This window comes from Castanea sativa, chromosome 4 (genome assembly GCF_040712315.1).
Source record: "Castanea sativa cultivar Marrone di Chiusa Pesio chromosome 4, ASM4071231v1".
NCBI lineage: Eukaryota > Viridiplantae > Streptophyta > Magnoliopsida > Fagales > Fagaceae > Castanea > Castanea sativa.
The window spans coordinates 4,769,640-4,891,405 of NC_134016.1; the positions used below are offsets into that span (position 1 = coordinate 4,769,640).

Here is a 121,766-nt window from a genome sequence, read left to right on the forward strand (position 1 = left end):
AATAACATGGCTATTCATGATTATGGCAAGTGTAATGTGCTCCATACATCATATTCAACATGGATGAATCAATATAGCATGATAGGCTTCACAATTTTTTAACTCTTTTATACATATTAGAAAAAGAGTAAAAAAACCAACCCAAGATGTGTGAGATTTTGAACAATAAATATAAACTTAGAAAAAAAATAAAAGTAAATATACACACAAGAAAATCAATATTACATGGTTGATGGTTCACTCGGATCTAGGGCTACATAGATAAAATTATTGTACTTCTTATTATGACAACTACAAAAAGAGCTAAAGGGGTCTTAGACCATGTTGGTTATAGTCTTATTATGATGTTACTATAGTTATGTATTACACATCCGAGGCTCACAACGCATTCTCAAATAACCAACACATCATGTCAAATTCCACTCATATCTTATATCATTTTACATTCAATGAAATTTGTAAAATCAAGCATTCATTCTTTGCTCATGGGAATTACAAATAGGGGAAAAAAACAGTACTTACAAAATGAAGTGCGGTTTGGCATATAATTTGCTTGATTGGTTTAAGCCAAATCATTAGAAATTGAGGCTAATTTGTACCAAAAAGGGAAAAAAGGTTGTTTGACGGGGCAGTAGCTATTGACAGAGGAAACAAAATGAGAGTTCAGACAAAAATATTCTTAACCAAAGTTCAAGTTGGGTCAAGTCCAAAAATGACACAAGTTGACCCGATCGATCTATTCTGTCTGCAATGACCCAAATATTACAATACCCTACAAAAAGTTTATATCTTTTTATTGTGTTTTCTACCTTCCTTGCAGATGGAGCCAACCAGTTAAACATATATTGTGGCTTATGTTCTAAGAATAAAGTGTCAAAAAGGTTGGTATTTTTCAAAGTATTAAAAAGGAGAATTAAATTTTCAAGTTGGTTTCAATTAGCTCAATTAGTAAAATCTCTAATGGTTGAATAAGAAATTTGAGGTTCAATTTATGGTTACACACCAAAATCAATTGGTATCTTCGTCTGACAATAATGAGCACAATTATCTAAGCACAATTATTAGAAATAAACAATATAGGTTGAAATTCTATAATAAAAATAAATAAATAAAATTCCAACTTGTTTTTCAAACTTTATAATTGACCATGTTTTAGGATTCTCACATACTTGTATTCCTTGGACCATTTCCTCCTTTTTAAAATACTTTTCTTTTATCATCAAGTCTCCTTGTAAATTGTCTGCAATTCAAAATTAATGAAGTCAAGGGTTCAAAAGTTGATGAAAATTGAAGAGAAATTCTTTGACCAAGTAATCTCCTTCTTGGTTTTTGGGATTCAAACATGTGTCAAAGCCAGGCGATATTCTTGGACCAAGTAATAATAGAACTATCGAAGAAGGATCTTGTTTTATATACGCGTAAAAGAATGCAAAACCATTCTTTCTCTTCTTCTTCTTTTTTTATTTTTTTTATTTATATATAATTCTTTTATTCAATCACTTATCACCAAATCTCAAATTCACAGTCCATCAAAAATGTTTTTTGTACGTGGATAAAAATGGTCTTGAATCTTTACACGTTAATTAATGGACTAATTGGCTTACGTTACGGGGCATCTGCATAACATATTAAATGAGTTCTCACTTCTCAATATCATTTTAGGATCTTTGTAAATGTATACTTGAGTTTCCTCTTTACTCATCTCTTTAAAAAAAAATAAAAAGAAAGAGTTTCCTTACTCTCTCTATCACTCATCCAAATCCTCTCAAAAAAGTATTTTAACCCCAAAATTATTTATTATTTGTAATTTTTTTTTCTTTTAATAAAATAAGGGATGAAGATTCGAATCTATATTTATCCTATAAAAGATATCATTTAATTATAAAACTCTTGATTATAAATTCATATTTTTCTCAATCATGTAAAAATTAAATAAATAACATGAGCACATAAAAAAGTATGAGAAAAAATCAATAAATTTTTCCTTTTAACAAAATAAACCTCAACTTTTTATATTTTTTTCATTTTAAACCCCCAAACATTATATGCGTTCATATATGTTAAAAATCACTAATTTTGTGAAGAAATTTTTTATTAGTTGTAATAAGAATAAGTCATTCCATATCTCTCTCTCTCTCTCTCTCTCTCTCTCTCTCTCTCTAAAAAAAAGGGAAATTCATTCAACAAAAAGAAACTTTGTTCAATGGGTAAACATGCACTCTCTTATTGGGGGAATCAGAATTCCAATCTCTCCTCTATCATTGTTGTATTTATTAAATTGTAAAAAGAAAAATGAAATTTCATAATCCATGATAATAATCCCTCAAAACCATATTTATTAAAAACTATTAATGAAATAAGGTATATGGGGAGAAAATTTCTCATTGACACATATAAGAAAAAAATTTCTCTCCAAACTAGTTTCAGAGAGAAATTCTTCAAACTTCTCATATATTTCTTTTTCAAGTATGAATTTTGAAAATCTAACCGTTGAATCTCATGTTTCTTATATTCTTAACATGCATATCAAATTTCATTCAAATCGGATGTTATTTACTATTCAATCAATAAACGTATTTTTTATACACAATTTTAAATCACAAAAACTTGAAAGTTTAATATTTGTTTGATAACATATCAATTAATATTTGAATTTTTCAAAATTTTACAAACATGAAAAATATAAAATGAACATACAATTGAACGATTAAATTTTCAATATACACACTCAATATAAAGATATATGAAAAGTTTAAAGAGTTTTATAGAGAGACTTTGGGGCTGTTTGGTAGTGTAACTAGAACAACAGTTTTTAGTGTTTAAACAACATTATACATATTTCTACACACATTTTCATCCACACATATTTTCAAAAAATATAAATAACATTACTTGAACAATATAACCGAACCCCCTTCGTTCTTTGCAATTGGCCTACAAAGACTAAACAAATTCACCTTTTTCTTCTTTTTTAATCAAGAGAGACAAAACTAGAAAGCATCTTTTGCAAATTGGAGCGTGTAGTTCACTTGCCAAAGATTGAAGTGGGGCTAAAACTCCTAGCTAGTAGTTCTCATATAGGCTTTGATAATATGAAAGAAAATGATAGTGCAGTCGGTGTGGTCCCTACTCCCTAGTACAATATAAGGATGTCGGCCCATGACACTCAAAAGCGATCATGTGATATCAGCCATTGGATCGGAATAGTGTTCTGAAAGGCTGTGGCCCTATGATTGTATTTACAAACTTTGTTGTAAAATAAGAGCGTGCTCTTTGCTGTACCATTATAACACTCCAAGTATCTTTCTTCACACGTGAGGTGTGCATTTTTTGCAAAATAAAAAATATCCCAAGCAAATTGGGTCCGACATATACAAGGCAATGCTTTTGTTTTCTCTGCTTTGCTTTGCCCCAGCTACGTTCTAGAACTCAATTTATCTTAAGAGACAAACTTTGGAATTCAGAAAAAAAAAAAAAAAGAAACAAACATGTCAAAATTAAGCAAATTAATTCACTTGATAAGCTGTTTAAGCAATAATTCTAACAAAATCTCGATAATACACGTGATATTATTTATTATCGTCACATAATGTGGAGACAATGAATCAACCTCATAAATTTCATTTTTTTTTTATTCAACAAAAAAAAAACAACAAATGAATGTAAATTTTCTAATTACTTAAAAAAAAAAAGTCATAGTACGAATATTTGGGCCAAAAGAGAGAGGAATTGGAGACGGTGGGATTCAATTCTTAATTTCCAAAAACATTACAAGAGGTGTTAGAACCATTGAGATATCTCTCAAGCTTTAAATTAAAATTAGATCTTAATAATATCTTATAAACAGGTAACAAACATATTGTAGACACCTCATTTCAATTAATTTATAAATCGGTCAATTTTAACTACTAAATTGGGTGGATGCATATATCTCAGCTTATTATTTTATTTTTATAAAAAAAAATGTCAATACGTCAAACCCAACTGAAAGAGTGAATAAAATGGATGATGAAGTTTAATATTATACAAACACTATTGGTACGAAAATGAAGTTTAATATTATACAAACATTGGTCAAATTAAATCCAACCCCATTACAGAACAAGAACATGATGTATACAAGCGGAAAATTTTTCAACCCTAGTTTTCTTTTAATTATAGTTGAATTAGACAATCTATGTGCCCATGCGTGATTAATTTTCGTTTTATAATGGTTGAATTTCAAAATCTACGTACTCATACGAGTTTAAACTTTAAAATCCATTCCTAATGACTTTTGCTATAAGGATAAGAAGAGCTAAAACGAAAATTAAATTATTAATACAAGACTTCATACTCTTATCAATAATCAAATCGACTTCAATAACATCTGAAGATATAATAGCCAGATGTAAGCTCAATGTTGAAGCTCAACTTTGACAAATTCAAGCCCAAATTTGACCGTTGGTTGCTTTAACTTTACGTTGTAACTTGTACCCTTTTCTTAAATAAATTCAGATGAGATAGATATTAGAAACGCAAGCAAGTACACAAACTTTATAGCCGTTGCAGCCTACAATTGTGGAAGAATAATAGTAAGCATTTTGTTTTTGACTCTTCAACTGAAATTCACCTTTTTTTTTTCTTTTTTTTTTTTTGGGGCGGTTGCTTATTTCAGTATACCTAATATTTAAGGGGAAAAAAATAATTCAGAGAAAAATCTTTTAAACTTTTTTTATATTTTTATTTTTATTTATTGGTCATAAATTTTGGAATCTAATAATTGGATTACATGTTTTTAATTTTTTTTAATGTATATATCAAATTTTGTTCAAATTGAATTTTATTTACTATTTGATTAATAAATTTATTTTGAGCAAATTTTATTAACATACTATGATCTGGGTTAATGTCAACCAGATTCAAGACTTTTCAAAACTAACCAATTTGATCCATAAAACCAACTTAGTCCCTAAACACTGTTAGGCCAATTAGTTTTTTTTTTTTTTTTCTCTACTGTCTTAGAGACTAAGTTGGATTTAAGAACCAAATTAGTCAATTTTGAAAAGTCTTGAACTTGATTAGCATTAGCTCAAATCTCAAATTATGTTAATAGAATTTACCAATTTATTTTTTATATGTAATTTTTTATTACAAAAACTTGAAATTTAAACATGTTATTGATGACATAACTATTAATCTTTGATCTTCTAGAAATTTTGCAAGCTTAGAGGATATAATAAGAACATGCAATCCAACAGTTAAATTTTCAAAATTCACATCAAATAAAAAAATTATAAGAGCAGTTTGAACTTTGATTGATTATTCTAATCTTTATTTAAATTTTGATCACTTGCATATCTCGTATAATGGTTAAAAAATAGAGAAAAATATATTGATCAAAGTTTCTTATACTAATCAAGTTTAGAGTGGCATAATATTTTGTCTTGTAGATATTGTCATGATCATAAACTGTCCCTTTCAGGAAATATAAAATCAAACTCTTGGTGCTTTACATGTTGGTCCACTCATTTATAATAATTTGTTTGTTTTAAGACACATGCCCATCTTAGCAACGGAGCGTTAGGCATAACAAGAAAAAATTGAAACATCAATATAAGGTAAGGTGTACATTTCATCATTATATGATACGGGAATCTCCACTCTATCGATAATGTTATAGTTGATGATGATAGATTCCTATTACTATTACATCATTAGAAAAGTTGTCATTTAAAAGAGTTTGAGTTTTGAAACATAAAGAAAATAAATTAATGAAGATGTTCTCTCAAGGTGACCAAATTGAATTAAGCGGCGTCGAATTACATCATATCAATTCTATAGTTAAAAGTGCATCAAAGTTGAATGTGATATAGTGCTAGATTGCTTTTCTTTTCTTTTTTTTTTTTTTTTTTTTTTAATTGAGTGACTCAATTATCCATCTTAAATTCCTAATTGTGGTCACCAATTTAGAACTTTTTGGTAGGTCAACCAAAAATACTGTTCAATCACACAATAGAAATGGTAATTTTTTAAACATAGCCTAATTGTTGTTAAAGCATGGTGTAAAGGAGACAACATGGGTCACTTGAGATTTGATATGTTTGGTGTACTAGTCTTTCACTTTAAAATATGAAAGAGTTCAGCTACCATACAACCATTTACACTTTTTTGATACATGTAGATGTGGATAGTCAATGTTAAAAGAATGAAAATCAGTGGTTAAATTTTAAATAATGTTACTAGACCCTAGTGGAGTTGAGGTAGGTTTATACTTTATAGCTGAATCCACCTAAGGAAGCATTAGAGACCTAGGTCATCTAATTCCCTAAATCATTGGTTTCTCATAATGTATGAGCTACTAGGTCACGTTCAAATAGAGTGTTCAAGTTTTATAAATTATTAAAAAAAAAAAATTAGAGTATTCATGACTGTCCCTTACCCTTTTATTCTTAGAAGAAAAAAATTGAAAACTACTTGTCCTCTCTTGAAAATTACTAATAGATAACTAGAGATTATAATGAATTATAAACAAGACAATACACCAAAGACCACTTTAATTAGATCATTTTCAAATGTTAGATTGCATTGATCATGGTTTAAAAAAGTGGTCGAAGATATTGTGAAATCAATAAGGATAAAAAGATTTGCCAAGGGTTTTGTAGCATGACTTGTACATTCTTGCATTGTAACTATTGATTTCACAAGTATGACTTTCCAAAGCAAATTTCAGATTGGCAAACCTAATAAGATTTGCGGAATGATTATTTTTCACCAATCAAATTTAAGGTTCAAGATATCTTTTGTATAATCAACATGGGCACCATGGCTTGAAAAAATTTAGTCAAGATGGTTTAACCCTAGAGGCAATTCAATCAAATGACGCATATTGCCAAAAGTAGTATGGCTCTAAATCCTTATGGCATATTTAGTTGAATTTTTCACGTCAAAAGATATGAAAAATTATACAGTATTTTGAAAGTACAATAATATTGTGCTATCTCATTTCACATAATAACGGATCCCCACTAAAAGTATAAAGGAGTGTTGAAGTGATTTGTTCACCATTTTGCCAAATGTATTAGATCTAAATACAACGCAACATGCTTATTATAGACAAAAGTTGTTAACATCCCAGAGGCAGATTTAGCTTATAGTTGCTGCATAGTGAGGACTTGTATCTGTTGCTTCCAAGATTTGAAGCTTCTCATTTGATATTCAAACATGAAAGCAAAAGCGACATATCCGCGATTAAAGTGAGCCTGAAAATGAATTTGAGAGCGAAATTCACAAGTGCTTAGTGAACAAGAATTAAACGTCGTTATCTTGCACTTGCAATAACTTGAAATAATAAGGGAAATTCCATAACATATATATACCCATATATGGATTTTGTTTTCTTTCAATAGTAAAAATGTTGTGAGTATTTTATTATTATAGGTTTGTTTGGTTTGAATGTGCGTCAGACGCGTTTGCATTTCAGCTTTTTTTTTTTTTTTTACTAACTCAGCGCCTCTTGCACTGTTCATGGGACATGAACATCCCATGAACAATGTAAAAAGGCAAGTGAACAGTATTTTCCTTGTGAACAATAATTTGAAAAATATTTTTTTATTATTTTTAATTTTCAACAAAATAAGTGGTATCCAAACGCACACTATGAAGTCCAAAAGGTACCCCAAAAATTTAATAATTTAAAAAATACATCTAAGAAATAAAGCATATATATAACTCTTTTTATTTTTATTTTGAGAGTAAGCAAAGTAAGTATCTACGTGTGAAATGAAATTTCCTAAATGTTCAGCATTAATATAGCTATTTTTTTGGGTAGAAATTAATATAGCTATTTACTAAGTAATACTGATGATTAAAGGAAAATTTTAAAAAAAAAATTAAAAAAAATGAAGCAGATAAAGGGTGGTAGTTGACAAAGCTGTAGAGAAGAAACATTTCTGCTTATGGAGGAGATACATAGTCACGAAACAACCTAACTTGGCAAGTGTGATACAGATTAGATAACCACTATCCTGCTTGTTCTTCAAGTTCTTTATATTTGTTTTGAGTGGCTTATAAGCAAAAATACAAGTAGGTTAGATGGGGGTTGTTAAGCTAAATTCCAAGGTTCTTTAGGACCTAGCTAGTTGAAGGCTCAACAAAAAGTAAAATTGTGTCTCTTAGTCTTTTGCATTGGAATAAGTGTTGCGTAGCTAGGTATATATGGTGAGGTCATTTTGCACTCTACTGCACTTTCTTCTCTTTATTTCTTTATTTACATCCTTTTCTTTTATTCAAATGAAATTTCATCATGCAAAATTTGTTTAAATTCCATTTAATTGTATTCATTTAGTTAACCATTTATAATTAAGTAATTAGCACATGCATTTAGTCTTCTAATTTAAATACATTTTATCTTCTCTTTTTCCTTTAATGAATATCATGCTATAAAGTAATTTACAGAAATCATACATATAAAATCATCCAATAGAGCCAAAAACATTATGGTTTAATGGCATTATCCAGTTCTCCTGTTGAGGAAAACCCAAGTTCAAATTCCTCTCGCCCATTTGCTGTTGGTAAAATTTAAAAAAAAAAAAAAAAATTATCCACTCCAATTAATTCTAGATAAATTTGTTTCACAAGAAATTAGATAGCAAAAAATTGCCCATACAAGGTAAAACCCATTAAGCCAACTGAAAAATGAAGAGGAAATTTTTTCCAAATTGTGCTGTTTGGACACAAGCAAACTATAAACTATTCTCAACTAATTATTATCTTGTTCCTCCTCTGCCATAACCATTCTACTAAGAGGACTAGGCCCAAGCTTCTTCCTTCTCATAATACTCCTCCTCCTTATCACTTCCATTTGATTCCTCCTTCTAATTTGCATCATTGCTTCTTCTTCAACAACAAATCTCCTCATTAAAACATCATCAGTCAACGACTTGCCCCGAAAAACTCTTCTCCCTTCCACACTAAGCCTTGCACTAGGAATTCTCTCTTGTGGTGTGGGAATTAATGGCTTTGATCTTGGGTAACTATTGCTTCTTCTTGGTGGAACATCAGCTCGGAAAACCTCAGTGTAGGAAGAGATTGGTGCACAAAGACAAACTCGAGTAAACGATGTGGCAACCTTCAAAGAGGTACATTTTCTTAGCTTGTTTCTATTGGAATTCCCCGCCGGAATTTCTGTGGAATTGGTAATGGTTTTCCATATTGTAGCATTTGTTGAAGGAACTGCCGTGGACTTGGACATGCTTCTCCATAGAGTGGCCATCCCAATTGCTCTTTGATACCAAGGCTTCCTATTACGTAACAAGTGCATGTCATGCTCATGGATAATTTCTCTATGTCTTATATATGTGATGCAAATATGCAATGGCTTTTCTACATATTATGCACTCTCTATAAACTATATTTGGGAAACATTTTTTTACAACAATAACAAGATCATTCTTTATATTCCATATTATATATGTATAAAGTTATCATACCCAATTGGTAAGTTTGGTTTGGAAGTCCAAACATACGTTTGACAATTTAGCCTAAAGTTCAATATTTCATAATTCATAAACCAAAGGAGTCTCTTCCTTGGCGTTAACAATACTTTGTTCTAATGTCAAATTCTTCAAATGAGAAATTTAGACTCAGCCTGGAGTTTACTTCACGGCCGTGTGGCACCACAGTCGGCTGCCCCAAAACCTTATTATGGTTTCACATTCTGTTCAAATCAAACTCGGATTTTGAATAAGTTTGACCTTGTAAAAGACTGTTGTTTTGAACATTTTCTAACCTTTTTATCGAGGGTAAGTACACTGATTGGTTCTTATTCCAAATCTGAAAATAGTCTATAATTTAAATGGTAATTTAAATTATACCATTCGTCATAAATTTTGTCACAACTTAATGAAATGGCCAATTATGAGTGGTCAACAATTATTCATGTAAGCCAACCTTTTTTTACTTTCATCAATCACAATTGATCATGTTATAAATATAACAAAAGTTGTGATTCTAGACTCTCTAATTTGATATGTACACAAAACAAGAATTAAAATAAGAGAAGATACGGCCCTTGGAAGCAAAAACTAGCAAAAAGATGCCATATGACAAGCAAACAACCTAGAAAACTTTATTGAAATCCAATGTGCGGAAGGTGATGTCTCGCATATATTATTAGATTACTGTGTTTGTCCTACATCTTTTGTCCACACCTTAGAATCCAATTTTAATATTCTGTGTTTTAAAATAAAGTTAGCAGATTTAAACTTACCCTCTTAAGTAAACTCAGAAAATGCAAAAGCAAAATGAGCATTGTCTTTTAAGATAAAGATTGAATAACTTAACAAAGTCGTGCAAATTGTGACCATTGAGTATTGTCTTTATCAAAGTGAACAATATTTTGGGGCACCCCAAATGATATTGTATAAACAAACAAAAAGGAATAAAATAAAATGAATTGTCCAAAATGACTAGAGCTCAACCCCGGTCGGTTTGGTCTAGTTGACAGACAAGCTTAAGGGGTTAGAAAAAAACACAATTTCTTCCTTCCCATGAGCTGAACAAAGACCTTCCATTATCGTGTGAGAACTGAGAAGATTAACATTTGACTACAAAAAATAAGTTACTTATATTTTGAACGTCCTAAAGTTTTTTTTTTTTTTTAATTGGGACTGGGAGTCTAAAAATTGATGATTACTTAAAGGGAACGACGCAATGCAATTATACACTTGTGAGAATGGAGGCACAAAAATGGGCTTTTGACTTTAATAAAGGAAATCTCAGTTCAAGCCCAACAAAACATACAGTTGGACTGGATTTGCCTTTCCCCAGATAATCCTACTCTCGTTTTCTTTTTCTTTTGTGGAAATTTTGTTCGTGGCCCAGTCTTGGACTTCAAACTCTAGTTGCAATTCAAGCCCGACCACTTTATCAGTTGTATTGAGAATGGGCCCGCCTGCCCACTTCCTAAGTTCAGTGATATGCTCAAGAAAAAATTTTCTGTCATAAAAATATCTCTCTCACACTGCATAAATTTTATACATGCGGATTTTACATGTTGTAAAAGATATGTTTAATGTGACAGTTTCTTCTTCGCCCCCAAACAAACCCGTCCCGCTTCTACAAGTTTTCCCATTTTATTTTGCCTATCCTATCCCAATTCCCGAGTGTGTATATATATTCTATTATCACACTAGTCTCTCTCTCTCTCCTAAGTGATGAGACCGCTATCTTCTTCCATTCTCACTCATTTATATTAGATCATCTCATCAAAATATCTTCATTCCAATCTATCCTACTCCTACCCCATTATCATCCCTAAACATGTTAAAGTCAAGTTTAACAAATTGAGTGTAAATCATAAATACCCAATTATTCCAAGAGTTGAAGTGGTTTAAAATTACGCCTATAACTTCCATCCATTTTCCCTTCTAATTTAGGGAGAAAAAAAAAAAAAAAAAAAAAAAACAAGTCCATGACACGATCTCTTGCGCAATATATAGGATGTCATGTAAGCATCACGCTTAGATATTAGTGTTCTACACAGAAGCCCACTTCAAATGTCTCAACTTTCACATATGTTAACATTTTAAATAATATAATGCAACACAAATCAGAGTAGCTTATAATTTATTATTTTAATGTTGCACACATGTACGTAAAAAAATAAAAGCTATATGCATATATGTATAATCACAAGTGAATGCATCATGGAATAAATTTTGCCAAAATTTTCATGCCTAGCATCAAGTCATTGACACGGGGAATCAATTAACTTATTTATTACCCTTTTGGTTTTTTTGGGGTCAGAGAACACGTTTGTACCATAATAGTTTAGCTAAAAGTTGTAAACTTTGACACAATACAGTTCTGAGAAATGTCTCAAGGAATCTCAAATTTGAGAACTTTGTAGCAAAAGCAAATTGTAATGCATAGGAAGAAAGGTAAACATGCAAACAATCTAACCAGAATTGATGATCAAGTAAAGCTTTTGATTGTTATGCTGTGAATATCACATTGAACACACAAGGAAAATATTGGAGAGAGAGTGAGAGAGAAGGCCAAAGACAAAGAGTGTTGTTTTGTTGGCATACCTTGTGTTTGAGTTCTTTGGATCTTGCATGAACCAAGCAAGCTGAAGTATGAGAGTGAGAGTGCTGGAGAAGGAGAGCAAAGAAGTTTCATTTGGGTTGAGAATGAAGAGCCTTTTTCTTCAGTTTGTGACTCTAAGATGGGGTTGGCAATGTGCTTCTTTTCCTTTTCTCCATTCTTTATTCCACCCTTTCTTTTGCTTTGGCAGGCATGATTCTTATTGATCTTCAGAGAGAGAGAGAGAGAGAGAGAGATTGAAATTCCAAAGGCAAAGTAAACTGTGGCTTTTTAATGCAATTACTAAAGTACCCTCATTCACTTTTAAAAGGGAAAATGCCCTTATCAAATTCCTTTCTTTTGCTAGGGGGTGGAAAGTATCAAGACCATTATAAAATAATGTTTAGTTCCTGATCTTTATGATTGTGGGCAAGTGAAATTTGTTAGTGCATTGATTTGTTTAGGACATGCTTGGCCTGCCTTTCTGAGGGAAAAATCATAGACTATCAAAGTAATCTTTTTAGTTAGGTATATAATTTTCCCAACTGTAAGAAATTTTTCTGATACCTATGCATGTTGGAGCTCATGATTCTCTTAGCCTTTTGATCATTAGTATTATATATTCTATTACACAAAATTATGAATGAGATGCACTTGAAAGTTGAAAGGGAGTTTTGCAAAGATAAAAATGTCCTTGCATTCGTTATCTTTCCAAAATTGGAACCAATGAAAAAAATTTAAAAAATGAAAGAAGCAAAAGGACACATACATCATAATCATATACTTGATGATCACGAATAAAAATGAAAAAGTAAAACTGTCCCATATTTAGAGGAGCTCAAGTCTATTCTAGCTTGTGATAAGAGGATGGCTTTAAAGTTTAGACAGCCAAGAAGAAAGTTATAACTAAGAAACCTATAACAACAAATAAAAAGATAGTGTCATACTCTTAGTACTCTAATTTGTGCTCCAACAACTTCAATCTATCATGTGTGTAATTTTTTCCATTTTAAACTATAGTTTACTTTATAAGGGGGAAAAAAGAGAATGTGGTTTAGCATAAAATAGGACACTCAAAGCATAACAAATGATTGTTATTCTAATAGAACATATTTTAGAGAGAATTAATATTGTACTCCAAGTTTTAATATTCAAATACAATTAGAAATTATTGAGGCATAAAATATTAACCATCTGTTTAAGAAATTGTACAACTTTTGAATATAGGAAAAGGAACCCAATATTATAGTCCTCAAAAGAAGAGCAAAAATGAGCCAAGGTGCGGGCATGTATAAGGTCCAGTCTGGTTCTAAATAATTTGCCAATGGATGGCATCATGATTCAGTCTGTGGGTGGTGTTATATCCAGAACCCCAAAAGCTGCTGCAAAGAGAAAAAAAGACATGATGATTGGGGATGTTGGAATAGAGATTGTGCCTTGCACAATTTTTAAATAAAATTTGTTTGTTAATATGACCAAGCAGTCCTTGGCATATTTTTTATGCTATCAAATCGCTTTCAGTCTCAGGAGAAATTGACAGACAGATATAGTCATTGTTAGTGCTTAAGCATAACTAAAAAAGAAAACCTTTGGGACAAAATGTGATCATTTGTTTTAAGTAGATGTGAACATTAAGATGCTGCTGTTAAATATACCAATGACTTAGGAAAAAGAAAAAAAAAAAAGATGTGTCAATCTCAACCATCTTGATTATGAAATTTGTAGTATTCCATTCAAAGTTTCAAACCCCAAATTTTAGTGCTACTTGCTAAGTTCAATATAAGCAATTTTGAGAAGTCCCACTTTGACCCAACTGCATCTAATTCAAATATCTCTCTGCTTCTTCTTCTTCATTTTTTCTTTTTTATGGTAGAAAATCAGAGGGTACAAAAAATCAAAAGCTACAAATTGGGAAGAGTTGAAAATTGAAACCCATTTTTCAAAAGCAAGTTGAAGAAAGAGGAGTGGGTGAAACTCATTAAGTACCTTTAGATAATAAATGACCAACGGCTCATTTTTCACCAATTTAATTAATGAAAAAAAGTAAAAGATTTTAAAATTTTGAATCAATAATAAAGAGCTTTTTTTTTTAACATAAAAAGAGTAAATTTACTCATTAAGTACCTTTAGATAATAAATGACCAACGGCTCATTTTTCACCAATTTAATTAATGAAAAAAAGTAAAATATTTTTAAAATTTGAATCAATAATAAAGAGCTCTCTTTTTTTTACATAAAAAGAGTAAATTTATTATAGGGAAGTAAAATTTGAAAAATGCTTTATTGAGTCAAAGGTCATCTTTTGCTTCATCTTTTGCTTTTTCTACTACATTGTAGACCATGGAAATCATGTTTTCCACTTTTGCATTAGAATTAAGAGCCCCCCTTCAGAGGAGAAAAGGAACACTGACATGTTGGTGACTATTATTAACTTTATAAACTTTCCTGAATTTAATGCCAAGTAAACATGTGTGAATAAGATGTCCCCTCACTCATATTTGGTTCCAATAAGTGATGTCTAGTTCAAATCCCTAGTCAAGATTATAGTCTCCCAATATTTGGTGGAGAAGGTAAGACTAAGCAGTCACCTCGAACAAATTAAATTTGATTATTTTAGACCCCTCCTATGGAGATGTCCTCGTTTTTATCATATGATCTTACTGCTCTCGGATGTAATAGATTATATATTGAAACTGCCTTTATAACTATATAGTTTATTTGCTGCTGGTTAATATAATATTTCCTATTACCAAAAAAATAATAAAAAAGGTAAGACTAGGAGTATAGGACAGCAATATTCAGCAATAAATCAATAAATTTTTGGCTAGCAATTTTAAATAAGATAAAATTACAAAAACAAATTTGGTAAATAAGAGAAAGCCATAACCAAGCTTATAATTAGACTAATTTAGAAGTCTAACAGTCTAAATTTTTTAATTAAAAGAAAATTATGTTATCATTAGACAACTTTAGCTTGTTTTGTGACCAAATTTGTAATATTAGAACTTTTATTCGATAACTGTGTGTTCCAGTTAACTCAATTGATAAAGTCTTTGAATCTTCAATAATAGACCTAGGGTTCTGTGGGGAGTAAAAGGACCCAAGTGAGCATATGGGCCTTTGGGCTGTAGCATGGAGGGCCGACCTGCTCCAGAGTTAAAAATTTGTTAACTCTGCGAATTGGCCCATACGTCGAGGGTCCGAGGATATAGCCGAGGGCGAGCTTCTCCTCGGACCGTTCCAAGAGAACTCGGAGATTCACTACAAAGGTCAAGGCAGAATTCTGGAAAGACTATTGGTTAAAAGGGGGAGGCCCTGAACCTTCTAGATGCACCAGTGTTAAAGAAAATATCAAGAGCAAAGGCTGCCACCTCCGCATTAAAGACTCTGCACCTACCTCCCTGGCCGCATTAATGGGGAAGTGACCCCTGAACAGTAGGGCTGAAACTTCTAGTCACTGTCCAAAAAGTATCAAGGAAGGAAGTATTTAAGGGGGGTGAAGGCCAAAGAGATGGGGGAGGTTGGTAACTAAGAAAGAAATTAAGAATTGTAACCTTTAAAGAAAGAAAGAGAAATAATACAGAAGTAGTCCTCGGCTCACGTCCGAGGAGGTCTATTTGCAATTATCGTGTATTATTTACAAGTGTTTGTAACTTCTAGCCTGTTATCAAGTTCTCAGTACTTCTAACCTAGATTTCAAGCCCACACTCTACAAATTTCATTGTTTAAGGCTCATTGGGCCTGAGCCCGTAATTGTCTTTGGGTCCAGGTGCAATTGTGCACTTACAATTGACGCCGTCTGTGGGAATCTAGTCAAAAAGGAGCTGGGATACAATGGCAGGCCTAGGTTCTCACCATGCAGAATCACAGGGATCACAACCGGAGGATCATTTCGAGCGTCTTGAGCGTCAAAGGGATCGTGAGGGAAGTGTCCATACAGAATACCCCGGGGCTAGCCATACTCGGGGCGGAGGTAGCACCACCCACAGGATGGTGCTAAAGCCATGCAGAAGGAGATTGGTCGTTTGAAAAGAAAGCTGCGCCGCGCCAGATGTAAGCCTTCACCGTCCTCATCTAATCCTTCTTCAGAGGAAGCCTAGGTAGGTAGTTACAGCTCAAGGTCATGCTCACCCCCCAACGCAATGTCCTCTTGTGAGGAGCGCGGGGAGGACGACCGACACCACTACAGACGCAAGAAGCTTCCTTCTAGGGGCTTAGGGGAACGATGCTATGAGCTCCGGCATTGCACCAACTCTCCAAATCTCCATTTTCACGAGGATTGAGAAAGGGAAGCTTCTCGAGATTCACCCTGCCTACCTTCACCATCTACAATGGCCGGATCGATCCTGGAGCACGTGAGTCACTTTAACCAGAGGATGGCGGTGCACTCTCATAACGAGGCTCGATGTGTAAAGTTTTCCTACAGCTTGGGACCGTTGCTATGAGGTGGTTCAACGGCCTTAAATCTAGGTCTATAGGTTCGTTTGGGGAGCTCACTGTTAGCATTCGCTTCGCGGTTCATTACGTGTAGCAGAGTACCTCGGCTATTGGACTCGCTGCTATCCATGACCATGAGGGAGGGGGAGACGTTGAAAGCATATTCCGATTGATATTGGGAGATGTTTAATGAAATAGATGGTGATTTTGATGAGGTGGCGCTCAATACCTTTAAGGTAGGTCTTCCTACCGATCACGACTTGAGAAAGTCTTTGACCAAAAAGCCCATCCGCAGCGTACGTCACCTCATGGATCGTATAGACGATTACAAAAGAGTGGAGGAGGACCAGCAGCAAGGAAAGGGTAAGGAGAAGGTTATCCCACAGGAGAGAAGGGATTTCAGGTCAAACAGATACCACAACAACAAGCCAAGGAGAGATTACATCGGTCAATGGGCCCGGCTCGCAGACTCGAAGCCGTGAATACCGTGTTCGAGAACCAAGACATCGCTTGCTGGAGAAAGTTCGTAAGGAGCCCTTCTTCGCATGGCTGCAGTAAGATGGCAGGAGACCCCGCGAAGAGGAATCGAACCTCTTTTTGTTAGTACCATCGGGATGTGGGCCACACTATCGAGAACTCTGCCGACCCTTTGGAACCACTGGAGCGGTCGCTGAAGGAAAACTAAAGACTTGTGTCAACCCGGGTGGACGGGCGGCAATTTGGCTCAAACAATCGGAGGAACGGTTCATCTCACCATGCGGTAGGAACAATCAATGTTATTTTTGCCGCACTTGGCGGTGACCGGCTCGGTCCCACCGTTGCAGGATGGCAAGGTCACATCCTCGTGCCGAGGAGTCGGCCGCAGCCGAAGAGGTTGAAGCCGAATTTTCCCGTCTTGGGATTTTCCGAGGAGGATAAGGTGGGGACTATCCAACCCCATGACGATGCTCTCCGTAGTTACTCTTAGGATAAGGAATTATGATGTGAGTGAGGGTGATGATAGATCGGCAATGGTGCGTATATCATGTACCCCGATTTATTTAAGGGTTAAGGTTGAAGCCTGGAAGATCTTACTCCTTATGACTCGCCACTTATAAGCTTCGAAGGTGAGCCGTTGTGCCGAAGGGGCGCATCCGTTCGCCCGTTCAATCCGGCTCGAAACGCTGGAGGTGGATTTCATTGTGGTCGACGCCTACTCCCCATGTACATGCCATCCTCGCCGTGCCATGGCCGCACGCTCTAGGGCCGTCTCCTCTACCTTGCATGTTAAGGAAGCAATTCCTCTGGGGAATATGTTAAGGAAATCCCCTACAGCCTAATCGGTGGCCGTGTAATGCATATCTGCCGCAGTGCTTCATCGACGAAGCCAAGTCATCACTTTGCCCATCCAAGAGTCATAGCAATTAACTGGGGCCCGATGCACCTCGGAGCGGTGACAGGAGAAGAGGTTGTTTATGAGGAGTTAGAGAAATGTTTGATAGCAGATGACCCAGAGAGGTTCTTCCAAGTTGGCATACGTTTGCCACACCAGGAGAAGAGGGAGTTGTTGGAATTTCTGAAGGACAATATTGATGTTTTTGCGTGGGACCCTTATGAGGCTCCAGGCGTAGATCCGAGTTTCATTTGTCATCGTTTGAACGTCAACCCTGCTATTGTTTCGAGAAGGCAGCCACCTCGGCGTTCTTCCAAAGAACATTCCGAGGCTGTGAAGGAAGAGGTGCTCAAACTTAAGAGGGCTGGGGCTATTAAAGAAGTTTTCTACCCCGAATGGTTGGCGCATACGGTTGTGGTTAAAAAGAAGAACGGAACGTGGAGAGTATGTGTGGACTTCACAGATTTGAACAAAGCCTGCCCCAAGGATTCGTTCCCAATGCCGCGTATTGATCAACTGGTGGATGCCACTGTCGGACATCCTCGGATGAGTTTTTTGGATGCCTTCCAGGGTTACCATCAGATTCCCTTGGCGTTGGAGGATCAAGAGAAGACTGCTTTCATTACTCTAACGGGGAACTACCACTATAAGGTCATGCCATTTGGGTTGAAAAATGCTAGGGCTACTTATCAAAGAATGATGACCAGGATGTTCGAACAGCAACTAGGGAAGACTATTGAAGTATATGTGGATGATATGGTGGTGAAGAGTAAAACAATACCTTCACACGTGAAAAATCTGGCCGATACCTTCCAGATGCTAAGAAAGTACAAGCTGCGCCTTAACGCCTCAAAGTGCTCTTTTGGCGTGGGGTCTGGAAAGTTCTTGGGATATATGATTACTCATAGAGGCATAGAGGTAAACTCAGCGCAGGTTAAGGCTATTCAGGATTTGCGACCGCCTCGGAACCCAAAAGAAATCCAGAAATTGACTGGGATGATTGCCGCATTGAACAGGTTCATATCTCGGTCAGCTGACCGGTGTCGTCCTTTCTTCCAATTGTTGAACAAGTGGAAAGGGTTTCAATGGACCGAGGATTGCGTGTTAGCTTTCCAATGCCTTAAGCAATATCTTTCTCGGCCACCCATTATGTCTCGCCCGAGGCGGACGAGGTTCGTTTGCTTATCCGGCGCGGGCCGTCCACGCGGTCGGCCCCGGTCCTCATAAGGAATGAGCGGGGTGCAAAGACCGGTCTACTATGTTAGTAAGTCTTTGAATGAGGCCGAGGTGCACTACCTACTCTTGGAGAAAGCACTTCGGCCATAGTTCATGCCACGCGGAAGCTCCCCTCATTATTTCCGGTCCCACACGGTGGTGGTCCTCGACCCAACCGCTCTCGCGCGGTGTTACGCAGTGCCGATTACTCTGGTAGGGTGGCAAAGTGGGGAACCATTCTGGGAGCCTTTGACGTTAAATACAAGCCCCGCACCTCGATGAAGGGCCAGGTCCTCGCTGACTTGGTGGCAGAGTTTACTGAACCATTTCTAGAAGAAACTCTAAAAGAAGCACACATGGATGGAAAATCAGTTGGTGTGATCACAGCCGCAGTGCCTTCGACTTGCAAAATGTATATGGATGGGGCAGCTAATCAGAGAGGGTCTGGTGTCGGACTTGTCCTGATATCCCCTAAGGGAATTATCTTCGAAAAATCTCTAAGGCTGTCATTCTCGGCTACTAATAATGAAGCCAAGTACGAAGCAGTTTTGGTGGGCATGAACATGTTACATAAGATGGGTGGAAAGGAAGTCCATGCGTTCTCGGACTCTCAGTTAGTGGTCGGCCAGGTCACGGGGACCATGGAGGCTAGGGACCCAAAAATGCAGGAATATTTGGCCCAGTCGTCTGCCAAGAAGCCGAATTTGACTCCTTCGTCTTAGCTCACATCTCTAGGAGTGGAAACACCCATGCCGATTCTTTGGCTACGTTAGCAACGTCCTCGGCTCAGGGTTTGCCCAAGATTATCCTTGTGGAGGATTTGCTAGAGCCAACTTTTACCGCTGTCAATGCGGCTCGCATCCATCTAATAAGGCTTGGACCTAGTTGGATGGACCCGGTCGTATCTTTTCTTAAGAACGACATCCTTCCTGAGGATAAGTCTGAAGCAGAAAAGGTGCGTCGAAAGGCCCCACGTTTCTAGTTGTCCAAAGATCAGAAACTGTACAAACGATCCTTCTCGGGACCATACTTGTTGTGTGTACACCCGGAATCAACGGAAACACTTTTGGAAGAATTGCATGAAGGGATTTGTGGAAGCCACACTGGGGGAAGGTCCTTAGCCCATAGAGCCCTAACTCAGGGTTATTGGTGGCCTAATATGTAGAGGGAGGCTCAGGACTATGCCAGAAAGTGTGATCAATGCCAGAGGTTTGCCCCTAATATTCATCAACCTGGAGGGGCTCTAAACCCTCTCTCCAGTCCTTGGCCTTTTGCACAGTGGGGATTGGACATAGTGGGGCCATTTCTGAGGGCTGCAGGAAACAAAAGATGGCTTCTCGTGGGGACAGACTATTTCACTAAATGGGTTAAGGCCGAGCCCTTAGCAAATATCAGAGACGTTGATTCCAAGAAATTTGTCTGGAAAAACATCGTCACTAGATTCGGTATACCACACACCCTTATTTCAAACAATGGCGTTCAATTCGACAACAAGGCTTTTAGGAAATACTGTGGTGACATGGGCATCATAAATAGATATTCCACCCCATCTTATCCTCAGGGAAATGGGCAAGCCGAGGCCGTTAACAAGGTCATAGTTAGTGGGCTCAAGAAAAGGTTGGACGATGCGAAAGGCAGATGGGTATAAGAACTCCCACATGTTCTGTGGACGTATCGGACTATACCGCGCAAGTCCACGGGAGAAACACCATTCTCTATGACTTATGGAGCCGAGACGGTTATACCTTTGGAATCTGGTTTTCCCACCCTGAAGACGAGTTCTTTTAGCCCGAAGAATAATGATGGACTCCTGGAGAAAGGTCTTGATTTACTTGAGGAACGACGCGAGGCAGCTATGGTCCAAATGGCTTATTATCAACAGAAGCTAAAACGGGGATATGATGCCCGCGTGAAGTTAAGGCCACTCGCACCTGGAGATCTTGTATTAAGAAAAGTAGTGGGCACTTCTAAGAACCCAGCTTGGGGTAAGCTAGGACCAAACTGGGAAGGCCCCTATCGTATTGTTTCAGTAGCTGACATAGGGTCATATCGGCTAGCTGACCTAGATGAAAGAATTGTACCTCGCCCATGGAATGTAAATAACCTTAGAAGGTATTATTATTAATAAAATGTTCTTTTGTTAGTTAACATTTCAAAATTATAAATACTTCAGGGGCTTGCAGTTACTATTTCTAAGAGTCAAACAGAAACTTGGTTAAGTGTAGTCATCGGACCACAAACCTTGTGGAAATTAATATCTTATCATTTGTTAAACAGAACCTTAGTTATGCCGGGTCCTCGGACCTCCTACTTTGGGAAAATTAACATTTGAAGTTACTATTTCTAAGAGTCAAACAGAAACTTGGTTAAGTGTAGTCCTCGAACCACAAACCTTGTGAAAATTGATATCTTATCATTTGTTAAACAGAACCTTAGTTATGCCGGGTCCTCGGACCTCCTACTTTGGGAAAATTAACATTTGAAGTTACTATCTGTAAGAGTCAAACAGAAACTTGGTTAAGTGTAGTCCTCGGACCACAAACCTTGTGAAAATTGATATCTTATCATTTGTTAAACAGAACCTTAGTTATGCCGGGTCCTCGGACCTCCTACTTTGAGAAAATTAACATTTGAAGTTACTATTTGTAAGAGTCAAACAGAAACTTGGTTAAGTGTAGTCCTCGGACCACAAACCTTGTGGAAATTGATATCTTATCATTTGTTAAACAGAACCTTAGTTATGCTCGGTCCTCGGACCTCCTACTTTGGGAAAATTAACATTTGAAGTTACTATCTGTAAGAGTCAAACAGAAACTTGGTTAAGTGTAGTCCTCAGACCACAAACCTTGTGAAAATTGATATCTTATCATTTGTTAAACAGAACCTTAGTTATGTCGGGTCCTCGGACCTCCTACTTTGGGAAAATTAACATTTGAAGTTACTATTTGTAAGAGTCAAACAAAAACTTGGTTAAGTGTAGTCCTCGGATCACAAACCTTGTGGAAATTGATATCTTATCATTTGTTAAACAGAAACTTAGTTATGCCGGGTCCTCGGACCTCCTACTTTGGGAAAATTAACATTTGAAGTTACTATTTGTAAGAGTCAAACAGAAACTTGGTTAAGTGTAGTCCTCGGACCACAAACCTTGTGGAAATTGATATCTTATCATTTGTTAAACAGAACCTTAGTTATGCCGGGTCCTCGGACCTCCTACTTTGGGAAAATTAATATTTGAAGTTACTATTTGTAAGAGTCAAACAGATTCTTGGTTAAGTGTAGTCCTCGGACCACAAACCTTGTGGAAATTGATATCTCATTTACTGTTCTTATTCTTATCACATGCTTTGTGGAAATCACTATTTTACTATTCGTTAACTTAGATCTTAAGTTCTATATCATTAAGTGTTAAATAAATTTTTGCAAGGAATAACCCTCGGACTTGATATCCTACTGAGAGTAATACTTCACATTACAAAGGTTCAATCATCATATGGGTCTTTTAACTAAGGCATTGATTAATGACCAAACTAAGTTATACGGCTGTTTTGAAATTATAGTTGTTTGATTGGTGGAGTTAGACTTACTTATTTTATTCTCTCTTTAACTATTTATTAGTGAGAACTTTCATGACAAGCACAAAAAGAATAAAGTAAAACAAATAAAATATGAATGAAAGTTGAATAAAACTGTTCTTCATCAATCATATATAAAAAAAAGGGGAGGAGTACAAAAAGTTCTATCCTAGGCCTTAAGCTTGTGGAGGGGGGTCCTGGAGGGAGCTGCTGCCAGCCTCAGTGCTCTTCAGTTCCAGCTCAAAGGTGGACAAGGCTTGTTTCCCTTTGTCTGTTGAAGGAATGAGGGGCTCCACGTTTTGAATCTGCTCCTTCTCGACACCACCACATTCGTCCTTCTCTTTATGGGAACCTTCAGGTTTTGTAGGATCAGGAACAAATTCTTGCACCACAGGAGGAAGGGCAGGAGAGGCAGCAACAGGAGGGTCTTCAATTTCCTGTATGTCCAGGGAAGCCAAATGTTCTCGGGCTTCCTCAGCTCGGAAGCTTGAGGAACCCCTGCTGCATTCATGGCCTCTCCCCAGACCTGCTGACAGTACTCTCGGCACAAGGCCGCAAAAGCTTCTGTCAGCTGTTCTTGCGTTCTAGTCACCCCCTCCTGGTAACTGGCCTTCTTCGCGGCCTCTAGTGCGTGCTTGTGGGCACGAGCCTCCTCCTTCGCCTGCGTAAGCTCCTTTTCCAAGTCAGAGCGTGCCTGTTGGACTTGGACGAGCTCGTCATCCTTTTGGCGGAGAAGCTTACGTTGCCCCTCCACTTGGGTTTCCATCGTCTTCAAGCTGGCCTTATCACCATCTCTCTCTCTTTTCAAATCGGCCAACTGTGACGTGATCTTCCCATTCTCTGCTAGGGCCTGGCTTAGGGACCTTTCTGCCTCTTGCCTTAGCTCTTGCTCCATCCCAGCGCGCTTCCAAGAATCCTCCACGAACTTCTCGGCCGCGAAAACTTCTTGGATGGACTGCAAACATGTTAGAAGGTTAAAGATGGTAAAGTGGTTAGAATAAATATAAAGTACGAGTGTGAGGTGGAGCTTACCAGAGCTAAACCCCTTTTTAATGAGAGGAACAGCTGAGGCTGACCCATCCTCTCCAAGGTTTCCATGTCCTTGGGCAGCAGAAGAGGACGCTCCAACACCTCGGCCAGATGGTGGGCGTGGCCTTGCTGGACTGCCCTAATGCTGGAGTGGCAGGGAATTGGTGCGCCATCCAGTCTCAAGTCAGGAAACCAGGTAGCCGGTGCTCGACGCACCTCGGCCACGTCTCTGATCTCCCTACTTTCAACTGAGCGGGCGCGCCCTTTGCCCTTGTCCGGCCTTCGCCGCCGGGGCCGGCGTTCCGCCGTTTCGGCTTCTTTGGCTTCTCGCCACCAGCCCCTCGGCATCCACCTTTCTTTTCTTCTTAAGATCGTCGGTGGGAGGTTCGGGGCTCGGCCGGGAAGAGGGGGTGGTGGCAAGGCAGGGAACCGGGGACCCCTCGCTCCCTTTTGGCCACTCGCGCCTCTCGTAGTCAGCGAGGCCCTTAAGCTCGTCCATGTCTTCCTCGATGTAGCCGTCTTCGGACGTGCTATCACTAGGCCCTCGATCCCGCAGGCCTCGGGCCGCTTCTTCTTCCTCGTCGAAAAACAACAAACGGGTTTCCGCGAGGTCGTGAGAGTCCTCGAACCGAAATCGTTCTATCTCCTCGTCCAACGTGTTCGAAGAAGACACTCGCTCCTCCGGGACAACAATTTCCCGAGAGTGCACAACAGGGGACCGCCGCCATATGGGGCCGTGTGTACACATACGGTGTGCAGGCGTCGTGGATGTCGTGGTCGGCCAAAAAGTGTGGCCTGGCTACGTGAATCCTTCTTCGCCTCCGGTCACCCGCAATTATTGCGTTCTCGATCTCCTGGACGTCCAAGGAGATAGGGTTGTACCCTAGAATCAGATGGGCTGCCCTCACTTGTAAATCTTCGCTGACGAATACCTCGGAGCGTAGCACGCGGTTTAAATCTGCAACGTTGTAATGGCTTAAGCGTGGGCGCACGAGTTGCTTTTCTGCAAAGAAAGACATCAAAATAAACAAACATGGTCAGATTCGTATAACAGGCAATAAGTTAAAGTTAGACGCTCAAGTAAATGTAAATGCACATTTCTAGATGTTAAAGGAAGTTAGGGGGTGGGAAGTTAAATCCTAAGGTGTCGCACCTGGATCTCCCCACTCAACTAGGCAGTGGGGGCCGTCATGCCAGTTGCTAGAGACGATGAGGTAGTCATCCTTCATGCCTTTATTGGATTTGGGCAGACAGGAGATTAACCTAACGACACTAGAACGGGATTTGATGTAATAACCTACCTTGGTAAGTTTATGGCACTCGTACATGAAAACAACGTCGTGCCAGGTAAGGTTGAGACCCATTTGCTCATTTAGAGCGTCGATGCTACCTAAAACTCTAAAAACGTTGGGGGCGCATTGATCGGGACACAACCAGTGGTTGCGGAGGTACTCCTTGGTTACAGGTTTCATTGGGAGGGTCATCCCACCCTCTACGAAGGCGACCATTGGGATGATGACCTCTCCGGTTTTCCTAGAGCCGGCCATGGCTTCCGCCGGGCAGTATTTTAAACCTACGTCGCTGGGAATGCGATACTTGGCCCTAAAACCTTCCATCCCAGCGGCGGTATCTACTAGACACTTGAACTTTCCCATCCAAAAGAAACGAAAGACTAAGTTCTAAGAGGGGGAACAATTAGAAGGGGAGCCGAGGACAGGATCCGAGGAGAAAGGGTTAAGGAAAAAGAATGAGAACTTACAAATTTTAAGTTGTGCAAATTTCCACGGATTTCTGTAGACAAAAGGTGATTGCTGATGTTTTGATGGGATTAGCCTCTGAAAAAATAAATGAAGGCGCAAGTTCCCGAAGCGTCACGACGTGCGGGAAGCGGCCTCGAAATTGTATTTGTCCCGCCCAAATTTTCATGGAGTAACAAGGACTGTTGGATGCTCATCTCATCGTTGAACGTGGGGGACAAGGTGTAACTTACGGTAATAAATGTGCGCGTTTTTGAAAATAAAACCGCCAAGTGGCACCCTCTGGAACGCGAAACGGTCTCCACACGTACAGTCATTTACAAAACGTGTGGGGAAAATTCTCGTTGGGTCAAAACCCTATTTTTCTCCTCGGATGCTGAAAAATAGAGTTTTAGTGGGCTATCAGGGGAGTAACAGACCCAAGTGGGCATACGGGCATTGGCCGCAGCATGAAGGGCCGACCTGCTCCAGAGTTAAAAATTTGTTAACTCTGCGAATTGGCCCATACGCCGAGGGTCCGAGAATACAGCCGAGGGCGAGCTTCTCCTTGGACCGTTCCAAGAGAACTCGGAGATTCACTACAAAGGTCAAGGCAGAATTCTGAAAAGATTTTTGGTTAAAAGGGGGAGGCCCTGAACCTTCTAGATACACCAGTGTTAAAGAAAATATCAAGAGCAAAGGCTGCCACCTCCGCATTAAAGACTCTGCACCTACCTCCTTGGCCGCATTAATGAGGAAGTGACCCCTGAACAATAGGGCTAAAACTTCTAGTCACTATCCAAAAAGTATCAGGGAAGGAAGTATTTAAGGGGGGTGAAGGCCAAAGAGATGGGGGAGGTCGGTAACTAAGAAAGAAATTAAGAATTGTAACCTTTAAAGAAAGAAAGAGAAATAATACAGAAGTAGTCCTCGGCTCACGTCCGAGGAGGTCTATTTGCAATTATCTTGTATTATTTACAAGTGTTTATAACTTCTAGCCTGTTATCAAGTTCTCAGTACTTCTAACCTAGATTTCAAGCCCACACTCTACAAATTTCATTGTTTAAGGCTCATTGGGCCTGAGCCCGTAATTGTCTTTGGGTCCAGGTGCAATTGTGCACTTACAGGTTCGATTCTCGCTTATAAAAAAACTAGTTGGTGCCTTAGTCTGATGATAAAGAACTATTATCAGGAGCGGATGCTATAAGTTAAAACTCTTTAAAAAAAACTTTTGTTCGATAGTCTTTGAATGCAATCTAATTTACTAAAAAAAGATAAATATTGAACTCACATGAACAAATTCTTGCAATTTTCTATTCCATCTAAAATCTTTAAGCATGGTAATGTTCATGTCTAAATAAGATCATAATTAGCAACTTTGCTCTTTCTTCTAAACAAACACGCTTAAATATAAACTTTTTTATGAGTTTTAATTAATAATATAAAATCAAGTAAATTCAAATCTCGCTTACACAATAAATAAATCTACTGGTATACGATAAACAAAGAAGAATCATCATAAAAATGCATCATATATATATATATTTTTAAATAGTCCTTTTCTCCTTTAATCATTCTTACCTGTGTATTTTTTAACATATCACGTGCGAGTTAGGAATGTTAGGATGCCAATTCAGTTCCAATGAGTTGCCAACACGTGCAGGTCTGACACACACTTTGCAAAGCACCATGATATGATCTTACCCAAATAAACAGCACTGAGCCAGGCATTATGGAAGAAATCCCACCAATTTTTATCTTTTGACTTTTTTGAGACCATATGATTGAATTTTATGAATCCACTCCAATTGCCAATCCACATGTTTGAAGAAATCTTAAAATAAAAATAAAAAAAAAAGTTTCCTTTTCACCTAGATTTTAATTTCCTTTTCTTGGTTTTCACTTTTCAACCTTATCTTCTTCTTTTTTCTTAATCATTTTTAATGGTATAGATATCTCTCTTAAACATAATAATGAAAATTGGGAATTTAACACATAAAACATAAGCTTTTGGAGATTTGGAATCTTTTTGGTCTTTATTTGGATTTATTGGCAGATTCATTGTGCTTATAATAATGAGGGTAATCCTATAGTTTGTTCTTAAACTCCTAATCCTTAATGAATGCAGCATTTAGTTAAATTTGAGATACAACATGAAGGATTTTTATTTTGGATAATACCCTTTTGTCATAAGGCAGATTTTTTACCCAGATTTTTTTTTCCTTTTCTTTTTCAGCTAGATTTCAACTTCCTTTTCTTGGTTTTCAACCTTATCTTTTTTTTCTTCCGAATCTTTGTAAGGTAAAGATACTTCTCTTAAACATAATAATAATGAAAATTGGGAATTTAACACATAAAACATTAGCTTTTGGGGATTTGGAACCTTTTTGGTCTTTATTCGGATTTATTGGCTGGTTCATTGTACTTATAATAATGAGAATAATCCTACAGTTTTTTTTCTTAAACTCCTAATCCTTAATGAATACAGCATTTAATTAAATTTGTGATGCAGCATGAAGAAACTTTATTCTGGGTAATATCCTTTTGTCACAAGGCATATTTTTTACCTAAATTTTGTGTTATGATATTACAAAGTATGCCCTACTTCTCTCTATAAAAAAAAGGGTATGCCCTACTTAGCCTCAGTCAACAATTCAACACTCACACAAAGGGACCTGCCAACAATTTGTATAAATCAAGTATACATAGCACGTTCAAAACATACACAAAAATTAAATGGAGAATACTCTCAACTTTTATTACTTTATCACAAATACAAAGGGCACTAAGACTTGCTTACACAAAACACTCACTTGGGATATGCCCTATTTAAAACCAATCACCAAGTCTTACAAAACTCACACAAATGCACAAAATACATTGTTTTCCCTCACATTACACTCTATTTTTCCTCTTCCACATATTGTTAACACCCCCAACGATTTATGGAACATGAAGGAAATTATGTTCACAACAAATTATAAGTGATAAATTATTACTGGTTCTAATTTAAATCTACAACTTAAATAACTTCTTTGTGCACCCATAAAAACCAATAACAACCTACCATTTAACATCTAATGTCAATTATCAATAACTATTTTCCTAGACTATCTACACAAATTTGAGAACTGCTTGTAAGACACAATTACCTCTACTATTTTGGGACTTTTTTGTAGGTTTCAGTTAGCTCAATCCCTACCTACACCAAAAACTAATTGGTGTCTTGGTTTGATGACAAAGAACTACCATTAAGAGCGAACTTCATAAGTTAAAACTCTTTAAAAAAAAAAAAACCAAAACAAAACAAAAGGATTTTTCCAACATATAATTGCTTACTAAATGCTCTACCATGATACTACTACCTGCCTAACACGTGCACAGCTTATACACATATTCCAGCCCACCATAGACCATAAAAACACATTTGCCAATCCAAGCACATGCCCAGCAATTCAATCTTGACCCATTACACCCCAAGTGGAGGGCTTAGCCGTGTCAATGGCAACCTTTTCAAATCCGGTTACATAGTCCACAAAGCAACATCACCAACCATATGTGTAGTCCAACCATGATTGGTCAAGCAAGTCATAGCCTAAACTCATTTTTCCCACATGAACCAACCAGCAGGCCCACACTAATGCAACCCAGGTAGGTCCTACCTTAGACACAAGTAGAAGTAGCCACTCACTACTCTTCAACTTTCCCAATTTATTTTATATTGTAAAATTAATAGTAAGTTTAGGTTTTTTTTTTTTTAGTTTTCCTTGAAATTGATGATGCATTGAGCATTGAGAATTGAGAAATTGGGAAAAGAATTGCGTCAGTAGCATCACTCAAGGGAAGATGGCCGAAGTAAAAATAAAGTCATCTGTGTTGGATGAAAAGGGCCTATATTTCTTCAGCATCATGATTTTAATCAATCAACGTTGTACGTAGTTTGGGCCAAAACTAAAGGAACCATTGCAACATGAACTTGATCAACTTGAGTCCATTGTGGTTTTGAGATGAACCCAAGCCAAAAAGCCCACATGGCCCAATTTAATTGGCCCAGAAGTTATTTCTCACATGAAAAGTAAAATTTCTCATATGAATAGTGTGATAAAAATAATAATAGACGTGGCCGACGTACCTTAATTAGTCTGTTGAGAATCTATAACTAATCCCAAAATTTTGAGATAAAACCCGAATATTTGGCAATGCATGGCAGCTGGGTATTTCTGTAATGAAACTAACCCCAACTCTACTAGTCTTTTTGTTGTTAGAGTTTTACATTTGCAAGAGAAGGGTTTTGTCCACTAGAACAATCACTATTACTTGAAATTCAAGAACTGCTTGAATGAATAGGTATAGCTTGGACACCTTGGACATAAAGTTGGGTTGAGAAAATTCTTGACAACAAGCTTGCATAACCTGAGGTACTAATAGTGTAGGCTAAGAACCAGCAGACTTCCAAGTAATTCCAGCAATATTGCTGACTAATTGTCATACAGACAAACAACTTCTTATAACATAAAACTGCTGACATCTTTGTTGGATGAATGAGTTTTTTGGTCTAGTGACCCCCACTTCAAAAAACGAGGTCCAAAACCAATTACACTACCCTGTTAAAATTGGATTCGAATCATACAGAGTTCACAGTGCTACAAGTAGAGTTCGTTAAATCACTTCTTTAATGATTTAATGGTGCAGATTTTCTTTGTCGATTTCATTAACAATCATCTTAATTGTTTTGTTTACAATATTATTTTATTATTTTAAGAATATTATTAATGAAATGCTAACATGGCAGAATCTAATCCATTAAATCATTAAAGAGTGGTTAAAATTTAATGAACTCTACTTGGTAGAGTTCCTAGGAACTCTAGAAGATCTGAATCCGTTAAAATTTGTGTAGTTTTTCTTATTAAAAAAAAAAAAAATTGTGGATTTGTGCTATTACGAGTTTCCAACAAATAAGAGAAACTGTTTCTCAAAAAAAAAAAAAAAAAAAAAAAACCTGACTGTCCAAACCACTGCATGATTCCCTGTCAACTAAAACTGAAGCTATATTCATCTGAAAATTGTTCATACATAATAACACTACATATTTGCTAACCAGCCCCATAATTTGCATCAGGTTATGGAAAATACAGAGATTTTCAGATTATTTTTCACTCACTGGCTATCAGGCTCGCCAGAGGATCTCTTGCTCCAACCAACTGAGCCAGCTTTGCGCTCCCCACGCTTTCTCTTATTCTTAGGAAAATTAACATCTGATGCTAAACAAGTTTTCAGAGTTGATTGCTCCTGAGACCCTACAGATTTTTCTACAGTAAGAGGTTCGGATTTTGGAATTAAAGGGACGATAAGAGGTTCTGATTTTGGAATTAAAGGGACAGTAGGAGGTTCTGATTTTGGAATTAAAGGGAGATTGGTGCTTTCTTGCTCGCCTATCTCTGGCTCCTGTTGCATCTCAGTGGCTTGGTTACCTATCATTTTGAAAGTGTGCCTTTCTGCTTCAGCTGCCTCAGTATGTACCAGAACACTATCTACAATCTGCAGGTATTAAATATCACAATAATAAAGGGATCAATCATTTACCATTAGACAGATGTGACAGCACAAAAGATTTACATATCAAGGGAGTTCATGAACCCATAAGAATCCCATAAAAATAGGCTTCTACAGAGACAAACATTAATAGAATGGTAGAAAAGAATATGTGTGGTGGACCTGACATATCTATTGGGGATCCATAATCAATCCCAAAAATTTGGAACTAGGGGTGTGCAGAAAACCCACCAACCTGCCAAACCCGACCCGACCCAACCCAACCCACCGGGTTGGGTCGGTTTTTAGGGCTTGGTGGGTTGGGTTAGGTTATAATATTTTTTTGTAGCGGGTCGGGTTGGGTTTGGGTCATAAAATTACAAACCCACCAAACCCGACCCGACCTACCCATATTTTAATATATATTTAAAATATATTATATATTTAACAAATATTTTTTTTAAGCTAAAACCAGCTGTAGAGCACTTCATCAATTCCTACAAACATATATAATATAATAACCTATTACTTTCTTTAATATATATTTGAATATATTATATAATTAATAAAAAAAATATGGGTTCAATTTAATAATAATAATAATAAATATAAATAAAAATGTCTAACTCATGGGTTCAACCCGACCTATGTAGGTTGGATTGGGTTGAACATATGTGGTGGGTTGGGTTGGATCGAATTTTTTTTGACCCACCATGGTGGGTTGGGTCAAAAAATTTCCTCAACCCGACCTAACTCGACCCATGCACACCCCTATTTAGGACTAAGGATTCGTTTGGATTGAGGGGGGGGGGGTGGGGAAGAAAGGGGAGTGGAGGAGAGTAGAGTTTGATAAAAATAGGCTAATTTTGAGTCAAATCTACTCTACTCCCCCTCAATCTAAACGGACCATAAGGCTTGACTGTTGTTATTAATGGAGATGTTATTATAGGAAATTATATTTATGGAGATGTTATTCTAACGACCTCATCCTAGGTGATGTGAGAAATGATACAATGGTATACCATTACTTTGTCAAGAATATTGCCCACAAATGTCAGTGGACCATGGTTATCAAAATCTTGATCTGGATCCTATGATCTTACAATTTTACGATCCCACCTGCCTAAAACGATCAAGATCTTTCAAGGATCTTTGCGATCGTTCAGGATCGGTAGGATTATACAATTTTGACAATTCCAAACAATCCTAATTTCTTGTAATCTTCTTTAACTTGACAGAAGACTCAATTGGACCCAAATGAAAAATAACATCCTAATAGACCAAGTTTTGCTATTTCAATATAGAGAAATAGAGTGTTAGTTGGATCCAAATAAACAATAACATCCCAAGATAGTGTCATGTTTTAAGGTTTTTGGTCTTTTTAAATGATACTTACAAATGGATGTAGTGATATATGGTAATTACGTCAAATAGATGCAATTTTTTGGTTTTTTATGAATCAATATATAATTTATGTGATTATTTAACATATTAATATGTATTTTTTGTTTTTTCTCAAATAATGTAAGATCTTACGATTCACGATCCAATCCACGATCCCACCTACCTCCCAAAATCCTACATAGGATCCCGATTTTGACAACCTTGCAATGGACCATTTATAGCAGAATACAGTGCAACATACTTCTTGAGCTGGCGTTTTCCAGGAGCATGACAAAGTGCAGTAGGACCTAAGTACCTAACAGTGTTGTGAAAACCACAATGAAAAAAGAAAACACAAGGATTGGATACACATTCTTGCAAAGGACAATTTGAGGTTTTGATATTTGTCAAAGAAAGTGGAAAAGGTCAGAAGCCAGTTTACAAATTAGATTCGGGAAACAATCACACTCGCGCTCACACAGATACACATGTTAAAAAAGAAAAATCAAAGACGCATGGATGGTAAAAAAGCAAGTGTACAAGAAATGTTCCACCCCTACGTTATTTTGTTCAATTAGAAAGATTTAGAAGCAGAAACTATTTGCCACTTATTAAAAAAAAAAGGCAGAAACTATTTGCCGAAGTTGGAATAATTGTATACTTTGCTGGGAGCTACTGAATTTTTTATTTTTTGATAGGTAGAGATAGTGGGTAAGAGGAATGTGGCTATTGAAAAATATAGAAGCAGCATTATGTAGCGTGCGTTTGGGTTAAGATGAAAAATGAAAATTATTTCACTATTTAGCTTATTTTTAATACTATTTATGGGTCTTACTGCACTTTTTGGCACTATTTATGGATCTCACTGTACTATTCAACTAATTTTTACCTTTATCTACAATACTTTTAGCAATAATTTTTCAGTTTCAGCAAAATAAACGGCATCCAAACACACCCTTAAGTTTAACAAAGCTTTAATTTCAGAATTTAAAAATTAGATAGGGGATCAGTGGAACTTTTATATACTAACATTCAAGCTAAATGAAAAACGAAGGCCTAATGTTATAAAAACATGCAGTTATATTAGTATGATACCATAGAAAGCATCTATCTAAAAAAATTAAAATTAAAAATTAAAAAAACCAAATTATATATATATAATTGTTAAGGGGATGAGACTTACATCTTCACATGAATCTCCAGTCTGTGGCTGATGGAGGGTGACATCAGCAGCAGACAACAGTCCAGCCGTGCTTTCAATTATATCAGGAACATGGATTGCCTCCTTATAACTTGAAATGGCACTTTCAGGCATAACAAGATCTCCATGATCATACTCTGATATATGTTTAGTTGGAGAATATATAGGTCCCACTGATATAGCGTCTCCATTGCCAGCAGAGAATGTAGGACTATGAGCAGAGCTGGTCTGTGCATCACCAGGTGCTAGAAGGCTCAAATTCTCTGAGGAAGAAAACCTAGCAGCATTTTTGGACATGACCACATCAATCTGACTCTTCAGCTTGTGAACCCGAGAGTGCACCAATTCAATTTTCCAAAGGACTTGCTCCAAAAAATTATCACCATCTCTAAACTCAAAAAATGACCAATCATTACTAATGCCAAATTTGTCATTGCAAGGGTCATTTTGGTCTGTGATTACTGCCCCAGATAATAGCAAGCAGCAGCATTCAGAGTTAACATTTGAAGAAAGACATTCATATCAGTAGAATGATCAACATTAACAGAAAAAATTCATATCATTTAGACAGAAATTAAAGGTGAGCATCAGAACATGGAAAAGAGCAACATGCGGTTAGCTGTATTGAAAAAGATTGACAATATTGCACTACCTAAAATTTAGATGGTAAAATTAAACTACTCTATCTCAAAAATTGTAAAGGCACATAGAGTCCATAAAATACCAAAACAGAATAAAAATTCCATAAGATACTTTACTGCCTTCCTTATTATTCAGGTAACATGGCATGCTATACAGCACAAACAAATACACGTGCAGTAAATCTTTTTTTGAAGGATAAAACATGTGCAGAAGCAACTCTAACCTGGATTACCAAAATCGTCAGCCACTGTGCCATCTGGATCAGACTTCTTAAGCTCTGCGATATAACATAACGTCACACATTGACATTTATTTACTTCTTCTTTTTTCTTTTTCTTTTTTTGAGAGAGAGAAGGGGGTGGGTGGGGGGGGGGGGGGGTTGGCAGTGTTGTTGGAGAGCAAAGCACCAAAACCATTATAGTTAAAGAAAAAGCTTGTACCAAGATAAGAGAAAAGATGATGTTTTGACATATATGATGTTAAATCAGTTGTGTCTTCAACTCTCTTTCGTTTCCTCCTCTTTATTGTCTTTTTTTTGAAGCATTGACTAGAAAATGGCAATGACTTTGAACCCAATCCTTCAAAGGTAAACTGATCAAATCCCGGTTGTTTTCTCTGGTCATATGCTGCAAGCTCTCTGGCATATTTTAACGCTTGCAACTCCATCTCCTTGATTCTCAATTCTGTCCATTTGCAACGCCACATCAAAGGGCGTATAAAGTTCCTCCAATGATTTGTCAATTTCTTCTTCCTATAATGGAAGAATTTTCTTGGGTAAGTGAAGCATACAAAGTTGTATTGTATAAACCATCTAAAAGATAATGATGAGCATGTACATAACATAATCGCAGATGCATATAATATATCATCCATTTTAGCGAAACTAAACAATGATTAGATCATAATATTCCATTATTCACATTATTGTAGACCCAAAGACATTAGTATATCCCAAAGATAGCTAGACTCACACTCACTGAAGAACTGGAAGAAATTGGGTAAATACAAGAATCTGTCAGTATTTCTGAGTAACGCCGTATGGCTAGGGAAACGGAATGTAGACCCATGGATTTGGAAATTTTTGGAAATATCTAAGGAACAGCCAACAGTCAAATGTAATCTATGAAGAAAGAATTCCTTAGACTGGCAACATCTATACAGTTAAATATCATTAGTCAAGAATGAGCTCTTTATGACCTACAAAAAGATGCTTGTGTCAACATGATGGAAGGATCGAAATTAGATTTACCATGATAATTAATAACCTGATTTACAGCCCAGCAATAGTACTGTCATCTGATTTCATATAATTGAACACAACATCACTTACTAGATCAATTTATGGTTCCTTTATCATTAAGTTCATTATCCCAAAACTACTTATCAAATAAAAAAAGAGTACATTATACCAAAAATAACTTCTTTTTTTATAAGTAATTATCCCAAAACTAACTTCAGATAAGAGTTCCTATAATTCATTGATTCCATCAATTTCTCAATAGCTAAAGCTTCGCTAAAGAGTATTAAATATTATCAATTCATCAATTTTCAACATAGAACTTTAAAAATGATAAACAATTGTACACCAAACCATATGAATAAGGCTTTTATCTTAGGCTTTTCATTTCAAAATACACAAATAAGCAACATAATAGAATTTAAAATGCCATTGTAGTGTAGTCATACTTCTTCATTCTAGGGTAGAGGTATGGGTTTCAACCTCTGGTAGGTGGGGACTTGTGGGGTTACAGTATACTCCATCTTATCTTTGACCACGAAAGCAATAGGAAGGGGAGGGAGAGAGAGAGAGAGAGATTAAAAGGTAGAATATATGGGATTAAAACAAACCTCAATTGGAGTGTATTACGAAATGTATCAAATGAAGAACCCAAACCGTTGTCCCCAAAGAATTGCGATTCCACTTCTCCTTCACTCAATCCAGAACAATTCTCTATATCAGATGTAGAGTCAGCAAACGAGCTGGAATAATCAGTTGCATCTGGATCCTCACTTTTAGTCCATCCAATGTCACTTTTAATTGTACTTCCAACTATATCAACCTCAAGATCCTCAGGGAACTTTGTAGCCTTACTTTGATTACCCAAAATAGCTTGTGTCCCAATTTTAGTGCCTCCATTCCTGCAAATTAAACCCTTCCCACCTGAGTTTTTAAGGGAATTAATCTTCTCCGCAGCGGGTGCTACTTTTGCTGTTATGTGAGGTTTAATGTCCAGGTCAGTGTCCATGAATAGTTGAACAGGACCCATACCACAATATTTCCAAACTCAGCTCATTTCTTCTGACACTGAAAGAAATTTCCTTTATAGTTAGCATGAACCAAGATGTGACCAGTATTATACTGAGTAAAAGCAATTTCATGAAATTTTAAACCCATCAAACTACTTTTGATGTTGTATCCAGTATCGCTTAAAATGATAAAGCACAGTAAAATACAGCAAAGCACAGTATGAGAATGCAAGATTTTGTTGCTAATTCAGAATCAATAAGAGAAATAATTTTATGCATAATGGAAAATAACAATGGCTTCTCATACCAACAACATACAGGAAATCATGCTATGAAGTACAAATTTTTTATTCCAATTCCAATCTTGGGTTCTACTATATTATCCCAATCATAAAATAACATTAATTTTCTTGTTTCCATTTTTTAATGCACAAGTGATATCAAACTTGCCACCATATATCCAAAAAAAAATAAAAAAAAGATTACATACATAAAACATAACCAATTATTCCCAACTCCACAATTTTTCTTCAAACATACAACATGCATTAACAACCAAGAAAAGAATTCCATGACCAATTAACAATTCTCTATCCACAAACCTCAACAACCATACAAAACACACACACATGTCAAAATACGAAAGATAAAGCCTTTTTCAGGAAGTGGGTAAGCTAACATACAAACAATTAGCAACCACCACAAGCTACACACAGTGACACAGACAATTTCACATACACCAAGCGTCCAAAAAAAAAAAAAAAACCAAAACTTGGAACCAAAAAAAAAAAAAAATGCAGCAAGCTGAACATACTAGATAAGCTACCAATAAGTCAACAAGCATGGCTGCATATGATAGATAGATACATACACGATAGTCATACATGGGTGTTGAATATGAGTGTGTGTCTGCATGTGTTTGTGTTACATATATATAGAGAGAGAGGTACCTGTATAAAGCGTGAAAATGAGGCAAGTGAAGAATAAGAGACTCTCTCTCTCTCTCTCTGTCTGTCTGTGTGTCTCGGCGGCGTTCAAAGAGTGACAAGTTAACGTTATAAACCTAGGTGTAAGATAGTGTCAAATTTAGTACTACTTCTATTTAGTATATGACGAGTGAGCTTCCCGCTTTTGGAGGACACGTGTCTCTTTCCAATTGTTTTCTAACACCTGGGTTCTTTTCATTGGGTCACATTAGTGAATATTCTTAAATTTTATTCTCTTGTTCTTTTTTTCTTCTGCTGTTTTTTTTTCTCCAACATTTTCTTTCAATAATTAAGTTTGTTCACATTAGATGTAGATTAGATCATCCAGTGGCATTTGCGTAAGAGATCAAAATTCTAAAATCACTCACATCAATCATTCTAGATATTTGTAAGTTAGAAAAATTGCTGCAGTGATTGTTTATTAATCGTATATACACACGGTTACTGTAGTTAAATATTTCTTCTTCTTTTTTAATAATTTTTCATTTTTTCTCTTAATTGATAAATAAAATATATTTTACTAGAATGTAGTATAAAATAAATTATCTGATGTGAGGTGTTTTGAAAAATATTTATGTTCCTTTAAAAAAAATGTGTTAAATAGAAAAAGTAAATTCGTATGTTCTAAATTAGACAAATTTTTGCATAAACCAATGTGAATGCTCTTAAAATATGATAAGTCTACAATTTTCCCAATTAACTCCAAAAATACCCACATCAAGCTCATGTAAAACTATGTGTTTCATTTACATGGTTACTATAGCTATGTATCTCATTTTTTAATCATTTTATCATTTCTCTTTCTCTTAATTGATAAATAAATAATATTTTAATAAAATGTAATACAAAATAAATAATCTGATGTGTGGTTTTTTGAAAAAGTGGATGTGTAAAATAGAAAAAAAAAATTCTTATGTTAAAATAGACAAAATTTTTTTGCACAAACTGATGCAAATGCCTGAAATAGCATAAGTCTACAATTTGCCCAACCAACTCCAAAAAATACCCACATCAAGTTCGTGTAAAACTATGCAAAATAAGATTCTAGCTATAATAACCATGAAAATATAAATGATTATTGTTTATATGCAAATATGTTTTTTAATATTTTCTTTACTTGTAGAGAGAGATGATTTGGGAGAGTAATAAAAAATTGATAAATATAATATTGTAATGAAATATAATGTAAAATAGGTAATGTGATATGTGTGTTTTTGAAAAGTGGTTATGTAAAAAAAAAAGTAGGACTTTATGCTAAATAAACAATAATTTTTGCACGATCTAATTCAATGCTTAGAGGGCACAACAAATTTCTCTGCTTTTTCACAATTGTTGAGATGATAGTTTTTTTTTTTTTTAATTTGATAATCGGGGAATGGAGGGATGTTGTTTTTGGAAATGCTAAAAGGTGCCAATTAGTTGAAGTATAAGGTTTTTTCTAACATGGTAGATTATTTTCAGCACTTAGTAATCCTTATGCTATATTATAAAAATTTACCACTTATTATAAGTTATGAAATTCATTGTGTCTAACCAAATTTTATGCGTACAATATTTATTAAATACTATAATTATGCATTTATTACGCTTTAACTAAGTTACATGACTATATCGTATAAGAATAAGTGCCCCCCCTAATATAATTTCAAATAAATAAATGAAAGTTTTGATAACTGAATCTTAATCCAAGTAGTTTTTAAATTTTTTTTTTAATCTTTTGGGAAAGGATTTCACTTAAAGTAACATATGTTAATATTTTTAATGTAGTTATAATAAGTCACGTGGTTTTTTTTTATTAGACAGTCACATGGTGAAAAAAAAAATCATACAACTCGCAATAGTTAAACTAAGCCACATAATGCAAACACAATGTGTGACTTGAATTTTCTTATTAAAAGAAAAAATAATAGTAAATTGATAAAATAATAGAAAACAAATAATGAAACTCCTCTTAAATTTTTATAAACTTTTGGTAGTAGAATTTTGAATCAGAAAAGTGTCACTTTTTAAAACATTGGCAATGAAGTTTAACCTAAAGCAACTATGCTAATTACTTTAATGTATTTATAGTGAACACATGGAATAAAGAAGAAAGGTGAAAAATAAAGAATAAGAAACAAATGAGCGGGTGTCCACTATAACATGTAGGTCACAATTTTTATGAAAATTATATGATATAATATAATTTAGACATGAGTTTAGACTAAAAAAAATTATTACGAATGTGTTTGGTGATAATAATTATGTGACTATTTATTATTTAATTTTATAATTTGATAGTTACAATAAAGAGGAGAAATTTGAATCTTGAATGCTTTCTTTTTTTCTTTTTTTTTTGGTAAACTGAATGCTTTCTTTGAAACATTAGGATATTAGGAGATAAACTACAAGATTTTTGAGGAACTTCTAGTTTCCTACATGAAATTTTGGGCTAAAGTGCTCACATTGGTTCATTTAGAAGTGGGATGGACCATTTTGGAGGTCCAATGCACTTTGATTTGCAGATAGTGCGGTCTAGACGCCCAATCCTTCTATTGGAATAGTTGGACACAAGAGCACATTAAGTTGCAGTAAGTTTATCGGCTTGGAGGAGCCCAATATCATGTAGTAGAAATTCAGTCTCCTGGGCTTTAAGGCGCAATTTTGTGCAATGTCATCTACTATTTCCATTTAGGTTGGGCTCCAATAAGTGTTGCACTTGAATTTAGCTTAAAAAAACAAAATAACCCCGTCCCCCAATACCCCCCCTAAATACAGAAGACGAGAGAAATATTTCTGGCCAGTGCGATGATCATCAAGAAACTTTGTTGCATAGCCTCTAATCGTGCGAGCATGCCTAGTTTGTTTGGAAGTCAGACCTGGGTTTTGCTCCCCTTTATCAGAAACTGTACAGGAAATTTGAGGATTTGGTGGAGGAGGTAATGCATAGGAGTTCTGCTTGTCGGGTTTGCACTTTTCTCCCCCATTACTTGGTGTTTGTGGCAGCGTCGAAACAGGCTCAAAGAGAACCAGCTGACTTGGCAACTTCATTAACTAGGGAAACGAGCAAAGGAGCTAGTCTCGGAGCATCTCGATACGAACAAACAGCCTAACCAGGGTGGAGCCGCCCTGCTGGGGTTTGCTGGTAGATTTATAAGGCTAACTTTGATGCTGCATTTTTTGATGCCTCGGGTTGTGCAGGTATTGGAATGGTGTTTAGAGGTCACACTGGAAATATTATCGCTGCCTTAAGTCAGAAGATTCCTTTGGTTCAGTCTTTGGAGTTGGCAAATGCTTTGGCGGTAGCACGTGCAATGGTGTATGCCAAGGAGTTGAGCTTGTTCAAGGTGGAAATAGAGGGGGGACAATTCACTGGTGATCAAAGCTTTGACTGATTCATGGCGATGTAGTACTTTGTTTGGTCATGTGATTGATGAGAGTCGGAGTTTAGGCACTACTCATCAGTATTGCAAGTTCCAGCATGTTCGGAGGAAAGGAAATAGACTAGCTCATGTCTCAGCTAGAAGAACAGCTTTATCTGCAAACACAGATATATGGATAAAAATAGTGATTTGGATGATGTATTCCAATCGGATTTGGTTCAATAACATTTACTTACCTCTTTTTCAAAAAAAAAAAAAAAAAAAAAAAAAAAAACCTAATAAACAACAACCTTCTTACTTTTTTTTTGCAGCAAATATTCATAGTGGCTCTATGTATAAATGCTGAAATTTAATCACAAGTTGACTCGTGAGCATGTTATGAAATTAGGTGTAAGTTTAAGCGCATTATCATGTGAACTCAAAACAAAAAGTCCCAACTCTTGAGCAATAAGATTTTGTCAAAAAAAAATATATATATCCTCAATAGTAGAACAGGTTTTATTTGCTTAGCTCGTTTCAAATGGTGGAAATTAGAGACAGCATTGAGCGATGAATCACACAATGTCTTCTGCAATGTACAGTGTACACAAGGTATAGGAAAAATGCTAGTGGACTTCTAGAAGTCATCGATTAGCATAGGGTTTATTCAGGGGGGAAAAAAATGTTACCACTTACCAGCTTACATAAAAAGCTTAAGAAAAATGTATATTTGTATTTCTTATGTGCAGGAGATATATAATAAATTTGTAATTTAGCATCTTAGACTTACATGTAAACATTCCAAAATTTATATTCAATTGCCCGAAACTGACCCCAAATAACTATTCAACCCCTTTGTCATTATAGCTTGAATCAACCCCAAAATTTTATTTGGGGAAATTACAATAAACCCACCTGTGGTTTGGTCCGTTTTTACTTTGCCTACCCTTGGTTTGAAAACTTATTTGCCTACCTAAATTTCAATCTATTACCCATTCGCTACCCACTTCACCCTCAGATGTTAGAAAAACACCCTTTATTAAAAATCAGAACAGAATACAGATAAAAAACACGAACCATTGAATCTTTTCCTCATGAGCCCTAGAAACACGAAAAACCCTTGTATTGGGTTGGGGTTTTGGTTTTTTTGATCATGGTGCATAACACTTTCATGTGAGGGTGAGGTTCTGACTTTGGGTTGTCTTGAGGCATTGAATATTCGAAGATAGATCATTACTAGGTATGAAATTATGCTTTATGTGGGTTGGGGTTTCAATTTTTTATGGTAGCTTTGATTCACAAGAAATTTGATTCACATGAAACTGATAAACGATGTCTTCTTTAAGTGGAAATTGCTCAGGTTCAATTGGGCATATTTATAGATTTGAGACTTGTGTGGTGAGAACAAGTTTGACAGTGGATAATTTTGGAAGAAGGTTTCTGGGTTGTAACCGATATAAGGTAAGCATAGTTTTTACTTAATCCAGTTGACTCAAGTGAGTTTGGAATGTGATGTGTCCAACTCAATTTATGAATAGGTTGGTCCAAGTGCCATTTCTTTCAATGGATTGATAATCCCACTTGTATGCGAAGGAATGAAGCTGCCCATTTGATGCAACAAAAACTAGATTTACTGTGGAGTGAGCTGCAACTTGCAAATGAAAGGGAAAGATCAGCTACTCAGGCAACAGTAAAAGCTACCCAAATGGTAGAAATTGCTCAAGAAAGGGCAGCAAAAACCACTGAGAGGGAGAGAAAGTTTTGAGCTTCCTCTGTTAAAGTCAAGGAGATAGCAGTGAGAGTTTTAGAGCAAGAGAGAGTGCAGAATTGCACTAATTCTATCATATTTTTTTTTGTTATGTTGTTTTCATGTTTTGGCTCAAGTGAGAATGTTGGAATGATGAGATTGAGTCTGCATGGTGGGTTGTAATGTATAAGTAGGTCCTCAATTGTATTGTAATAGAACTATGTAAAATGGTAAATGATGTTGACTTGAAGCCACTTAATAATATAAGCTTTTTTAAGATAAAGTGTTATTTATGTTAGATGTTGTTGGTGTTTTTGTTTAAAGTGAATTGACAACTTGTGAGCTGTGAGCTGTGTTGGTTTGTGCATAAAGTGCATTGTGTGAAGATAATTGTGTTAAAAGTGAATTGTTTAAAATTTAAAGTGCATGACAACTATCTGTGAACTTGCAAGAAAAGACAACAAATGCACACATAAACCTGCTATTAAACACATAAGATACTCCAACAAATGCACACATAAGATACTCCAAGAAAAGACAACAAATGCACACATAAACCTGTCAATCAACACATACACCTGTTGTATTCAAAAGTAATTGCTATATTCAATACATACTCAAAAAAAAAAAACCTATATATGTTCAACTGCAATAATCAACCACATGACAACAACTAGTCAAAATAATAATTTTGAACACCTACCATTAAGTTGGGAAATTGTACACACATTTAAGGTGGCATTGAATAATCTTTCATTAACCACCAATAAATATAAGACATTTGGTACAATAACAACCAAAACAGTTGCACCTACCCTTGTTTACAAAACTTACAAAAATACAAATAAATTCCAATAATGTTTTAACAGCATATATAATCAACAATTGTCTGTCCTGCCATTGTCTACAAATTACATATAACCCTAACACTTCATAACACAGAACCATATTACCCTAACACTATATATACATAGCAACAAAAGTGTCTTGACATAGGCTTCATTTATTGCCCCTGCCCTTGCCTCTCCCACCATAGCTGACCTTTCCATATCTTGTTTTACATTTCAATGTACTAGCTGCATTACCCCTTCCTCTCAAAACAACTCCTCTGGTAGCAGGTGGTCTTGTAGGCTACAAAGTACAAGAATTTACATGTTAGCTACCAATATCACAGTTTTATGAATAAAACATCAAACATAAAACTACAATACCTGTGATGATGGTACTCTAGTGTCCCCTGTTTTTGCAGGGGTGTTTGGTGCTGGTTGGCTTGAAGAGAACCAAGGAGCTCCTTTTAACTGTGTACCTGAAGCCTGAAAAGTACCGCTAACCTGGTTGTTGTGACCATGGAGTCTGAGCTGGTGGCTGTGATCGTGCTGTCTAGTTGGATAAGGCCATAGTGTAAGGCTGATGTGTTGGTGGAGGCTGAGATGATGCTAAGGGTTGAGATGAGGATGGGGCTTGAGATGCAAATTAGGTCTGAGATGAGGATTGGGCTTGTGATAAAGATAAGGCTTGGGATCCGTGTCTGCATGTAAAAGGCCTTCCACTTGCTTGCAACCAAATATGAGCATGTTTACAATGTTAGTTATTGGCATTTTACATATAATAAAAAATTTTGTAAAAACTTACAGATTTCTCTTTCTGCAATCTCTTCCTCATCTCCTATGGTATCTCACTAGTGACATTGGTCTTTCATCCCCTTGCATTGTGCCCTTCCTTTTGACACCTTCCACACCTTACTAGCTTGTTTGCTCTAAACACCCTATACGGGTTCGTTGGCTCATCAACATCTCTCTTCTTCTTTATGGGTGGCCTGCCTGATGGCTTATAGATAGTAGGTGCAACAAGCTTGGGTTGGCCACTGAAGATCCACTCAGACTGGCCAGACATGGGAGGTATGGGTGTCTTGTATGTCTTCACAAAAGCATCATTGTAGTAGCATGGATGAGTGTAATCCTCTGGTTTCTCACGATTCACAAAAATGGTTGTAACTCCATACTTCCATTGGATTCCTGTCAAGTCCCATACTCTACAACTGCATGTCCTCCCTACCAAGTCCACCACATGCATTTCCCTCTCATTGTCAATCTCATACACAAACCTACCAAATGGCATTGCACAAAAGTTCTTAGAGTTTAATTTCAACTTTTCCAACTTGTCCTATATGCTTGGACACAACTTGCCTCCTTACTTTTCTATGCCAATCTTTTTTTATATACAACTTGCTCATAAACTTAACTCTAGTCCACTCCAGAATTGATAATATTGGCTTGTCCCTAGCCTTCACAATCATAGAGTTAAAACTCTCACTCAGATTGTTCACTAGACAATTTGTCAAAGCCCTTGGAGAAAAGTGGGATTTGGTCCACTGTGCAGACTCTATATCTGCAAGGTACGTCCAAGCTTCTTCATCCAAACTCTTAAGATGCTCCATCCCCTTCTCAGATTCCCTGACTGATGTTGTGCCAGCACACCTCTACAATACACTCTTCAACTCTATGCCCTTATGGTTAACCTTGAAATTGTTGTATATGTGCTTCACACAATACCCGTGCTCTACAGTTGGGAATAGAGTCTCTATTGCAGGTAAAAGGCCCTGCAATCAAGTAAGCAATTAAGCATCAATGTCAGCAATTAAGCATGTAAACATTCAAGTAACCAACTATGCAAGTAAGCATTCAAGTAAGCAAGTAATGAAGTCATAAACATGAGCTACATGATAATACCAGTGTGGGTGATACCGTACCGTACCGGCCGGTACGGCCGGTATATACCGTGCCGGCCAATGAACCGGTACAAGTACACCCCTGTTTCGTACCGGAGAAAATACCGGCCGTACCGGCCGCATACCGGCTGTACCGGCGAAATTCGGCTGTTTCGGCCGGTAAATGGATACCGGACCGAAACACAAAAATTCTCATTTGCAAGGATAGAAAACAGAGGAGAAGGAGAAAATGAAGAACAAAACTCACTATTTGCTTCTCATCAGAAAATAACGGTGAAGCACAAAATTGACGAAGCTCTCAATCAAAATATAAACTCCAATCACAATTTTAAAACTAATCAAATTAGAACAAAAAAAAAGAAAAGAAAGAACAAAACTGACCCATCTGAGCCTCGGTGGGGAGGAGGACCTGCGGTGGTGTAGACGAAAAGAGCTGGAGATGAAGTGGAAGAGAAGAAAAGAAAAAAGAAAAGTGAAGAGAGCTCCGGTGGAGTAGACGAAGAGAAGAAAAGAAAAAAGAAATGTGGAGAGCTCCGGTGGAGTAGACGAAGAGAAGAGAAGAGAAGAGAAGGAAAAAAGAAAAAAAAGAAAAGAAAAGGAAAGTGAAGTCCAGAGAGTACTAGAGAACAAAAGAAAAAAGAAAAGTGGAGATACAGCTAATGGAAAGGTGTGGTGGAGAAAAAAAGAGGAAAGAAAAAAAAAAAAAAAAAAAAGTGTGGATGAGCTGAATTCAGTTGTTCTTTTCAGCTTTGGTTTTTGACCCAATGTGATGTGACATAACATACACGTATTGCCAAATTGTCATTGCATTGCAACAAATTTATATTTGAAAGAATGTTAATATTACAACATTTTAAACAATTTTTGTCATAATTTGTTGTGTAAAAAGTTGTAAGTAATGAAAATGTGAACCCACATACACCCACAAATTTTTTCACCTCTCACAACTTATCATATAACGAGTTGTGATAAAAATTGTGTAAAATATTATAATACTAATGTTTCTATGATATTTAAAGTTTTTTATTTTTTTTGAAATAGATATACTTATACTTATAATTATAAATTATTAAATAATTATTTTAATTTTTAAATTATTAGATGATTTAAATATTTTATTTTATTTGAGGTAAGTGTCTTCTCATTATTATATATTTATATCTTGATAATTCCATAAAAAAATATAAAAAGTTGCCAAAATGATATATTGAGTTATTAGAAATATAACTTTGTATATCGTATAAAATAGTAAAAAAAATAGCGATAAATCCGAAACGGTACACCGGTATTGACCGGTATCCGAAATATATCGTACCGCTGGCCAAACCGGTACAGCCTCCGGTACGGTATTGACTTCCTTGGATAATACCCTCTGCCTGTCACTGGTGAATACTAGATTGAGATTCTCTGGCCTGCCAATGTCATCTGCAAACTGCTCCAAAAACCAGATCCAGTTGTTCTTGTTCTCTTGCTCAACCACAGCCACTACCACTAGGAATATATTGTTATTTCCATCCTTAGCAGTGACAGACAATAATTGCCCACCAAACCTATCTTTCAAGTGGCATCCATCCAACCTAACAAAGGGTCTACAACCACATAGAAAGCCAACTTTTTGAGCATTGTACCTAATTTACATCTTTTTAAACTTAGATTCTGTATTCTCATTTTCCATCTTTGTTTGCACTATCACCTTGCTTCCTACATCTGTCCTCTTAAGTAGGTCATATTGAGCCTCTTCATTCCCAATGATCAAACCCCTAGCTACCTTCCTTGATCTATATACCTAACTAAGACTTAAATCAACTGAAATTTGCTACATTACATGGTGCTTAACACTTGAGACCTTCCAGTTAGGATTCTTATTAAAATCCTCCAAATACCTGTTTGTCACCTAGGCTGATGTAACTTGCCCATTTTGAAATGTTAAGAGGCAGGTACACTCAGGATTAAGTGTATTGATCTCAAATGTGCATTCTCTAGTCACCATTGAGGCATAACACCTCCATCCTCAATTGTTCTTACAATGTACAGAAATCTTCTTCTTATCATTCAACTTTCACTTGATATCAATGTAATGCTGAATCACATACTCTCTCAAAACCTTCTTAAAAACCTTGGATTTTGGAAACTTCATCCCTTTTACCAACTTAACATTTGTCATGTCAGTCCTCTCATTGAATTCTGGGTTGCCAAGTCTCTGCTCATCATCAGAACCATCCACACTTGCAATATCACCCTCTAAAGTTGGTTCAACCCACTCTTCATCTAAATCTATGTTTGGAGGTGGAACATTGGAGGTGGAGCATTGCTGAATCTACCATTGAGGTGTATTAGTGTTTGCCTAAGGTGTTTCAGTGATTGGTTGAGGTGGAACAGTGTTTGGCTCAGATGGAACTGTGTAAGGTGGAGAAAACTCCCCAAAAATATCATCAGCAAAGTCTTCTCCTTCCAGATCTTTATTCAACCAATCAAACACCTCCTCTACCCCCACACTAGCATCACCCCCTGTAGCAGCCCCTATAGCAGCTCCTGCACCACCCCTTGCACCAGCTCCTACACCAACTCCTGCACCCCCTGTAGTAATCCTTGCACCACCCCCTTAACCAACCCTATCAGGAACTTCAACTGCAAGTGGAGCATGACCACTCTCCATATACAGTATAATGGTGTCTCTTGGCCCTCCCTCATTAAGCTTACACATGGACACCACATTTTTATCATCTTCTATGAACCTCAAATCTTGCTCCAAGTTTCCCCTAGGAGATAAATAATGAACCCTAGACGGTTCATCAATCCCCAATTCCTCGCATATATCTTCTATTTCAAAATAACTAAACCTATTAGGATCCCTATATACTATTTCAACTTTCCCACCAAAGTATTCTAAACTTGGGTTCCACAGAAAAGTACCCCCATAATGAACCTCGAATTTCACTTCCTCATCATCCATCTGCAATATCAAATTACCATTTTACATGTACATAATTAACAATTAAAGAACTATAAACAACAAACACATAAAGAGTAAACACTTGTATGTTGTTGTTTTGCTTTTGGAATGCAACACACACATCAGAGGGACCACATTTTCTGCTTTGCTTTTGTTTCTGTTTACTAATAAGCACATGCAAATACTAAAATTTAAACACAACAGAAACTTGGGTCCACTGTGAGACACAATGACCAAGACAGACAACATACCTATAAACAAACACAAATCCAAGAAACAGGTGGTCACATTTTTCATAAACATCAACAAACACAATCAATATTCTCATTCCGTTACATGTGACATTGACTGATTACTCAAAAAAACAATAAAATAACCACAAGCCCAAATTAAAAACCTAAACAATGATTGATTTCTTACCGGGATTTTAGTCCCTTGAACAACCCATTGCTCGTCTAGGTTTATACTTGCAGCATGATTTCAATATCAGATGCAGAATGGGGTTTTTCATGTTTCTAGGCCTCGTGAGGAAAAGATTCAATGGTTTGTGTTTTTTATCTGTGTTGTGTTCAAGTGGGCAAAGTGTTAAATTTTAAACCACGGGTAGGCAAAGTGAAAATGGGCTAAATCATAGGTGGGTTTACTGTAATTTCTGTTAGGGACATATTTATTTAATTGACTAATACTTTGACAAAACGCACTTTACTTGTAATTGGGTAAATCTATGATGAATTTATTACTTCAAGAAACAAGTGTTCAAGTTAAGTATTGAAGTCATGCAAGTCTGACCAAGAAACAAGTGAAGGAGGTGTTGTTCATTAAAGCTCGATAGAAGTTTGGACAGAATCCTTTCTATCGAGATTAAATGTTAAAGCTTGACAGAAGTTGTATCTGTCGAGATATACGAAATCATATTTCTCAGATCTGATTACATGCATATTTTAATATATTTGTGTAGGGTTTCTTTTCTTACAACCCTATACGTATATAAAACTTATTTTAAAAGCCGTCGCATTATGCACAGATTATGTACAAAGTATGCAAAGTGAATGCGAAGAGAATACAAGCATATTGTGACCTAGTTCATCATTCTTTCTAAAGAGCTACTGTGTCTTTACGCCAAGGATTTTGTGACCAAGGAGCTTCTTGATCTTCATTGTTGATAAACTGAAGAACTTTGTAGCCAACAACCACTTCAAGTTGGTGGAGTTAGTCAAATACTAGGATCCATGCATCGTTGGTTAGTTACATACTGGGATTCGTGCATTGAACGGAGAGATGGTCATTACAATACAAGTCCAATTGGGTATTGGGATAACGGTTCAACTGTAGGTTGGTATTTCAGGATAGGCCATAGGGTTTGGTAAGATTCCTTATACTTATAACTGCTTATGATTGATAATAGTTGATTCTCGGGAGTAGTGACCTTAAATTCACTCAGTGGGGTTTTGTCTCGGTGGATTTCCTAATTCAAAAACAAATTACCTGTGTCAAATTTATTTTCCCCTGCATTTAGTTATTTGGTGATTTGTTTGTGTGACCACGCCATTGCATGTAATTTGACTAATTAATTAACTTGGGTAATTAATTAATTTGAATGTTTTTAGTTATTCTTAGCAAATTTACATTGACACTTAATTGAATCGTGCATTTCTTTCTAAAAAAAAAGTTTGAATTGTGCATTTAATTTTTTAGGATAAAAATGGTAGAATATTTTTTAGGATCCTACATTGTAGTACGGTTAATTTTTTTTTTTTAATAAAATTTTGTTATGACTCTACACACTTGAAATAATCGTATAGTGCAAAACAAACTACATAATAAGAGATGACAGATTTTTTTTTTATCTGATAATTGGGTGACGGGGGATTTATGCCCTAGATTTTTATTTTTATTTTGAAACACCAAGAGGTGTCAATCAATTGAGTTATAAAACTCTTCCTAAAAGTGTATATTTTTATTTTTTATTTTTATTGTTTACATCACAGTAGATTGTTGTTAGTAGTCCTCATGTTGCTCTATCAAAATTTACCACTTTAGTAAGTTGAGAAGTTCATTGTGTCTATAATATTGTTGTGTCCAAAATTAACCACATTAATAAGTTGTGAAATTTTTGTCTAAAAAAAGGGTTGTGAAAAATTCATCATGTCTATAATATTGTTCTGTCTTTAATGATAACCAATGTTCATGCGTACAATATTTATTAAAATACTATAATTATGCATGTATGATGTATGCTTTAATAAAGTTACATGACTAAAGCATATCATATAAGACTAAGTCTCTTCTCCCCCCCCCCCTCCTCTCAATATCATTTGACATAAACAAATGAAATTTTTTATAATTGAATTTTATTCAAGGTAGTTTTTTTTTTTTTTTTTAAATTTCGTGAAAGGATTTTAAAGTAACGTATGTTAATATTTTTAATGTAGTTATAACAAGTCACATAATTTTTTTTTTCCCGTTTGAAACAGTCACAAATTCCAAAATCACTCCTATCAGTCAAGATTTTTTTTTTTTTAAAGAGAGTTTCAACCTAAAGATGTGTAAGTTTGCAAAGTTTCTAAAGTAACTGTCTATTAATCGCTTATTTACACAGTTATTGTAGTTATGTATTTCATTTTTTAATCATTTCTCATTTCTCATTTCTCTCTCTCTCTCTCTCTCTCTCTCTCTCAATTGACAATTGTAAAGAAATTATATTTTAATAAAATGTAGTGTAATATAAATAATCTAATATGTGGTGCTTTTGAAAATTGGTTTGTGTAACATTAAAGAGTTATGCTAAAATATACAGAAATTTTTACACGAGTAAATACAAATGCTCCAAAATAGCATAAGTCTATAATTTGCCCAACCAACTCCAAAAATACCCACGTCAAGCACATGTAAAACTATTTTATTTCATTTACATGGTTACTATAGCTATGTATTTAATTTCTCTCTCTCTCTCTCTTAATTGATGATTGTAAAGAAATAATATTTTAATAAAATGTAGTGTAAAATAAATAATTTAATGTGTGGTGTTTTAAAATTGGTTGTCTAAAATATAAAGAGTAAGTTCGTATGCTAAAATAGACCAAAAAAAAAATAAAAAATTGCACAAACTGATGTGAATGCCCTAAAATAGCATAAGTCTACAATTTGCTCAACCAACTCCAAAAATACCCACATCAAGCTCATGTAAAACTGTGCAAAAATAAGATTCTAGTTACAACAATTGTGCAAATATAAATGATTATTGTTCATAGGCAAATATATTTTTTAAAATTTTCTTTACTTATAGAGAGCAAGAGAGAGATGATTTGGGAGTGTAATAAAAAAATCAATAAAAAAGTATTTTAAAGAAAGATAATGTAAAATAAATAATTTAATATAAGTGTTTTTGAAAAATAGTTATGCAAAAAAGGGGGGGGGGGGGCTTTGTGCTAAAATAAACAATCATTTTTGCATGAATTGATCCAAATGCTCAAAGGGAAAAACAAATTTAACAATTTTTTTCACAACTGTTGAGATGATAATTTTTTTAATTTGATATTTAGGGATGGGGAATTTGAACCCTAGAAATTTTTTTTTTTGAAAATTCTAAGAGATGTCAACTAGTTGAGCTTCAAGTATCTTTCTTTCGGGAAATTATTATGTACTCCTGGAGTACCATAAATGCGTATTCCCTTCTTTCACATGAATCGCGGGTCCCACTAATTAAATTCATGGTGGGACCTACAATTTATGTGTGAGAAAGGGAGTACGCATTAATAGTACTCCAAGAATACCTAATAATTTTCCCTTTCTGAAATGGTAGATTTTTATTTGTTTTTCATCATGGTAGATTGTTATTAGTAGTCCTTATCTTACTCTATCAAAATTTATCACTTTAGTAAATTGTGAAATTCATTGTATTGACTCTATATTATTGTTGCGACTTTATTGATAACCAATGTTCACGCCTACAATATTTATTAAAATACTATAATTATGCATGTATGATGTCTATTTTAATAAAATTACATGATAAAAGCATATAAGACTAAGTCTCTCCCTCCCCCCTTCCCAAAATCATTTCATATAAATAAATGAATTTTAAAAAAAATTGAATTTTATTCAAGGTAGTTTTTTAATCTCTTGTGAAAGGATTTCACTGAAAGTAACATATATTAATATTTTTAATGTAGTTATAATAAGTCACATGGTTTTTTTTTTTTCTTTTGAAATAGCCACGTGGTGAAATTAATTTATACAACTCGCAAATCGTAATAGTTGTTCGACGATTTTATTTAAAAATTAATGATATAATATAATTTAGACATGTATTTAGTTTTAAAAAAAGTTTATTACCAATGTTTTGGTGACAATAATTATGTGACTATTGATTATTTAATTTGATAATTCAACAATTACAATGAGAATGAGAGATTTGAATCTTAAATGTCTTCTTTCAAATATTAGGGAATTGTCGGTTGAACTACAAGATTCTTGGTGAGGAGTTTAAGACTTGGTTGCCCAAATTTTGCAACTTGAGGAACTCTAGTTTCCTACTATAAATTTTTGGCTGAAGTGCTCACATTGGTTCATTTAGAAGTGGGATAGACCGTTTTGTAGGTCCCATGCACTTTGATTTGCAGATAGTGTGCTCAAGAGGCCGAAACCTTCTATTGGAATGATTGGACTCAAGACTACTTTATTTTGCATTTAGTTTATTTGCTAGGAGAAGCCCAATATCATGTAGTAGAAATTCTTTGACTCTTGGGCTTTAAGGCCCGATTTTGTGCTCTGTCATCTACTATTTCTATTTGGGTTGGGCGCCAATTCGTGTTGCACTTGAATTTAGCTTAAGAAAAAAAAACCCCTACCCCTAACCCTCCCAAAATACAAAAAAAGAAAAAGAAAAAAGATTGAAATATTAAAGACACACCTAATAAACAACATTTTTTTATTCAGCAAATATTGGCAGTTGCTCCATCTTCAAATGCTGAAATTTAATTATAAGTTGACACTTAAACATGTTATAAAATTGGGTATAAGTTTATGTTCATTTTTATGTATACTCGAAACAAAAAGTACTAAGCAATAATAATTTGTCCAAAAAAATTCTTGAATAGTAGCACAGGTTTTATTTGTACAACCCATTTCAAATGGTGAAAATTGGAGATAACATTGAGGGATGAATCACACCATGTCTTCTGCAATGTACACAAGGTACAGGTAATATTGTAGTGGACTTCTAGAAGTCATCGATTAAAAAAAGCATAGTTTTTAGCATAAAAAGCATTAAAAAATGTGTATTTCTTATGTGCAGAAGATATATATAATAAATTAGTACTTTAGCTTCATAGACATAACTTTCTCAAAACAAAAAAAAAAGCTTCATAGACATAAATGTATACATTCCAAAATTTATATTCAATTATCCGAAACCGACCCCAATAACTATTCAACCACTTTGTCATTATCATTTGAACCAAACCCAAAAATGTATTTCCTTTGACATTTTCTTAGTTTTTCTTATCAAGTTTACATCGACACTCAATCAAATCGTGCATTTAATTTTTTAGGATAAAACTGGTAGAATATTCCTTACTGAAATTCTTAGGATCCCAATGTTTATTTCTTTTTTTGTGATGACTTATTGACTCTGCACACTTGAAATAATCGTGTAATGCAAAACAAACCACATGTAAATATGCCTTATGTATTGAATGACGTGAAATTTTCCATTAAAAAATATTAATACATTTTGCGGTGTTTCAAAGGATCATCAACATGTAATGTTTTAAGATGACTTATTAAATAAAAAGGAATATTTTTATTTTTAGCAAAAAATAGGTTTCATTAAAGGACTAGTTAATAATGCTATTGTGGTTTTTTTTTTCCTTTGCTTTTTTGATAATTCAATGGTTAAAAGAGAATGTGAAATTTGAATTCTAGTTGTATTAGAAAGATTAGGACGTGTCAGCCAGTTAAATTAGAAGACTTTTGACAATACTATTATGGAATCTACTTATAGCATTAGTCATGTAGCGAATTATAAGGCACTCATTTATCAACTAAGATTTATTATACAATATTTTGAGAATACAATGATGTGGTACATCTCCTCTCACATTTTTGCCATGCGCATGCCATGTTTCATACAATATTTTTACTGGTTCTAATCTAAACACATTACTGCAATTATTTTTTTTATCCATTAGTAATAGACGGTTACAACTTATTGTTTAAGATTTATTGTGCAACTGTTATGAAAATGTTGTAGACATAACATTCTTCTTTTATAAATTGAACCCACTACTGAAATTACATTTTCATCTACCAATAATAGCTAGTAACTACCTACCATTTAGGATTTGTTATAAAAATATTGTAATTAATTTTAAATATTATCATAATTGTCAGTAACAACTTACCATTTAGGATATGTTGTGAAAACGTTGTAAATGTAATATTTTCCTTTTATAATTCATATCGAATCAAAATTAAATTACACTAATCAATGATGATAATTAATTTTAAATAATATCATAACAATTAGTAACAAACTACCATTTTAGGATCTGCTGTGAAAACGTTGTAAATGTAACATTTTTCTTTTATAATTCATACCGAATCGAAATTAAATTCCACCAAATAAAAATGATAATTAATTTTAATTAATATCATATAGAGAAGTGCAACGTCCATAAATTTTCACAACAAAATCATAGGTGGTTAGTTTTTATTGGTTATAATTTGTAAACGTAACATTTTTCTTTTATAATTCATACCGAATCGAAATTAAATTCTACCAAATAAAAAATCATAATCAATTTTAAATAATATCATAACAGTCAGTATTAACCTACCATTTTAGGATTTGTCGTGAAAACGTTGTAGACATAACATTCTTCTTTTATAGTTTGAACCCACTACTGAAATTACATTTTCATCTACCAATAATAGACAGTAATTACTTACTATTTAGGATTTGTTATGAAAATGTTGTAATTAATTTTAAATATTATCATAACTGTCAGTAACAACCTACCATTTAGGATATGTTGTGAAAACGTTGTAAATGTAATATTTTCCTTTTATAATTCATATCGAATCAAAATTAAATTACACTAAATAAATGATGATAATTAATTTTAAATAATATCATAACAGTTAGTAACAATCTACCATTTTAGGATCTGTTGTAAAAACGTTGTAAACGTAACATTTTTCTTTTATAATTCATACCGAATCGAAATTAAATTCCACCAAATAAAAAATGATAATTAATTTTAAGTAATATCATATAGAGAAGTACAACGTCTATAAATTTTCATAACAAAATCATAGGTGGTTAGTTATTATTCATTATAATTTGAATCCATCACTACAATTACTTTTTTGTCCCACTAATAATAACATGTAAGTCATTTAGGATTTGTTGTGAAAATGTTGTGAAACTATAGTGAACATAAGGTTTCTCTACCATAGAATATTCACCATAAGAATATTTTTTTTTAATTTCTCTATCATATAATATTCACCATAAGAACATTGCGTTTCTCTATCATATAATATTCACCATAAGAATATTTTTTTAATGGCTCTTTACCAAGAAAATTGAAATAAACTCTCCAAACTCCAATACAAAACAAATGAGGACACCTTTTTCAACTCCACACATCATATCCAAATTGCATTATCATAAATCTATTTTGAAAGTCCACATCAATGTCATGATCAAAATTTTGTGACTTCACCAGAACAATCATTTAATATCATCACCATTCACCAACATAACCGTCCCTTTTAAACTCCAAAAAACCCAAAAATCCCACCAAAATTTTCAACCCCTCCCTATAAAACCCCCCTCCACATTACCAAAAATTTCATCCATTTATCACAATAAAACCCAAACCCCCAAAACTCAAAACCAGGGCAAATTAGTCAACAAAAAATAGTCACAAAAAAAAACAATAATACCTACAATTCCAACGAGTACTTTTCTTTCTCACGCTTTATTTGAATCTTTCCCGTGCGTTATTCTATTCTCTCTATTCCCAAAAAAACCCTTCATATTCCCCAAAATTCCCACACGCTCTAAACACAACGCGGCCGACATCACGTTCCAAATCGGAGGGCATTTCCGTCATGAAAACACTAAATTTATTAATCATTAATCAATTTTTTCAACCTCTCCAACGGTCCAAGCCTTTGAGTCCTTGACTCTCTCTCTCTGAGGAAATATTTTTGGTGGGCTTCGTTTGTTTCGAAATTTCATGGTTTTGAGAAAATTCGAAACCCTAGAAATTCAACGAGTGAAGCAGCCATGGACCGCTTCGTTTGTGTGATGATGTATATATGATTTTCTTCTTGTTTTTGTTTTTGTTTTGGTGTTTCGATTTTTGTGTGTCGTCGTTGATTTTTCGTGACTATTGAGCTTGGTGGTGGTGGTGGTGATTGTGACGATGATGATCGAAACGGCAATGGAGTTTCTGGTACCGTCGTGGTGGGAGATCAAGGTCACGGTGGCCGCCTCGGTCTTCGTCATCGTTGCGTACTGGTTCTTCACTTACCGGACCGACGAATTCGCTGCTGATCGATCACTCGGCGATGTTAATTCTCCGAATCTTGTGGATCATGTTAATCGAAAGGTTCAATTCTAGCTTTTGTTTTTTTTCGTATATTCGAATTTCTAGGATTTTAGTTGCTAGCTGTGGAAAATTTCTTTGTTTTGATGAGAATTTTGATTTCTTTGTGGGTATAGCAATGAATTTCTTTGGGAAATGTTGGTTGGGTCAAATTATAACTGTTTTTTTGTTGGTTTTTTTTTTTAATTTGATTTTCAAGGATTACAATGGTTGATAGTAGTAAATTTCTCATTTTACTGAGAATTTTGATGTGAATTTCTGTGGAGTTTTTTTTTATTTTTATAATAATAATTTGGTGTCAATTGTAGTAAAGTTCCCGTTTTGATGAGAATCTTTGATGTGGACTTTTGTGGAAAATGTCAATTCTAGATTTTAAGGATTGTAATTGTCAAATGTAGTAAGTTTCTAATTTTTCTGGAAATTTTTTTATGTGGGTTCCTGTGGAAATTTCCAATCCTAGCTAACCCTGTGGTTTTTTATTTGGGTTTCAATGGCTAATTTAGTAAGTTTCTTAATTTTCAACTTTGATGAGGTTTTTTGTGGTACTTAATAAATGCGGTCAGCAATAATGTTAAGGTCAGTTTTAATTTTTCTGGGTTTGTTTCCTTAAATATTTGTTGTGAATGTTTGTGGGTTTGTTATTGCAAGTTTAACATGCTTTTATAATAGGTTATAATAATTTTGTTAATTGTGTATTGTAAATTGTATATAGATGATAAAGGTTTAGGTTTGGATCCAGACCAGCTTTGTTTTGGGTGCTGAAAAGAAGTTTTAATTGAGAAGATTATAAATTTAGAATTTTGAATGTTTGATTATGATTTTTTTGATAGATAAGAATATTTTAATTGAAAAGAGAATACTTCATGTACAGAAGATGCAAGAACCCTAAAGAATTATGAAGGAAAGAATTGTCTACAATTTTAAGTTAGTAATTTTCCACTTAGCATTTTTTTTAAAAGTTAGTATTTTCCTAAATCTGTACTTTTTCGATTTTACGTTTTTATTTGGATTTTGTCCAAAGATATATTTTTCAAGTCTTTTCTCTTCTTTTTGTTCCCTTTATCATCCCTTGGGTTTTATTGACATTACAAAATGTATATTGCTGTCCTAATTTTTCTTTGAAACTTGAGTTTTTAGCATTTTTTATTCATGTTGTATTTAAAGTGTACATCTAGATATTTATTGGGTGGTTGCAGTGAATTACTTCTAATTGTTGCCTTGTCCAAGATCTTGTGATCAATTTAATTCATAAGGAATTCAATTTTGGTTCAGAACCTGATTTTTGTTTCCATTTGTATGCTTGTATTTTATATTTCTTTATAATAATAATTATTATTAAATAAGTGATGAAAAAAAATTAAAGACACAGCTTTTGGGGAGAGAGAGATTGAGATTTTGGAAAAATGTATTAACTTACTGTCAATTATATGCTTATGACCATCATCATCATCATCGTCACAATATATTTGTTTAAATTCATGCTGAGGCTGACTAATGTTTGTGCTAGTCTCTATGAACACCCTTATTGGAATATATTTATCCCTTGCTGGACACAGTCTGCATTTAAACGTTTCATGGAGTAATTTTTAACTTGTTTGACATGCAGTTTTGCACTTATTTTGTAGATGGTCCAATTGAAAGGAAATCCCCAAACCAATTCAGCATATTTAATCAAGGTATATAAGATCTTTTTAAAATCGTGTGTTTCTGGTGTTTGTTTCCATGATAAAGATTGGCATTAAGAGATTCTATTTTATTTGATATTTGCTTAATGAAATGGGATCATCTCTTGCTTGTTGACACCTAGATACTGCACTCATTTCATTTTTTTCCAGTTGGAATTGTTGGCAGCTAAGAACCTTATTGCTGCAAACTTAAATGGCACATCAGATCCGTATGCTATCATTACTTGTGGTACAGAAAAGCGTTTCAGGTTACTAATATTTTCCCATCCTTTGCACTTTGTCTGAATGGTTGATGGTGTATAAAGGATGTTTAAATATATATATATATGTCATACTCTTCTTCTGTTGCTTGATATGATGCTTAGAATAGATTTTATATATCTACTCTGTAATGTTTTTGTTTAGCAGCATTATATGGTTATGTTTTTCATAATTAACAGAACTGAAGATACTATAGTATCTTCAGTTCTGTTTTAAGGAACTAATGTGCTTTTAATTTTGCAGTTCAGGTTTAGAAATTTATGTTTTACAGTGAATAGTGATTTAGCTGTTAGGAATAGGGAAGGACTAATGGTTTAGTGCATGTGAGATATGTGATCAACATTTGAAGTTATTTCAGTTTAATTGCTATAGCTAGGATTCTTGAGGTTTGTGGTTACTTTGTGTTCATCATCGTGGACATGATGTAAGTCTATTTTGCAACAAAACTTCAATGCTTATATAAAAAAGATGAAGCTAATTGTTGGCAGATTTTAAGGGTATTATTTAGATGGCATCATGGTTCATATACTTCAGGTACATTGGATTTGGCTGTACTTTTTCTTTTCTTTCAACAATATCAGGTTTATGAAACCATAATACCATAAGTTGGACTTTGATGTAGAGTGATTGAGGGGAAGGTGCATATTGAGTACATATTCAGTATTGATAATTAATATTAGTAGAGAGTCAAAATACTCAGTTTGCAGAATTTTTTATGCAAACTATTGAGCTGGCTTATAAATCCCTTTCTTTATGGAAAAGTACTACAGTTTGTTACTTAAATGTGGCTGTTTTAAGTTTAATATATTGTCAATGTTCTGCCAAGAGCCTTGTAGCTCAATTAGCACTTCTTAGTGTTTCTAATTGAAACTTCTTGGCTTCAAATCCCCCCTCCTCCAACTTTCAAATTATTGGGAAAAAAATATTTTTCAAAGTTCTTAGTTCTCTCTCTTCATATTGATGCTTACATTTCATCAAATCAAGATTTATTGCTAGGTCTTTCAAGTTATTTTGATAGCTTTATTTGACCTTCTGTTATTTAATTTTAGTAGTTGTTTCTGATGCAGCTCAATGGTTCCTGGCTCAAGAAATCCCATGTGGGGAGAGGAGTTTAATTTTGCTGTTGAGGAGCTTCCTGTTGAGGTAGTAATCATGATTTATGATCCATACCATTCTTATAGTTATGGATCCAAAACATAGTTGTGGGACAATTTTGAGAAAATCAGCGTCATGACCTTTTAAATCAACATTTATTTTTCTGTTCCTTTGTCATTATTGTGATCATCATCACCATCATTGTTTTGTTTTTGCATAAGTATGAATGTTCATTTTCTTCCAAAGGTAGGCATGCTGCTGACAGCCCACTTGTCCAACCCCCTCCCCCTCTTTTAACTGAAGTCATACACATCCATGTTATTCTTATGAAATAGAATCGCAGTGAGATGGTATGTTTTCAAAGAACATATTTTAGCGCTAGTTGGAGCTGGGGTAAGCAAGAATTTCTTATTCAATTTCTCTATGATTGGTCTCGGTGTTGGGGTCTCTCGGATTGTTCTACTATTATGGATTTTCTTGTCTCTTAGAATTGTTTAATGTTTTTTTGTTCCTCTTTTTTTCTGTTTATTCTTTGTTCACTATTGTGAACTCTGTGTATCTTTTGTTCTATTCCTTTTTTTAATAATATTTTCTTTTAACCTATCAAAACAAGAGTATGCAGGAAACTTTGACCCTTTTTTTCCCTGGTTGAAAGGATGGGATGGTTAATAGGGGTAGCCCTTTCCTCTCCATACAACAACAACTACAACAAAGTCTTAGTCCAAAAAAATATGTCCCAATGTCGCTTGAGAAATTCAAACTCTTAAGGGGAAACCCTATGTATAGCCCTTCCCAATCCATAAATTCTCTAATCTGGGTGAGATATATAAAGAAGGAATAGGATGGGGAGATAGGATGGGAATTTAGGAAAAACTTAGGAATCAACACCCAACAATTGGAAAATTTCCAAAAAAAAGAAAAGAAAGTGTTTTCTATGTTTACTAGGGCTCTCTGAAATCAGCTTGCAATGATTACATCTATCAGGAAAAAAATTTCGAAAACAAAAGAAGAAAAAAAATCCCATAATCCTAAAAAAAATTAAAGTCAATGTCAAAATTCAAAAATAAATTGGGTTCAAAAATAAAAAAATTGTGGAAGAAATCATGAAATGATATTGCTTGTACTCCTTGCATAAGTATGACACCAAGATCCTTATATATCTTTCTACTAATATTTTTTTCCACATATTTATTCAAAATCTAGATGAAGGTTAAGTTTAATGTTGCTTGTTAAACTACCACTTGTCCTGAAAGTTTAAGCTATTAGGAAATAGAGAATTTAATTATTATTATAACACCTCCCTCACTTGTGGGCTTAAATTCTCCTTAATGATTGGCCTTGACTTGGTGCAATTTGATGGGGTTGGTTGGGTGTGGATGTTCCGTTTTGGGCTTGGCTGAATTGTGGTGTTTTATTTTAAATTTTTTTTTGAGGGCTAAATGGGGCCAGCTCAAGTGCCAAGTCACGGTTTTTATTATTTGTACTGCTTTAAACAGGGTTGTTTGGTGCCAGCCCAAATGTCATATTTACATGGAAGAAAACTATTCGCCATACATTAATTAAAAATTTATACAGGCACATGGTTATGAACACAATCTGTTACCTAATATTGTAATTCCAGCACAGAAACCCACAACTTGAATCTAATTTACATTGAAAACCCAACAACACATACATAAAAACATAGGTTAGCATTGGAACTAACAAAAAAAATAAAAAAAGAATTTAGTAGGAAGAAGAAATGTAACTTTAGCAGGAGCCATTGCAGTTTTGAATAATTCCAGCATATTAAAATAGCCTTAATAAATCAAATCCTTATAAGTTATAGGGCAAGTATAAACCAACTTCACTAAGCTTTAAACCAATTCATTGTCAAGCATACTAGACTAGACTAGACTTGTAACAACTCAAGGTAAGCACTAGCCACATTTGCGCTTATACCCTAAAAGAACTAGTCAAGTTACAATTAGGGCTCCTCGTAATCACTTATAAACCCAAGATTCGCCTAGTGTACACCTGATGTGGGACTCAACGTATGCTCATACAACATGCACTCAAACAATCTAATTTAATCAAACCCTAACAATTTGGGGTATCACAATCGCCCCCACTTAAATTTCTAATATTATCGTTAGGACCATGTTGTGTTGCTATGCCCTTGAGCTACATGGTGTTACCAAGTTTTCTTTAATACCATTTGTTACGACACAAGGAAAACTCCTTTCAAATCTGCACTTATTCCCCAATTGGATTAGTCAAGTTACAATTGGGGCTTATCGTAATCACTTGTAAACCTAAAATCCACCTAGCAAACACCTGATGTGAGACTCATCACATGCTCAAATAATACAATCCAATCAAATTCGCAGTTTTGCACAATTTAAGTATCACAAGACTACAACTCTACTAGTTTCAATATAGATACACTAGTCTACTAGTCTATCTATATGTTTCATTGGACGTACAAGTTAAAATGTACGATGTGAAGTAAGAAAGATGACATATTATTTGGTCTGTTTTTTTGTTAATATAGATCTCTCTATTGGCTTTACTGGTTCTTTAAGTAGGCTTGGAATATGAAGCTGATTTTGTTCTCTACTGGGTGGCAGATTAATGTGACAATATATGATTGGGATATAATTTGGAAAAGCGCTGTTCTTGGTTCGGTGATCGTTCAAGTTGAAAGTGAAGGTCAAACTGGTGCAGTATGGCATACATTGGATAGCTCATCAGGGCAGGTATCTTCCTTTTTTTTTGTTTCAATTTAATAGTGTTTTAACATCATTGATCATACTTTATAGAGACCAACACAACTCTGGTATTTGCTTGTCAGGTTTGTCTGGACATTAGAACAATGAAACTGTCCGCAAATTCTCTCGGGTAGCTTTTTGTTGTACTTTTTTTTAAAAATGTTTTGCATTTAATTATATTTGGTTGACTCATCAATCTCTCCTTCTCACTCTCTCTCGAAATATAGACACACACATATGTAATCCCAAATTTGAACTGTTTTTGGGGTACATGGCTTTGTACTCTTGTGCAGAGAATGTACCCTCATTTTGGAAATTTCATATGTGTTTTGTATCCTGGAAATTGTTATAGAACATTTTTATATTGTCTGTACTTTAATCTTGTTAAATTTGTGATGCAATCCATGTAGATAGTTAGCGCATATTTCATTTGACTTGACTCCATATTATGTATAGTAATGATGCAGTAGCCTGATATATTAACATTACTCATTAGCTTACAGCAACAGTCATTAGATTACAGCAGCAGCAGCAGCAGCAGCAGCAGCAGCAGCAGCAGCAGTTAGAAGAATAATCTAGTAGTTTTAGCTAGAAGTTAATAGTTCTGTTAGCAGTTTGTACAGCTGGCATTAGGTCCCGTGCTGCGTATGTTGAAGTCCTTAGAAGTTATTACTTAAGCATGGCATGAATAAATATCCCTAAGCTGTACAAATTATTCAGTTTGAATGCAATTACATAGATTAGCCTAGTGCTATTTTCAAGAGATGGATTTCTTTTAAGAAGGTTTTGTCACACCTTGTTCCTTGTTCTAAGCAACTCTGATTTCCCTTAATCAATTCTAAGCCTGTAAACAGCAGCCCCTTAGAATCCCTGCATCAAGTAATGATTGTGAAATATTTTTCTGAATAATTCTTTGATTATGCTGGGAAAATACAGACTGCTGCCATTTCCTTTTTTGTCTGGTTGATGTAACTTTGATTTCTTGCTAATGCAACTATAACCTTTTAATGGAACAAATACTCATGCGCTGGTCCAGTTTATTTTCCTTTTAGATATGTGTCATTCTTTATTATAGGATGGAACCGTAATTCAAATATTGTTGTGTTATTGTTAGTATTATCATTTCATTTCTAATAAATTTAAATTTTCTGTTGTAATGACTAATAATTTACCATTAGGGATGTGAATGGCTATGCTGGAGCTAATGCACGAAGAAGGATTTCTTTAGATAAACAAGGGCCAACTGTGGTTCATCAAAAGCCAGGGCCTCTTCAAACAATATTTGACCTCCCTCCAAGTGAGGTGAGTTTCATAAACACTGCTCTAGCGGTAATTTTAATCTCCTGAAGTTTCAAATTGAATATATAACTATAAGTATATATGATTCTTTATGTTCTCCCTTTGGTAATTCCAGTTGTGGGCCTAATTAACAGGGTACCTGTTTCAGGTTGTTCAACACAGTTATTCTTGTGCACTTGAGAGGTCATTCTTGTATCATGGCCGTATGTATGTCTCTGCGTGGCACATTTGCTTCCATTCAAATGTTTTTTCTAAGCAAATGAAGGTTAGTCTGTCATTCTTCTTTCCTAAGGTTGGGCCAATATTATTGTTAGCAAGCAAGTTTGAGACAATATTATATGGGTATATTATTTCTTTTGAGGATCTCCGGAGAGCATCATTGTTATGAATTACTTTTAGTAGGAGCTTTGATCCTAAGGGCCCATTTGGTAACGTTGTTCTAGTAGCGTTGTTTGTATTTTTTGGAAATACGTATGGGTGAAATAGTGTTTGAAAATACGTGTAATGTTTTTTAAAAACTAAAAACTGTTGCTAAAAATTCCATACCAAACGGCCCCTAAATCACCCATTCACTTTCAACGTAGTCATCTCACATATAAAGGTGCAAGAAGAACATCAGATGGCCTTTTATGTTTCTTTGCATTAGAAAGTTGCTGGTTTAGTTAAATTTATGAGCGAATGGCTTCTTTTATAGATTACTGAAATAGGTTGGAGTCATCCACAAGGTCTTATTATGAGCTTTTTCAAGTTATTGGGTTGTATTTGGGTTGAAGTGGTAATTAGTTTCGACATAGTACTTAAAAGCCCATGGAGACAAAGTCCTAGTAGAGTTAGGCTTAATTTTCAATTAATATTGATTTACACTTCCAACTAATAGAACACAAGTTTTATGAATTTTTTTTAACTACTATGCTGTTGAGGTTTGTGTGATACCAATATAATTCTTTTCCCTGAGCTGTGATGCTGGGGATACTTAAGTGTGATACTTAGAAAGCTGGTGTAAGATTAATATTTATCTTTTTCTTATAATTTTCCATGAATCTCAAATTAAGGCTAGATCTAAATTTGTACCTATTCTTTCTCTTAAATGCAAATCTTTAAACACCTTAAAGAAAATAGCTCTTTAATGACTACAAGAAGCAAAAGCACCAGTTGAAATAAGAGTACAACCAAGGAAATTTCTTCTTTCAACCTCAGGAACAGCTGCTTATTATATACATATCCCTAAACTCCTGTTTCGTGTATTATTTTCAAATACAAAATCTGAAAATTTAAATGTTTTTATAGATGTCATATCTTATAATTTTGCATCAATGGTAGGTATAAGGAGAAAATGTAATCTAGTGGTAGATTTGTCAAAATACACATCCCATAAAAAATTATAGTGGTGTAACATGACCAAATGTTACATTAGGCGTAACTCGAACTTAACCCATATATATTAGTTTTATTATCTTGGTTTAGTTTTATTATCTTGGTTATACTTTCATATCAAGCTATGTTGTTGGCTTCCCTTCTTAATTTTATGTTTATTCATCCTCATTGGCATAAATTCATGGATACACATAATTAGAGTGATTTAAAAAAAACTTTCCACTGAACATTTTGTTGAAGGTAATTTTAGGATTTTAATTGTTATTATTTGAATTTTAAATTATTCATTGATTTCTTTATAAATTTAATAGGTGGTTGTATCATTTGAAGATATAGATGAGGTATGTGCTCTCTCGCAATTCACACACTTGACCACCTTGTTGAATGATATGTAATGCTGAGTTATGGATTTTTTTATTATTATTTTTTTATGAAGATACGAAGGAGTCAGCATGCATTCATTAATCCTGCTATTACAATTATTCTTCGCATGGGTGCTGGTGGACATGGTGTACCTCCTTTGGGAAGTCCTGATGGTTAGTAATTGTTTTTGAATGCCTGAAGGGCTTTTTATTATATATCTTTCTTGAAGTTAAGATGTACAAATCTTGTGCTTGACATGAAAGTAGCTTTTTGTGATAACTTTTCTTTTTTGTTTGAAAGGCATTATTATGTTTTTATAATGATGCAATGGGCTTAGATATATTGTGCAGGTAGTATCAAATTAAAGTATGGTGCTAGAATGGTGCATCCATTGAATTTAATTGTAATGGATGGTAGTAGTTGACCTGATTTTTCAAGTTGAAATAGAAATCTAATCATTGATATATTTTATTAAAAAGTTGCTCAAATGAGATCTTTCAGCAGCTCTATTGTGCTTGCTCATTTTGTTGGTCGTATCCACATGGAGGAATGAGCTGATATTTAATATTGTGATATGCTAAAAGCTAGTCCACTCATCAAGATCTTCTTTTTGGAGGTTTTTTTGAAACTTGTATGATTGAGAAACTATATTTTGAAGTTTCTGTAGAAAAGTTGTGTAATTCCTTTGGAGTCAATGTTTCAGCTGGTTTCAGTCATATTCATGAGCTTAAAGTTCTCTAGACAGCACTGTAATACGAGTTTGCATGTTGAAAGTGGAAAAAGAAAGGAAAAGATTATACATAGTGAGAAATATACCTAACACCTTAGATATTAATTTAGACCCCAATTTCCAAAGTTTACGGCTTAATCACTTTTAAGCTAAGTTAAACATTAAGTCCAAATGTAAGTGATTATCCAATTTTATATTGATTGGATATTCATTTAAGCCTTCAATGCATTTAAAGCAATTTAAATGAGCAGTAAAATAACAATGATGTGTTATTGGGAAAACCCAAGATTCGATTGGCAAAACCTCTCCATAGCACCGACATCGATATCAAAACTTTTCTACCAGCGAACAGTTGCATTGCAATACAAGATACACAATAAGCCCTCCAAGTCTAAAGCTATCCTAGAACTTGGGCCCTCCATGCTCCTACTAGCAACCGACTTTGCTTAGTTGTTTCTTCAATTAGTCTCCGGAAAATGCGCGTTAAGCCATCGACGGTAAGCTGCGCAAGTCTCCTTTGATTTGTGGTATTGCTCCAATGCTTCCCAGATCCAAAAAACTCGCTACAATCAAGTATGGTGAAGAAGGTGATTGATATATTCTCCTCTCATTGATATGTCAATAGTGAGAGGGAAGGAGAAGAGAGAAAAATGATGTGTGAATAGCTCTCTCAAATGGAAAATGGTTCTCTCTCTCTCTCAGAGGCAATCTGAAAGTTGCTCTCACAATCTCTCTAGGGTTTTTTGTGTATGGGAACAAGAGGTATGGATTGGGATTCAGCTGGCAAGAGATAAAAATGAAACAGTTGTTCTGTCCTCAAGCAACTTGCAGGAAAGAACTTCTTGTGAGTTGCCTGCGAGTTGTTCCAGAAAAGCCTCCTTCTTTATCTGCTACACGTTGAACTTGTGGGAACGACTTCATCTCGCGGGAGTGAAACTCATCTACCCAATTACAATGTAATCCCAAATGTACAATGAAATGAGAAAAATTACAAGCAAATTTGGCACGGGATTCAGCCAAAAAAAAAAAAAAATTAGAACTTAACACATAGAACTTAGTTTTTCAATTCTTAGGACTCAGGAGAATCAAACAAGGTCTTTTCACAAAATAGGAAAAGATGCTTGGATCTATGTATGACTGGGTATTGATTTTCAAGGATAGGGTGGATGAAGGCTCTAATGAAATGATTTTATTTCAATTCTCTTGAATTATTCATCTATTATTCAGATTGTTTTTCTTTGAGTTCTGTCTCAGAGCTTTTTCTTTTGGTCTTGTGAACATTGAGACTGAGTAAATCTATTTCTGAATGTTTCTTAAAAATTACTTTGATTGAAACTTTTTTGGATTATGTGAAGTTGAAGGAAGGACTGATCTTGGAGAGAACGATTATTTTGTCCCTTTTATTTTGTTGCTACCTACCATAGAGGTACTTATTTCACTCAGAAAGCTCCTCCCGCCCAACCGGGGTTGCATACTCTCCCTCCCTAGTAATTCCATTGGTATTTTTGTATTGGAGCTATTTAGGTTTAGGGAACAGTATATCTTGAATTTGACATGATTTAACCGGAAAAGGTGGTTCATGGTAGGGATAGGTATTGGTTTTAACATTCTTGTGGCTGAATATGTTTTGTGATATGTGCTAGTTTTATTGCTGGCTAAAATTTTTTTAGTCCTCCAATCACGTTTTTAAAGTTAATTATATAATATCTCTTTGTGGCATTTATTAAATTCTTGTTCAGTGAATTTTCCTTACTCTGAAATTTTATTATTTAGTCTATTATGGCCAAATAGGGTAGATTTCCGGACCATGCTTTCCTTTATTGGTTGTCTTCCGATTGTGTGTTTTACTCCTAATCTTTATGTTTCTTATTTCAGCTTGTAATTAATAATGAATGAATCATGTCATAAGATGCACTAAGTATACCTGAGTTGAATGCAGCTTCTGAAAAAGTGCCTCTTCCAGTTAGAATCTTGATTGCATGTAAGATATCTTACAGTATTATGAACTATATTTCTTTCTTCACGATTGTCTCTCTAAAATACCCTTGTGCTTGTGTAGGTGGCATGCTTAATGTCAACCTTCTAGCATTTTGTTTTGTGTCCCTACCACATGCATGTGTGCAAGTTTGGATGCATGCAGTATGAATCTTGTTTGGTATCCGCTAACATTTTATAATGACCTGTGTCTTTTCTGCCTAAATAGAACTTTTCCTTCTGTTACAGATTGCATGTTAAAGAGGTTTAGTTTTTGGAACAATAAGTTAATTAGTTCACTTATCTAGGAGTGTTCTGTTGGCATTTTACAAAAATGATGCTCAAACTTGATGGTTAGAACTGGAGGCAAGTAAGAAATATATTTTTATGAACTAAACAATTTGTTTTTCTCATTGTTACTTATTGGTAAAGCACATTTTTTTGCCCAATCCCACAGTGGGGTAGGTGCTCAGTTAAAGCCTTGTTCTTTCATTTTGCGCCTAAATTTGCTTGAATAGGCTATACTTTTATTTACGGGCACTTTATTGATTGTCTTTCCTTTTTTTTTTTTTTTTTTTTTTTTCTGGTTTGTATTTTTTCTTCCAACTTGATTAGTGTTTTAAGTTACCGAAGTGCTTTTAGGAAACATCTGTAATTGAAGCTATGTTATGATGTATTTATATGGCATTTATTCTGCTTTTCCATTTTCAGGTAGAGTCAGATATAAATTTGCATCATTTTGGAACAGGAATCATGCATTAAGAGCTTTACAGCGTTCTGCGAAAAACTATGAAGCTATGTTAGAAGCTGAGAAAAAGGTCCATTTCTTGTCCTGTGCAAACTTTAATTTAGCTATTGATATACTTTTAATAGAATTTCCATTCATAGGTTTAGTCATGCTTACTGACTGTAAAAAAACGAAGCCTGATTTGGAATTTTGAAGAACAGTTATGTAAAAATAAAATATATATATTCATATTAAAATAACAAAGATTACATTATTTTGTGTGACCTTTTGGTATTCTGCAATATCATGACAATGAGTTCGGAATTAGAGACCCCTAAATTTGTTTTGCTTTGCAAATATCTCATTTTTGCACTTGCTACTTCCCCAACACAAGCATTCATAAAATGTGATTTTTTAAAATATATTTATGTAATTTTAGATTATTTTAAAATTTAGATAGGATTGTATGTTTATATGCCTTGATTGACGACACATGCTAAACTAGAATTTCATTAACTATTATGCTCATTAAATACTTTTGTAGTTGTTTAGTGTGATGATTAATAGCGTCTATTTTTAAAACTGTTTGGAATCTTTTATTTTTTTGGGTAAGGAACCAAACAAGACTGGGTCTAAATTGCTTATCTACCATTCATTTCATAAAAATTTCACAATTTATTAACAGGGGGTGAGGTTCTGAAACCTGCTCACCATCAAGAACTCAAATATTTTAATATAAGTGTTAGAAATATTGGTTAAATGATTAAATTTACCATATTCCAATAGCAATCAATTACATTTATTTTAAAATCAAAATAACTAAAATTCAAACCATATATTAATCCATCAGCACTAAACCCTAAACCCTTGCATCGCATGTCCTCATTTCTCTTTGTTTCATTTTTACTTATTACTTGACAATGATGATGAGGAAAATGCTTTTTCTTGAGTTCTACAACTATAAGGAGATGCAATTGTGATTAGTCTTTTAAAGTATAGCGCAGATGTGGGTAACGTTTTTTCTTGAGTTGTTACAAATGGTATTAGAGTCGGCCCAGCAATCTTGTGTGGGCTCAGAGACACTACCCCACATTAGGGCCCTAATGAGTACGTTAAGGATTTAAGTGGGAGAGTTTTTGACACCCCAGGTTTGATTTGGGTATTGTTTGAGTGTGTGTTGTGTGTGTGTGTGATGAGTCCCACGTCAGAAATTTACTTGGTAGATTTGTGCCTTATCAACTAGGAAGCACGGGTGCGGCGTTTGGGCCGCCGCACCCGCGTCGGACGCGGCGCGACGCGGGGACGCGCAGGCGACACCGCTGCATGCGCGTCCGTGCCGCGTCCGCCTTTAAAAAAATAGTTTTTTCGGCGCGATACGCGCCGATTCGGCTCTGACGCGCGCCAAACCGGGCAAAACCGGATCGTGCCGGCTGAATATCGGTGTGTTTCGGCCAGAAAAAAGAAATCGGCCTCCGTCTTCTTCGCTTCTCCGTCTTCTGTTCTGTTTCTTTTTTTTTTCTTTTTCTTTTTTGGGAAGAGCTCCGTTTCTTTGTTTTGATAACACCAACTTAAAGGCTCTCTTTTTGTCTTTTTTGTTTGTTGTGCCTCTCTGACCAGTGACCAGACACGTGACAGCCACATCTCTCCCTTCTTTTTTTTTTTTTTTTTTTTTTTCCTTTCTTCTTTTTTAAGAAACTAAATTTATTTTAATATCTGTTATATATATCAAATTCATGAGCCATTAAATTAATTTTTTTTTTAAATTTATTTATGAGAAGTCTTATCTATTTTAATACTTTTGTCAATAATAAGTATCAAAAACTTTTGTGTACTTATTACTATCTATTTATTTTTCTATTATTATTATTATTATTATTATTATTATTATTATTATTATTATTATATATAAAAAATGCTTAGTAATATATAAAATATTTTTAATAATTTTTTAATCGCCGCACCCGCACCCTATTTTTTTTTAAATTGCCGAGTCCCGCACCCGCACCCGTACCGGCACCCGAATCTGAAAACGCACCCGTGCTTCATAGCTTATCAACAACTACATGGAGCTTTTCCTTGGCTTGTTACAATACATTAGTTATAGTGTACACCTTGTGAATAAATTCTTAAGGTCTTCTTTTCTCTTGTTGCTTCAATATAGATTGGGTAACTTAGGTGTTTTATTTTTGTTTATTTTTTTTTAAAATTTCTGATATACAGGAGAAGGCAGAGTCAGCTCTGCGTGCGCATAGCAGCTCTACCAGAAGAGGTAAAACACAGGTTGAGATTCCTGAAGATGTGCCAAAAACTGGAAAGGTTCAAGTTTTTATCAAGGAAGAAGCTCTTGTTGGTATATGCAATGTATGCATTGTTCTTTTCCTCTACCACTTAGATGTAGTTCCTTATCTTGTTATTAGCATGCAATTGATTTATCTTCTGCACAGGATGTTTTCCCATGCACAGCCGAGCAGTTCTTTAATATCTTGTTGAATGATGGTTCAAATTTTACAAATGAGTATCGTTCAGCACGGAAGGACACTAATCTTGTTGTAAGTAACGATCTAGCTTATGGTAATCATCCCTCTTCATATATTAGGAAGTATATAATTAGCTATATTAATTTGATTCACATGATTATGCATCAACATTTGTAAAAATCTATGGTATTATTGTTTTCTTCTATGGGACACTTGTTCTTTTATTGTGACCTTTCTGAAGTCTAGACAGTGATGGTGGACCAATGAAATTTTTTTTCAATGTCTTGATGAGCTTCAATCTCTAGGAATCAATTTGTTAAGTTTGTGCTCATATTCACCATGACAGTGACGATTACATTCCTTCCGTATGCACCACAACGAACACAACGGTACTAAATTCCAAATGTCTGATAAGTTTTTCCCCAACCAATTCCTTCGACCAAATGGAAGACAAACACCGTATTTGGTAATACCCAAGAAACCCAAAAAGATTGGAAGACAAGATACTATAACTTTTGAGCCTTCTCACAATGAACCAACAAATGATCCATGGTCTCCCCATAATAGCAACACATGCAACACCAATCAACAAAATCAAACCCCTTACTTTTCATATTTACCCTAGTGATTATTTAATTCCAAGCCGCAGTCTAAACAAAAAAGAAACTTGCCTAAGGGCCTTCACTCCCCAAATACCTTTCCAAGGAAAAGTGATAGAGGAGGAGCCTCATAGAGCATTATACTGCAAGCGAATGTCGAAGTTCCCATTCTTCTTCAAAGTCCATCTCAATTGGTATTTGGTCATCATTTTCAGTTAAAGGGATATTATTTTCCAAAAAATGAAGAAAATCCACCATAGAACCCACCTCCCAATCATTCAAATCCTGGGTGGAACCTCACATCCCAAGTCCTCCTTTCCCTTTTCCTCTGCCTAGTCAAGGATAAAGCAACAAAAGCCTCTTTATTAGTGGCTATCTCATACACTACTAGAAATGTCAATCAAAGATGTGGATCCCCACACCAACAATCATGCCAGAATCTCACTTTATTTATTAGTGGCTATCTCATACACTACTAGAAATGTCAATCAAAGATGTGGATCCCCACACCAACAATCATGCCAAAATCTCACTTTATTCCCCACTAGAATATCAAAGCAAGTATGTTGACTAAAATCCTCCCAACCCATACAAATGTCTCTCTAGAAACCACATCTATGAACACCCTTGCCAAACTTACAAGTCCACCCCCCCACTCTTCCCCAAAGTTTATAGCTACCATCCTCCTACAAAGTCAATTCTCCTCATCCCCAAAGCGCCGTAGCCATTTTCCTAATAGGGTTTTATTAAAGATAGTCAGTTTTCTTATTCCCAAACCACTGTTGGCCATAGGAACACACTTTATCCCATCCTACTAAATGTTGCTTAGATTCACCCCCCATACCTTCCCAGAGAAAGTCCCTTTGCAATTTTTCAATCTTATTGGCCACACTAGTTGGAATGGTAAAAAGTGATAAAAAGTAGGTAGGAAGACTTATAATTTACTTTTATCAAAGCCAGTTTGGACAAATACAACATCTTCCAACCTACCAATCTTCTCTCAAATTTCTCCAAGACAGGATTCCAAATAGAAGAAGATTTATGAGAGGCCCCTAGAGGCATGCCAAGATAAGACATGGGTAGATTCCCAATCCTACACCACAAAAAGGCCCTTCCAAAACATGTAAAGTATCTACTGCCCCAATTGGGCTATTTCACTCATACAAACATTAACCTTCAAGCCAGTGACAACTTGGAAACATAGAAGCAACATCCGTATATGAAAAATTTGCCCCACATCTGCATCACAAAACAAGATGGTATCATCTACAAACAAAATATGTAAAACACAAACTCCATCAGCTTCTGTACCATTAGCTTTAAAATTGCTATTTAAACCGACCCCCTCTACTCTCTTCAACATCCTCCTAAAGATCTCCGTCACGATCAAAGACAACATAGGAGATAGTGGATCTCCTTGCCTCAATCCCCTCGAACTTCCAAAATAATCGATTGGAGGCCCATTTATTAAAACGAAAAACTGAATTGTGGAGATGCAAGTGTGAATCCACCTACACCATTGCTCTCCAAAGCCCCAACCTCCTCAACAAATCTAGGAGTGCCTCCTAATTCACACGATCATAAGCTTTTTCAATATCTAGCTTGCATATAACCCCTAGAACTAGACTCTTCACTTGACTATCCACACATTCATTGGCAATAAGAACTTAATCAAGGATTTTTCTACCACCCACAAAGCCATTTTGAGATTCTAAAAGCAGCTAGTCTATAACCCTTTTTAGGCGATTTGCTAACACCTTAGCCAAAATTTTATACATGCTCCCCACTGAACTAATAGGCCTGAAATCTCTAAAATTAGAGGCATAATTCTTTTTAGGAATTAAAACAATGAAAGTAGCATTGAGGGATTTTCCAATCTTATTATATTGGTAAAATTCCTCAAAGAAGGCTAGCACATCTTTTTCCACCACTCGCCAACAATGATGAAAAAAGGCCATAAAGAAGCCATCCGGACCTAGAGCTTTATCCTCTTGCAAATCCGTAACAACATGAAGAATCTCCTCCTTATTAAACTACCTTTCAAGCCATCCCCTATTCAGTCCCCCTATTTGCTCAAACTCTAAACCCTCCACCATAGGTCGCTATACCTTAGTCTCCTGGTCTAGTGTTTGATAAAAATGTACTATCTGAGAAGCCACTTCAGATTCCTCCTTATACAATAGATTCCAAATAACTGATGAGTGATTTCCAAACCAATTCCGCCAACCATACAATAGATCTTTCACACACACTCTGGTAAGACTCAGGAGATACGAAAAGATTTAAATACAAAACAGCACAATTGATAGGCCTCTGTGCAATGAATCAAAAGATGATCCACCCCCTCCCTACTGCAGCGACACGTGCAAAACCAGTCCACTATAGTATATGATCTTCTCCTAAGATTGTCACAAGTAAGGATCTTCCCTTATGCCACTGTCGAACAAAAAAACCGCTCTCCATGGGGCCTTCACACCCCAAATACCCTTCCAAGGGAAAGTGACAAGGGAGGCCCCCTCAAAGCATTGTAAAAAGAAAGAATATCAAACTCCCCATTTTTCTTAATGTATTTTCATCAAAAATATTGAATGCTTACAGTTCTTGATATTCCATGTTATTAGAATGCTTCATGTTGGTTTTGGTCACAACTAAAATAATTTGTGCATTTCAACCAAAATTAATAAAAATGTTAGTTCCTTGAATGAACCCCAAGTGACTTATTGTGGTGTTTAAGTCCCATGCAATGTGAATAGTAAAACTATGCAGTTGTTCCTGATATCATGTATGCATATTATTAAATGAGGAGAAATTTTATTCATTCATTACATCTGTGGCTTTGATTTCAAGCTCAGTGCATTTTTTCATCTGAAGGGCCGACCAGTACACATGGTGCCCTGGGGCCTTGGGCTCTGGTTAGCAATATTGTTCTGTATAATTTTTGCCCTATTCCTCTGGGTTACTGGAGGTTAAGTTAGTCTAATTAATTTAAGTGCTACTGTGGAATTTTTTGACCCTAGAAGATTAAGTTGTCAGTTGCTGTTTGGCAGCCTGTATTAACCTTAGATCTCATGCTTATCCTTATGCCAGATGGGACAATGGCATGCTGCTGATGAATATGATGGTCAAGTCAGGGAGATAACATTCAGAACCCTTTGTAGCAGTCCAATGTGCCCACCAGACACAGCCATGACAGAATATCAGCATGCTGTTCTATCTCCAGACAAGAAAAGGCTGGTATGAATACATATTTTCCTCCTATCTTAAATTTTAGTTGTTTCATTATTATCATCATCATCCCTATAATATTTAAGAGTTGTCACTTCCTTTCCCTATAAATAAATGGTACAGGATAAGATCAAGGGATCAATTTTGTATGGGTGCATGAGTTGTATTTGCCTATTTGGAAAAGGATTTGTTACTTTTCTTCCTCTTTTATGAAGCCTCTTTTGTTGCTAGTTGAGATGCTGACATATTTTCTTTTTCTACATATCTTCTCAAGTTGTTTAATTTCCTTTAATTTATCAAACTATAATGGGAGTTTTTCTTTCTTGTAGGTGTTTGAGACTGTGCAACAGGCGCATGATGTTCCATTTGGATCCTGCTTTGAGGTATTTGCTATTTTGCTTATCTTGTTTTTGCTTCAACATTCGTTTATGGTTGGTTGTGTACTTTATACCTCAATCTTATATGTATTACATGAATTCAGTTTTGTCCTTGATTCGAGACTACAAAAAGCTTATCTACAGTTCAAAGATTACAAATAGACTAGATTTAATATTATTTCTTAAATGTAGAGGAGAATGAATTCTGGGTGCAACAGATCCAAATGCAATCTGATAACAAATTTGGTGGAGAACTAGAAACTCTGAAATTGTCATGGGACATATGTAAGATTTGATAGGAATACGACAACATGGAAATTCTTGAAAAACTAGGATATGAATGATGTGGATATGTCAATTAATAAATATATATTTTTAGATATATTTTATCTTGATTTTATTTCTACAAAACAGATAACATGCATTAATAATTAATAGCCGAGAAATAAATAATTGCAAGCCAATGGTTTATCCCACCAGATCATGATTAATCTGGCTTGAGGGTTTTGTTTGTTTTGTGTGTGTGTGTGTGTGTTTTCCCTTCAATTAAAGCTTTTGGCGTATCCTACCTGTGCTTGGGTGTCTGAGCCTTAACCATGTCAAATATACATCAAACACTAATGCACCAAAGGTTTTGGAATATCAGTGCTCCATGAGTGGGGAACCCTGGTTTTGAAGCCTGGGCATCCTACAATTGGAAAGGCGGTTATTCTGTTGTGATTACATAGCAGTAGAGTGGGTATATTTGGCATAGATAGTAAGTAATTTGTTAGCTTTGTATGGTTCTGATCTGGAAGACAACGATTTGTTGATTTATTTTTGCTCCCATTTTAGTCTACTTTTTAAGTGACATGAATTTGTTGCATCAGGTCCACTGTAGATGGTGTTTGGAGACAAATGCCGAAAACTCAAGTACCATAGATATTAAAGTGGGTATGTATTCAATTGTCCCCCAGTTCTATCTCTGACTGTCATTAATCTGCATATATTCCATTCTTGTAATTATCTTGCCACTGAATTTTGTATGCTTTACCATAGTGCATTGCAACCCTAGCCAACTATGATCTAGGATCATTCAGTCCGAAAAGTGGTACCAAAATGCGGTGCACTTTCAATTCACTAATTTTGATGTTTCAGAAGTTTTCTTTTTATATATTTGTTATTTATTTTGGCTTCCTAGCCAATGTAGAAATTAGAAAGTAGTGTCTAGTCTGGGCATCTTACAGAGATTTCAGTTTGTGTACCATGTTCAATTCCGGAGATTTTAACTGAAGGCCACCTAATTGCATTCTAATTTCTGATGAAACACTTTTTGTGTATCCAAGTTTAACCCCTACGGTTCCACAATTTGAGCTATGTGGTTTACCATGTGCTAGTTCCCATTTCATGTACCACCATGATCCATAGTATAAAATTTGCAGATCTGTAGCATTCTATGGCAATATTATAAATTGTTTGGTCTCACTTTGCATAGTTTTAAGATTTAGTTTTTCTTCTCAATTCTATTCAGGAATTTGTTTTTGGTTTTTAATCAAATTGGTGGCAACTTCTACAGGTGCACATTTTAAGAAATTTTGTCTGATGCAATCCAAAATAAAGTCAGGGGCTATCAATGAGGTTGGTAAATCTAATTTTTTTTCTTCTTCTCATCACTCATAATTGTGTTTTCTGTTCATCAAAAAGGAATGGATTAAAATTTTGAAATCTATCTAATTATTTACATTCACTTAATGTAGTACAAGAAAGAGGTGGAAGTGATGTTAGAGGTGGCCCGTTCTTATATCAAGTCAAATACTTCTAATAGCAAGACTGACACTACTGCTCCTCAATCTGTAGCTCAAGACAGCAGCTAATATTTTCAGCGACCTCAGATCGGGTTTGCCTGTGTATTTGTCAATTTTTTTAAAATATAAAAAAATGATAAAAAGTCATATATACATAGAGCCACCGAGGTTCCTTGTGATGGCAATAGGTTTTTTTATCCTCTGTGTTCTTAATGTAATCTCACCCTATCTCCTTAGGTGAGAATTAGCGGTGTACATGCTTGTAATCAATTTTTTTTTTTTTTTTTGCAATGACAAATCTCAGTTTTCTAAGACATTTTGGAACATTTCCTTTTGTTGTTGCCGTATATCCTTTCATTGAAGACATACGAAATAGCTTGGTAATTAAAATATAGTATTGTAAAATATATGCAGTTTGTCATAGTTCAAGATTGGCATAGCTGACCAAAAATTTGATGAAATAGCTTGGTTAAATGTGGTTATGAGACTACCCCTTTTTCCCCTTTCCCAGGAAGGTGAAAAATACAATTGCATTTGGATTAGGATTGAAGTTAAGGGATTTGAGGGATAATTGTTTGGTATGGGTTTTATGATATAATAATGGATTTGGTATCTGAGGATTCTGTTCCAATAAAAATAATTGTCTTCTTATGGATTTGAAATAATACTACTATATTATACCTCATCGTCATTCCAATAAAAAGAATTGAGTCATGAAGTTAATATTGTACACCTAATCCTTTTAGAACAATGCATTCATTAATAAAGATCAAACCTATCTAAATAATAGTTTACTAGGTTGGTGACTATGATATTATTTTGTCATGGTTTGAGGAAGCATTAATCACATTGTGCTAGTCACATTTGCTCTATATTCTAAAAGTGTTAGTCAAGTTGTGAATAGGACTATTTGTAATCTGTTATCCAGACCGATTCCACCTAATAAATATCCCATGTGGATACATATCTCTAAACTTATCATTGATACCAAGACAAATCTGTATCTCTAAACAAGGCCTTCTTTTCATAAAAAGAATTCAAATACATGTGAAGGATTACATGTGTGACACAATATCATACATTATCATTTCAATGGATTGGAAACACAACCCCAAAAATCATACATCAATCTTATATTTGAATAATTTTTGCTAGGCCCTACTAAGAGTTGGTGTTTCTTTATTTTGTATAGTATTAAAAACAAGTTGATTCTTGTTTAGTTTCCGTAAGATGGGATGTCATTCTAATATTGTATGCATTAATTAGTTTTAAAATCACATTGACTTTAAATCATATCTACCACAATGCTTTATATCTCTTAATTATTATGGGATGAGTCGAATAAGATCAAGAAGCTCTAGCTTTTTTTGTCTGTCTTTTCGTATCATTGCAATTATAAAAGTTCTGTCCTACTCCATGCTTTCCTTTCGGTGATAATAAAATCCTAAGTATTTTCGATGGCTCCAAATGGAATATGTTGGGACTATAACATAAAAAGTCAAATGTGTCGCAGCTTATATTATTTTCCTGTTGCTACCTACTAGTTAGTTGTACTATTTTATGACTAAATTTCCAATTGCCTGATCAATACGACAGTTGATATAATTTATTGCTATTTTTGCTTTGGGGATTGGGATCTTCGGCCTCATTGTACTGTTTATGAATGTGAGAAGTTGTGTTTGTTACACAAACTTACTATTATCTTAACCAAAATTAAAAAGAAATCATAGGATAAGAGATAGACTACTTGGTAATAATCAATTTCTCAAACAGTAAGTATAGCTGTAAAGGCACATTCAAACACGTGATCAAGTAGGTTATATTTTAATATAAACTCAAAATCTCATTTCCAAAGCTAAAATTAAAACAAAGCCATAAGAGGTGGAAAGATGACCAATGATGGGGGAACCAAGAAACCTCATCTGGCAATTGTGTTTTTAAACATACATCCCAAGCTTTCAGTAAATGTCAGTAATGGATGCTGATGATCATGCAGAGACAGAACTGAGTTCAAAGATCGCGAAGAGAAAATTTTAATCAAACAATTCTACCCCATTGGCTATTGAAGCACTGGAATTTCGCACATGTATCTGTACCCCTCAGATCCATAAACTAAAAGAAAGGATAAAAACTGAAACTCTAGATGGGATTGACATTAATACTTTTGTCTTGTTACTCTTGCCATTTCATCGATGATTCCATTTTAAAACCTCACTTTTTTTTAAGTATAATTTAGCACATTTTTAACAAAAAGAAATAAGCAAAAAACTAAGTAAATTGATACTGCCAAACAAACATAAATTGGTTTGAGTTTTTCTAAGGATGCGACACACACGGGCCAATAAAAAGAATTTTAAATTGCAAATTGGCGGACCTATGTGTGAAATGAGAATCTAATTTAGGAATTTGTCCTGAATTTTTGGTGTGGCTCTAGCTTTATTGAATTAGTTTATTTATTTATTTATTTTTGTTTGATGTAAACAAGATTCGAATTTACATTAAAAAACTTGAGTGTCTGAAACTTTCTCTCTATCTCGGACGTGCAGAAGTCATACAAAAAATTTCAATGGTTCCACTATAATAATGAACACATTACACCAATGGAAGATCATTTGTGGGTCCCATATATCTTATAGTTTGCATCTGCACTCTTCTTGGTCCGAATATCCAAATGTCAACCATATGAGTCCTCTTATTACAACTTGGCTTTGCATGCGAAAGTGAAAACCACAGATGGAGCTATTGGACAGAGAGAACATGGCCAATGTTGAGAAGCAGGAGAACATAGAGGCTGAAAGTTTAATCAAAAGGAAGAAGAAGAAGAAGCTTGGAGGACTCAAAACAATGCCATTTATCCTTGGTATGTTCACATCCAATATTTTTGTTTTTACTTTTTAGTCATACAACTTTCTTTGCCTATTGGTGTTTTTGGCTGGGGTTGACATCTTCAAGGATCTCTCAGCTAGTGAGATATCCAACCATAGCTTCTTGGGTTCTTCTTTTCAAGTTTAAACAATGTTTGATTAATTAATTAATTAACTTTCTTTTTCTAAAAACTTAAGCTTTTGGAAATTAAAGTGGTAATTTGTTAAGTATGATTATATTTATTCTTTTCTAGCATCAGAACAGGTGATCTTAACATGATTACTAGCAAACATTGTAATTACAATCACTATAAAAGGTAATGATTCTTGTAGAGCACCCCCAAAACATATTTTATACTAATTTGAGAGGTTTACCATTTGCCCTGTTAGAGTCAAATAAAACTCAAGATCTGCACACCATTTATCCATTGTAAATTGTAATTAGGCTGAATTAGTTCTTTACATTAGTGGTAACATAATTTCACTGAAGCCTAAATGCATGTAGAATTATTGAACAAACATAATCAAAAAATTCGACCACTAAAAGTGAAAGCTGTGTAAAAAAGATTGGATCCAACTTAACAAAGGGGAAAAACAGAGAGAAGGAATATCTATTCTTCTATTCGGAAAATAAAAGACTAGAACACAAATGAAAATGGGGTTTGATTTACAAACACATACTATTTCACTTTTTTTTTCTTTCACAAATATAGATATATTCTCACATCATTTGTAGATATGTGTGTAAAATAGCGGATGTGAATGAGTGTGAAATTTTTTTTTTTTTCATTAGGAAGGGGTTTGATGGTTCTAATCTATATCCATATGAAGTTGAAGTGTAGCATTTATTATTGCTATGCTCTTTTTGAGCCACATCAACCTAGCGTTTCGGTCCACATCAGGTTACTTCAGTCCATTCGGTCTGCTTCTGCCCATTTAGGCCAATTCAGTCCACTTCAGTCTAATTCGGTCAATTTTGTCCACTTATGTCCAAATCGGTCCAATTCCATCCACTTTATTCCATTCAGCCAACTTCGATCTAATTCTGTCTACTTTGGTCCATTCAATCTACTTCGGTCCATTCAATCCAATTCGGTTAATTCTGTCCACTTCGGTTCAATTTGGTCCAAAAATTCTAATTTATTTTTTTTCCAAGTTTTTGGGATAAAAAATTAATTAATTAATCTTAATTTTTGGGTTGAAAATATGAAAATTTATTTTGTTTGGGTCAAACCCTTTAATTTTGGGCTAAAAAATAGAAATAAAATAGGCCTTAAAAATTAGAGATATGGGTCTTAAAAAAGCAATAAAAAATTATAAATATTCAAAAGATTACCTTAAAATTAAAATGTCAATAATATAGGCATTATACTTATATTTGGAAAGAAAAAAAAATGTTACAATTCTAAACTTCAATAATAATTTTAGCTCAATGTAACACAATTACATGTGTTCCATGGAATAGGGATGTACATTTTTTTTTTAAACATTATTGAATATGATTAAATTAGTTATCACTATCTATTTTTTTTTAAAGCAAAATATAGTATATGTTCCATTATATAAAACTTTCAAAAATAGAAAATACTTTTATATAACACATGCACTATTTAACCTACAAATTTTATATTATATTCTTATAAAATAATTATATTACATTTTCTCAACTGTTAAAGATAAATTCTAAAACAACTACAAAAAAGATTACAAATGGATGTAACAATACATATGATAGGTGTCAGTTCAACAAAATAATAAATAGATATTCGAATTGTTTTTTAATGGTGATTTAATCTTTTTCATATGTTAACATCACTGTAAAAAAAAAAGTTGTCAAACTGTTTTTTTCTTTCTTTCTTAAGATTCGATAGTTGAGAGAAGGGGATTTGAACCTTGGACGTATGTCTCGGTTGAAAATTCCATGAAGTGCTAGTTGAGCTATGAGGCTCTCCGCAAACTATCACTTTTCTTAAAAGCTTTGTGGCACAATATATATTGACACTGACACATAAATATGCCTAAATTCCTCATTCTATTTTTATTGGAATATTCATGAGCCAAGTATTTTCCTCCATGTTATATCTCCCAGCAAATGAAATATGTGACAGATTTGCGCATACTGGTTTTCATGCCAACATGATAACGTACTTGACACAAGAGCTTAACCTGCCGCTGGTAAAGGCTGCCAACACACTGACCAACTTCGATGGAGCTGCCAATTTCGCGCCATTGTTTGGTGCTTTAATTTCCGACTCCTTTGCTGGGCGGTTTTCGACCATCATCGCTGGTTCTATTATCTATGAACTGGTAAGACAAAAATCTCATGCGTTATAGGTCTAAAGTTCACTATTTATAGTTTAAGCAGTGATTAGATTCCCTTTCATTGATAATTAACAAGAGAACCTATAATTTTTAATTTTTTATATTTACAACATGATAGTTACAATAGCAGAGGAGAGTTTTGAACCCTTCAGAAACATCAGAAATGCCAACTAATTAACTACAAGGCTCTTGGCAAGGGAACCTATAATTAAACTATTTATTGATATATATAGCCAGAGAAAAGTTTTGCAGCCTAGTGTGATGATTCAGGACTATTTACTACAACAGATACAAGTTATTGCAACTGCCATACTATAACTACTTGTTACAGTCATTTTAGTGACTACCACATAATAATTGGTCAGGCACAATATTCTCAACACTGTTGTAGAGAGTGATGCAAAGACCTGCATTGATGCCCTGCACAATCCTAGCACATTTGATCCATGGAGAATATCAGTCTAAACTCAGACACCATAAGATTGGAGCTCTATCCCAAAGCCTTTCCTTCAGGTGGCCTCCCAGATCATCTAACCAAGCTCCACATGCCTTAGCAGCCCGTCCCTTGATAACTTCTTTGGCTATTTTGTCCTAGGTTCTGGCGCCCCCCCCACAGCTTTTGCAAATGTTATGCAGGACCAAGCCCAGCTTGAGGGTGCGAATCTGTTGTAACTATGTTTATTTTCTTTTCAGAAAAGATCCTACTATTGCCATTAAAAAGAAAAAAGAAAAGCTAGTTGTTACAGACTTACAGTCAATTTAGCTCTCAAATGCCTAGGTCCTTGAGAATTATACCTTCTAAATAAGCACTGCTTAAAAATTCCCAACTATGATCACAAACGCTAAGAAACACACATCACCAACATTTGTACATTTTCAAAATTTCAACAGCAATCTATAGTTTTTTTATTTATTTATTTTTATGAGCATATTTTTGGCTTGTGAAAATTTAGAATGTTGATTAATTTCTAATTCTTTTGTACACATTTTATTTCATTGGCAGGGATTGATTAGCCTCACCATATCAGTAGTACTGCCAAGGTTCCACCCTCCAAAATGTCCAACTCAAGAGAACTGCAAGGAAGCCTCAACCTTGCAGATTTGGGTCCTCTACATCTCTCTGCTTCTTACATCTCTTGGCTCAGGTTGCATTAGGCCTTGTGTTGTTACCTTTGCTGCAGACCAAATTGACATGACCAAATCAGGTGTAGCAGCTCGAAGTTGGAATTTGTTTACTTGGTACTACTTTAGCATGGGAATGGCAACACTAGCTGCCCTAACTTTAGTGGTTTACGTCCAAGATAATGTAGGTTGGGGCTGGGGTCTTGCAATTCCAACCATAGCCATGGCCTTGTCAATTTTAGCCTTTTTGGTGGGTTCACCTCTCTACAATAGAATCAAACCTGAGGGTAGTCCCTTGGTTAGATTGGCTCAAGTAATTGTTGCAGCTGTGAGGAAGAGGAAAGAAGTAGTACCAGCAGACCCAGCTCTCTTGTATGAAAATAGAGAGCTCGATGCTGCTATTTCTTTGAATGAAAGGCTTTTACACACAAATCAATTCAAGTAAGCAATTTTAAACATTCTAAAGTATAATGTCAAATGTCATTGCAGATGCTGAGCAATAAGCATGTGTTGGACGAAACTTCATCTGATAGTGACTAGTCTTATTCAAATTAGCTTCTTTGAGAAGCCTAAAAAGTAAAAAGACCCAGTGAGTGTTATTCATTAAATATATATATATATATATATATATATATATATATATATATATATATATAATTTGGGCATATGTGCTTCATGAAATTGTTTGATAAATTACTAATTGTCTCCAAAGCTCAAACTATAAGGAAAGAATGAGCAATTATTTAACCATTATTGTAATACATATAAATTGAATGGTAAAACAGCTTCTCTTGTACTGATTGCAGGTGGTTTGATAAAGCTGCAATAGTAACAGGTAACGATGCAACAGACTCAAACACACCAAATTTATGGAGGATTGCCACTGTCCATCGAGTTGAGGAATTAAAATCCATTATCCGTATGTTTCCCATATGGGCAGCCGGAATTTTAGTTTTTGCCTCATCTTCAAACTCGCGAAGCTTCACCATTCAACAAGCTCGCACTATGGATCGTCACCTGTCTCACTCCTTCCAATTTCCTCCAGCCTCCTTGGCCATCTTTGGTGTCATATCCTTGCTCAGTGGCCTTGTTCTATATGAACGTCTCTTTGTACCCTTTGCTCGCCGATTCACTAGAAACCCATCGGGCATCACATACCTACAAAGAATTGGCATAGGCCTTGTGATTAACATTCTTGCAACAGTTGTTGCATCAGTTGTTGAGATCAAGAGAAAAGCAGTGGCTGCTGAACACAACTTATTGGATGATCCAAAAGCAATTATCCCTATAAGTGTTTTTTGGTTGGCACCTCAGTTCAGCCTACATGGGACGGCTGAAGTTTTTGCGTTTGTTGGGCTCTTGGAATTTCTTTATGATCAATCACCTGAAAGCATGAGAAGCACTGCTGCAGCTCTCTACTGGATTGCGATATCAGTGGGAGACTATGTAGGCACACTGATCGTATCACTAATTCATAAGTATTCGGGCAAAAAAAGCAACTGGCTACCTGATAGGAACCTTAATAGGGGAAGATTGGAAAACTACTACTGGCTTGTTACTGCCACCCAAGTAATAAATCTCTTATATTATGTAATATGTAGTTGGCTTTATACTTATAAGACATTGGAAGAGGTTAGTGAAATTTGCGAGGAAGTTGAAGAACTAGCTGGAGATAAAATACCATCTATTATTTTAGATTGTAGGAATGGCCATGGAGAGGTGGAGCTTGGAAGAAATGAGTTAGCTTAGTATTGTTGATATGGAATGACTACACACTAGTGTACTGGTTTTTTTGTAATTTTATTTGTTTTTTCAATTATTTGATCCTGCAGTTTAAGTGAAATAAGCAAACAAGTTTCCACTTTCATCCTAATGAAATAATCAGCATCCAGTTATAGAAAAAACTTAACAAACATTTTGATGGACCTTTTTGTTGCGAACATGTGTCATACTTTAATACTTCACTAGTTCGAACTGGATTTATGGGATAGTCAAACCTGAAAGTTATGCAGATGAGTCACCTATTGGTCACTATAGTTGTTTTTTCCTTAAGTTCAGAGTTGGTTTGACATGACTAATTTTTTAAGTTCAGAGTTAGTTTGACATACTATTTTTGTAAGTACTATGCAAGGAGCTGCTAATTTTCAACTTGAGAGGATCTTTGCTTCGCTATATAGGTTACTCTTGCTTTATGAGATGACTTTGCTTTCATTTTTCATTTTGTGGTAAAGTTTGAAGATGTAAGAATTAGCTGAGAAAGAAAACAGTCATAAATTTAGGAGAATTGTCTCAAATTCCAATTGTGACTTGGAAAGTCAATTAGGTTTCCTAGTTAAATAAGGAAAAATTAATTTGGTTTCCTTGTTGTGGAAGGAAAGACTATTCCTTGGTGTGGAAGGAAAGGCTATTCCTTGTTAAAGAGGTAATGTATTCCTAGTCCAAGAGGGAATAAAAAAAGAGTCTTATAAATAGACAATGCTATAAAGAATTTTGATGGCTTTGGCTTTGGCCCAAGGGTCCTTTTTATGGGAAGAAGGAAAATAAAGCGTGAAACCAAGAGAGAAAAAATGAATTTTTGTTTGAGAGGAACGCAAGAGGAAGGAGAGAGCAAAGGGTTGCTGCCTTCGAGAAGACACAAAGAGAGTATGTGCAAGAGAAAAGAAAGAGGAAGTCACACAAGAAAAAAGAGAGAGAGCAGTCAAGAGTAAGCTGCTTAGAGAAAAGAAGACAACCAAGAGAGAGTTGTGTGTGGAGAAGAAAATAGAAAGGAGAGAGCAAAGTGTTGCCGCATTTGAAAAAAATAATTAGTGTGTGTGAGAGTAAAGAAAAAAAAGAAAGAATTTTCTCTAGCTGTGAGACATACACAAGAATTAATGTAACTAGTAAGTTCCCGTGCAATACATGGATAATATTGTAATATTTTATATAAGATGATTTTGAAGAATGTTGTATATGTATTATAGCATAGTTGTTATAAAACTTTATTAGTAATGAGTTCATAAAAAAAACAACAATTATAAATTGTATACACATATTCATTATAATTATTCAATTGAAATAATGAAAAAAAAAATTTGGAGAAAAATTTTAGAATAAAATTTCTTGTAGAATGTGTTTTTCTCTCTCATTAATTCTAAAACAAAATACACATCTCAAACACCCATAGTTAATCACATCGTTTACAAAACTCACAAATTTACAACATCCAACGTTGACATCAAAATCGTAATCGCCATTGTCACTCAAAAGATTGAAGGTAAATGACATCATTTTTTGTCTCTGTGTATTTGACATGGGATAGCATGAAGGGCAATAGATAGGTATATATAAATGGTTAGAAGTGCAAAAGGTGAAAAGAGTGAATTAAAATGCAAAGTTTTTTGTGTGTATGCGTAAGAGATGAAATGTCTTCAAACATTGAACCAAATAATACAAAGAATATCTTTTTTTAATTAGAAAAGTCTTAAAACATTGAATGAAATAAAACCAAAGGTCAATAATTAATTTGTGCTTATCTCTGATATGAGTTAAAGTATTTCAATTCTCTTCATAGAGTGCGCCACATGGCAGAACCTCATACTCTCCCGTATGAGGTCTTTGCTTATATATATATATATATTGATTGATTTGATAATAGTGAATTGATTCGGAGTCTGTCCTGTGGTTTTTCCCTTCAAAGAGAAAGGGTTTTCCACGTAAATATTTGTGTTTTTGTGTGTGATTACTATTTTGAATTGACAGTTTTTGTGATAATATTATTTGAGACACAACAAGTGGTATCAAAGTTATGGTTAAAGTAGAAACGATGGTTGGAGAAGAAGGCAAGGCTTCAGAAATTGAAAAGTTTGATAGAACAGACTTTGGATATTGGAGGATGCAAATTGAAGATTATCTATATGGGAAGAAGTTTCATTTGCCTTGGGGAAGAAACTCGATACTATGAAGGATGAAGAATGGAACCTTCTTGATAGACAGGTATTGTGAATTATTCAATTAATTCTATCAAGATCAGGTATTGTGAACCTTCTTGATGAACCACTGCAATAACAAAGGCAATCCTCCCATTCGTTTTCAGCAAGCGATATCAAGAAAAAATCACATTTGCACAAAACCTAAACAAACATCAACAATTTTACCTACTTTTTTGCTAACTTCATAATAATTATGGAACACCTTGCAAGCTTTAATCACCACCGGTTCATCATTGATGTTGAAGTTTATACATGTTTTGCATGTGGTATTAAGTTTTAGGGTTTTATAGATGTGACAGCCAAATGATACCTGGAAAGACTTTTATCACATAATAATGATGCAGCAATCAATATATAAATATACTGTGTGTAACAACATTTAAAAGGAACAAATAAAAAATAAGTGTACTCATTGTTTTGAATTATCCATTCATCTTAATCAAAATTTAACAAACTAAATTTGATAAAATAGTTTTCAAATGAATAAAACTTTATAAAGCTTGAGTATAGTTTCCTCTTATTTGCAAAAGTTTCCATATAATTCATCCAAAAAAGTCTACAACTCTTCCCAGACCTTTTTTGGATAAGTGAACGGCAGACCTCACCAAACCTAAAAGAAAAGATTGAAAGAAAACTTTAAATCAAATAATCATTCAGAGGAACAACTGCAAACAACCATGAAAATTTTATTAATTGAGTTTTTATTCATTGAAATTAAACATTTACATGTTTCCTACCATAAGATTTTGGATTCTAACTCCAATTCCAAATGCCATGTAGCTTAATGTAAAGTTGTAAACTGTCAGCTTCTCATCTTTTTTAGGAATCCATCACTTCTTCTCAAAGGCATCATCCTAGCACACTGAGCTTTCACCATCCCTGTTAAACTTTAGCCCAAACAACTATATAAAGATGCTTGAATCCCAAACATACTAAATAAAAATCCAAAACTTATCATAAGTATTATATCCCTACACTTTCTTAATAACCAAACTGAAATTATTTAAAAATAAATAAATAAATAAAAACTTGCACACAATGATACAAAAAGAAAGAGAGTGTTTTTAAGATAATACCCAATTGTGATAATCAAAGTCCACTGACAACCCATGTAAAAAAAACCTGTAGTCAACAATAGTGCAATGTAATTTGCTAGATAGATTAAGATCATTCACCCCAAAAAAAAAACAAAAAGTGCAAAATGGGAAGGGACATAGATAATAAACTTGAAAATCTTAGTAAATCCTATGAAAATTTCAAAGTAATTTGACTTTCAAATTAAAATTTGCTAGAGTACACATCAAGGAATTTAATATTTTGAACAATATTGAGTGAAGATCTGTAGACAAACTGTCAAATTTAAATGGGATTAGTTCTAAAACTATTAACATCAAATGGAGGAGAAAAGAGAGCTTCATGGGAATGAAGATAAACTCACTCTTCTATGTTTCGCTCATCGCAAGTAATTCTGAAAACGATGCACACATCTTTAACTCTCATTGCACCTTTGCAGTTAGACATAGGAAGATAGAAGAAAAATGTTTAAATCAAACTCAAACACTTCAACAAAATACAATAAATATAAAAGATTTTCTCTCACTTTGAGTAAACATGAAAAATTCATACCAAAGTTAACCAAATGCTTAATTGGACATGTGAGAATTCTAAAAGAAAACTGAAAGAAGCACACTTAGCAATTTTTTTTTTAATCTCTCCTCCCAAATGAAATCCCAAGGTAGCTTTGATTATACCAAAACGTGTATAAATAATAATTATAGCTGCTGCATGCAAAGTAGTGAAGCTATCTAATTTTGAACAGTTCCATAGTGGTGCACACTACACAATACACTCACTTGGCCTTCCTACTTGGTTTGAATTATAGTCTTTTATGTTCTAATATTACAAGACAGGTTCAGAAACGTATTGGGCTTTTCGTTTTCTATCTTTCAAAGATGTTAACTGACAGTGAAAAATGCTAAGAGCTTTGAAACTTAGAGAGAACATCTGATCTCATAAAAGCGAAAAACAAAGGTTCAAATCTCCCTCCCTTACTTAGTATAACAATTGTATTATTTTAAGAAAAAAAATTGACAATGAAGAATGAAGATGATGGTAATGTCTGAAAAACTCCCAAAAAAATTCTCATATGGATCCTTAAATGAATAAATAAATGTGTCTTTGCATCATCTACAAAATAAATTTTTCAATACCATTTATCACAGTCCAAGAAAAACGTTAGTCACATCTCAAATTACAATTAAGGATTTTCGTGAATCATCTATATAACCAAATTCTACCTAATAAACACTTAGCACACATTTGGAGAACTAATTCAATAAAAATATAAAATCCAGATCAGCTGGGTCTCACAGTAAAGTAGGTTCATCAATTTTACTAAGATCTAGTATTGTGTTTGACAGCCACCTTAATAGCTAATCAATAAATAAAGTAATTAACAAAAGAACAAAAAAGTTATGATTTTATATGAATGGCAAAAAGACAATGTCTTATACTTTCAATGACCATAAATATAATCCAAGCTTTCAGGGTGCTATGATTTCACTTTAAGCAGTAATGCTTTCAGTTTGCAATTCTCAGCTTCTTCCCTGAGCAATCCACAACTACAATACTACTTTGGAAGTGGGCATGGCTAAACTCCCAATTGTAGTGGCTTTCAACCACAAATCAATAAAGTAAGAACACCCGAAGTATTTGTCCATTCAAAGTCTGAAAGAAGATCAGCTTCAACTCATGATATTATGAAATACCCTCAAATCCTCTCTCCCTCAAAACATCCAAACAGGGGAAGGGTAACTCTCCACCCCATTCCTCATCTTTCCTCTCCTCTCCTATCCTTGTAAATACACCCGAGTCAGATTGGACTTAGCTGAGTTAGCTCCCTCATTGGTTTTTTTTTTTTGGATCAGTAGATGTAAAACTTTATAGGAAATGAAAAAGAGGCACAGCCAAAAAAAAGAAAAAAAAACCCAGGTAAACAGAGTGTACAAAGGGAAATAAAGCACTATACAAAACTACATAAATATTGTAAATCAAACTAAGAAGATACAGGAATACCACCTAAGCCAAAAGTACAGTTTCACCGTAACTAATTGGGTACCAATCCAACCATAGCTTATTTCACAAATAAAACCTACCTTTAGCATAAAAAATAAGACACAGAAAAGAAAAACGGTAAGAAGGAAAGTATACAATGTTTTTCCAGAGCACACTTCGTATTTGATATAGATAAGACCTAAAGAGCGGACCGCCTATGGTAGCAGCTATCAATCAACTTGCCAAAGCACAGCACAGAGATATAGATAATCTTTAAAGAGTCCATATCCGATCAATTTTCCTTAGCTTTTCTATCTCTCTCTGTTTCTCAATTAATCAATTATATCTCCCTCAAAGTCCCAAACCCTCAGAACAATAATAAAGATTCAAAACCGAGCAGAAAACCAATCCATATAACAAAACGTAATAAGGGAAACAAAAATCATCAAGCAAAAGGATGGAGCAAAAAGGAACTGAGATTTAGAGATACCTCAACTGAAGCAGGCATTGTCAGTATTTATACACCGTGTGAAAAGGAAGACAGGAAGGAAGGAACTTAGAAAGGCGGCCATTAATGCGAAACAGTAGAGCAGGAAGGTGGGGATCACAATTTCAGACTCTCTGTTTCCTTCACGGTTTCAGTCTCTGTGCTTTCCTCACGTTATATCTCGTAAAACCCTTCAGGGTTCCACACTTCCACTTTCCACGGTTTTTATTTTTATTTTTTGTTTTTCCTTTAAGCTGAAAACGCTTTGGGTTTAAGCTGAAAACGCTTTGGGTTGGGCCTGATATTGGAAGTAAATAAATAAGAATTGGGCTGAGATTTATTATGTAACTCTATAATTTTGAAATATGTAAAAACCATTTTCAAATTGTAGGACAAAAAAAAAAAAAAAAAAAAAAAAATTGGAATGACATGGCTGCTGACATGACGCAATCTGAGCACGTCAGTATTAAACGCTACTCTTTAGCTTTTAGTAATATATAGAATAGATATAGATTTAGCACTCAAATGCCAAGGTCCTTAATAATAATACCATATGTTGATAAGTACTGCATAAAAATTCCCAACTATCATCGCCAGGGGAGCTCATGTACATTTTTTGAAAAAACGACAGCAATTGTTAGTGTTTCTTATGAGCATATATTTGGCTTGTGAAAATTTAGAATGTTTATCAATTTCTCATTCTTCATCTTGCAGGGATTGATTAGCATCACCATTTCAGCAATTCTGCCAACGCTTCGCCCTCCACCGTGCCCAACTCAAATGAACTGCAAGGAAGCGTCAGCCTTGCAGCTTTGGGTCCTCTACATCTCTCTACTTCTTTCATCTCTTGGCTCAGGTGGCATTAGACCTAATGTCGTTACCTTTTTTGCAGACCAATTTGACATGACCAAATCAAGTGTAGCAACTAGAAGTTGGAATTTATTCAATTGGTACTACTTTAGCATGGGAATGGCAACACTAACTGCCCTGACTTTTGTGGTCTACATCCAAGATAATGTGGGTTGGGGCTGGGGTCTTGGAATTCCAACCATAGCCATAGCCTTGTCAATTATAGCCTTTTTGGTGGATTCACCTCTTTACAATAGAATTAAACCTGGGGTAGTCCCTTGGTTAGATTGGCCCAAGTAATTGTTGTAGCTATGAAGAAGAGGAAAGAAGTAGTACCAGAAGACCCTACTCTCTTGTATGAAAATAGAGAGCTCGATGCTGCTATTTCTTTGCATGGAAGACTTGTACACACAAATCAATTCAAGTAAGTAATATAAAACATCCTTTACACATAGTGTAGAATGCAATTGCAAATGCAAAGCACGTTTTGAAAGGTACTTTGTCTGATAGTGACTAATCTACTTCATTTCTTTGAGATGCCTTAAAAAATAAAAAGATAGAGTGAAGCACAAATAATTTGGGCATTAGCCATATATCCTTCATAAATGATCATTACCAATATTGTGTTTGGTAAGTACATATGTTATTGAAGACAATTCTCTTCTCTTCCTCTTAATAAATGGGAGGTAGAGCAGACACAAGTTTGAACTTAAGATCACTTGCTTTAATAGCTTGATAAATTTACTTGTCCAAAAAGATTAAGTTGTTAGGAAATGTTGAATTCAATTAATTAACCATTATTCTAACAAGTATAATTTGAATGCTTAAATTGCTTCTTGTGTATATGATTGTAGGTGGTTTGATAAAGATGCTGTAATAGCAGATAGTCATGCAATAGATTCAAAGCCACCAAATTTATGGAATCTTGCCACTGTACATCCAGTTGAGGAATTAAAATGCATTATCCGAATGTTTCCTATATGGGCAGCGGGAATTGCTTTTATTGCCTCATCTTCACACCTACATAGCTTCACCATTCTACAAGCTCACACTATGGATTGTCACTTGTCTCACTCCTTCCAAATTCCTCCAGCCTCGATGTATCTTTGGCAGCATAACCATGCTTGTTGGCATTGTTCTATATGAATGTCTCCTTGTACCCTTTGCTTTCAATTCATTGGAAATCCATTAGGTACCATATGCCTACAAAGAATGGGTGAAGGCTGTGGCTAATATTCTTGCCACAGTTATTGCATCATTTGTTGAAATCAAGAGAAAAGCAGTGGCTGCTGATCACAACTTACTGGATGATCCAAAAGCAATTATTCCTATTAAGTGTTTTTTGGTTGGTACCTCAGTTTTGCCTACATGGGGTAGCTGAAGTTTTCATGTTTGTGGGGCACTAGGAATTTCTTTATGATCAATCATTTGAAAGCATGAGAAGCACTGCTGCAACACTCTATTGGATATCAATATCAACGGGAAACTATGTAGGCACACTGATGGTATCACTAGTTCATAAGTATTCATGCAAGAAAAGCAACTGGCTGCCTGATAGGAACCTCTATAGGGAAGATTGGAATACTTCTACTGGCTTGTAAGTGGCATCCAATTAATAAATCTCTTATATTATGTGATATGTAGTTGGCTTTATACTTATAAGCCACTGGAAGAGGTTAGTGAAATTTGCAAGGAGGACGACAAATAACTAGCCGGAGATAAAATACCATCTATGATTTTAGATAGTAGGAATGCCCTTGGAGAGGTGGAGCTTGGAAGAAATGAGACAGCTTAGGATTATTGATAATGACTACACTAATGTACCGTAAATAGGGTTTTTCCCCCCTGTATTTTGATCCCCCAGTTTAAGTAAAATAAGCAAACAAGATTCCACTTTCAACCCAGTAATTATACTGTGCAAGCCAACTTCATTAGAACTCCAAAATCCAATTCAGTAATTTATGTTGGAAGAACAGAAGTTTTGATGCCACTTTGTTGGCTTTGCAAAGCCTTAATAGGAAGAAAAATAAAAATAACATTTCAGGGGAATGAATATTTTATCAGACACAACTTCAAACTCACAAACAAAGAAAAATCAAGTTGTCACCTTGTACAAAAGTCTCAACAACAAAGGCTACGACCATGTACAACTCTCACAAATAAGGCTACGACCTTTTACGAAAGTCTCACAAATAAGGCTACAACCTTTTACAAGAGTATGGAGGAAACTTATACCCTTTTTTCCTTGGTTGATGTTGGGAATAATACGCAAAGTAATAAAAGAAGAACAAGGATAACACAAAAGACAAACATAAATAGATAACTTAGAGGCACAAAATCCTTAGGCAATATTTGTCCTCACACTCTTGTTGTTAAAGGGTTATTGCAAACTTGTCTCCAAGATACAATCAAGTTGTTGAGTTCTATAGATAGCAATTCTGGAGAACCACGAGATTTCTTGTGTTTCTCTTTAACTTACTTCTTAAACCACTCCTACTTTTGTTCACATAAGCCTCTACTTATACTCACATGGTTATATTTCATCAAAAGACTTTTATAATACTATTCACAAGGCTTGAAACCTCTTCAAACATTCAGAATAGTTATTAGAAAATTCTACAGAAAACTCAGTTTTACGAGTTTCGATCGGTCAAGAGTTTCTTTCGATCGATCGAATATTCATTCGATCGATTGAACATGAATCGAATAGTGATTGAATCATCCAGTGACTCTAGGATTGTTTTCTTCATTATTTCGATCAATTGAGCAAAAGTTTCGACCGATCAAAAATCCTTTAGGTCGAATTTCACTTAGAAAATTTCAGAACTTGAATTTTCACTTTATGAAACAATACTCTCCAAACTCAAACATCATTATTGTGGGGTATAGAAATTTAATAAAGAGATCGTGCCAAGTGTCATACTTGAGGCCGAGGAGGCCACTGTAGCTCCGGGGAGATCACGCCCTCGAACGGTAAGGCCACTTTAGTGGCACATTACCAGAGGAGGTCACAATGAATAGAAGAAATTTCGGGGAAGGGGTTAGCTCAAACTGAAGGGATGGTGGCTGCTAGCATATTTAATGCTTCCTACCAAACCTCTTGGCAACATTTATGTGGAAAAGACCCTTAAATAGTGTCACATTGATTGCCATAACTCACAAGGGGTTTAGGATGGTGCCTGATGGGACAAGCACTCGAGTGGTAGCCTGGACGACCAACAACTGGAGGGCCAAGATCATTTAAAGGGGGCTATATAATGTGAGAGACCCTCCAGAGGAAAGGGATCTGAAAAATAGTGGGAGAAGATACTATAGCAACTTAGAATAGAAATTGTAACCAAGTCTTAAGGAATATATTTAAGAATTATTCTCCTCGGACTTTGCTAAGGAGCGATTTTCTTCACATACAACTTAATTTTCTTTATTTCCTACTATTCTTAATCTACTATGTGCGTTGATTCTTCTGTTAAAGCCCAGCCTACAAGTCCACTCTCTACAAATTCATTGTGCTGGGCTCCTTGGGCCCTAGTCCTGTTGATTTTTGGGCCTAGGATTCAAAACGCGCCTTTACAATTGGCTCCTTGGGGGCCAATAAAGAGATCATGCCACGTGTCATACCTAAGGTTGAAGAGGCCACTGTAGCTCTGAGGAGATCACGTCCTTGAACGGTATGGCCATTTCAGTGGCACATTACTAGAGGAGGTCATACTAAAGAGAAGGAACTTCAGGGAAGGGGCTAGCCCTGACTGAAGGGATGGTGGCTGTCACCACATTTAATGCTTCCCACCAAACCTCTTGGCCGTATTTATGTGGAGTCGACCCCTGAACAGTGCCGCCTTAATTTCCGTAACTCACAAGGGGTTTGGGAAGGTGTCTAATGAGACAAGCACTCAAGTGGTAGCCTGTGCGACCAACAACTAGAGGGCCAAGATCATCTAAAGGGGGCTATATAATGTGAGAGATCCTCTAGAGGAAAGGGATCTGAAAAATGGTGGGAGAAGATACTGTAGCAACTTAGAATAGAACTTGTAACCAAGTCTTAAGGAAGAACTATTCTCCTTGGACTTTGCCGAGGAGCGATTTTCTTCGCATACAACGTAATTTTCTTTATTTTCCTACTATCCTTAATTTACAATGCGCTTTGATCATTCTGTTAAAGCCCAGCCTACAAGCCCATTCTCTACAAGTTCAATGTGCTGGGCTTTTGGGCCCTAGTCCTGTTGTTTTTTGGGCCTAGGATTCAAAACACGCCGTTACAATTGGCGCCGTCTATGGGGAGGCTTGAGCTTTGGTAAGATCAATGTCTAGCCATGGTAGGTTCGGGGCTGGATCAGGGGGAATCTGTTGGCTCCCAACGTCAGGATCATTTTCTCAACCTCGAGTGGAGAAGGGATCGAGAGGTTAGCGTGCATACCACAGGCACAAGTAACAGCCAGTCTCGAGGCAGGAGTCACGTATCTTATGAGAAAAATACGAAGAGCTTGCAGCTAGAGATAGACCGTCTACGTTGGAAGTTATGCCGCGAGTGATGCAGAGGAACTCCCTCCAGTTTTGGCCATTCATTTGATGATAATGGCGATAATAGTTACCGGCCCAAATCGAGGACTCCTCATAGTGAGTATTTTTCCTACGACAAGGAGTGCCATGATAGGAAGAGAGGGAAAAGTTCATCTCGCGAGGGCCTAAGCAACGATGCGATGAATAGAGCCCTGACTTAGATCTTCAAGTCACCCTTCACCCATAGGATTGAGGTAGGAAGGCTTCTTTGGCGGTTCACTCAACTGACGTTCACCATGTACAATGGCAAAACGGACCTTGTGGAGCATGTTAGCCACTTCAACCAGAGAATGGCTGTTCACTCAAAGAATGAAACCTTGATGTGCAAGGTATTCCCATTGAGTTTGGGACCCGTAGCGATGAAATGGTTCGATGGCTTGAAGGAAGGCTCTATTAACTCTTTTAAGGAGCTTATGAGGGTCTTTGGATCTCGGTTCGTCACTTGTAGTAGGGTTCCTAGGCCTTTGGACTCCTTGTTGTCCATGACTATGCAAGAAGGAGAAATGTTTAATGAGATAGATAGGAATTTTGACAACGTGGCTATAAGGACGTTCAAGGTCAGCCTACCTGTTGAGCATGGTTTGAGAAAATCCTTGGCTGGGAAACCTATCGAGAGTGTGCGTTAGCTCATGGACCGTATTGACAAATACAAGTGGGTCGAGGAAGATCAATAACAAGGAAAGGGGAAAGCTAAGGTGGTCCCTTAGGATAGATGGGATTTTAGGTCGGACCGATACGACAATAACCATCCTCAGAGAGATTTTGCTGGACAATCTGCATCTACAGCTGCCCAAGTGGTCACCATGGTGTTTTGAGAGCTAGTACATTAAATCCTGGAGAAAATTAAGAATGAAACATACTTTCACTGGCCAAACAAGATAGGAGGAGATCCTGCGAAGCGCAACCAAAGCCTTCATTGCCAATACTACCAGGAGCGAGGACACACCACAGAAGATTTCAGGACTTTGTGGAATCACCTAGAGCAGCTAGTTCGAAGTGGAAATTTGAAGCAATTCTTGTACCAACCCAGCGGGTAAGGTGACCAGGCAGGGTCAGGAGCTCAAGAAAATACTTCCACAAGACCACCTTTGGGTACAATCAGTGTCATCTTAGCTGCCCCAAGGAGGATCGGTTCTCATCCATCCAGGGTGATGTCTGTAGCTCAGCCATCTACAAGGGACTTACCCCTTAATTCGAAGAAGGAGAGATCAGAAGGCCGACCAGCTTTGAGCTTTTTTGAGGCGGATAAAATTGGAACCTTATAGTCACATGATGATGCCTTGGTGGTTACCCTTAGGATTGGAGGGTACGGCGTTAAGAAGGTGTTGGTAGATCAGGGCAGCGGTGTTGAGATCAAGTATCTCGACCTTAGAAGCCTCCTTAACCTAACCTCTTAGCAAAAGGCAGAACATCCATCATACCTACTTAGATGCAAATATTGTAAAGGAAAGGGAAAAAGAAAGACAAAGTTCAATTGTTATAGAACAAAAATCCATGTCTTTTCATTGATTAAGAAAGGAGATACATCTTAAACATGGCAAACTGCTATAACTAAGGAAGATTACATGTAAAAAAAAAAGAGTAAAAGAAAAAGATCCTGAACTACGCCTTGGCTGGAGGAGGGTCTTCTTTGCTGCCCTGCTGGGAGACAAGTGGGTCAATGGCCTTGGAATTAGCCTCCTTGGATTTGAGGTCAGCCTCCTTTACCTTGGGAGCATCATCTTTGGCCTTAAGAGCGGCATCCTTGAGCTTGAGAGCGGCCTCTAGACCCTTGGCCTTTAATAGGGGCTTGACCTCTTTGCCCTTGCCCTTATCTTCTGGTCGAGAACCACCTTGGCTAGCCCCCTTGCTCTTAGCTACCTCAACCCCCTGACCTTGGTCACTACCTTGGCCAAACCCTTTGGAGACCTCGGGAGGAGGAAGAGAGGCTTGGGTGATAGGGGCTGCTTAAAGGAGATTGGTGCAAGGACAGCGGGAGGTGGGAGTGTAGCTGGAACTTCACGAATGTCCGAAGGGTAGTAAACATTCTCAGCCTTCCTCTACTTCGAAGTAGCAGGGACTCCTGCTAGGTTAAGTGCTTCCGTCCATACCTCCTGACAGTAGTCCCCGCAAACTTTGGCCAGCTCCTCCGCTAGACGGACCTCGGTCTCCTGCACCCCGAGGTTGTAGGATGCCTGCTCCGAGGCCTTCATGGTTTTATTGGCCGTCAGAGCAGCTTCCTTGGCCTTCCCTAATTCTTCCTTTAGCTCCAGGACCTGCTGCTTCGCTGTGGCCAGCTTTATCTCAGTATGATAGAGCTTTTTGCGTTGCTCCTCAGCTTGGTCTTGGGCATTCTTCAGGCTGACCTCAGTACTCTTCTGCGCCCTCTCCTTAGCGGTCAGCTTTGTTATGAGCTCTTGGTTCTTCTACTCAGCGGTGCCCAGGGCCTTACTGGTCTTGGCGCGGATGTTGGCCTCGACCCTGGCCTTATTCCTGGCATCTTTCACCTACTCCTCGGCCACAAAAACCTCCTGGATAGCCTGTACAGAAATAACAGAGGAATACGTTATTAAGTATTAAAAAAAAGAAAGAAAAGGGCGGCCTAACACAGTGCCAGTAAGGCATGTTGAGAAACTTACCAAATCAAGGTCCCTCTTTAGGGACAAAAAGAGGTCTGGCTACCGCATGTGCTTCAATGCATCCATATTTTTTGGCAGCAGAAGGGGTTGCTTTAGGGCCTCGGCGAGGTAGTGGGCGTGGCCTTTCTAGAACTCCTTAATGGTGGAGTTTTATGGTATGGCTGCTCTGTCCAGCTCCAGCCGAGGGTCCTATACCGGGTTCCGAAGGCGCACCTCGGCCATGTTCTAATCATCCTTGCTTTCAATCGAGGAGTCCCTCCCCTTGCCCTTGATTGTCTTTTGCTACTTGGGGGGAACCCCATCCTTTTGAGGGACCAACTCCCTCTCCTTCTCTTTCTTCATTTTCTTCAGGTTGGCAAGAGCAAACACGTTAATTGGAGGAGGAGAGGGAAGAGTAAGAGGAGGTTGAGACCTTGGGGCATCCTTGGGGGCCGACCCCCTAGCCTTAAGGAGATCACGCAAGCCTTTCTTCTTGTTATCCAGCGGCATGTCGTCCTCCTTTTCTGTAGTGTTGCCCAAGCGAGGAACGATAAGCTTGGGAGAACAGATGATAGAAGATCTGTCGAGCTCATCTTCTGAGTCCAAGACCTGGATCATAGGCTCTCCTTGTTCCTCCTTGTGTTCCATGAGCTAAAATTGATTAATCTCCTCCTCGAGTGACAGGCGGGAGGAAGCTGTTTCTTCTCTCGGGACCGCAGCCTTAGGGGGAGCATGGTGGGAGGGCCGATCGACTTTCGCGATGTCTTCTCTGGCTAGGAACCTGGGTGCTGTGACATCTATCCGAGCTAACTAAGGATCACCGGCTCTGATCGCGTGGCCCACGTCCTGGAAATTTTTGAATAAGGGCTCAAAACCGAGGATGAGATGGACGACTCTTAACTATTTATCCTCGCTTACAAATACCTCAGATCTCAACACTCTATTGAGATAAGGAACATTGACGAAGTTAAGGTTGGGGGCCACATATCTTTTATTTGCAGAAATAGCCGAGAATCAAAACCATGGTCAAAATAAGGAAGCCCTCCATTAGAAAGAAACAAAACACTAAAAGAGATGAGAAAGCAGTAAAACTACAGAACTAGTGCCCATGTTAAAAGACCTAAACCTAGGGTACCCCATCTAGCTCTCCCTCTTGGATTGGGAAGTGAAGACCGTCATGCCATTCACCCGAAACAATCAGAAAGTTGTCTTTCATGCCTTTATTGGATTTGGGAAGACACGAGACGACCCTCACGACAGAAGACCTAGACTTGAGGTAATACCCCGAGTTTGCGAGTTGATGGCATTCGTACATCCAAACGATGACGTGCCAAGTGAGGTTAACCCCATTTGCTTGTTGAGAGCATCTATACTACCCAAAACTCTAAATAGGTTGGGTGCGCACTGGTAAGGGCAGATCCTATGGGCTATCAAGTAGTCCCTAGTCACCCTCCCCATGGGTAACCTCATCCCCTTTTCTATGAAGACAATCGTGGGAATGAAGACCTCCCCTTCCTTTCTATGGGTATGCCACCCACCTGGAGGGAAGTACCACAAGGAAACGCCCTGGGGAATGTGGTACAAAGCCCTAAACCTCTCCATATCAGCAGGAGAATCTACTAGGTGAGCAAACCTACCCATCTAAGCAGACTAATACAAAGCGAAAAGAGTTTTTGTGAGGAAAAGAAATAGGGAACAGAGGGCCAAGGAGACTAGCCGAGGAGAAAAGAGCCTAAGAATGAAAAAACTTATGAGAATAAAGACAAGGATTATTTCAAGAGCTTTTTGAAGGTCTAAAGATTTGGGAAGTCTTGAAAGTTTGAGAATTCGCGAAGTCTTGAGAGTTTGAAGATTTGTAAAGTGGGAGAAATGAACCCCTCAAGCTCCTTATATAGGAGGCAGGATTGGGTGGAAGTTATCCCGTCCAAAATTCGAAGGAAAATACTAACTGTAGGATCTCCATCTCACCGTAGGACGTGGGAAACAAAGCGTCGCCTAGAGCATTTAATGAGACTTCGCGGGCTCTGAAGCATCAAGAATAGTTACAGAACACATGGAGTGATGTTCTCACGTGGGAAAAACAAGGAAGCGTGTGGAACCAATCATTTAAGATCAAAACCCCACATTTTCTCCTCGGACAAGAGGGAAAAATCAGAATTTTGAGGGGTCATTGTGGGGCATAGAAATTTAATAAAGAGATCTTGCCACGTGTCATACTTGAGGCCAAAGAGGTCACTGTAGCTCCAAGGAGATCACGCCCTCAGACAGTAAGGCCACTTCAGTGGCACGTTACCAGAGGAGGTCACACTGAAGAGAAGGAATTTCGGGGAAGGGGCCAGCCCTGACTGAAGGGATGGTGGCTGCCACCACATTTAATACTTCCCACCAACTCTCCTGGCCGCATTTATGTGGAGAAAACCCTTGAATAGTGCCACATTGATTGTCGTAACTCACAAGAGGTTTGGGAAGGTGTCTGATGGGATAAGCACTTGAGTGGTAGCCTGGATGACCAACAACTGGAGGGCCATGATCATCTAAAAGGGACTATATAATGTGAGAGACCCTCTAGAGGAAAGAGATTTGAAAAATGGTGGGAGAAGATACTGTAGCAATTTAGAACAAAAATTGTAACAAGTCTTAAGGAATATATTTAAGAACTATTCTCCTTGGACTTTGCCGATGAGCGATTTTCTTTGCATACAACTTAATTTTCTTTATTTTTTCTACTATCCTTAATCTACTATGTGCGTTGATCCTTCCGTTGAAGCCCAGCCTACAAGCCCACTCTTTACAAATTCATTGTGCTGGGCTCTTTGGGTTCTAATCCTGTTGCTTTTTGGGTCTAGGATTCAAAACACGCCCTTACAATTATTACAACCTATCCATGGTTATACCTACATATACAATAGTTGAAAGGATGGGATGGTTAATAGGGGTAGCCCTTTTTTATTCATACAACAACTACAACAAATTCTTAGTCCAAAAAGAGATGTCCCTACGTCACTTGAGAAATTCAAACTCTAATGGGGAAACCTTATGCATTGTACTCCTTGCATAAATATGACACCAAGATCCTTATATATCTTTCTACTAATATTTTTTTCCACATATTTATTCAAAATCTAGATGAAGGTTAAGTTTAATCATGCTTGTTAAACTACCACTTGTCCTAAAAGTTTAAACTATTAGGAAACAGAGAATTCAATTATTCAATTATTAGCATAACACTTCGTCACTTGTGGGCCTAAATTCTCCTTAATGACTGGCCTCAACCTAGTGCAATTTGGTGGGGGTTGGTTGGGTGCGGATGTTCCTTTTTGGGCTGGGCTGAATTGTGGTGTTTTATTTATTTATTTTTTTTGAGGGCTAAATGGGGCCAGCTCAAGTGCCAAGTCATAATTTTTATTTTTTGTACTGCTTTAAACAGGGTTGTTTGGTGCCAGCCCAAATGTCTCAAAAAAAAAAAAAAAACATAGAAGAAAACTATTCGCCATACATTAATTAAAAATTTATACAGGCACATGGTTATGAACACAATCTGTTACCTAATATTGTAATTCCAGCACAGAAACCCACAACTTGATTCTAATTTACATTGAAAACCCAGCAACACATACATAAAAACATAGGTTAGCATTGGAACTAAAAAAAAAATAATAATAAAAATTTAATAGGAAGAAGAAATGTAACTTTAGCAGGAGCCTTTGCAGTTTTGAATAATTCCAGCATATTAAAATAGCCTTAATAAATCAAATCCTTATAAATTATAGGGCAAGCATAAACCGACTTCACTAAACTTTAAACCAATTCACTGTCAAGCATGCTAGACTAGACAAGGTTGTTTGGTGCCAGCTCAAATGTCATATTTACATAGAGGAAAACTATTCGCCTCACATTAATTAAAATTTATACAGGCACATGGTTATGAACACAATCTGTTACCTAATATTGTAATTCCAGCACAGAAACCCACAACTTGAATCTAATTTACATTAAAAACCCAGTAACACATTCATAAAAACATAGGTTAGCATTGGTACTAAAAAAAGAATTTATTAGGAAGAAGAAATGTAACTTTAGCAGGAGCCATTGCAGTTTTGAATAATTCCAGCATATTAAAATAGCCTTAAGAAATAAAATCCTTATAAATTATAGGGCAAGCATAAACCATCATCACTAAACTTTAAACCAATTCACTGTCAAGCATACTAGACTAGACAAGACTTGTAACAACTCAAGGTAAGCGCCAGCCACATTTGCGTTTATACCCTAAAAAGACTAGTCAAGTTACTATTAGGGCTCCTCATAATCACTTATAAACCCAAGATCCGCCTAGTGTGCACTTGATATGGGACTCAACATATGCTTGTACAACACACACTTAAACAATCTATTTTAATCAAACCCTAACAATTTGGTGTATCACAATCTCCTACACTTAAAATTCTAATAATATCGTTAGGACCACGTTGTGTTGCTATGCCCTTGAGCCACATGGTGTTACTAGGTTTGCTTTGATATCATTTATAATGACACAAGGAAAACTCCTTTCAAATCTGCACTTATTCTCCAAACAGATTTGTCAAGTTATAGTTGGGACTTATCGTAATCACTTGTAAATCTAAAATCCACATAGCAAACATCCGATGTGAGACTCATCACATGCTCTCACAACACACACTCAAATAATATAATCTAATCAAATTTGCACAATTTAAGGTATCACAAGACTACAATTCTACTAGTTTAATATAGATAAACTAGTCTACTAGTCTATCTATATGTTTCATTGGACATACATGGTAATAAGTACGATGTGAAGTAAGAAAGATGACGTGTTATTTAGCCTGTTTTTTTGTTAACATATATCTCTCTATTGGCTTTACTGGCTATTTAAGTAGGCTTGGAATATGAAGCTGATTTCGTTCTCTACTGGGTAGCAGATTAATGTGACAATATATGATTGGGATATAATTTGGAAAAGTGCTGTTCTTGGTTCGGTGACCGTTCTAGTTGAAAGTGAAGGTCGAACTGGTGCAGTATGGCATACATTGGATAGCCAATCAGGGCAGGTATCTTTCTTCCTCTTCTTTTTTTTATTTTTTAAAATTTTTTTCTTCACTTTATCACACTTTGCATCCTAAATTTTGAATTTCCATCCTAATTAACGCCAAACTTAATATCGGGGTGCAAAGTGAAACAAAAGTCATAGTTTAAAGTGCAAAATGTGCATTCAAAAAGTTTAGAGTGCAAAATGCAATATTGAGTATAATTTAAGATGGTAAAATATAATTTTTCCTAATTATTATGGATGAGCCGAATAAGATCAAGAAGCTCAAGCTTTTTTTGTTTGTCTCTTCATATCATTGCAATATTATAAAAGTTCTGTCCTACTCCATGTTTTCCTTTTAGTGATAATAAAATCCTAAGTATTTTCGATGGCCCCAACATATTCCATTTGGAATATGTTTATGTTATAGTCCCAACATATTCCAGTTATAGTCCCAACATAAAAAGTCAAATGTGTCGCAGCTTATATAATTTTCCTGTTGCTACCAACTAGTTAGTTGTACTATATTTTATGACTAAATTCCCAATTGGTTGATTAATATGACCATTGTTATAATTTATTGCTATTTTTGCTTTGGGGGTTGGGATCTTCGGCCTCATAGTACTGTTATGAATGTGAGAAGTTGTGTTTGTTACACAAACTTAGTATTATCTTAACCAAAATTAAAAAGAAATCATAAGATTAAGAGATAGACTTAGTAATAATCAATTTCTCATACAGTTTGTATAGCTGTATAGGCACATTCAAACACGTGATCAAGTAGGTTATATTTTATTATAAACTCAAACTCTCAATTCCAAAACAAAATCAAACCAAAGGGGGTAATTTGTATAGTAGCATGAGTTTGCCACACTATATCGTTAGTTAGCGGGCATTGGAAAGAATTGAGGAGAATAGTATCTCAAGCCTTTGAGGCTTGAGTTCAGTATATAAATCAAGCCTCAAAGCCTCGAGTTCTGATTGCTGACATGGAGCTGTTTTTGCCATATGGATTTGAAGAAGAAAGAAGAAGTTCTGAAGAAATTGAAGAAGAAAAGAAGACGAAGAGACCCACAGAGGAAGAAGAAGTACAGTCCCCATGGGAGAACATGAAGAAGAAAGAAACCCATGGAATAACAAAAAGAAGAACCCAAGCACAAAAAGCAAAGGAACCCGTAGAAGAAGAACCAAGAAAAACAAAGAAGAAGAATGGACCAGGTGAAGAAAAAGAAGAACACAAAAAAGAACGGAAATCAAGTTTTAAATACTCGATTTCCACGTGGATTTTTTCCACATCAGACTACCATCACATGCAACTCGAGTATTAGAAAATGGAGCTTCACCTTTGAACTCAAGTTTTAGAGTCTCGAGATGCTAGTTTGCTACACAGTTTTGCAAACATGACAACTAACTAAAATATTTCAAAAATAATGTTAAATGCAAAAAAAATTCCAAACCAAAGCCATAAGAGGTGGAGAGAGGATTTTTTTTGCAAAATAACATCATTTTGCTAACAATTTCGTTAGTTAGCATAGTTTCCAAACTATTTAGGAAACTAATATCTCGAGTCTCTTAGACTTAAGTTCGCTATAGCAAGTTCCAAGAACACCCTGACTTGAAATTTTTTTTTTATATATAATAATTAATTTTTTTTATTTGTTTACCCTTAAAAAAAATTAGGAACACCCTCAATCAAAATTAGGAACACACTCAAATTAAAAAAATTATTTGTTCTACTTTTAAGCAAAAAAAAAAAAAAGGCCCAAAAAAAAAACTTTGAACTAAAATCTGAAAAAAAAAAAAAAAATTGTAACAGAGACAAAGCCCATGGCAAGCCCACAGTAAGCCCAACAGATTACAAAGGTAGCAAACCCACAGATTCTCAAAAAAAAAGAAAAAAGAAAAAAGCCAAACCCCAATACAGAGCAAATCACTAAATCAGAAATCAAACCCACGGTCACGTCGCTCGCAGAGCAAACCAAAACCCAATACATACAAAGTAGACCAAACCCCAAACCCCAATACAAAGCAAACCAAACGCACGGTCACGTTGCTCGCAGTTCGCTTGTCGTCGCTGTAGCTCGCTCGTCTTCGTTTTCCTCGTTGTCGTCATCACTTATCGCAGATAGTCCCTCATCGCAGATTGGGATCAGGATTGTAGAGATGCTCTGGTGCTCGGTGCTTGGTGCTTGTGCTCCCTCCCTCAAGGTATTTCTCTCTCTCTCTCTCTCTCTGAGCTAAAATGAAATTAATGAAGAGAGTCTCTCTCTTTATTCTTTAATAGTCTAACTCAGTAACTCTCTCTCTTTCAGTACCTTTGGACTTGGCCTAAGCTTCATGTCCAACACTTCTTTCTTCTAATTTCAGTACCTTCGGACTTGGCCAAATCTTCATGGCTCAACCTCGGCAGATTTCTTCTAATCTCAGAACCTTCGGACCGCCAAATCTCCATGGCTCAACCTCCACCTTTGCCTCTTCTCTTAACCCAAACCCAAACACTCACATCTAATCGATCTCTCTAACTCTCAAAACCTCAAAGCCACTTCCGGAGACTACAAACCCAAAAAATAGAAAACAAGCAACAATACCACCAGCCTTGAAAATAACAAATCCAAGCTGCCCCGGTGCCGAGATTAACAAACCTAAGCTAAGTGATTCACTTTGGTGCTGAGATCCTGATTTTTGGGTTTGGGTTTATTAGAATTGGGTTTGGATGTTTAAGAAAGGTCAAGAAGATGGAGAAGAAAGCTAGTGAAGAAGAAGATGGAGAAATGGGATTTTGGGGCTTGGAGCATGGGACAGCACGAAAGAAAAGAAAAGAAAAGAAGGAAGATGGAGGAAAGAAAAAAAGAATGAAGGATGAAGGAGCAGGAACTCGAGTCTCTAAGTTCCACATGAATTTTAGAGTCCACTTCAGTTCTGCCAGCACATAGAACTTGAGTCTCTAGAACTCAACTTGCTACAGTGAACTCGAGTCTAAAAGACTCGAGGTGTTGTTTTCCTAAATAGTTTGGAAATCATGCTAACAAACGAAATTGTTAGAAACATTGTGTTATTTTGCAAAAAAAAAAAAAAAAAAAAAAAATCCTTGGAGAGATGACCTATGATGGGGGAAACACATCAACCATAGCCTACCCTCTTGCCATTGTGTTTTTAAACATACATCCCAAGCTTTCAGTACATGTCAGTAATGGATCCTGTAATGCAGAGACAGAACTGAGTTCAAAGATCTGTACCCCATTGCTATTGAAGCATTGGAATTTCGCACATGTATCTGTACCGTTCAGGTCCATAAACTAACTGAAAGAATAAAAATTGAAACTCTGGATGGGATTGACATTAATACTTTTGTCTTGTTACTATTGCCATTTCATCAATGGTTCCATTTAAAAATCTCATTTTTTCAAAGCATAAGTATAATTTACCACATTTTCAAAAAAAAATAATAAGTAAAAAGTTAAGTAATATGATGATGCCGAACGTACATTATATGGTTTGAGGTTGGGCCAGTGCTTTACCCCTTCGTAGGGCTCTCCCGGTACGAACAGTAATTAGTCTCTGATTGAAAGCCTTGAGGATACACTGTGGGCAACCAAAAAAAAAAAAAGGTTTTCTAAGAATGCAACACGTACGGGCCAATAAAAAGAATTTTAAATTGCAAATTGCGGTGGACCTATGTGTGAAATGATAATCTAATTTAGGAATTTGTTGTGAATTTTTTGTGTGGCTCTAGCTTTATTGAATCAGTTTTATTTATTTATTTATTTTTTTATTTTATGTAAACAAGATTCGAATTTACATTAAAAAACTTGAGTTATCTGGAGCCCTCTCTTTCTCTCTCTATCTCGGTCGTGCATAAGTCATACCAAAAATTTCAATGATTCCACTATAATAATAATATAACACATTACACCAATGGGAGATCATTTGTGGGTCCCACATATCTTATAGTTTGCCTCTGCACTCTTCTTGGTCCGAAAATCCAGACGTCAACCATATATACGAGTCCTCTTATTAGAACATGCCTTTGCATGTGAAGGTGAAAACCACAGATGGAGTATTTGGACAAAGAGAACACGGCCGATGTTGATCAGAAGCAAGAGAAGATAGAGGATGAAAGGAAAATCATTAGGAAGAAGAAGAAGAAGGTTGGAGGAATCAAAACAATGCCATTCATACTTGGTATGTTCACATCCAATATTTTTGTTTTTACTTTCTTTGCCTATTGTTGTTTTTGGCCGGGGTTGACATCTTCAAAGAACTCTCAGCTAGTGAGATATCCAATCAAAGCTTCTTGGGTTCTTCTTTTCAAGTTTAAACAATGGTTGATAAATTAATTAATTAAATTTCTTTTTCTAATAACTTAAGCTTTTGGAAATTAAAGTGGTAATTTGTTAAGTATGATTATATTTATTCTTTTCTAGCATCAGAACAAGTGATCTTAACATGATTACTAGCAAACATTGTATCACTATCACTATAAATGGTAATGATCCTTGAAGAGCACCCCCAAAACATATATTATCCTAATTTGAGAAGTTTACCATTTGCCTTGTTAGAGTCAAATAAATATCAAGATCTGCACACCATTTATCCATTGCAATTAGGCTGAATAAGTGCTTTACATTAGTGGTCACATAATGTCACTGAAGCCTCTATACATGTAGAATTGTTGAACAAACATAATCAAAAAATTCGACCACTAAAAGTGAAAGCTGTGTAAAAAAGATTGGATCCCCCTTAATGAGGTGGAAAAACAGAGAGAAGGAATATCTATTCTTCTATTCTGAAAATAAAAGACTAAAACACAATTGAAAATGGGGTTTGAATTACAAACACACTATTTCACATGTCATTTTTCGCAAATATACATTTTCTCGCAACAATTATAGATATGTGTGTGAAATAATGAATGTGAATGAGTGTAAATATATATATATTTTTTCGATAGTGAAGGGTTTTGATTCTTTCTATGGTTCTAATTTATATCTATATATAGTTAAAATGTAGCATTTATTATTTTTGTGCTCCTTTTGAGCTACATGAAAGTAGAATTTTGATCCATATTGGGTTACTTCAGTTTATTTGGTCCACTTCTGCCCATTCAGTAAAATTCGGTCCTATGTGGTCCAATTCGGTCCATTCAGTCCAATTTGGTTAATTCTGTTCACTTCGGTTCAATTTGGTCCAAAAATTCAAAAAAAAAAAAAATCCAAGTTTTGGGCTCAATTTTTTTTTCTCTTAGTTTTTGAGTTAAAAATATGAAATTTTATGCTATTTAGGCCAAACCTTTTAGTTTTGGGCTAAAAAATACCAAAAAAAAAAAAAAATTCAATCTTAAAAATTAGAGATATGAACCTTAAAAAAAATAATAAAAATAATAAATATTCAAAGGATTACCTTAAAATTAAAGTTTCAATAATATAGGCATTATACTTATATTTGGAAACAAATATGCTAAAATTCTAAACTTATATAATAATTTAAACTTTATGTAACACATTACATGTGTTCAAAAGAATTTGATCGTGCGTACAATTGTTTTTATACATTCTTGAATATGTTAAAATTAGTCATCACTATGTATTGTTGTTGAATGCAAAATATATTATATGTTTCGTTAAATAAAACTTTTAAAAATAGAAAAATACTTTTAAGTAACACATGTACTATTTAACCTACAAATAATATATCAAATTCTTATAAAATAATTATATTACATTTTCTCACATATCGCTTGAGTTTGCAATTGGTAATAATAAATGCTAAAACAACTACCAAGTTTATTACAAACAGATGTAGAAATAAATGTGATTGGTGTCACTTGAACAAAATAATATATGAATATTTCAATTTTTTTTTATCGGTGATTTTTCATAATATTTGTTGTATGTTAACATCACTCTAAATATATATATATATATATATATATATATATATATATATATATTAAATTACATAATTGGGGGAAAGGTGTTAAGTGGAAATCAAGAAATGTATGTATCTAGCTGTATTTGAGGTCAGTTGGTCCTCCAAGAGAGAAAAAGAAGAAAGGAATTGGAACTGAATTTAGAACATTCCTATTGCTTAATCTTCATACAATCAGTAATGCCCTCTTTATACATCACTTTTAGCAATTCCCTAATCCCCTACTCTAACTGATTGATACACTAACCACTAGCCAACTGTCACAACCAACTCATAGTTATCAATAACTGTCACTAACTGATTTCCCTCCTTTCTCATTAGAGTACAATTGCAGTACAATCACTAACAAAAGGGGATTTGAACCTTGGATGTATGTCTCGGTTGGAAACATTATGAAGTATTTGTTGAGCTACAAGACTCTCGGCAAACTATCACTTTTCTTTAAAGCTTTGTGGCACAATATATAATTATATATTGACACTGACACATAAATATGCCTAATCCCTCATGCTATTTTTATTGGTATATTCATGAACCAAGTATTTTCCTCCATGTTATGTTTCCCAGCAAATGAAATATGTGACAGATTTGCGAATACTGGTTGTCATGCCAACATGATAACGTACTTGACACAAGAGCTTAACCTGCCGCTGGTACAGGCTGCCAACACACTGACCAACTTCGATGGAACTGCCAATTTCGCGCCATTGTTTGGTGCTTTAATTTCCGACTCCTTTGCCGGGCGGTTTTCGACCATCATGGCTGGTTCTATTATCTATGAACTGGTAAAAACAAAACACTCATGCATTACATGTCTAAAGTTCACTATTTATAGTTTAAGTAGTGATTAGATTCCCATTCATTGATAATCACCTATAATTTTTTTTATAACTTCATAGTTACAATGGGAGTAAGAATTTGAACCCTTGATATTTTCTTTAGAAACATCAGAAGTGTCAATTAGTTAAGTTATAAGACTCTTGGCAAAGGGGCCTATAAATTAGCTATTTATAGTGTTAGTCAAAAACTTGTTTGACTAGGGGCATGCAATTTTTCCTATCCATTATGATGGGTTCATGCTACCTTACCTAATCAGAATAATAAAATCTTTGAGAAAATCTTATGGCCTATAAAGACATGGATTATATAAGTGTAAAATATCTGCACCATTGATTATTTCATTTCATTTGAATATTTTTATGCACACTCTTCTTGTTTATGGTTCAAATGTTTCCACTTACCTACATCATTAAATCACTTCTATCTATCAATATAGAACAAAGACCAAAACAAAAAAAACTTTTTTGGATTTGAGTCCATCACATATGGTTATAATTTGTTATAATACTCTAAAATAGTGGGATTTTAAAAGTTTATTGATGTATATATATATATATATATATATATATATATATATATATATATATATATATATAGCCAGAGAAAAGTTTTGCAGCCTAGTGTAATGATTCAGGAATATATACTACAGCAGATAAGTTATTGCAACTACCATAATATAACTAGTTGTTACAGTCATTTAAGTGACTACCACATAATAATTGGTCAGGCACAATATTCTCAACACTGTTGTAGAGAGTGATGCAAAGACCTGCATTCATGCTCTACACAATCCTAGCACATTTGATCCATGGAGAATATCATTCTAAACTCAGACACCATAAGATGGGCAGCTCTATCCCAAAGCCTTTCCTTCAGGTGGTCTCCCAGATCATCTAACCAAGCTCCACACGCCTTAGCAGCCCGTCCCTTGACAACAACTTCTTTGGCTGTTTTGTCCTAGGTTCTGCTCCCCCAGCTTTTGCAAATGTAATTATGCAGGACCAAGCCCAGCTTGAGGGTGCGAATCTGCTGTAACTAAGTTTATTTTCTTTTCAGTAAAGATCTTACTAATGACCATTAAAAAGAAAAAAGAAAGAAAAAAAAAAGCTAGTTGTTACAGTCAATTTAGCTCTCAAATGCCTAGGTCCTTGAGAATAATACCTTATGTCAATGCATACTGCTCAAAAATTCCCAACTATCATCACGAAGGTAAATCATGCAGATAAATACATGTCACCTACATCTGTACATTTTAAAATTTTCAACAGCAATCTTTAGTTTTTTTTAATGAGCATATTTTTGGCTTGTGAAAATTTAGAATGTTGATTAATTTCTCATTCTTTTATACACATTTTATTTCATCGGCAGGGATTGATTAGCCTCACCATATCAGCAGTATTGCCAAGGTTCCACCCTCCAAAATGCCCAACTCAAGAGAACTGCAAGGAAGCCTCAACCTTGCAGATTTGGGTCCTCTAAATCTCTCTGCTCCTTACATCTCTTGGCTCAGGTTGCATTAGGCCTTGTGTTGTTACCTTTGCTGCAGACCAAATTGACATGACCAAATCAGGTGTAGCAGCCCGAAGTTGGAATTTGTTTACTTGGTACTACTTTAGCATGGGAATGGCAACACTAGCTGCCCTAACTTTAGTGGTTTACATCCAAGATAATGTAGGTTGGGGCTGGGGTCTTGCAATTCCAACCATAGCCATGGCCTTGTCAATTTTAGCCTTTTTGGTGGGTTCACCTCTCTACAATAGAATCAAACCTGAGGGTAGTCCCTTGGTTAGATTGGCTCAAGTAATTGTTGCAGCTGTGAGGAAGAGGAAAGAAGTAGTACCAGCAGACCCAGCCCTCTTGTATGAAAATAGAGAGCTTGATGCTGCTATTTCTTTGAATGAAAGGCTTTTACACACAAATCAATTCAAGTAAGCAATTTTAAACATTCTAAAGTATAATGTCAAATGTCATTGCAGATGCTAAGCAATAAGCATGTGTTGGACGAAACATCATCTGATAGTGACTAGTCTTATTCAAATTAGCTTCTTTGAGAAGCCTAAAAAGTAAAAAGACCCGGTGAGTGTTATTCATTAAAAAAAAAAAAAAACATATATAATTTGGGCATATGTGCTTCATGAAATTGTTGGTTACCTAGAGACACAGTTTGAACTTAAAACTACCTGCTTTAATATCATGATAAATTACTAATTGTCTCCAAAGCTCAAACTAAAAGGAAAGAATGAACAATTATTTAACCATTACTGTAATACATACAAATTAAATGGTAAAACAACTTCTCCGGTATTGATTGCAGGTGGTTTGATAAAGCTGCAATAGTAACAGGTAAGGATGCAACAGACTCGAACACACCAAATTTATGGAGGATTGCCACTGTCCATCGAGTTGAGGAATTAAAATCCATTATCCGTATGTTTCCCATATGGGCAGCCGGAATTTTAGTTTTTGCCTCATCTTCACACTCGCGAAGCTTCACCATTCAACAAGCTCGCACTATGGATCGTCACCTGTCTCACTCCTTCCAATTTCCTCTAGCCTCCTTGGCCATCTTTGGTGTCATATCCTTGCTCATTGGCCTTGTTCTGTATGAACGTCTCTTTGTACCCTTTGCTCGCCGATTCACTAGAAACCCATCGGGCATCACATACCTACAAAGAATTGGCATAGGCCTTGTGATTAACATTCTTGCAACAGTTGTTGCATCAGTTGTTGAGATCAAGAGAAAAGCAGTGGCCGCTGAACACAACTTATTGGATGATCCAAAAGCAATTATCCCTATAAGTGTTTTTTGGTTGGCACCTCAGTTCAGCCTACATGGGACAGCTGAAGTTTTCGCGTTTGTTGGGCTCTTGGAATTTCTTTATGATCAATCACCTGAAAGCATGAGAAGCACTGCTGCAGCTCTCTACTGGATTGCGATATCAGTGGGAGACTATGTAGGCACACTGATGGTATCACTAATTCATAAGTATTCAGGCCAAAAAAGCAACTGGCTACCTGATAGGAACCTTAATAGGGGAAGATTGGAAAACTACTACTGGCTTGTTACTGCCACCCAAGTAATAAATCTCTTATATTATGTTATATGTAGTTGGCTTTATACTTATAAGACATTGGAAGAGGTTAGTGAAATTTGCGAGGAAGTTGAAGAACTAGCCGGAGGTAAAATACCATCTATTATTTTAGATTGTAGGAATGGCCATGGAGAGGTGGAACTTGGAAGAAATGAGTTAGCTTAGTATTGTTGATATGGAATGACTATACACTAGTGTACTGGTTTTTTTTTTTATATTTGTTTTTTCAATTATTTGATCCTGCAGTTTAAGTGAAATAAGCGAACAAGTTTCCACTTTCATCCTAATGAAATAATCAGCATCCAGTTATAGACAAAACAAACATTTTGATGGACCTTTTTGTTGCGAGCATGTGTCATACTTTAATACTTCACCGGTTAGAACTGGATTTATGGGATAGTCAAACCTGAAAGTTATGCAGATGAGTCACCTATCGTTGCTTTTTTTTTTTTAATTAAATTTTTTTTTTTAAAGTTCAGTGTTGGTTTGACATGACTAATTTTTTAATGCTCTGTTTGTTTCAACAATAATGTTTTCTAGAAAATGAGTTATTTTCTAAAAAGCATTTTCTATAAAACTATCTCATTTTTCAATGTTTGGTAGTAACTTTAAATGAGTTGAAAAACAACCTCCTAACTTCCCTTATTTAGTTTAATGTGAGATAGAGTTGTTTTCCAAAAAAAATTAATGGAAAACAATCTCTAAAAATAAGCCATACTTTTTATGTTGACCAAAGATAGTTTTCCTTTGACTCGTCTTTTTTTAAGCTACCAAACACTGGAAAATAAGGAAAACTATCTTTACACAAGGTTTTCCATTGAAACAAATGAAGCGTAAGTTCAGAGTTGGTTTGACATACTAATTTTTTTAAGTACTATGCAAGGAGCTGCTAATTTTCAACTTGAGAGGATCTTTGCTTCGCTATATAGGTTACTCTTGCTTTCTGAGATGACTTTGTTTTCATTTTTCATTTTTGATTTTGTGGTAAAGTTTGAAGATGTAAGAATCAGTTGAGAAAGAAAACAGTCATAAATTTAGGTTTTTCCATAATTAAGCCAAACTTTGCAAAGTGCACATAAAAACTCTCTCTTGAAGAAACTGATCACAACTCTTGTCATGGTCACTTGAAAGGATAATGACAAGACCCTAGGATTATACACCTAACCTAGGACAACCAATGTAAGAAAAATACTAGCAGCAAAAGAAATAATACCATGAGAATGTTTCGAACGATTGACCTTTTCTACTTCTTTCTTTTCTATCTTTAGATGATTGAACTTTTGTCTTTCTTTTGACGCAATACATATTGTCTGTTGGGAAATTGTCTCAAATTTCAATTGTAACTTGAAAAGTCAATTGAGTTTCTTAGTTGAAGAAGGAAAAATTAATTTTGTTTCATTGTTGTGGAAGAAAGTTTATTCCTTGTTAAAGAGGTAATGCATGTATTCCTAGTTTAAGAGGGAATAAGAAAAGAGTATTATAAATAGATAAGGCTACAAAGAATTTGATGACTTTAGCTTTGGCCCAAGGGTCCTTTTTATGGAAAGAGGGAAAATAAAGCGTGAAACCAAGAGAGAAAAAGGGAATTTTTGTTTGAGAGGAATACAAGAGGAAGAAGAGAGCAAAGGGTTGCTGCCTTTGAGAAAACACAAAGAGAGTATGTGCAAGAGAAAAGAAAGAGGAAGCCACATAAGAAAAAAGTGAGAGAGTAGCCAAGAGTAAGCCGCTTAGAGAAAAGAAGACAGCCAAGAGAGAGTTCTGCATGGAGAAGAAAATAGAAAGGAGAGAGCAAAGTGTTGCCGCATTTGAAAGAAATAATTAGTGTGTGTGAGGGTAAAGAAAAACAAGAGAGAATTTTCTCTAGCTGTGAGACATACACAAGAATTATTGTAATTGATTTGATAATAGTGAATTATTTCGGAGTTTGTCCCGTGTTTTTTCCTTTAAAAAGAAAGGATTTTTCACGTAAATATCTGTGTTATTGTGTGTGATTGCTATTTTGAATTGATATTTTTTTGTGATAATATTATTTGGGACACAACAAGTGGTATCAATGCTAAGGTTAGAGTAGAAATGACGGTCGGAGAAGAAGGCAAGGTTTCAGGAATTGAAAAGTTTGATGGAACAGACTTTGAATATTGGAGGATGCAGATTGAAGATTATCTATATGGGAAGAAGTTTCATCTGCCTCTTTTGGGGAAGAAGCTTGATACTATGAAGGATGAAGAATGGAACCTTCTTGATAGACATGTATTGTGAGTTATTCAATCAATTCTATCAAGATCAGTTGCGCATAATGTTGTGAAAGAAAAGACCAATAGTGGTATTAGTGCTTGGTTGATTTAGTGGATGACTCTTTGTGTGCATTAAGATGGAAGAGAAGGAATTGCTTTGATTAAGGTGGAGCTATTCCAAGAGGAAAAGAGGACTACTTGATTAGGGTGGAGCTATCCCAAGAGGAAAGATGATTGTAAAGGACAATTGATGGAATTTGAGTCAAGGTGGAGATTGTTGGGGAATTGCCTCAAATTCTAATTGTGACTTAGAAAGGCATTTAGGTTTCCTAGTTGCAGAAGAAAAAATTAATTTGGGTTTTTCCTTGTTATGGAAGGAAAGACTATTATTTGGTATGGAAGGAAAGTCTATTCATTGTTAAAGAGGTAATGTATTCCTAGTCCAGGAAAGAATAAGAAAAGAGTCTTATAAATAGATAATGCTACAAATAATTTGATGGCTTTGGTTTTGAATTTAGCTTTGGCCCAAAGGTCCTCCCTATGAGAAAGGGGATAATAGAGTGTGAAACTAAGAGAGAAAAAAATGGATTTTTGTTTGGGAGGAATACAAGAGGAAGGAGAGAGCAAAGGGCTGCCGCCTTCGAGAAGACACAAAAAGAGTATGTGCAAGAGCAAAGAAAGAGGAAGGAGAGAGCACAAGAAAAAAGAGAGAGAGCAGCCAAGAGTGAGCCACTTAGAGAAAAGAAGACAGCCAAGAGCTATGTGTGGAGAAGAAAATAGAGACGAGAGAACAAAGTGTTGTTGCCTTTGAGGGAAATAATTAGTGTGTGTGAGAGTAAAGAAAAATAAGAGTTTTTTTTTTCTTTTTTTGCTGTGAGATATACACAAAAATTATTGTAATTGATTCGATAAATAGTAAATTGATTTAGAGGGTGTTTGGATTCAGCTTAAAGTTGCTGCGTCCACGTTTTGTTTTTTTTTTTTTTTTTTTTTTTTTTTTTTTTTTTTTTTTTTTTGCTGCTGCGGGGGACAAGCGCGCAGTGCGTGCACTATTCATGTACTTTTTTAGCAATTTTTTATTAAAAATAGGTCCCGCAGCACTATTTACACATTTAAAAATTATTTCGCTACAGTGTTTTCAGTTTTCAGCAATAAGTTCTATCCAAACGGACCCTTAGAGTCTGTTTTGTGGTTTTTCCCTTCAAAGAGAAATGATTTTTCACGTAAATATTTGTATTTTTGTGTGTGATTGCTATTTTGAATTAATAGTTTTTGTGATAATATTATTTGGTACACAACAGCCTCCTCTCGTTCTTTTGCTTCTTTACGTTGCTCTCTTGTTGCAATGCACTCCCTTTCCTTTTTTTCTTTATACATTTGCCTATTTTCTTCCATGCCTTTGGTCCTTTTTTTGCTAATTAGGAAAATACTACCCAATGAGATTTTTCTACATGGTGCTTGTATTAAAAAAAAATTGTGCTTGTATAAAAAAAAAATTTAGAAATATGAAAGAAGAAGAAGAAGAAGAAGAAGAAGAAGAAGAGTAGGGGAGATCCTGAACACTCATATAGACTTTTGATACAATTTTAGGTCTAGGGCAATAATTTCAAGCAAGATGTGTGTATATATATATATATATATATATATTATTTGTTTGTTTGTGATATTTCCACTTACATCTTTTGTTATATTTTGTTTATTATTTACAAATTTTTTATAGAACCACCCAATAGCCTTTACCTTCAAAAGTAAAAGACAGATTCAATTAAAAATTAAATTAAGTAATAAATTCTTTTCACATCAATTGTATATGAAGAATTATTTACAAAAAGTTAAAAATTAAATTATTTCCAAAAATTAAAAATTATTTTATTTCGAAACTAAAAATCTAAAAATTAAATTATTTGCGAAAAATATCTAAGAAAAATTTTAAAAACTTTTAGCAAATAAGCAAAGACAAACGCACATAAGTGAGTCCAAATTCAGCTTATCATGTGGCCTCTGCAGCCCTTCATATTATAAAAGGCCCTCGTTCCTTTTGGAGAAGATAAAATCCAAATTGTATTCGTCGATGGCTCCAAGTGGACGATGTTGGACTTAAGATCAAAAAGTTTTATGTGTCATAGCTCATATCAAAAAGTTAGTACTTTCTTGAATTATTTGACATAATTTATTGTAATCGATGCCGTGGGATCTTAATCTTAACTACAAACGTTTTTGTACTGTTATGAACGTGAGAAGAGGCTGGCTTATATCTGTATCAATGACTTATAATGCAATGGACAAAATGTGGTGTGGGGAAATAAACTTGGTTGTTGGTTAATGATATAACTCTACCTAATATATATATTTTTTATTGAATACGAATTTTGATAAATCTACTATAGGATTTTATTTTCTTCTTCACGCAGGCTTGTAATTTAAAAAAAAAAAAAAATCAAAGATCAATAGATATGTCATCAATTAAATATTTAAATTTCATGTTTTTATGATCTAAAATTGTGTATAAAAAATAAGTTTATTGATTGAATAGTAAAAAACATCCGATTTGAATGAAATTTGATATGCATATTAAAAGCGTAAGGAATATGAATTTTAACAGTTAGATTTTTAAAATATATAATAATGTTAATTTTTTGAGTGAGTGTAATATTTAGTGGGTCCCAATTAGTTAACTCAACTGGTTAAGTCTCTGATGGTTGAATAAGAGATCGGGATCAATAACTGCCTATACAAAAAATCGATTGGTATTTTAGTCTAATGATAAATGACTATCATCAATATCAAAAGTCATTTGTTGAAGCTTTCTCTCTAAAAAAGAAAAAAGAAAAAATGTATAATTTTTTTGTTAATAATGGAAAAATTGATGAATGCACTAATGACATTAGTTTAAGAAATAATTTTAGAAACTTTTTATGGAAAAAGAAAAAATTAATTGACTTCTTTTTTATTTATTATTTTTATATTTTCCATAAAAGTAATATTAAAATTTTATTAAAATATTTATAAACAAATACCCCAACGGCACTGGTTAACCAGACATTTTCTTAATAAATATTATCATATTAGTTTTTGAAAATCAGTGTGGTTCAAACTTTGACCTATTATTCTAATATATATTTCTTAAAAAAAAAAAAACCCAAATATCATATCAATCGATCACGTAGTGTAAAAATTAATGCTTTGACAAAGAAAGTAAAATCTACCATTATATACTATCTAATCTAACATGTGTATAGTGTAAGTGCACAATTGCACCTGGACCCAAAGACAATGGTGGGCTCAGGCCCAACGAGCCTTAAACAATGAAATTTGTAGAGTGTGGGTTTGAAATCTAATTTAAAGGGTACTGAGAACTTGATAACAGGCTAAGGTGTGAAGATACTTGTGAATAATAGACGATAATTGCAAAGGGACCTCATCGGACGTAAGTCGAGGACCACTTCTGTATTATTTCTCTTTTATTACTTAAAAGTTACAATTCTTAATTCTTTTCTTGGTGACTGCCTGATCCCCCTTTTCTTTGGCTTTCACCCATTTTAAATACTTCTTCCCTTAGTGCTTTATCCACGTGTTGCTCTCCAATCTCCTCCCCCCTAGATATTTTTTCTCTTAGTACTTTGAATAGTAACCAGAAGTTTTGGTTCTACTGTTCAGGGGTCACTTCCCCATTAATGCAGCCAGGGAGGTAGGTGTAGAGTCTTTAATGTGGAGGTGATAGCCTTTGCCTATGATATTTTTCTAACACCGGTGTATTTAAGAGGTTCAGGGGTTCCCCCTTTTAACCAACAGTCTCTCCGGAATTCTGCCTTGACCTTTATAGTGAATCTCCGAGTTCTTTTGGGTCTATCCGAGGAGGAAAATCACCCTCAGATGTGTCCTTGGACCCTCGGCGTATGGGCCGGTATGCAGTACTAATAGGTCCTTAATTTAAGAACAGGTCGGCTCTCCTTGCTAGATCCCGAAGGCCCAAATGCCTGTTTGGGTCCTTTTACTCCCCACATATAGTATAAAATATTATAAGGCAGAAAAAAAATCTTAAAATAATGAATACTTTGACAAAATTTTTTTCCTTGGTATATTTAGGAGCGGGTTATGTTTAGTGTCTAGAGATACTGGACCTGTTGTGATTGTGATACGAGTTCATTTTTGAACATGTACACTGGATGCATTGGATGTAATCCACTCTCAGTATAATCAGGGTTAAAATCTTAGTTCTCCTATTATAATGTGATTATTGATCATAATACTTTCACAGTTCCTACGGTTTTTTTTTTCTATATACAAAAAAAAAAGTTCCTATGGTTTTTTCCTTGCTAATTGTTTTTTAGGGAATTTCCCCTTATGATTATTATCTTTATTTTATACTATTTAATTAGCAAAAAAAAAAAAAAACTGTCTTCCTCTAAAATTTCATTGTATTTTTTTTTGTTAATAAAAAAATTACTATCATAAAAGTGAAGAAGTTGCCATACAAAGTAAGAATTATTATAGGAAAATAAGTTCGTTATGTTTTAATGATAAAAGGAATCAAGGACAGCTTCACATTAAAGTCAGGATGGTCACAGGACCACCTTGACATGGAAAAAGTTTTTTAAAAATTTATGATTTTTTTACTTTTAAAATTTTTTTTGACCACCCCAAATTTATTTAGGCCCAGTGAAATTGAATTTTGGACAAAATTTGGCAACAAATTTGGTTATAGACTAAGACTACAACCCCACTTAATATATATATATATATATATATATATATATATATATATATATATATTTATTTATTTATTGGATGTTAATTTTGACAAATCCACAATTGGATTATATTTTCTTCTTATATCCTCCATACTTGAAAATTTTCAATAAGACCAAAGATCACTAGCTCTATCATCAATCAAATGTTTAAATTTTGAGTTTTTGTAGTCTAAAATTATACATAAAAAATAAGTTTATGGATTAAATAGTAAATAATATCCAATTAGCATGAAATTTGACATGAATTTTAAAAATATAAAAAATATGCAATTCTATAGTTAGATTTACAAAATATGTAGCTAGCCACGATAATTTGTTTAGTGAGAGTTGTAGCCTCAGGTTACAGCTTAGTTTGTAGCCAAGTTGTTTTCTTAAACTTTGGTCCCATTAACAATATATTAGACCCTTAAAAACAAAATGGAAAAGCCTAAAATTTTTTATTGAACTAAAATTTTGAAAGAAATGTAGGTTGTAGCAATGATAAGAAAACTTGTAGATAGAAATTGAAAGTACTCGT

At 35.3% G+C, this 121,766-nt stretch overlaps 4 protein-coding genes, 2 long non-coding RNA genes and 2 pseudogenes across 12 annotated transcripts; 4 read left to right on the top strand and 4 right to left on the bottom strand.

Annotated features, from left to right (window-relative positions):
* Nucleotides 1–8,566: 8,566 nt before the first annotated feature.
* Nucleotides 8,567–12,285, bottom strand: LOC142631388 (uncharacterized). The gene is made up of 2 exons (XM_075805536.1): nt 12,072–12,285; nt 8,567–9,281 (listed from the first exon to the last, which is right to left on the bottom strand). Exons 1-2 carry the CDS (start codon nt 12,098–12,100, stop codon nt 8,741–8,743), a joined length of 570 nt encoding a protein of 189 aa, XP_075661651.1. The 5' UTR covers nt 12,101–12,285; the 3' UTR covers nt 8,567–8,740.
* Nucleotides 12,286–30,453: 18,168 nt separating this feature from the next.
* Nucleotides 30,454–37,517, bottom strand: LOC142632199 (uncharacterized). Of its 4 annotated transcripts, none has more exons than XM_075806620.1 (6): nt 37,386–37,517; nt 36,037–36,493; nt 34,629–34,939; nt 34,412–34,465; nt 33,529–34,007; nt 30,454–30,968 (listed from the first exon to the last, which is right to left on the bottom strand). In XM_075806620.1, the coding sequence occupies exons 2-6, from the start codon at nt 36,453–36,455 to the stop codon at nt 30,588–30,590; spliced, it is 1,644 nt and encodes a 547-aa protein (XP_075662735.1). In that variant the 5' UTR covers nt 36,456–36,493; nt 37,386–37,517; the 3' UTR covers nt 30,454–30,587. The 4 variants fall into 4 exon arrangements, with proteins under 4 accessions (XP_075662735.1, XP_075662736.1, XP_075662737.1 ...); XM_075806621.1 differs by having other exon boundaries at nt 37,307–37,443; XM_075806622.1 differs by having other exon boundaries at nt 37,303–37,417.
* A 5,870-nt stretch (nt 37,518–43,387) lies between these two features.
* Nucleotides 43,388–44,561, bottom strand: LOC142632155 (uncharacterized). Its single transcript, XR_012843743.1, has 3 exons — nt 44,142–44,561; nt 43,721–44,062; nt 43,388–43,640 (listed from the first exon to the last, which is right to left on the bottom strand). It is a non-coding gene; the product is annotated as an uncharacterized LOC142632155 (long non-coding RNA).
* An 11,878-nt stretch (nt 44,562–56,439) lies between these two features.
* LOC142631762 (BAG-associated GRAM protein 1) lies at nt 56,440–77,847 on the top strand. The gene is made up of 18 exons (XM_075806071.1): nt 56,440–56,814; nt 58,437–58,487; nt 58,647–58,744; nt 59,825–59,900; nt 62,462–62,590; nt 62,686–62,732; nt 63,781–63,904; nt 64,050–64,166; nt 65,587–65,616; nt 65,712–65,811; nt 69,054–69,160; nt 71,290–71,430; nt 71,514–71,618; nt 75,233–75,379; nt 75,700–75,753; nt 76,617–76,680; nt 77,303–77,364; nt 77,484–77,847. The coding sequence occupies exons 1-18, from the start codon at nt 56,629–56,631 to the stop codon at nt 77,598–77,600; spliced, it is 1,755 nt and encodes a 584-aa protein (XP_075662186.1). The 5' UTR covers nt 56,440–56,628; the 3' UTR covers nt 77,601–77,847.
* A 2,356-nt stretch (nt 77,848–80,203) lies between these two features.
* LOC142630656 (protein NRT1/ PTR FAMILY 3.1-like) lies at nt 80,204–86,652 on the top strand. 2 transcript variants are annotated; one of them, XM_075804686.1, is made up of 4 exons: nt 80,204–80,391; nt 82,485–82,702; nt 83,721–84,280; nt 84,646–86,651. In XM_075804686.1, the coding sequence occupies exons 1-4, from the start codon at nt 80,265–80,267 to the stop codon at nt 85,586–85,588; spliced, it is 1,848 nt and encodes a 615-aa protein (XP_075660801.1). In that variant the 5' UTR covers nt 80,204–80,264; the 3' UTR covers nt 85,589–86,651. The 2 variants fall into 2 exon arrangements, with proteins under 2 accessions (XP_075660801.1, XP_075660802.1); XM_075804687.1 differs by having other exon boundaries at nt 80,254–80,391; nt 82,504–82,702; nt 84,646–86,652.
* Nucleotides 86,653–88,225: 1,573 nt separating this feature from the next.
* On the bottom strand, nt 88,226–91,563 carry LOC142630657 (uncharacterized). Of its 3 annotated transcripts, XR_012843392.1 has the most exons (5): nt 91,355–91,563; nt 89,249–89,315; nt 88,887–88,932; nt 88,537–88,697; nt 88,226–88,420 (listed from the first exon to the last, which is right to left on the bottom strand). It is a non-coding gene; the product is annotated as an uncharacterized LOC142630657 (long non-coding RNA). The 3 variants fall into 3 exon arrangements; XR_012843391.1 differs by having other exon boundaries at nt 88,537–88,932; XR_012843393.1 differs by lacking the exon at nt 89,249–89,315 and having other exon boundaries at nt 88,537–88,932.
* A 217-nt stretch (nt 91,564–91,780) lies between these two features.
* Nucleotides 91,781–93,908, top strand: LOC142632341 (protein NRT1/ PTR FAMILY 3.1-like; annotated as a pseudogene).
* Nucleotides 93,909–108,456: 14,548 nt separating this feature from the next.
* LOC142631227 (protein NRT1/ PTR FAMILY 3.1-like) lies at nt 108,457–114,429 on the top strand (annotated as a pseudogene).
* The last annotated feature ends 7,337 nt before the right edge of the window (nt 114,430–121,766 follow it).

Excerpts from the sequence above, each read along its gene's own strand:
- LOC142631388 (XM_075805536.1), bottom strand. The coding sequence starts at position 12,100 with ATGCAAGATCCAAAGAACTCAAACACAAG. Across the intron at positions 9,282-12,071 it reads CCAAAGAACTCAAACACAAG|GAAGCCTTGGTATCAAAGAG; the intron begins GTATGCCAACAA and ends GTTACGTAATAG.
- LOC142632199 (XM_075806620.1), bottom strand. The coding sequence starts at position 36,455 with ATGGGTCCTGTTCAACTATTCATGGACACTGACCTGGACATTAAACCT. Across the intron at positions 34,466-34,628 it reads TCATCTTTTCTCTTATCTTG|AGCTTAAGAAGTCTGATCCA; the intron begins GTACAAGCTTTT and ends GTTATATCGCAG. Across the intron at positions 30,969-33,528 it reads CTGGAGATTCATGTGAAGAT|ATTGTAGATAGTGTTCTGGT; the intron begins GTAAGTCTCATC and ends TAATACCTGCAG.
- LOC142631762 (XM_075806071.1), top strand. The coding sequence starts at position 56,629 with ATGATGATCGAAACGGCAATGGAGTTTCTGGTACCGTCGTGGTGGGAG. Across the intron at positions 58,745-59,824 it reads GGTACAGAAAAGCGTTTCAG|CTCAATGGTTCCTGGCTCAA; the intron begins GTTACTAATATT and ends TTTCTGATGCAG. Across the intron at positions 76,681-77,302 it reads TACCATAGATATTAAAGTGG|GTGCACATTTTAAGAAATTT; the intron begins GTATGTATTCAA and ends CAACTTCTACAG.
- LOC142630656 (XM_075804686.1), top strand. The coding sequence starts at position 80,265 with ATGGAGCTATTGGACAGAGAGAACATGGCCAATGTTGAGAAGCAGGAG. Across the intron at positions 82,703-83,720 it reads GTTCTATTATCTATGAACTG|GGATTGATTAGCCTCACCAT; the intron begins GTAAGACAAAAA and ends TTTCATTGGCAG. Across the intron at positions 84,281-84,645 it reads TTACACACAAATCAATTCAA|GTGGTTTGATAAAGCTGCAA; the intron begins GTAAGCAATTTT and ends TACTGATTGCAG.